The sequence below is a fragment of the Malaclemys terrapin genome, chromosome 2 (assembly GCF_027887155.1).
Source record: "Malaclemys terrapin pileata isolate rMalTer1 chromosome 2, rMalTer1.hap1, whole genome shotgun sequence".
Classification (NCBI taxonomy): Eukaryota; Metazoa; Chordata; order Testudines; family Emydidae; genus Malaclemys; species Malaclemys terrapin.
Window position 1 is genome coordinate 120,763,648 of NC_071506.1, and position 140,077 is coordinate 120,903,724.

At 47.0% G+C, this 140,077-nt stretch overlaps 2 protein-coding genes across 3 annotated transcripts; both read right to left on the minus strand.

The window, feature by feature from the left end:
• Positions 1-58,365: 58,365 nt before the first annotated feature.
• Positions 58,366-78,378, minus strand: LOC128832173 (leukocyte elastase inhibitor-like). 2 transcript variants are annotated; one of them, XM_054019282.1, is made up of 8 exons: positions 78,303-78,378; positions 68,763-68,947; positions 67,037-67,168; positions 66,355-66,498; positions 65,697-65,814; positions 64,295-64,437; positions 59,384-59,539; positions 58,366-59,234 (listed from the first exon to the last, which is right to left on the minus strand). In XM_054019282.1, exons 2-8 carry the CDS (start codon positions 68,928-68,930, stop codon positions 58,830-58,832), a joined length of 1,266 nt encoding a protein of 421 aa, XP_053875257.1. In that variant the 5' UTR covers positions 68,931-68,947; positions 78,303-78,378; the 3' UTR covers positions 58,366-58,829. The 2 variants fall into 2 exon arrangements, with proteins under 2 accessions (XP_053875257.1, XP_053875258.1); XM_054019283.1 differs by lacking the exon at positions 78,303-78,378 and adding an exon at positions 76,084-76,103.
• A 10,283-nt stretch (positions 78,379-88,661) lies between these two features.
• On the minus strand, positions 88,662-115,367 carry SERPINB5 (serpin family B member 5). Its single transcript, XM_054020454.1, has 7 exons — positions 115,289-115,367; positions 103,935-104,112; positions 98,451-98,588; positions 95,519-95,636; positions 93,636-93,778; positions 91,340-91,507; positions 88,662-89,338 (listed from the first exon to the last, which is right to left on the minus strand). The coding sequence occupies exons 2-7, from the start codon at positions 104,106-104,108 to the stop codon at positions 88,946-88,948; spliced, it is 1,134 nt and encodes a 377-aa protein (XP_053876429.1). The 5' UTR covers positions 104,109-104,112; positions 115,289-115,367; the 3' UTR covers positions 88,662-88,945.
• Positions 115,368-140,077: the final 24,710 nt, after the last annotated feature.

Consider the following 140,077-nt stretch of genomic DNA (forward strand, 5'->3'; position numbering starts at 1 on the left):
TGTCTCCGCCCCCCAGAAGTCAAGGGGCGGGACAGGAAGTATAAAGGCCAAGCCACAGTGCTCAGTAGCTGGCCGGCAGCGGGAGAGGACAGACGCTGGTCCCCGAGATCCTCTGGGCCTGAGCCTGCCGAGAGCCCGGTATCCAGAGGAGGACTGGCCGAGCCTGCCGAGAGCCCGGTATCCTGAGGAGGACTGGCCGAGCCTGCCGAGAGCCCGGTATCCTGAGGAGCGGTCTGAGCTTCCCCCCGCCGAGGGCCCAGAGGGAGTGACAAACCTACCCGGTGCTCGGGGCCCAGAGGAGCCCATGATCTGGGACACGGCAGACGAGACTCAGGATGGACAGGTACCCATGGAGGAGGAGATGGGAAGTGGCCCGGGGATAGCAGACCCCGAACCCATGTCAATGTGTTGCGGTCAGGATCCCCACTGACCGCGCGGCAGATGGACTGCTGCAGATAGGGCCCCGGGCTGGAACACAGTGAAGTGGGTGGGCCTGTGTTCCCCACTGCCACCCCATGCCGGGTGGCAGTCTCTCCTCCTCCTTGCCTAAGGACCTGGGCTATCTCAAACTGACCCAGCCCCTGCTTAAGGGCCTGGGCCTCTGCCAGACTATTTGTTTGCTGCCCCGCCCTGATCTAGGGCCTGGGCTGCTATAGACTTTACCTCACTCCCTGCATAAGGGCCTGAGCTCTGAACTGTTACTTGTGTGCTCACTCCGTGCATAAGGGCCTGAGCCTTAAACTGTTATTAGCTTTGTAGCGGAGCGGCCTGGCTCCCAGCCGCCCCTGGAAGGGACGAGCCCCACCCCGGAACTACTACACAGATATATAACTGAAAAATACCTGGATGCACCTTTTGGATGACTTGTGTCATATCTGCCACGATGGGGGCCAGGGGTATACTTCCTTTGTTGATTCTCCTATAATCAATGGTTAGTCTCCAGGATTGCCAGTCTGCCTTCATGACTGGCCAGACAGGGGAGTTAAAAGGGGAGTTAGTTTTTCTAATCACTTCCTGCTCTTTCAGGTCCTGAATGATTTGGACGAGCTGTGTCTCTGCTTCCCTGGGATACCGATATTGCTTCTGTGGGGACACCAGTTCACCTACAATTTTAACACAAGCGTTAATTTTATCACAATCTGTTTTCTTATGGGTCCAGACTGTGGGGAACTTTGAACGCCATTTTTCCTGCTGCTCTGTGGTGACGGCAGCGACGAGCTTATCACTTTTGGCAGTGATAAAGTTGTTACGGCTTGCTGTAGGGAGATACGATGGAAGGGTTTCAAGTCTCCATAGAGCACTTCTGGGGAGATCAATAATAATGTTATTTTTAAACAGCCAGTCCGTGCCCAGAATCACGGCATCGGTCATATGCTTTGTCTGAATCCAGGTTCCCGGTGGTGTGGAATCCAGAGAATGGTACCTGCACCCATTCTTGTCCTGGGCTAGGTTTTCCCTGAAAAGACTGAAGCATAATGATTTGCCCTCTGGTCCCTGTTTGTGGAGTGGTTTTGATTAGAGAGACCGAAGCTCCGGTATCAATTAGAGCCAGCATAGGAGCTTGATTTCCCTGCTGGACGTAGATATAGGGTCTTCCTCCTGGATCCCATGTCAATTCCCCTATAAACCTCCACTGTTGGGCTCCTATGCCAAGTGGGGGTTCTACGTCCAGTGGGCTTCCCTAGTAATATTCCTGATCATTTGAAGGGGGAGTGGCAGTCCATCAGGGGAGCACTTGGGGTTGTTACCCCCGAAACATTTCCTCTCTGGCCCTGCAGTCTGAGAAATTCCTTCATAATATCAGACATGGGGGCTCTATCCCATTTTTCTCTATCCCCTCCCAGCTGTAATAATAACTTCCACGCCATGCGGCACACATCAGAGGTGGGTCTTTCTAGCTGTTTAGCCCCGTCGGCTGACTGAGACTTTTGAGGGTCTGGATATAGCCGACCCCTGAACTGAGTATCTCCCTGTCCCCTGAATTTTCCCCTTGAGTGTCTTCCGTGGGATCCTGCAAATCCCTTGGTTCCACTTTCGTTTGAGAAAGTGACTGTCGGCTCCATTGCCGCTACATATGCAACCCTTTCCTTTTTTATTTGGGGTTTAGGTCCTGCATGTGTGGTAATTTGTTGTACCATTCCCCTTAATTCTTCTAGTCTTGCGGGGTGCCCATGCTGCCAAACCGCAAGTTTCGCTGAATAATATGGTAACAGTCATGCAGCACAGTCTCTCAGAGCCGAGACTGAGAAAGGTAGTGCTATAGATTGCTAACACCAGTCACTGTTACCAGAGCGGACATTACTTGTATTAATGCCCACCGGGTGAGGTAGTTTTCCGGGCCCTGGGTGGAAGCTACAGCTTGGGCTATGAAGTTTCTCCTACCTACTTGTTTCCCGAACATTGCCATTAGAAATAATTCGTTGGCGGGCTCAGTTATTCTAATGTGGTCCAGGGTAGCTCTTATGTCTGGAGCCACACATATCCCCATAAGCCGGTAGAGTTTTGTAGTGGTCAGTGCCTCTCTCCCGGTTAATAGGAAGGCATCGGTACACCATCGGGAGAAGGATTCCCTGTTCAATATACCAGGTGATCAGCCATTGCCTTTAGGTCGGCTGCTGACACCGGGATAGTTGTTATTTGTTCGTTACCCCCACCCTGAGCATCTGCTCTGGGGGTAGTTATAGTGCGCCGTTCTAAAGCTGCCACCGGGGCTACAGGACCCTTCTGTGGGTTATCCCAAATGTCTACCTCCCAGACTTCTCGGGGGTCCCAAATTTCTGCTTCCCAATCTGCTACAATTTGACAGTTGTTAGGGTTCCATTTTCCTGATTTGACAGCCGCTACTTGGCGGGTAGCAAAACCTAATTTTTGTTTCAAGTGTTTAATAATAGAATCGCAGTGATTATGGTTTTCCGGGGCTTTGCCAGTTCTAATGTTAATTTCTTAACCATGCCTTGCAGAATCTGGTTTTCTTTGATTAAAGCCTGATTTTCTTTTTCTATGTTTTTATAGGCTGTTACCTGGTCCGTCAGGAATCTTTCATTACTTTTACTTTCCTGTAAGACGTGTTTTATCATTTTTATTTGATTTTGGGAATTTGTTGCCATTATTTTTCAATTTTCTACCCCTTTTTTCAATTGGGATAGTTTTTCTTTTAGAGATATTTTCTCCTCTTTACAGGCTGTTAGGCGGAGGTAGCTGTCATTACAAGCCTCCCACAGCAGCCAGATCCCTGCAGCATCTCTTTTTGCTGCATTTGGGGGTTTACATATGAGGATATATTGGGCCAATCTATCCTCTAGATCAGAAATAGAGCAAGCATCTGCAAGGGCTTGTTCAGTCCAAGGACTGTGCCCATATCTCTGAAGGATTTGTTTAAAGGGTGTTATTTCTTTTACAAAAGGTGAGTTTGGAGCTCCTTCAAACTTCATTTCTCCATCTGAGACTGTTCTCCCTTGTCTTTTTTTAAACATTTTTAACATGTGTATAGTTTTCTTTGTCACCCCTGAACCCTTGCAGCGAGTGACACAGTCTAAATTATCTTATCCTGCTACCCCTGGTCTCGTTTAGCGAGCAGCTTTACCTTGCCCTATAGGCTCTTGTTACCCCTGATTTCTCAGTGAACACTTTGGATAAGATTAATTGTAGCTTAAAGTTTCTATGAGCTCTTTTATGAAGCCTCTACCCTCCGGAGGTCAGTAGGCTTTGGTTAACCAAAAATAGAACCGCTCTCTATAGAGCCAGCTGTGTGCACACCAATATTTACAATACCTGAGGCTTTTTTTTACCAATATTCCCCCTTTTGCAATTCTCCACCAAAATGTTATACCAACAGAATAAAAACCAGTGGGATCTTATTAAGAGGGATAAGGCAAAGATGCCACATGTATTGTAAATATAATGATAAAGCAAAAGATAAAAGTAAACAACGTTGTTTGACTACTTATTCCTTACACACACACACACACATATATATATATATATTTATTTACACAATTATTTATTTAAGTTCTGTATAGGTGTGATAGTTACCAGCCTAGAAGTTGCTCATGCCAAGTTATTGGCCAGGTGTAAGGAGCCAGGGTGGCTGCCCTCCGAACCTGAGGGTAAAGAGCCACTCTTTCAGCCTGAGTGGGCGGGGCCAGGCCAAGCTCACTCCACACCCCCAGAAGGGGAGGGGTGGAACAGGAAGTATAAAGGGCGGGGCCCTTAGCTCAGTCAGGGCAGCACCAGGGAGGGAGGCAGATGCAGACCGCGGGCTGCTCCCTTCAGACCCTGCTGCCATGCCAGGGGAGGCCCTGGACCAGTGGAAACCTCACCTGGAGGAAGGATTGGGGCTGCCAGGACTGCCCGCTGCCAAGTACCCAGAGGGACTGGAGGAGCCGGAAGGGGAGCTGGAGCTGCCAGCAGCTGGGGACTGGGAGGAGCTTGAGCCAGAGGGGGAGCTGGAGCTGCCAACAGCTGACTACCCCAACGAACTGGTGGGACCAGAGGGATTCGGATGAGCAATCGGGTAGGAAGTAGCCCAGGGACAGAGCTACACCGTGGTGAGTCTATAGAGCAGAAGGACCCCGCTGACCCAGTGGCGGGACCCTCGTTTTGTCCACTGTCAGGGCCCTGGGCTGGAACACAATGGTGTAGGATGGGCCTGCGTTCCCTTACCCGGCCGACCCATGCCGGGACCATAACTCCGACAGCGCTCCCCTGCCTGAGGGGCGCTACGGACCTTTGCCGGCGCTCCCCTGCCTGAGGGGCGCGCTACGGACCTTTGCCGGTGCTCCCCTGCCTGAGGGGCGCGCTACACACGCTGTCTGGTGCTCTTCCCACCGCTAATTCCCCAGTGGCAGAGGTGTGACCCAGTCCGGCCAGTGACGTCGTAGCTCCCCACCACCCCATAGTAGGTAGGTGGACCGACCGACACCAATCACACCAGGTATCTTGGTCATGAGGATGGAGCCGAGTCTGTGTCAGATGCACCTGATGTTCCTGGAGGTTGGCAGCAGAACCAGAGACTCAAAGTCCTCAGTCTTGAGAGTCCATTTTTATAGGAATTAATTCCTATGTTAGTCTATGGGAGCAGTTTCATCCTGCTGTTGCTGACTCAATCAGTGGATGGCACATTCCTGGGCACATTCCTGATGGCTCCACACTGCTTAAAGTTTGTGTTTTTTATCCTTCCAGGTGATGGGGTGGATCCCAGTTTACCCTCCAGGGGTTGTCTGGTGGTTCTACTTGATACATTCTTTGGCCGATGAATACTCCCTTTCTAGCCTGAAACCTCTCTAACCATTCACGTACATCAAGCATTCATCAACATACATTCCATATCTTAACTAACTGTCTCCACCACTTTCGGGGTGTGTGCTAATTCATTTGAGACTCCCGGTCCTTTAATCACAGAAGGTGGGGGTCTGTTCCTAGCAGCCGTTGCTGTAACAATGAAGTGAAAGTCACTTAACGGCTTATAGCGTTTATTTACATTGTGTGACAAAGTTCCTCCACTATCTTGGTGGGTCCTGCACTTATTGGCGGATTTTCTTGCCTCAGAGATTCACCATGTGGGTTGGGGAACAGCCCAGAGACCTTCCCCTCTGGAAGAACCCACAGTCCAGGTCAATTGGGAGGCTTGGGGGGAACCCGGGCCCACCCTCTACTCCGGGTTCCAGCCCAGGGCCCTGTGGACTGCAGCTGTCTATAGTGCCTCCTGTAACAGCTGCATGACAGCTACAACTCCCTAGGCTACTTCCCCTTGACCTCCTCCAAACACCTTCCTTATTCTCACCACAGGACCTTCCTCCTGGTGTCTGATAACATTTGTGCTCCTCAGTCCTCCAGCAGCACACCCTATCACTCTCAGCTTCTTGCGCCTCTTGCTCCCAGTTCCTCACACTCCCACCACAAACTGAAGTGAGCTCCTTTTTAAAACCCAAGGTGCCCTGATTAGCCTGCCTTAATTGATTCTAGCAGCTTCTTCTTAATTGGCTCCAGGTGTCCTAATTAGCCGACCTGCCTTAACTGGTTCTAGCAGGTTCCTGATTACTCTAGTGCAGCCCCTGCTCTGGTCACTCAGGGAACAGAAAACTACTCATCCAGTGACCAGTATATTTGCCCTCTACCAGACTCCTGTACCCCACTGGTCTGAGTCTGTCACATATCCCTCCCCCCTGCTCAACGCCAAGGGGTTGGGCAGCTTGGGATGCCAGACAGTGCACACGTGACAAGCCATCGGCGTTGCCATGACGGCCCCCTGCTCTGTGTTGCAGATGGAACTGGAAAGGTTGGAGGGATAAGAACCATCTGGTCACCCTTGTGTTCTTCTCCTTGTTCTGCTGCATCCATTGAAGAGGGGCATGGATGGTCACAAGGACAATTCTGCGCCTGAGCAGGTAGTAGCACAATGTTTCCATGGCCCATTTTACAGCAAGGCATTCTCTCTCCACCACTGCATATTTTTGTTCCTTTGGAAGGAGTTTCCAACTGAGGTATAGAATTGGGTGTTCCTCCTCCCCGACCATCTGTGATAGAACAGCCCCCAACCCTACTTCCGATGCATCCCTCTGCAGGATAAACTCCTTGGTGAAATCAGGGGCTATCAGTACGGGGTTACTGCAGAGGGCAGTCTGTAGGTCTGTGAATGCTTCCTCTGCTATGTCAGACCATCTCACCAGATCAGGTCCACGGGCTTTCACTAGGTCTGTTAGGGAGCTTGCCCTTGTGGCAAAGTGGGGGATAAATAGTTGGTAAAACCTTACCACACCTAGGAATGCCTGGACTTGTTTCTTGCGACTTGGTTGGGGCCAATTTTGGATGGCCTCTAACTTGTTCACTTGGGGTTTTACCAGACCTTTTCCCACAATGTAGCCAAGATATTTGGCCTCTGTAAACCCTACAGCGCACTAGGCAGGGTTTGCTGTAAGGCCAGCTCGCCTGAAGGTATCGAGGACTGCCTCCACCTTCTCCAGGTGGGTTTCCCAGTCTAGGGTATGAATGACCACATCGTCCAAGTAGGCAGCAGCATAACCGTTATGCGGGTGTAATAGCTTGTCCATGAGGCGCTGGAAGGTAGCTGGGGCCCCATGTAGTCCAAAAGGGAGGACAGTATATTGAAAAAGACCCTCTGGTGTAGAGAACGCAGTCTTTTCCTTTGCGTCTTCTGCAAGGGGAATCTGCTAGTACCCCTTTGTCAAGTCTAGAGTAGTCAAGTACCGGGCATTACCCAGACGGTCCACTAGCTCATCTATGCAAGGTATGGGGTATGCGTCGAACTGGGATACTTCGTTTAGTCACCGGAAGTCTTTGCAAAATCTTGTGGTGCCATCAGGTTTGGGCACCAGCACGATTGGGCTGGACCACTGACTGTGGGATTCTTCGATGATCCCCAACTCCAGCATTTTTTTTACTTCTGCTTTTATTTCCTCTTTTTGCCGCTGGCATCCGAGTAGGGCCTCATTGTTACTCTGCCCCCAGGGTTCGTGACGATGTGGTGATATGTCTCGGTTGTTGGACCCGGTTTTGTCGAGAACACATCTTGTTTCTGGAAGATCATCTCAGACACCTCATTCTTCTGGTCTGGTGTTAAATCGGGAGACACTCTCACCTGTTTGGAAGGCTTGTTTTCCTGGGTTAGGTCTTTTTGGACTGTTGTGCATGCCTCTTGTGCATGCCAGGGTTTCAGAAAGTTAATGTGATAAATCTGTTCTTGTTTTCTGCGTTCTGGCTGCCGCACCTTGTAGGTTACTTCCCCCACGGGTTCAACCACCTCATAGGGCCCCTGCCATTGGGCCAGAAGCTTGCTTTCTGCCGTGGGTCCAACACCATAACCCGATCCCCTGGTTGGAACTGTCGCACTTTTGCCTGGCAATTGTAATGGGTTCGCTGGGCCTCCTGGGCCTTCTCCAAATGTTCCTGTACAATAGGGGTAACGCGGGCTATCCAGTCTCGCATCTGCATTACATGCTCTATTATATTTCTCCCCTTATTGGGTTCCTCTTCCCAGATCACTTTGGTGATATCTAGTATGCCACAGGGGTGACACCCATATAATAACTCGAAGGGGGAAAACCCAGTTGAATCCTGTGGTACCTCCCAGATAGCGAACATAAGGTAGGGTAGTAGGGTGTCCCAAACCTTCCCATCCCAACTTACCACCTTCCTTATCATAGCCTTGAGGGTTCGGTTAAACCTTTCTACCAACCCATCAGTCTGCAGATGGTAGACTGAAGTTCTCAGGGTATATATATAGAGCAACGTACAGAGGTCCTTCATTAGCTTCAACATAAATGGGGTTTCTTGGTAGGTTAATATCTCCTTCGGTAGCCCCATTCGGGCAAAGATCCCCACCAGCTCTTTGGCTATAGTTTTAGAGGCAGTGTTCCACAGAGGGATGGCTTCTGGGTAGCGAGTAGCATAGTCCAAAACAACAAGTATATATTGGTGGCCCGAGCTGTCTTCTCCAGGGGTCCCACTAGGTCCATGGCTGTTCACTCGAAGGGGACCTCTATGATGGGAAGGGGTACTAAAGGTGCCCTCAAGTGGGGACAGGGACTGTGCAGCTGACACTCCCGGCAGGAAGCACAGTACCTCCATACTTCTTCATGTACTCCGGGCCAGAAGAACCATCGTAGGACTCGTGCCAGGGTCTTCTCTACCCTCAAATGCCCCCCAAAAAGATGACTATGAGCAAGACTTAATACGGCATTCTGGTGTTTTTGAGGTACTAGGATCTGCTGTACCTTCTGCCCCTGTACTGGTGCAACCCGGTATAAGAGATCCTTCTTCATTATGAAGTAGGGTCCTGGTCCCTGGGATTTTCCTTCCACGGGGACCCCATCTATTTCAATCACCTCCTTCCTAATGTTGTCATAGCTTGGGTCTTCTGCCTAGTCTCGTCCAAAATTTCCTCTCCTGGGGCTAATCTGCCCAAGATCTGGGGGCCCAGTCTCTGTTGCCTCTACTGGTTCAGAAGCATTAGGGTGGGGGTCAGACTCAGGTGCTTCTCCCTCCTGCGTGGCTTCCTTTTCAGCTGCGCGGGTCCGCCTACCTACAGGAGCGACCCTCTGGCTTTGGGTCAGTATTCGGGTTCCCAAGGCCTTAGCTGCCCTTCTTTCCCTTTTTGTCTTTCTACCCTGTCTGGGAGTGGAGAACAAATCTGGGGATATTTCAGAGAAGATTGGGGGTTGACAGTCTGCTGTGGATGCCTCACCAATTTTAGGGTCCCCATCTTTCTCCAATCCCCGTACTGGGAGTACGTTTCCAAACCCTGGGAAATCCCTCCCTATGAGCACCGGGTATGGGAGTTTAGGGACTACACCTGCTGCTACCTCAGTAGTGGTCCCTTGGATCTCGATTTTTACTGGGATGGTGGGGTAGTAACTAACTGTCCCATGGACACATGTTATCCCCATACGTTTAGCCTGCAGCAGCTGACTATGCTTCACGAGCTACCCTGAGATAAGTGTGATAACACTCCCCGAATCAACCAGTGCCGTGGTCCCTACCCCATTTAGTTTCACTGGTCTGGTATACATATGTGGGGTTAGTGAGACCCCCACAAGGTGAATCAGGGAGCATGGATCTGCCCAGTTCCCCAGGTTACACTGCATAGGCTGCTCAGCACTGGGACACTGTGCAGCTATGTGTCCCCACTCCCCGCAGGCATAACATCTGTATGGAGCCCTAGGCGTTCCCCAGTTTAACATTACGATCTTCTTCTCCCTTAGTGCTCCGACTCTTTGTGGCCTCTGATGGGCCTTCAGCCTCTTTATTTTTCCACCTGGGCCCTCCTGGTGGTCCAGTCACCTAAACTTTAGGGGTTGGTGCTGCTAGTTTAACCTGGGGTGCCTCTTCCTTAACTGGTCATGTCAGCTCCCTCGCTGTCCTTTGCCTCTCTACCAGGGCGACAACCTCGTCATAGGTGGAGGGTTCGTTCTGGCTTACCCAGGCACGAAGGTCTGGTGGTAGTCCCCTCATGTATCAGTCGATGACCAGAACCACTAGTATCTCTTCCGGACTCCGGAACTCTGTTTGCAACCATTTTCATGCAAGATGGATGAGGTCATACAGTTGGGACTGTGGGGTTTTGTCTTCCTGGTACCTCCAACCGTGATACTGCTGGGCCCGCAGTGCTGTCATTACCCCAGATCTGGCCAGGATCTCTGCTTTCAGCTGGGGGTAGTCTGCCGCAGCATCTTCAGGCAGATCATGGTAGGCCTTCTGGGCCTCCCGACACAGGAATGGGGCAAGGATGCCAGACCACTGATCTCAAGGCCTGACCTCCCGTAGGTCTGTCCTCTTAAAGGCCAGAAGGTATGCCTCTACATCATCCTCCCGTGTCATTTTCTGCAGCCAATGCCTGGCCCGTATGAGCCGCGTCCCATCATGTCCGTGATTCAGCTCTGTAAGGGACTTTACCTGGTTTACCAGTTCCCGCAACATAGCTCAGTCTTGAGCTGCCTGGTCCATCAGCAGGCGATTAGTCTCTTGCTGCAGCTGCACTGCCTCCTGTTGGGCAGCTGCCTGGACATGGGTAGCCTCCTGCTGGGTCGCCGTAGCTTGTATCAGTGCCCGCACTACGTCATCCATTGTGGTGAAAAAAAAAATAAACCCTCTCCCTTTTTATTTTGGTTTGTTTTTTGTTGTTGTTTTTTAATCACCCTCCTTCCGCTGCGCTGTGCACCCCAAGATCCCACTGCTGACACCAGTGTGACAAAGTTCCTCCTCTATCTTGGTGGGTTCTGCACTTATTGGCGGATTTTCTTGCCTCAGAGATTCACCATGTGGGTTGGGGAACAGCCCAGAGTCCTTCCCCTCTGGAAGAACCCACAGTCCAGGTCAATTGGGAGGTTTGGGGGGAACCCAGGCCCACCCTCTACTCCGGGTTCCAGCCCAGGGCCCTGTGGACTGCAGCTGTCTATAGTGCCTCCTGTAACAGCTGCATGACAGCTGCTACTTCCCCATGGCCTCCTCCAAACACCTTCCTTATTCTCACCATAGGACCTTCCTCCTGGTGTCTGATAATGCTTGTGCTCCTCAGTCCTCCAGCAGCACACCCTCTCACTCTCAGCTCCTTGCGCCTCTTGCTCCCAGCTCCTCACACTCACACAACAAACTGAAGTGAGCTCCTTTTTAAAACCCAGGTGCCCTGATTAGCCTGCCTTAATTGATTCTAGCAGCTTCTTCTTAATTGGCTCCAGGTGTCCTAATTAGCCTACCTGCCTTAACTGGTTCTAGCAGGTTCCTGATTACTCTAGTGCAGCCCCTGCTCTGATCACTCAGGGAACAGAAAACTACTCATCCAGTGACCAGTATATTTGCCCTCTACCAGACTCCTGTACCCCACTGGTCTGGGTCTGTCACAATTATATCAATTACTTCAAGAACAAAGTCAATTAACTTGTTTGTAAGTTTTACATAGTAATAAAGTATTTTTCACAGGACAGATACAATCAATGGTTTCTACAGACAATAGCTTTCAAGTTTTAACAGAAGACCCAAGAGATTTTTGTACTTGGTGAAACTGTTGGATTTTAAAGTGTGGGGGACAAATTATGGGGGGGTCACTGTCACTTGGGGGAATCACTGTTAGTACCTTATTAATATCCCTATATCTGCGGTCCTGAGGTCCCTGCGGGCAGTGGGGTTGACAGCCAATCCAAAAAAATGCTGCATTGGATGGCAAGAGACCACCTATCTTGGGTATACCATCAGGAGAGGACAAGTGAAACCCCTTGTGGGAAAGGTTCAGGCCCTGGCGGCCTGCCCACCACCCACAACGAAGCACCAAGTGCGCCAGTTCCTGGGACTTGCCGGCTACTACCAGCAGTTTATTCCCCGATTCACGTCGATGACAGCCCCCTTGACCTGGCTTTTGACCAAGGACAGCCCCCGGCGGGTAATTTGGACCCGGAAGTGCGAAGACGCTTTTCAGACACTCAAAGAGAGTCTCTGCAGTGAACCGGTCCTATATAGCCCAGATTTCAACCGGGAGTCCATCCTCCAGACAGACGCCTCGGAGATAGAACTTGGGGCTGTCCTGTCCCAGCAGGTGGATGGAGAAAAACACCCGGTCTTGTACATCAGCCAGAAATTATTCCCACGGGAGAAGAACTATGTGGTGGTAGAGAAGGAGGCCCTTGCGGTAAAGTGGGCTTGTGACGCCTTGTGTTACTACGTCCTTGGAGCCTCATTCACGTTGGTCACCGACCACGCCTCGCTCCAGTGGCTGGCCAGAATGACAGATAATAGTATGAGGACAATGTGTTGGTACCTGGCACTACAACCCTATGCTTTTATGGTTCACCATAGGGTGGGAAAGGACCACACGAAAGCAGATTTTCTGTTCTGCCTGGGAGGTATGGATGAGCGGGAGCCAGACTTAAGCGGGGAGGGGTGTAGCGAGGCGGTGTGGTTCCCCCCGCCCTGGGGAGGAAGAAGCCTCTCCAGACACCAAAGTGGGTGGAGCCAGTGAACCCTGCACCCTCCCCCCAGAGGTCAAGGCGCATGACAGGAAGTATAAAAGCTCAACCCCAGAGCTCATTAGAGATGTGGCCACCAGAGAGGCCAGATGCCTGTGGCCTAGCTCCCGGTTGGGAGACCCCAGCAATTGGCGGCCGACCCAAAGACTGGCCAGACCAGCTGATGCCTGATGCCTGATGCCGACCAGAGCCCAGAGAAGCAGTCAAGCTTGCCCCGCGCAAGTTACCCAGAGAAGCTGTCAAGCCTACTGCTCGCCAGTTACCCTGAGGAACCTATGGTGCTTGACCCCTTGGAAGAAATGTTATTTCCAGTTTACAATAATGTTCCCAGCTTGCAGCATCTACAAGGCACCTTTTCAACTCCATAAAGTTTAATTCCATTCAATATAAAAGTGCCTTTGAGACCTTAACTAGGGCAATTGCAACATGTGCTGGATATATTACCCATGGAAAAGAAAACCACTCTGAGTTACAAGAAAAGAAAAGGCTTGAGGAGCTCAGGTGACATTGCATGTGGGAGTGGTCTGCCAATGTTGAACAAATATAAAGGTATAAAACAAATGACTTATTGTTGCCTACCTTTTGTATCTGGGTGGCAGTATTGCCTCTGGCCCCAAGAAGGACCATGCCCAGAGCAGCTGAGATACTCAGAGGAGAATAGATGATATTTTCAGATGGAAAATCTTTGTTCAATACTCTGAAAAAGTCAAAGCAAAATTCAGTATATGCTTCACAGGTGGAGCTCATTGTGAAAATTAAAAGTTGCCTAGGAAAAAGTAAACCAAATCAATACAGTTCAATAGTCTTTTTTTCTCAGCCTCTTACTGTATCAGAAGGTTTCACTGGCTTTCTTGCTAGTTATACGCAAATGTCTAGCCTCAGGGTGGGCAACCACCTAAAAGATATAGAAGGGGATAATACTTGAGTTTCTTATCCATAAGTCTTGAGAAGAATGGAATGGAGGCTCTTAGATAAAGAATTCCCATTGAGAAAGTAGCCAATTCTCCTCTCAGGAAATTGAGGCCATCCTTTTCTTCCACTTCTGTGCCTAATGTACAACACTGAAAAGAGTAAAATCTTCTACCAACGCAGTTTCTTGGAGCAATGAAGCATATTGATGCATCTCCCCATCTGACTTCAGGGAAGTTACTCATGATTTATAGCAGTATGAGTTCAAAATCAGGCTTCCTGAGAGGGATTCTTGGGTGATCTGATTTCTGTTTCTATGTGATCAGAGCCACATTAGGCTCTCTTTTGCACCAAGTTATATCAAGAGTAACTTTGGAGGAGTGAATCCAGATATACACAGGTGTAAATGAGAGCCTAATTTGACCCCTGGTGTCTAGGCAACAACAGACTCTGTGTAGAAAATACCTTATCACATATTAATCAAATTATCACTGAATCAGCTTATTCTATTATAAAAGAAATATATAACATCTAAGATGTGTGAACATCTATTTATTGCAATACATTTTGCAATTGGGATTGGTTGATAGGAAGATTAGACTCTAATCTATCTCCATTAACTCTGAAAAGGGATACCCTTGATTTCTTCCTAGGTATTCCAAGTCTTTCATTAATAGATAAAAAGATCCAGGTGAAATTTTTCAGAGAAATCAATTCTTTGCTTAAAAAAAAAAAAAAAAAAAAAAAAAAAAAAAAAAAAAATACTCTTGGTCAACCTGTAACTATTCATGAATTTGACAACATTTGACAAAGAGTTTGGGCTGAAAAAATATTTTCAGGTTAGATTCATTGCATGGCTGGTGGTATGCTCCTTGCCCCCTATAGCTTTAGCCCAGTATTGAGGTGCTAGTATTCTCCCTTATAACTTCTGTGCAGAGGTTAGGGCAGTCATGTAGAATGTAGGAGACCCAGATTCAATTCCTCCACTGCCTGATTTGGAACAATGAGATGAATTTTAATCTCTCTGTGACGGGGCGGACTGGCCCCACACAGGGACTGAGAGGGTTAACCCTTCCCTCCTTGCAGAGGAAGCCCCACCCCTGAGGCTCTGTTGGGCATGCTCAGGTATAAAAGCTGGCAGAGCTGTTCAGTCAGGGCTGACTGCTGAGGAGGAAGGACACCAAGCACAGGCTCCCGCCCAGGAGCCATTGCAGCCTTTACCTGCGAGAGCTGAAGAGCCCAAAACCAGGACCAGAGGCCAGCCGCTGCCAGAATCCCAGAAAGTGCATGGTGCTGAGGAGCCTGGAGACCCTGATATCACATGGACTGCTGCAGCAGTAGAGCCAGTAGGAAGTGACTCGGGGGGGGGGTGAGGGATTGGTACCTCCCACCCCCATGAGGGCAGCGTGTTTCGGTGGGATTCCCCGCTGACTCATGGAGGGCAGTGCTACCCGCATTAGGGCCATGGGGTCGGGTGGGCCCGGGCCCCCCTACTGGGGGTTGCCATCCTCGTGGGATGACTGCCAGGCTCAGACCTCCAGGCCACTCTACCCTACTGACTAAGGTGGCTGAAGTGACTCTGGCTGCTAGGCCATGCTATCCCACTAGGGGAAGGACTTAGCGGGACTCTGGCCATTGGGCCACACTGCCCCAGGGGCATGCTAAGGCCTGGTCTACACTATGATTTTAGGTCGAATTTAGCAGCATTACTTCGATTTAAGCCTGAACCCATCCACACGACGAAGCCCTTTTTTTCAACTTAAAGGGCTCTTTAAATCGATTTCTTTACTCCACCTCCAACAAGGGGATTAGCGCTGAAATCGGCCTTGCCAGTTCGAATTTGGGGTAGTGTGGACGCAATTCGACAGTATTGGCTGAAGACTACTTGGTGGCTGAGCCAGAGGAGTGAGTTGGTCTTAAGACAAGGAGTTCAGTAGGGGGAGACTGACCCCCAGAGGGAGCAGTGCGTAAGACCGGCGGGGGGAGCCCCCACTCGCTCGCCAGACAGACGGGGTCCCCGACAACTCTCAAGACTCAAGGCCCCTCGGCGGCACGCCTGTCCCGGGGCCAGGAGGAATCGTCGGGTGAATTGAGCCAACCGCAAGGCACCCTACCCACGGAGGGGAATTGAGACAGGTGCTACCAGTGCGGACAAACAGGGGACTTCAGTAGAGAGTGCCCCGACATGGACTGTAATTATGGGCAGGTCCTGATGGCGGACTGATAAGCCCGGGAAAGACGGGCCACCGAAGATCCTGATCCCAGTGCGATTCACTCCACAACCTGGATTCAGCCCCAGCACTATCCACCATGTGCACTGAGTGACCGTCTTCTGGAAAACATAGTATTAGTATGAGTATTAGTATGAGGTAATTAAAGACTGTTTCATAGCCACAAAGGGGCCAAATTAAGGTTTCAGAGGCAACTTTAAGTTGAGCATTTCCTAGCTTCTGAATGTTTGACTTTGCAACCTGAATGTCCCTTCAATACTGCTTTTTTGTATAACAAATGATTTCACCAGTTCTACTTTCTACTGTAACTGTACACATCAAAACTTGCAGTTTTTTTTTGGTCTACTTACAGGTTTTTTGATCTGCTAGAGAACAAAACTGCAATTCACGGCAGCTCACTCCAAGGAACTTCCATAAAGACTAGAGTGTACTTCATGCCAGAACTACAGTCTACAAGCCAGCTCCCACCCACAGTCTTGTTAAATGAGGCCTGTGAGTTGGACAGAGTGCAAGGGGCTCTCACCCACTGCATATTTGCAGCACTGCTGGTAGCTTTACAAATCCTAGGAGACTACTAAATGCTTCTCTTTATTAGTGCAAATAAATGAATTAAGTCAGTCTAATGTTAATCCACGCCATTTTGTTGCAATGCCTCTTTTACACGCATTTTTAACCATAATTTTCTGAATTCCCTACAGTTTGTGGGGTCTCTGCCATTGACTATCACAGAAAGATGAAAAGGGAACACAAGTCCTCTCTTCCTGTTATCTGAAGCTGTGAGAAAAGGAATAATGTCTCCAAAGTAACTCAGGCCAGGTAAAGGGAAACACTTATTTGCAGAGGTAATTGGGCATTGGACTAGAGCATGGATAGTGGCTGAGGAGCTGTCCCTGGAGATGCTCAAAAGAAGATTGGCTAAAACAAGGGGCATTGTGTCTTGCATTAAAGTCTGAGGGTTTTTCAGATGCTTCCATCTATAACAGCATTGCTACTGGCTTTGTTGCTCAGCAAAGACTGGGCACTTTATTGCCTGAGCATTTAAAGTTGGGCTGGATAAACCACTAACCATATACTGTCAACACTCTGCACAGATAGATTAGATGCCTAATAATAAATATTAACCAGTGGCACAGTGCACTTAATTCATATCTGTTAATTGATAATTGTTACCTTCCAAAGAATTACCATTGCAGAGTGAAACGTCACTGTAAATATAGTGAAGCTTTTTTTTATAGGTCCAATCTAGCTCTCATGGAAAGACTCCCATTGACGGGAGTGAATATTGGGTCAAGACCAATAGGTAAGATTAAATTCCATTGAAATGTACCAATTTCATTCCTTTCTAGGCCAAATCCTGGCAGCCTTTTATAAAGATTTTTCTCTAGCTGAGGTCCCTGGAAGTTGCCTAATGACTGGAGAATTTGGGTCTAGGATTTTAATGGGTTCCAATCAACATGAATATCTGGTCAATGACTTTTTAACTGATGTATAACTTCCATCATTAGTGATCTTCTCCCAGTTCATACCTGCCTGTTTTACTACTGTCTCTGTGAATGCAAGAGACAATACCAAATCAAAACCATGGTGAGTGATTTTCATTTTCCTTCAAAGTTGACTGGCAATAGCGCACATGAATGTGATAATGGTAACAAGCATTGTGGGGTGGCTCTTTTACAGAGCGAAACATAGAGAAACCGTTTGGCATGGACTTAGAATGACAAATGCTCCTTAGATACAGTATACTAAGTGCTTGTTAATCATGACGTAGTGGACTATTTCCTCTATTTTTTTTCCTGGCCTCCTTTCTGGACTTTTGACTTTCATGTCTCTGGCAATAAACATACCCCTGGAAGGATGGTTTGGGGATTATGATATGGGACTGGAATACAGGTGATGTGGGTTAAATTTCCTGTATATTCTTGGGCAAATCACTTTAATCTCTGTCTCTGTTCCCCATGTGTAGAGCAGAGATGACACTTCCATTCTCCCACCCTGTGTTTGTCTTGCAATTCCTGCCCTGAAGAACTTATCTTCTATAATGTGTACAGATGGGGCTCTATGACAGGGCACTGTTAGTAGCACCCTGGTCACGGAGGTTGCTGCAGCCCTGGGAAGAGCACAGGCTTAATTGAAGCCAATTAATTGATTTCTGCTGGGGATTGCTGACACTGGGATGGCAATTGCTGGAGTAATGGGGCAATGGGCTCAGTAACTGAAAGGCTATAAGTGGGAGGAACAGGAAGAGGAAGCTTGACCCTTTTAACCCTTTCAGTCACTTCTAACCCTCTGATTCTAAGTTCAGAGGGTGAGTTTGGCGTGAGGCGTGATGGCTGCATGGAAGCTTTCTCTTGCGGTAAGCCTGCCGTACACTGTTAGACTTTGTAAGGAAATAATAAATACATAAGTGATGAAAGGGTAACAGCTTAGTGTGTGCCTGTGATTGTGAGACCACATGAACTGGGCAGGCAGTTTGGTACTCTGGGTAACCACTGAGCTGCCCTGTGATAGGAGCTGCAGTTGTGATATAGGGCCTATGTGCTGCTATAATACAAAACAATACTCCAGCTATGTGACAAAATTCAGATATCCTGTAGATAAGACACCCAACTCACACTGCATCACTCTCCTCTGTAAACCTTTATAAAAACTGAAAAGTTGTGGGTTTATGTCCAAAAAAAAGGGGGAGGGGGCTTTATGTGCAATTGATTTTTAATCTAGTGTAAAATAGCACAAAGACAAATCAAGCATCCATTATCACAGGGAAGGCGATGAATTTATCAGCACATACATGGTTATTTGCTGTAGGGAAATATTTCTTATTTGAACATGAATGAGAAAAGAGAATTGACAGGATTGAACTGTCATCTGAGTCAAGTTCAGACTTGGCACACAGCTGCAGAAAGTGGGGTAGGGAGAAATGTGACGCTTCTCTATCATTTTCTACTCCTGATATTGGGCTGGCCAGGGCCCCAAACAGCCCCTATGATGAGTTAATGCATCCTAATCACTGTTCTAATTTGGAATGGCTGCAGTAACAACTGTGACACAGGGACCAGGATCAGTGGAGCACTAGTCACTTTTCCTTTCTCTAACCCCACCATGTTCTCTAGGGAGATGTATACATACAGCTGACTTGGGCTCAGGCTGTGGGGCTAAAATTTGCTGTGTAGACATTTAGGCTCAGGGACTCTTTCTGCCCCCCCCCCCCCCCCCCCCACTCCACCCATGGGGTCCCAGAGCTTGGGCTCCAACCCAAGCCTAAAAATCTACACAGCAGTTTTAGAGTCCCGTGAACCTCAGTCAGCTGATTCGGGCCAGACTTGAGTGTTTAATTGCTATGTAGACGTACCCTATGTGGATGAGGGAGGGAGAAGGTGACATAGGGCCAGATACCTACCAACAGGAATCCTTGGCTATGCTTTCAGAGCAACTGTGTGGCTACTTTGCAATTGAGTGTTCTTAGTTGGGACCAAGAGTCTGGCTGACGATGTTAAAGATCTAATTCAAAGATGGCAAATGAGCTGCAATGGGGTAGTATGTAGGTTGGTTAAAAGTATAGTAACAGAGTAAGACTCCATTATAACTACACTGATCATACAATAATGGCAAAGTTCTTGGTTCAGGCTTGTAGCAGTGATAGAATAAACTGCAGGTTCAAATCAAGTCTCTGGAGTACATCCACAGCTGGGATGGGTCATTCAGTCCTTTGTATAGAGCTTCCTTTTATAGCAAAGTCCCTCCAGAAGTATGAAGCAGGATTGAAGACAAGATGGAGACGAGGTATCAGCTTTTATAGTCTCTTGCCCTGTGGTCTTTGCTTTCTTTGTCCCAAGGACACTCTATCCAGCATGTGGCATAGAAAAACCTTAGAGTTCTGTCCATAGGCAGGTCCCTGCATGCCTTGCTGAGTCACAAGGTGTATCTACCTTCTCTCAATGGATCAGTTGTATAGCTCATGGTCCTCAGTGGGCCATCAAGCAGGCTAGGCAGAACTAACACCAACTTGTCTGGGGTGTTCCCCGGAAGCATAGCACAAGTTTGAAATACAGACAGTATAGAGCCAATATTCATAACGTCAACTACAAAACTGATACGCATATACAGATAGCATAATTATAATCAGCCAATCAGAACCTCTCCATAGACTCCTTCCACGACAACCTTTATACAATATTGGCTGCAAATATATAACAGTGGTCACAACGGTGATCTATACAGTTACAGATTATGTCAATAGCATCACAGGAGGTGACATGGCATCAGTGAGACTGATATTGGAATACTGCATCCAGTTTTGGTGTCCTCCTTTGAAAAAGATGTTGTGAAATGGGAGCTGGGGCAGCAAAGAGCCACCAAATGTTCTGAGGGCTGGAGAAAAATGCCTTCTAGTGAGCGATTGAAAGAGCTCAACCTGTTTAGCTTATCAAAAGAAGATTGAAAGGTGACTTCATTGAAGTGTTGAAGTGCCTTAATGGAGAGAAAAGATTGGGTATTAAAGGGCTCTTTAATCGAGCAGAGAAAGGCAGAACAAGACCCAGTGGCTGGAAGGTGAAAAGAGACAAATTCATATTACAAATAAAGCACAGATATTCAACAGCGAGAATGATTCACCACAGGAACAAACTACCAAGGAAAGTGGTGGATTCGCCCTCTCTTGCTGTCATTTAATGAAGACTAGATGCCTTTCTGGAATGTGTTTGCCCCCAAAGTAGCTATGGTGTCATACAGGAAGCCTGTGACATGCAGGGGGTCAGATTAGATGCTCTAATGGTCTCTTCTGGCCATCAAGTCTACTAATTTCTGAAAAACTGAGTGTAGCATTGGGAGCAGCATCTGAGGTTTTACTGTCTAGTCGGCTTGGTTCCTAAAATGAACACGCCTTGAGTGGGGTGATCCACAGGGAGTAGCTCAAAGCTCCCAGGTGCCTGGCCAGGGGCAGGACATTAGCACAGCAAGGGAGGGGCATGGCAGTGACATCACAAAGGCCTTTTGCAGGACCTCAGACTATTGGTCAAAGGTGCTGACCTCACAGAGAGATGCTGACATCAGCCAGGCAGGACAGAGGCAAGTGGCCCGGGAAACCTCAGAGACTCCTGTGGCTTTGCTTCAGCAAGTCTCTGTCTCGAGGTCTCTCTTTGAGGACTGAGAGAACATTCGGGTTCACGTACGTGAGCGGCAGGAGGAACCTCTGTCGAGTTTTCTCCTTCCCTTTTCGTGATTTGTACTAGAAAGCAGACGTCCCTGTGTAGAAGGTAAGAGCCTCCTCGAGGTTTGAAACCTGTTCAGTTTGATCCATCGGGTGAGAGTTGAATTCTAGGCATGGAAAACACGAGCTTAAGGAGGCAGAATTTTATTCTGCACCTGGGATTTTGTCCCTTAGAATCACTGGGGACATTGGGGTTTGTCCTTTTTCTTTCACCTTTTCCTCCAGCCCTCCCTCCTTTCTTTTTCTCTCTTGCTTCTTTTGTCCTTTCCCCTGTTCCCCTCCCAACACCAGGGTGTGTGTTTGTGTGTCGCGGGGGAGTGCTCTGCAGCTCCCACTGTGGGACGTCCACCCAAAAATGTGGGGCTGAAATAGTGCCCCGGCAGTGATCCCCACCAATAGCGTAGCTGGGGGAGGGGTGCAGGGGAAGCAGCCACTTCCCCTCAGCACATTTTCCAAAAGTGGTGCCTTAGTCAGGGGTTACCATGGCGCCAGCGGGCAGGGCTCACGCTCGGCTCCGAAGCTTGGCCTGCCCAGCCGGCGCTGACCTCCTGCACGCAAATTCAAGATCCGATGGTTAGTTTGAAAATCAGGGCTCTTGGGTCCTATTCCCAACTCTGCCACTGACTGGCTGTGTGACCTAAGACAAGTCAATTCTCCTTTCTCAACCTTAGCTTCTCCCTCTTTCAAGTAGGGATAATAATGATCCGCTCCTACTTACCCGACGGTGGGTGGAGGATGGAGATCCATTGGAGAGTGTCACTAGGAGGAGTGCATAATATGAGGTGTCCTATCTCATTTACTCAGATCAGATTGTGACATAATAGAATAGCTGAAATAGTTTATTTTATTTGTATTTTTTTATTTTGAAATTGATAAGAGCAGCAACTACTTAGCTCAGACTGAAGCATCTTATCTAATTTTCGAGATCTAAGGGTCTCCTCTTGTTGTGCGAGGAGACAATTTAACACACTGTGACAAACAGGAGATGCTTTTGTTTTGCAACCAAATATTTTTGCAAAGAACTTTCATCCCACTTGTTATGAGTTCAAGAAACAAACTGGTTTAGTCTGAATGGGATTTTCTGACAAAAACGGTTTCAATGAAATTTCCCCATCATCTCGATTCCTGGGCTCTATCCCTGCCCAGGGGTGAAAGGAACTTAAAGGATTTACCATTACGCCGGAGTCCTGAGCAGGGGTGTGGCCTCAACCAGAGGAGGCAGGGCCTTTCAAGATTTAAAGGCCCAGGGCTCCGGCTGCGGCTGGGAGCCCCAGGGTCTTTAAATCACCCCAGACCTACCAGCTGCAGAGGCGGCTGGGAGCCACGGGGCTCAGGGGCGAATTAAATTGCCCAGGGCTCCAGCTACCGCGGAGCTCTGGGCCCTTTAAATCACTGCGGGAGACCGGCTGCCGGAGCTCCGGCAGCGCTTTAAAGGGCCCAGGGCTCCCCGCAACAGCTGGAGCCCTGGGCCCTTTAAATCACCGCCGCGGAAGCCGGTCCAGTCTGGCACAGCGTACTGGCTCTTGCTGGTACGCTGGACCGGACCGGACTGGTTTACTTTCCCCTCTGCCGTGCTTCTGGGGGGTTTGTTGTCCATTAGAACAGGAGTCAGGACTGGTGGCTTCTCTTTCTGGCTCTGCCACCGCCTTGCTGTCTAGGCACGGTGCTCTGCTGGGGCCGGGGGCGCGGGGCCGGGCCGGGGGCCGGGCCGGGGGCCGGCGCGGTGCTGGGCCGGGGGCGTGGGGCCGGGGGCCGGCGCGGTGCTGGGCCGGCGGTGCAGGCACTTGGCCGGGGGCCGGCGCGGCGCTGGGCCCGAGCTGGGCGGGAGACGCCGGGGCCAGAGCCTCTTGGCCTGGGCCGGCCAGCCACCAGAGGAAACTGCTCGGCCAGGGGGGCCGGACTGGGCCGCGCTGGACCCCGCCCCAGCCTACCTGCTGCCTCCCTGTTTTAGGCTTCCCACGAACATTTGATTCGCGGGAAGCAGGGGAGGGGGAGGGGGAGGAGCAGGGGGTGGAGCGTTCAGGGGAGGGAGCAGAATTGGGGAGGGGTTGGGGGTGGGGAAGGGGCAGAGTTGGGGCGGGGCCCCATGGAGTGTTCTCCTTTTTAAAAATTAAAATATGGTAACCCTACAAGTGAGCATGGACTTGTCAAGAACAAATCATTCCAAACCAATCCTAGCTCCTTCTTTGGCAGGGTTCCGGGCCTAGTGGAGGTGGGTAAACAGTAGAGGTGATCTCTCTTGGTGTTTCTAAGGCTTTTGACACAGTCCCATGGGACATTCTCACAAGCGAACGAGGGAAATGTGGTCTAGATGTAATCAGTGAAATGTGAATGCAGAACTGGTTGAAAGCCCAGACTCCAAGAGCCCTTCTCCATGTCTGGCTGTCCAACAGCGAGGGTGTACCTAGTGGGTCCGGCAGGGATCAGTCCGGGGGCCGATACTATTCAATATTTTCCTTCAGGATTTGGAAAATGGAGTGGAGAGCATGCTTCTACAATTTGCAAATGACACCAAGCACTTTGGAGCACAGGATTGGAATTCAAAACGCCCTTAACAAATTGGAGACTTGGTCTTCTTGAGCCAGACTCCATGGCTGGGCCCCTGTCTCTAGACTGGGCTGAAGTGAAACCCCAGAGCCAAACCATCCTCCTCCTGGGCAGTGCGCTCCCACCTTCAATGGGCAGATGCTGCTTAGCGCTGTCAGAGCAGCTTTTGCTGCGGGCTTCTCCCAGCACTTTCCAATAGTGGGAAAGTATGAAATCCCCGTTTGATTGCTGGGGACAGAACCAGAGAGGGGGGAACAATTTGCTCAAAGTCCCACAGGAAAAGGAAAACACCCAGCAGTGGAACCAACAGGAAACCCAGCAATGGAACTCAGGAGTCCTGGCTCCCAGTCCCCTGGTCCAGTCACTCCAGCGGAGCACACTCCCTCTCAAAGGCAGAGGGAGTGGACATGGGGGCCTGGTTGTAATTGCCAGCTGTGGGAGGGAGTGTGCAGCAGTGGTTAGCGAAGGGGCCTGGAAAGAAGGCCTGCTGGGTCCCATCCATTCTTCTGACACTTGGTGTGACCCTGTGCCAGTAGCTTCCCCGAGTTTCTCTGTCCCTTGGCAATAAGACAGACTCTTGTTTTCACAGCCAGCCGATCGCCCCGTGCCATCACCCTGCCTGCTTCCTGGGCAGGGTAACTCCTCAGCTCACCACCACCCTCTCCAGCCTGCCTTGGGCTTGGAGAGTGAGGAGAAGGGCGAGGGACGACCCTGAACATCCTCCATCCATCTCTCCGTCACCAGAGCAAGTGAGTGGCATTAGGGTTCCTCAGTGGCGTCCCCTGTCTGTCTGGGGAGAGGCAGAAAGAGGGGGAGAGAATCTCTCCCAAAGGAGATTGGATTTGCAAACAGCCCCAGGAACCCCTCGCTCTCAGACCGGGAAGGGGCTTCTCCAGAGCCGTCTCCAGTGTGTTTGGCAAGGTCCCAGCAATGGGGCTCCCAGCCCTTCCCTTGTAGGAGACTGTTCCCCAGGCTGAGAGTCTGTGAGCTGGGCCAGACCCAGTGAGCTGCTGAGCATGGAAATCAATGGGAACCGAGGGGGCCCTGGCCTTGCACTTTGGATTGCCGGCTGCAGGAGGTGGCCCAGCAGGGCTGACACACTCTGGACGGCACTCTGGCCGGGAATGCAGGGCCACGGGGCTTGTCGCGGTCCGGCCGGCGGTCTGGCCAGGGTCGTGGAGCTGCAGGGCTGTTGCGGTCCGGCTGGGGCTGCGGGGCCGCGGGGCTGGCCGGAGCTGCAGCCAGGGTCGCAGGGCCGTGGGGTAGCCACGTTCTGGCCGGAGCTCCAGCCGGGGTCGCGGAGCTGCCGCGCTCCGCCGGAGCTCCAGCCGGGGTCACGGGGTCACAGGGCTGCTGCGCTCCGGCCTGGGTCGTGGGGCCACGGGGCTGCCACGCTCCGCCGGAGCTCCAGCAGGGAGAGTGGGGCCGCGGGGCTACCACGGGGTGAGTGCGCGGGGTCCTCTTAGGCGCGGGGACCGATTCTGGGGAATCGGGTGAATCGGCCTAAAGCCTGCCCTGCCTGGGTTCTGTTCCTTCTCTAGCCTGGGCGGAGGGTGGGGGTGTGTGAGTGTGGTCTGGGGTGGCAGGAAGGAGCTGCTTGTCCAAAGTGACCAGTGTCTTTGTGACTGACCCCAGTGCTCGAAAGGACAAGACTCCCCGGTTCTTGCAGCCCCAGCGATGACGAGGGGGAGCGTTGAGGGGGAGCAGATCATGCAATGAACTTCTGTTGGTGGGGGTAGCTTGCCCTCCCTGCACCCCTGTGGGGGGAGGAGGAGGGACCAAACAGGCTGGTTAGTGAGAGGCTACCTTGACACCAAACTCACGCCTGCTCCCTCCTGGGTTCCAGGATGGCCAGGCTCCTGAGGATGTTCAGGAAGAAGGCTCTGCAGGTGGCCCCAGAGCCTGAGGGAAGCAGCCACCATCTTCCCCAGGACCGAAGCGGCCCCTCTGTCCCCGCTGGAGGGGAAGAAGCTCCCGGCCGCGCCAGGAGGTGGAAGTGCCCAGCCTTCTGGCGGAGGAAACCCACTCCCGGCACAGGCGCCGAGGTGGGAGCATCACCTCCCAGGCCAAAATGGAGCTGGGCCAGGCTGCGGCTGGGCAGGCAGGACCCAGCCCAGGGGCGGAACTGGGCAGGGTGGCTCTGGGGCTTGTTGTTGTGTGGGCAGCAGCGACCCCAGGAGCCCAGCCCCAACTTCCAGCACGGGGCATCGCCCTGTTCGGTCAGGGAGGACCTTCCAGCCTCCCCAGGGCAGGACGTGGAGGATCCCTCTGCCAGCCCCAGCAGCTCAGGCCGCTCCCCGTCCGACAGCAGCAGCGCCTGCGACTCGGACCGCAGCCTGGCCGACGGACGCTTCTGCTTTGTTCTAGGTGAGGAGCCAGGCTGGGCTTGGTGAGGGGTAAGGAGGGGGCAGTGAACACCCTGGGCCCAGGCCCTCGAGCAGTGCTATGGGGGCGGGTCTCCAACCCAGGTGTCTGGCCTGAGCCATGTGAACCCCACGGACACTAGATGCTGCCACTTTGGTCCTTGGTGCTCCATTGGGCGGAGGTGAGGGGAGGCACCTCCAAAGGAGTCCAGGACAGTGGGGAGGGTCTCTTTGCTATGGGCTCCTGAAGGAGTTGGGGGCTGATGCCATCACTGAGAGGGGGGAGTGTGGGGCCCAATCTGCCCTATGTCCCGGAGGTGGGAAGGGGACACATTGAACCACCATGCCCCTGTCCTTCCCCCGAGTGGCAGCAGGAGTCCCCTTGTCCCCTTCTCTCCCTGGTGCAGCGTCCGCCAGGGACTCCGAGGACAACGAGGAGAAAGAAGAACGGGTAGACTTGGTAACAGAGGAGGCTGCTCTCATGAACATCCGAGAGCAGCTCCATGCCCGAGAAAAGGTACAAACGTTCCCCAGCTGTGCTGGAACTGAGATTGTCCTGCTCCTTCCCAGCATCCCGACCCCCTGCAGAAGGTCTTGGCTCTAATGGGGACCTTTCTCCTTCATGATCTGGGACCCCCAAGATGTGGGTGTTTGTCACACACCAGCCGGGGTCTCCTTCCCCCACAGGCACTATCCCAGTTCCTTACCCTGATTGTGGAGGAGTCGTGGCTGATTTGAACAATAGGCAGGTCCCCACTATCCACCATTCAGGCCTAAGTCCTGCAGCTGGTGTGGCTGGGGCAGGGAGGTCCCTGGCTAACTGACTCTCTCTCCCCTAACCCCACTCCTGGTGGGTGCAGGACGAGGCGCAGCAGCTCGTGTTCCTGCACGCCATCTACCCCGCGTGCCTCGCTGCCCAGCAGAGAGGGGACTACACACTGGAGCCACACTGCTCGAAGGCGGCTGTGGCGGAGAGGATTGTGGTGAGTGAGACACGGCGCCCGGGAGCTGGAGGGTGGACAGAGATATGGGAGGGGCAGGGGTCTCCCCAGGCTGAGGGTTGGGGGATGGCTGGTGCTGGAGGGCAGCTGAGGGCAGGGATTGCTGGGGCTGAAGATTGGGGAGAGGAGACGGGAGAACTAGTGGGCAGGAATTGGAGGAGCGGGAGGCAGCTGGGGGGATCCTGCTGGCTGTGTAATCTCCTCCTTGGGGAGTGTCAGTGAGGCCCGAATCTCATATGCTCCTTTGTCTCCTATGCGTCTCACAGGAGCTCATTGAGGAGCTTCCTCCTAACTCTCCACCCGGCGCCGTCCTGGCCAACTCTCTCATTGCTATGACCAACCTCAGGTACCGAGACCCTCCCGCCCGGTTCCCCTAACCCCGGTGCTGCTCAGGCCCATGGCTGGGAGTCACTTCCCCTCCCACTCCCAGCTCACCTCCCAAGGGTGGCTCCTCTGGCAGAGATGGCAGGAAGGGTCACTCCCTCTCCTGGCTGCTCTGTTCTTTTCACTCCCGTCACATTGCAATGGCTTTGGGGAGAGGCTGACTCGCAGGATCAGATACCAGAGGGGCAGCAGGGTCCAGGGAACAGGCGCCATTCCTGCCCTGCCACTGTCGGTCTGGGAAACCTTGGCCTTATAATTCCCTGGCTCAGTGCCTCAGTTTCCATTCTCGCCAGCCTCTGCCTATTTCCCTGCAGTTTCACGTCCGTGTTGGTGCCAGTCCCACCCCCGCACTGCACAGTCTAATACCGGCTCCTCTCTCTTGCCAGCACCATGACACCTGCCCTGGAGCCGGAGCTGGAGACCCACCTCCTCCGAGCCACCCTGCACGCAGTCTTCACCCTGGGCACGCAGACGGACACCAACCAAGTCCAGGTAGATCAGCCAGCTGTTATCCTGCCCGAATCCTTGCTAATTGCCTGCAGTGGGATGTGAATGAGAGAGGCCAGGATATGTGTTTGGGGGTCTCACCAGAGACCCCTCTTCCCATCCTGTGGCAGGTGTAGCCCCAGTTTCCCTAACTCTGACCCATGGCTCTCCCTTGCTTTGCAGGATCTGCATAGGGTCATACCAGACCTCCTGGACGCCATGCTGGGGAACCTGCTGGCAAAGACCCCAGACACGGACAAGCTCCACTACATCTTGGAGGTGAGCCCGATGAGGGGGTGGGGGCAATTTTACCTTAACTCTTAGATCCATTTTCCAGTCTGTCCTCCTAGCTGGGCCCCCAGTGGCCATCCTTGGTCAGGGCAGTCAGTGCAATGCAGGGTCAGGCCATTCCTCCTTGAAGGACAGAGGAAGGAGCTGGGACTTCAAGCCACAGCTCTGCCTGGTTGTATTGAGCACTAACCACAGGGCCCCCGGCTGGCTTGGGGAGTGAGAGTCTGAACCCCTCCTGGGAGATCCAGAAGATGGTCCTCAGAGAAGAGCCACAGCCTCATTCCTAGAGAAAAAGGAGGGCCCCAGAGAATCAGCCCTTGTCTCTGACGGGCCCTGAGATTCCTGGGGGCATTGTGCTCACACTCAGTCCCTTCACCCAGCCAAGGACTTGAGAGCCAGGGAGGCGGGAGGGGTCTTTCTCCTTCCTGGGGAGCTGTTCAGGAATCAGGAGTTCAGGGAGGATGGAACCAGCCCCGACACCGAGCATTGTCCCAATCTAGAGAGACAATGACAAGTTGTGATCTGCAGGATACAAGCATCGTCCTGGGGGTAAGAGTCCCCTTCTAAAGCTCTGCAGTCAATGAATCAGATATTCCACCCCCACCGCATGCAATGTCTCAGCCCCTTTGGGATGGGGGGGGGGCATTACCACACACACATGCACCCCCTCATCAATCCTGAGCTGCCTCCTTTCCCCACAGCACATTAACTACTGGACCGTGTCCAGGGTGCCACGAGAGAGAGCCAGGGCCATCAGGAGCAGCGCGGCCCTGCTCACATCTGTGATCACCCTCCCTGACTTTGACGTAAGTGGCCTCTGAGCCCAGCTTCCTGACTCCAGGCGTAGGCGGGCTGGCTCCAACGGGCTGGAGGATCTGCTGCTGCAGGGGCTGTGGGCTAGGAGTGTTCCTCTTGGGGAGGCAGAGTCAGAGCAGAGAATGAGCCTGGCTTGAGTCAAGTTCTTCTTGTCCTGGTTAAGTGGCGACTCTCGCTTGTAAGGAGACCATGCTCTAGGTTCTTGCCTTCCTGTCATCCTGGAGCAGCTGGGGAAGCAACTCCTGGAGGGCCCTGCACACATCCCTGTTCTCCGGGCTCCCATGCAGGCAGAGATAACTAAGAATCCAGCTCTAGCTCCTATCCTCTAGCATCTCCTGCAGAGGGGCTGAGGGGAAGGAGAGTCCTGGCCCAGGCGGGGACTGGGAGCTGACCGGAAAATGCTGATGGAGTCCCCTCTCCCTTCCATTAGAACTCAGCCGAATTCCCCAGGATGGGCCACCACGTGGCACAGCTGGCTCTGTTCGTCGGTGACCCAGATGAGGACATCAGCCGGCAGGCCAGGGAGGGGGTTTACCGGCTCTACCAGCTCCTGCTGCGCCAGAGGGGTAAGGAACCCGGCTAGACGAGTGAGACTGGGACCCCAGCCAATTTCTCTCCGAGTGACCCCGGCTGGCGGATCATTCTCTCTCTATCTCTTTCTGTGTTCTCCACCACCCCCGCAGTTCTGCTGGGCTCTGCCCACTGTGCAGCCACCAATGGGATTGGAAGGACACAAGCCCTGCAACCAGAATGACCAATGTGCATGTGTCTCTCTCTTTCCCAGACCTGAACATCCATGAGGTCGAAGACCTTTGGTGCTGGGACTGGCACCAGGACAGCAGGCTCCTCGGCTATAAGAACACCGCCAGGGTGGGGGAGGTAAGGACACTCTGCCAGGGCATGGCACAGCTCTGGCAGTGCGGGTGGCTGCCTCCTGGAGCCACGCGACGGAGTTGCCGTTCTAGGCCAGGATTTGGAGCCTGGTTCTGGGCAATCTGCTGAAGCCTCACATCTGGTTGGTTTCAGGTTTTTGCCAAATTTTTCTCGGCGGGACAGAGAAGATTCTTCCTGCAGACAGCAGTGCTGGCCATGCACGACCCCCTGCTGCGTGTCAGCCAGGCTGGGCTGCTCCTCACTTACTCCCTCCTGGGGCAAGCCGAGCAGCTGATGGGAAGCAAGGTGAGCAGCTGCATTAGACTCAGGAGATTGGGGCGGGGCCCAGGCCTCATTCCCACCCTCTGGCCATTTGCCGGCCTGGCAGCAAGGCGACTGGTGGGGAATGAGAGTGAGAGCAGGTGCTCCTGGGAAGGGAGATGAATTCACCTCCATGAGCAGGAGGGAGCCAGCTTGTCTCCGGAGCAGCTCCAGCCCAGCTCTTCAGCAAGGCTAATGAATGACAAGCATTGCCTCAGCACGGACTTCTGTTCTTGGGAAGGGCAGCAGAGTCCTCTACGTGCCCTCCACGAGCCTCTCCTGTCACCCGTGCCACCACCCAGAGTTGTTCCCGTCACTGGCAGCCTGGGAGGCCAAGGACTGAGGGGTGATGGCAACTGACCGGGCAGTTCTGAGGCACATGGGCGGGGAAAGCTCGTCCTGCTGCCGGCAGGGCTGGACTCGCTCTAGAGAGAACGGGAGGATTCAGTCAGCAGGGGCTGCTGATCTGCCCCATTCACCAGGGATGCCATCCTGCGGCTTCAGCCTCAGTGGCTGGGATGACTTGGGGAAAGGTCTCAAGCTGCCCACATCCCACTTCACTGCTGCCAGAATCCCTCTGCCCCCCGACCCGCTACAGCCCCCTCCCTGCCCAACCTGGGTGGGGGTGGAGGAGAGGGGTCAGAGAACTTGAGCTGTGGATTGGAGGTGGAACAGCTGTCAGGGGCACTGGGTTGGAGGTGGCAGGAGCTCCCCCTACAAGGAGGTTGTTGGCACTGGGGGTTAGGAGGGGGACTTCATCCCTCAGAGGTGCGCGGGTGCTGGGTGGAATTGCTGCTGGTCCCAGGTGCCCTTAATTCCCCATGATTCCACGGGGGCATCTGAGTCTCTGACAGGTCCTCGTTCCCTTGCAGCATGAGGTTGTGACGGCCAACATAATGAACCAACTTCACATCATCCGGCACTTGCGCCAAGTGCCGGAGGCGCTGCAGGAATTCTGCCTCCAAGGCCACCAGCAACTTCTGCTCCCTCTAAACGGGGAGTGTAGTGAGACTGAGTGGCCTCCCTCTGAGCAGGAGAGCGAGGGCCCCTCTACATGCCCCTTGGATGACAGAGCCTATATCGCCCCACCCCCCTCGCCTGTTGGCTGGCCACTGGGGCCTCTGGTAGACTCTGTTGCAACTGAGCGGCCTCCCTCCTGCAACAGAGGAGGACACTTGGCCTGTTCTCCAGAGTCCCCTAACCCTAACCCCAGACATGGACGAGGACTGGCCCGGAGTACCAGCTGTGGTTTACCCCAAGGAGACGGAAGAGGCCTGGAGGCCGCAGGTACCAAACCCCGGGGAGGCAGGAAGTAGCCCAGGGGCAGCCCGGGAGCTGCTGGCTGCAGAGCCCGGCGCAGCTCATTCGGCGTGTTGCGGCTGGATCCCCGCCGACGCAGGGGCAACCAATCCTGCCCCTGCCAGCGCCTTGGGCTGGGACGCGGGGGAGGAGGGTGGGACCGCGTCCCCCTGCCACCCCACCCCGGGTGGCTGACCCCCTACACGGTGCAAGGAGGCTCTAGCCCAGGACAGGAACTGTTTGTTGGCTGGCCACCGGGGCCCCACCCAGGCCAGGGCCCGCCCTTGAAGTCTGGCTGTTTGTGGGGTGCTTGGGCCCTGCCCAGGCCTGAGCCACCCCCGATACAGTGTGTTGAGGGGCTGACCACTTGAACGACCTTAGCCCAGCAGCGCCGGCTCTACCATTTTTGCTGCCCCAAGCAAAAAAAAAAAAAATACAACAACGCTCGGACTGCCAAAGCAAGCAAAAAGAAAACCAAAAAAACCCCCCAACCACTTGGATTGCTGCCACCCGAACTGCCAAAGCAGGAAAAAAAACCAACAACAATGCTCAGACTGCCACCGCCCGAACTGCTGAAGTGCAAAAAACAAAAAAGTCGCTCAGCCTGTGCTGCCCCAAGAATGGACGGAATGCCGCCCTAGACATGTGCTTCCTCCGCTGGTACCTGGAGCCAGCCCCGCAGCCCAGGCCACAGCCTGGTTGCGACAGCTGATCGCTGAGGTGGGGCGGCTGCTCCACCCCCATGCAAGGGGGCGCTAGAGTAGGCCAGAGCGGCTGCAGAGGCTGGTAGCCAATCAGAGAAGGGCCAACTGAGATCCAATCAGGGCCGAGATTAGAGCCAGCCAATCAGGGCTAAGCTAGGCCCTATATAAAGGCTGCCCAGGCGAGCAGCAGGCAGTCTGTCCCAGACCTTGATGGGAGAAGGTCTGTCTTCAGATCAGGAGACCAGCATCTCCGAAAGAGCAGTGCTGGGCAGGCTCAAGGGAGCATACTACAGCTCCGGCCCAAGACCTGCTAGACTGCGGGCCCTGATAGAAAGGGCCTAGAGGACCCAGAGGGGAAGTGGTCCAGGGACAGTTGGACAAGGGGAGAGCAGGGAGACTGCCACTGGAGGATCCCTAGGTTGGGACCCAGGGCAGTTGGTGGGCCTGGGTCCCCCCTGTTCCCTCTTGTACTGCACCTGGCCATGTGGTGGCTGAGTCAAACTGCAACCGGCCCTTGATACAAGGGGCTAGACTTTGGGGGTTGCAGTTGGCCACCGAGGCAGGTGCAAGGACTGTTGCTAACCCCTGCCCCTGGAATGGGGTGAGGATGGACTAGTGGGCACTGCTGGAGGGGCAGTGGCCTGCAGGGCAGTGTCAAGCGGTGAGCAACGCGGCTCCAGATGCCAACGAGGACAAGAGACGGATGGGACGCTGCCAGCAGAGGGCGTTCCCCATGGACTGAGCTAATTCCCAGAGCGACCAGCGGGAGGCGCCATGCTGGTGAGTCCCAACCCTGTCAAAACCGCCCAGCCCTATTGTGGGCCCACTGCTACCCTGCAGACTCTGGTCAGGACCAGATTGGGCCACTGAAGTGGCCTCCCTCTGATTGGGAGAGCGAGAAGGGGAAATGGAGCCCCCTGGCACTCACAGAAACTCTCTCCCCTTTCTGTGGAGCAGGGTTCTTCCCTCTGCCCCCCAAATTCCTTCATATGGGACAGGACCTCTTTCCCTTCCACCCACTCCCCTCCCCCCTTTCCTTGGTCTACCCCCCCTCATTCCCGCTGCGCCCAGGCAGAGCTCTCCCTGCCCCATATGGTGCAGAAAAGCCCTTGTGTCAGGGCCACAGCCTCACTGGAGCTCGGAAAGCTCTACTTTTGAGGAGGTGGGGGTGGGACAGAGGCTCAGGGCTAGCTTCACCTTCTGCCCTTTATTCTCCCCTTGGCCCTTCTATGGGGTCTCTGGGTGTGACAGGAATAGGAGCCTCCTTCCAGCTGTCTTCCAGGCCCTGGGATCTGGCACAGCCTCCCAGACGGGCGCTTCCTGTAGCTGAGCCACGTCAGAGAGCAGTGGGGACAGGTCACCTCGTCCCAGCAATGCCGGCTCTCAAAGAGGCTTAGATGGAAGACCCCAGTCCCTCATGGAGGTAAGAGCCATTTACTTCTTGGGGCGTGTGGGTCTCTTGGGGGAGAAATGGCATCCCCGATGCATAGCCTGGCTGGGAGCTTTCCCTGTCCCTGGATCCCAGCCCTGGTACAGAGCCCTATTTCTCATCGTGATATCCTCATTTTATTCTCAGAGGCAGTCTCCAGGATCCTGGAGACTGTTTCCTGCTGCAGGAGGTTTGAGCGGGGAGAGATCACTCACTGTCACGACCCAGGGGTCTCCAACCCGGGTCTGCAGGGTTCATGGGAGCAGCCACACTCCAACCCTCCACCTCGAAGCCTGCTGAAAATTGCTTACCTCGGACCCATGAAGTTCAGCCCCGGTTTGAGGCTCCATTCCTGAGGTCCTATTGAAGGAGTCCCAGGAAAGCTCACTGGCCCCCTGGCCCTGCGTAAGACAGCAGCAGGAACACAAAGCTGACTGAACACCAGGCCTGCTCCCGGTTCTGGACCGTGCGCTGCCTGGCTCTGCTGCCGCTCCCCTGGCTTGATTTCCTGGCATCTGAGTTGTGGTGGTGATATCAAGTTTGTCTTTTGCTGCTCATCTTCCAGTATCCTGACCTGGCTGACTCTCCACTCCTGTCATGTGAGTGTGGACTCTGGCTCTGACCAGTAGGTCTGGCTGCACTTGACCCAGCCGTGACATTGACTTTGGTACAATTTCTCCATTGCCCCTTTCTGATCTCCAGCAAGATACACCAGTCCCTTGGCTCCCAAAGTCCCAGTTGCCCGCTATTCAAGGGCTGAGGGGTAGTGCTTGTATCGCCCCACCCCAGCTGCTTTTCCTAGGGGAATCTCCCTAGAGCAGAGGAGAAATCTGTTCTTTTCTTAGGATCAGTCCCACCCTGGCCTCAGCTCGGCTACTTTGTTTACCTGGGGTCAGGGACCACTTTTGAAGCCCTTAGCGTGGGGGTGGAGGTTGGAGCAGAGGCTGAAGCTCCAGCAGTTTCCACCAAAGAACACCCCCCTGTCTTTCTATGGTCTGGCTAGGGCTCCCCATCCATCCTGGAGCTGAACACCAGATGGGAGCTGATGGATTGTCCTTGGTGGGCCATGTTCTTGTGTGTGATGAGGGCCAGGAGCAGATGCACCACGCCTGGCCAGGACCGGGCTAAACAACCTGTAATGCTAGGTGAGTCAAACCAGGGCCACAATACAGACACCCTGGGCATCCAGGGGTCTGAATCTGGGCCCTTCACTACCAAGAGCACAACTGGTTCCAACTTGAGTCATGACGCTGGTGACCCCTGCCAGCCTCTCTGAGGTGGGTCAGTATTATCTAGGGTTACCATATTCTGTGCCTCCAAATGGAGGACACTCCACGGCCCCCGCCCCCAGCCCCGCCCATACCCCCGCCCCAACCCCGCCCCCTCCCAAAAGTCTCCGCCCCCTCCCCTGCTTCCCGCGAACATTTGATTCGCGGGAAGCCTGAAGCAGGTAAGGGGGGTGTGGGGGGGAGGAGGCGTGGCCCAGGCTGGCCCCCCGGCGGCTCCAGCCTGGGTCGGCTCGGGCCCTGGGGTGCCGGCCCCGGCCGACCACCCCCAGCCCGCCCAGCACTGCCGGCCCCCGCCGGCCCGGCGCACCCCCGGGCTCCCCGCCGGCCCGGCTGACCGGCTCCCAGCCCGGACCCCGGCCCGGCACCGCGCCCCCGGCTCCCCGTCCGGCCCCGCGCCCGGCACTGCGCCCCTAGTTCCCGGCCCGGCACCATGCCCCCGGCCCCGCACCGGCCCCGCACCGCCGGCCCTGGCCGAGCACCACCCAGCCCTCCCGATTTTCCCGGACATGCCCGGCTTTTGGGGATTTCCCCCCGGACGGGGATTTGAGCCCCCAAAAGCCGGACATGTCCGGGAAAATCCGGACGTATGGTAACCCTAGTATTATCCCTGTTCACTGGAGCATAGGGATAGAAAGCAACTGGCTGCAAGGTCACACACGACGTCCCTGACAGAGGCAGGAAGGAAGCGTGGGACTGATACCAGTCCAGCTCCAACCGCTAGACACCACCCACTTCCAAAGTCTGAGAACCCAGGAGCCCTGACTCTGACACTAGGCCTTAAATGACAAGACCAACCTCCCTCCCATTCAGGAAGCCATAGAAGGGAGCGTCTGCTGAGCTACCCTTGGCAATGCCGCTGTCAGAGACCATTGCTAGTGGGTGCCAAGTGTCTGAGCAGGGAACTGCTTGAGAGCTTCCTAGAGACTCGCAGGTGTTTGACTGTGACCCTCAGGGAGCCGTGGCTAGAGAATCTCCGGCTCTAACAAAGGGTTTCTGTTCTCCTAGACAGTCAGCCAGTGAGGCCAGTTTGCAGAATGTGGAAGAGCCCTTTGGCGAGGCATTGGAGGGTTCACCATGAAGGTGGCAGCAGCGGCAGTGCCTGGGGTCCCTATGGGCCAAGCCTCAACTCCTGCCAATGCAGGCTAATCTCCCCCTGCTTTCAGCAGCGCTTGGCTTTAGCTGCTGGGCCTGTGAGCCTAGACCAGGGGTCTCAAACTCAAATGACCACGAGGGCCGGCTGAGGACTAGTTCATTGGCCCGAGGGCCGCATCACTGACACCCCCCCCACCCCTAGCTGCCCCCAGTCCTGCCCCCAGAGAGGGCAGGAGGAGTGTGGGCAGGGGCTCAGGGCGGGAGTTGAGGTGCAGGGGGCTCAGGGCAGGGTGAGGTAGGGGGTCGGGGTGCAGTAGGGGGCTCTGGGCAGGGGGTTGGGGTACAGGGTGCAGGAGGGAGTGTGGTGTGTGGCAGAGGGTTGGGGTTCAGACGGGGCTCAGGATAGGAAGTTGGGGTGCAGGAAGGATGTAGGATGTGGCAGGAGGATGAGGGCAGGGAGTTTGGGTGCAGCAGGGGGTTTAGGTTCAGGCAGTGGGCTCAGGGCAGAGAGTTGGAGGGGTGTGGCAGTGGGTTGGGGTGCAGTAGGGGGCTCTAGGCAGGGGGTTGGGGTGCAGGGGGCAGGAGGGAGTGCGAGGTGTGGCAGAGGGTTGGAGTGCAGGCAGGGGGCTCACGGCAGGGGGTTGGGGTGCAGGATGGCATTGGCCTGTGGCCTGGAGCCGCTTACCTAGAGAAATAGCCCCGCAGGCTGCGTGTTGGAGACCCCTGGCCTAGACAGAGCACTCAGGTATCTCCACCAGCCTGCTCAATGGCAAATGCAGCCACCCAAAGAAGTGAAGAAGAATGGAAGTGAAAGAGTAAAGCTGGACCATCCGCTGAGCTGCTGCAATCAAGTGAGCAGAGCCGGGGAGAGAAGAGGGAGAACTCGAAGGTGGCTGGCGGCAGTAGGGAGGAGAAACAGTTTGGGAGCCAGGAGAGGAGAAATAAATAGTTAATGACAAATGCTGCCAGCTTTCTCTTGTGTGGTGAAGGGTTGAAAAGGGGTCTCTTTACTATCAGGCTAAACTTCAAAATAGCTGTGTGTGATGGTGGGGGGGGGGGGTGTCTATAAAGGTAAGAGGTCACTCTAGGGGCTTGAAGTCCCAGATTCTGGGGCTATTGCAACTCCCTCAGGTGGTAGCAGTAGTGAGCGCTTGTCCTCTTCTGAACTAGCCACCAGATAAAGGACACGATACATGTGGCCAAGGAAAGAGAGGCAGTGTTGCCTGTTAACAGGACTCTTGTGGGGGAGCACGGCAGGTTACTTTGGACTAGGTAGGAGCCACATGTCTCCAAACCTGCAGCTCCCGAGGCTCCAGAGACTTCGCTCCTGATTCCAGAGCGTCCTCAGAGTCCTACAGCGCCAGATGGAATCTGGCCTCTCCCCCCCACCTCAGCAGTCCAGAAAAAGTTATTTGTAGACATGTTCTGTGTCCTCTCCTGCCACACTCCCTTGTTGGCGACTAATGCAGTCACAGAGTCCAGGCTCGGATATCAGGAAACACTATTTTACTAGGAGGGTGGTGAAGCACTGGAATGGGTTCCCTAGGGAGGTGGTGGAATCTCCATCCTTAGAGGTTTTTAAGGTCAGGCCTGACAAAGCCCTGGCTGGGATGATTTAGTTGGGGATTGGTCCTGCTTTGAGCAGGGGGTTGGACTAAAGGACCTCATAGACTCATAGACTTTAAGGTCAGAAGGGACCATTATGATCATCTGGTCTGACCCCCTGCATGCTGCAGGCCGCAAGACCCTTCCCTGGACTCTGCCGTTGAAGTCCCCAATCCTGTGTTTTAGTGACTTCAATCGGCTGAGACCCTCCTGCTAGTGATCCCTGCCCCATGCTGCGGAGGAAGGCGAAAAACCTCCAGGGCTCAGCCAATCTTCCCAAATATGGCGATCAGTAATACCCCGAGCATATAGGCAAGAGTCTCTAGCCTGACCCTTGTTGGCCATTATGCTATTCATGTACCATTGCTTGGTTTTCCTTGGCTACTATGTTTTACCATTAAACCATTCCCTCCATAAATGTATCCAACTTAATCTTAAAACCAGACAGGTCCTCCTGAGGTCTCTTCCAATCCTGATATTCTATGATGTCTCTGTCCCTCTTTTATACTCTTTCAGTTGCTAGAAAGATCGTTGCTGTGTGATGGGGGTCAGGCAAGCCCATTGGTCAGGCAGTACCCCACTGACTAAGTGCCCTCTCCAAGGAGTCTCTCAGAGAGTGGATTCTTCCTGATGGGCCATCAACACTTTTCTGGCCCTCCTTTGTTTCTACTGTAAAGCTGGCTGTGGGCGTCTTCCCATACTCACAACATACTTCAGAAACGCACAGAGACCATAACTTCCCATACAATGACAGCACATCCAATCCAACAGGTTAATGTTCAACAGATCCAGGCATTTTACATACCACCTCACAAGGCATGCATAATACAAAACATCTCATAATCCTATCACAGTGGTGAATACTGTGTGCTACTGAGGGATACAGGGTTCCAGAGTGTCAGTGTATCATGGCCAGTGGCAGTAAAAGCCCAAAGGAGATCCTGTCCTGGAACAGCCTTTGGTGACAGCAAGGTCCCCACTGAGAACTTCAGTGCGACTCTGCAGCTGTTACCCACCTGTCTCACCCCAGCATCAGCTGCAACTCAGTGCTTTTTGAGTGGCTTCATGCTGGCTGCATGTCTAGACAGCAGATAAAATCTGCTAAATCTTTTCTTTCCCAGAAAGAGCCATTCCCATGTTTCTTTAGATTTCCACCCGTGTCAGACAGGAAACAAACCCAATGCAGAGTGGAGGGTGTCACGGCCGTGATGCACTCTGAGAAAACCCAACAGCATTCACAGCTGGCTGTGTAACTTTTGGTTGTCTGATCACTGCCTTCCTGCCTCCCAGCCTGAGATCCAAAGTGAAGATGTGGGGTGTTGAGAAGTGGCTTGCCATTAGTAGGGTTCAGAGTTAGCACCACATTGAGATGGACTGAGGCCAGCTCGACCCCCCCTCTGATAGCTGTTGTGTGAGGCCCACTAAAGACTCAGGCAGATGTTAGTTTGTTCTGGAACAGCCTTCTAAGAGGAGCAGTGAGGGCAAAAAACCTAACTGGCTTCCAGACTGAGCTTGATAAGTTTATGGAGGGGACGGGATGACGAGACTGCCCACCATGGCATGTAGCCGATCTGTAACTGCTAGCAGCAAAAATCTCCAACAGGCGGTGATGGGACACTAGATGGTGTGATGTTATTGACATAAACTGGAACCGTATAGATCATTGTTGCAACCAAGGTCCTGTAGTGGCACCCAAACCTTGTATAAAGGGGGTCAAATGGGGTGTCTAGGACAAGGTTATGGTTTACTGGTTATGATTATGCTGTCTATATGTGTGTATCAGTTTTGTAGTCGAAGTTATGAATATTGGCTCTATACTGTCTGTATGGCAAACTTATGCTATGCTGCTGGGAGACATCCCAGACAAGCTGAGATTAGCTCTGCCTAGCCTGCTTGATGGCCCATTAAGGACCATCAGCTATACAATGGACCCATTGAGAGAAGGCAGATACGCCTTGTACCTCAGCTAAGTATGCAGGGACTGGCCCATGTGACTCCAGACTCCATTTTGCTGTAATTTTCCACAGTAAGAACAAAGAGGTGTTCTTACACCTGGAAAAGACTATATAAGGTTGATGCCTCATCTCCATCTTGTCTTCAATCCTGCTTCTTACCTCTGGAGGAACTTTGCTACAAACTGAAGCTTTGAACAAAGGACTGAGGACCCATCCCGGCTGGGGATGTATTCCAGAGACTTGATTTGAATCTGCAGTTTATTCCATCGCCGCTGCAAGCCTGAACCAAGAATTTTGCCATTACTGTATGTAATTGATTCCATTTAACCAATTCTAACTCTCATCTCTATCTTTTTCCCGTTTATGAATAAACCTTTAGATTTTAGATTCTAAAGGATTGGCAACAGCGTGATTTGTGGGCAAGATCTGATTTGTATATTGACCTGGGTCTGGGGCTTGATCCTTTGGGATCAGGAGAACCTTTTTCTTTTACTGGGGTATTGGTTTTCATAACCATTTGTCCCCATAACGAGTGGCACTGGTGGTAATACTGGGAAACTGGAGTGTCTAAGGAGATTGCTTGTGAGACTTGCGGTTAGCCAGTGGGATGAGACCGAAGTCTTAGTCTGGCTGGTTTGGTTTGCCTTAGAGGTGGAAAAACCCCAGCCTTGGGCTGTAACTGCCCTGTTTTAGCAATTTGTCCTGAGTTGGCACTCTCAGTTGGGTTCCGCCAGAACCGCATTGTCACAGTGGCGTAGTCGGCAGGATCCACAGAATCAGGTCAATTAAGCTTTGGGTCAGAACCCCGCGCTATCCAAATTTGAATTTTGGGATTGAGAGTTTTGTTGGTTAAAGAGCTGCTGCAATGGCTGAGCAAAGAGCATATGAGGGACTTGGCAAAAAAGCCCTGGAAAATTTGTGTTCAGAAAAGAGGATAAGCTTTAGAAAAAAAGCTACAAAGGAAGAACTGAGAAATCTGTTAATAGCCAGTGATCAGGGGGCAAGAGCACAGCCCTTACCTGAGGCTGCAGAAGATGCAGAAAAAATTAGGATGCAAAGGGTGACAAGTAAACTGCAATTTGAGCATGAACAAAAGCTAGCAGAGCTTCGATTGCTGGAGAAGCAAAAAATAGCAGAGTTAGAAAGAGAGAGAGAGAAAGAGGCTGCTAAGAGAGAGAAAGAAGCTGATCAAAGAAAGAAGGAGGCTGATGAGAGAGAAGAGAGAGCTCGTAAGGGACGTCTAGAGCTGCTCGCTGCTGAACAGGAGACGGCCAGACTTCAGCTCCAAGTAATGGAAGAGCAGAGAAAGTCATCCCCACCTGGTACTCCACTTCCCCCCCACCATGAGAAAAACTGGGAAAGGATGTGTCCCATTTACAATGATACTGAGGATATAGAGGAGTTTTTGTCTACCTTTGAACGCCTCTGTAATCTGTACCAGATCCCTGAGGGTCAGCGAATGCCTGTCCTGCTGACCAGACTAACTGGAAAAGCCAGGGAGGTATTTAATGACTTGGGGGAACAAGAAGCCTTAGATTATAAGCAGTTTAAGGATTCTGTGTTAAGGCGGTTCAAGGTTACTCCTGAATCTTACAGAGTTAAGTTTAGAGAGTTTAAAATGGCTAAGGATTGTACTTTTGTAGAATGTGCTCATAAGCTGATGGGTTTTGTTAAAAAGTGGGTTGTGGGAGCTAAGGCGCATGGGAGTTTTGAAAAACTGCTGGATTTAATAACTTTGGAACAGTTCTTAGACATTGTGCCTGACAATGTGAGAGCAGCTGTGTGTGACAGGGACCCTGAGTCAGTCCTACGGGCAGCAGAGATTGCGGATGCCCATACCCAAAACAGGGCTCGAGAAGGGTGTAAAACCCCGGGGAAAACTAATCACCATTCTCCCCAGTTCAAGAGGAGGGAAGGATTTAAAAATAAACCTGACTCTTCTAAAGGAGTTCAAGGGGGCCCGGAGGGTAGGAACTCACATCCCAGGACGGAACAGGTTACATGCTATCACTGTGGTATCCTGGGCCACATGAGACCAGACTTCCCGACACTGAAGGGCAGCCCAAAACCAGCAACCCCAAATGCCACGGCCAATGCTAACCCTGTTGTTGTAAACTCACAGGCAAGCCACACAGAGCCCAGCATTGGTGCCCTGTGTGCAAATGCTGTTTCTGTGGTCTCTGAAGAATTTGACCTTAAAACTCACATTAAAGCTAAATATGGGGGAAATAACGCAGAGTTTATTAGCAGTGCAGAAGTGAATGGAGTGAGGTGTATGGCATGGAGGGACACCGCAGCAGATATTACTCTGGTTAAAGCAAGTCTTGTCAGGAAGGAAGATTATTTGCCAGGTGAAGATGTAACTGTTGTAGCCTTATCTAAGTATTTTGTCAGGGTGCCTTTGGCTAAAATCCACCTGAAATGAAAGGGATTGGAGGGCACCATGGTTGTGGGAGTAAAAGACATAATCCCTAAGGATATTATGATTGGAAATGATATTAAAGCTATGGTCAGTCAAGTTAATACAAACCAGGCACAAGAGAGGATTGATCCTAAGGTTGTGCCTATGGAGGGTTTCTCTAAAAGTTTGTCTTTGGAAAGTAGCTGTTTGGCTGTAAATGAAGTTTCTGAATGTCTATCTAATGTCTCAGAAGTAAATCTGGAATTCGATCAAGCGAAGGGAGAGGAGGACAAGGAGATTTTGGATGAGCCTAGGCAGTCTTGTGAGCTGATGGCTTTATCTAGTCAGCAGTTTGGGAAGGCAAGGAGAGTGGAAGATGAGTGTCCCTATACCTTATCTGTTTCCTGTGCGAAGAATAGTGACAGTGAAGGAAATGTGCCTGTGTCTGTCAGGGGTATTGACTTGCCTATGGAGGAAGCTACCCCAGTCTCCAAGCAGTTGTCTGTGAACAGCCCAGTTTGCTGGGACAAGGGAAATGAAATCCCAAACTGTATGTCTAGTAAAGGAAAATGCATCTCCAACTCTTTTTTGTCTGTGGAGCAGACAGAAGGTGCCTTTCGGCCTGTGATGGTTGAGAGTAATTTAGTTGTCTCAGAGTTGGTTCTGGATTCAACTAAAGCCCAGGAAGGGAATGGTCCTAAGTTTGCATCTGCTGGAGAGAATGGCACCGTAACTAGGTTGCATCCAGTTAGTGTCTTAGCAAAATCCCAGAGACCAGACAATTCTGGTGCTTGTATTTTGCCTGTTGCTCGTGTGTGGTTGGAGAAGGGTGTAGCAACTCTGTCTGATCAGGGTGATACCCTAGCCAGGGCACAAGGAGAGCAGAAAGGTAATTTGGTTGTGGTACCTACGGACAGTTTAACAACTTGTAGCAAAAAGGAAAAAATTCCTAAGCTTGTGTGTGGCAAAGAGAAGGGAAGTATTTCTAACCTTTTATCTAGGAAGTCTACTGGTTCACCTGAAAGGGGATTGTGTAGAGATCTGCCTGATGGGCCAAAGGTGATCCTGAATGTAAGTAAGACCCAGACAGAGTCTGTTGTTGCTCAGGAAAGTGTTCCTTTAGAGCAAGCCCTAGGTGAAGAGGGTAAGGGCAGAATTTCTGAGAGGGGTGAATTGCTGCTTAGAAAAGCTCCTGGGGAAAGGAATCCTCATGGTAATCGGTGCAAGCAGTTTCCTGCAACTGAAGGGTGTGAAAGTGATTTAATCAAGGAAGTTTCAGTTCCCAGCAGCCAAAAATTGTCTGTTGTGAATGGATCCACTGACTTTCCTTGTAAAAGATCCAGTGTGGGTAGCTTTGAGAAGGTCTCAGAGGAAGTAAAAGTTGTTAAGGAATTGAGGCAGCCCTATAACCAAGTGGCTGTGTGGGGCCAACTTGTTGGGGAGACAATGGTGGTGGAACAGGAATATCTCCTTTCTGATTCTTTAAATGAGCAGTTTGGGCTTCAGGGTTTGAGGATAGATTTGGTTACTGATGTGTCAGAGCAGAGCAGTTTTATGGCTAAATGCTTGAGGATGCGGGGGAGAGCAAGCAAACTCTCACCCTCAGACTCTTTGGATTTGTGTGGTATCTCTTTAAGACAGAGTCCAGCCTTGGAAATGATAGCAGTTACGAATATGAAAACTGGTGGACTGGCTCTGGTCTGGAGTAGTGCAAATTACTTGCCTGGCTGGGAAAGGAAGGACTTGCTAATAGCTGTTAGCACAGAGGGCCCACCCCATCAGCCAGTGAATTCTGTTAAGCAAGCGAAATCAGGGTTTGATCCTGCAGGACAAGGAGGAAAGAGAAAACTGAATTTTGCAAAGGGAAGCCACAGGTTAACCCTAAAATGCCCAAACTCCAATGGTATTGAGCCAAAGGTGTGGCATGACAAACAGGACTGTAGATGGACACTTGCAATGAACTTGTTGTTGTTGCTAAATTTTGTAATGAATGTGTTGCTATTGCCACAAACTGTAAAAATGTACAATGTGCCTAATCTTTTGGAGAATCCCTTGAATATGTTAAAAGGAATACATGAAAACACGCGTTATGTTAAAAGGCCTTGTTACACTGGGGTTTCACAGTTCATGCCTATAAACAATATGGGAACTTTTCACAGGGGAAAAGACATTCCAGACCTAATGTGCTGTATGAAAAGAAAGACTGAGGCACACTACCATATTGCTTTCATGGCTAAATGCCAAGATTCCTGTTCTATGAAGAACATTAATATCTGCATTTATTCGATGATAATTGGGTTCCAAACATTTGCCCGAGCTTGTATGGATAAAGTAACGGTTTTCTTTAGCTCTTGGCAAGATCACATGAGACATACAGGAACGATGCTGCCAGAGCAGATCCAATCCACTATTGTTCTAACTAAGTGTTACCTTGAGTTTGTAAAGAGGTTCAATCATGTGGTTGAACATGATTTTGATAAACCATTTCTGTTATACACTGGTACGGCTTCTAACCCAATACTAGCTGTAGTGGGACAGAACCCATGATGGGGAGCTCTTGGGATGCAGTCAGTGATGTTTGTGTCATCCCTTCCTGCATCAATTTTGCGTTGGGGGTGTGATGTTATTGACATAAACTGGAACCGTATAGATCATTGTTGCAACCAAGGTCCTGTAGTGGCACCCAAACCTTGTATAAAGGGGGTCAAATGGGGTGTCTAGGACAAGGTTATGGTTTACTAGTTATGATTATGCTGTCTATATGTGTGTATCAGTTGTGTAGTCGAAGTTATGAATATTGGCTCTATACTGTCTGTATGGCAAACTTATGCTATGCTGCTGGGAGACATCCCAGACAAGCTGAGATTAGCTCTGCCTAGCCTGCTTGATGGCCCATTAAGGACCATCAGCTATACAATGGACCCACTGAGAGAAGGCAGATACGCCTTGTACCTCAGCTAAGTATGCAGGGACTGGCCCATGTGACTCCAGACTCCATTTTGCTGTAATTTTCCACAGTAAGAACAAAGAGGTGTTCTTACACCTGGAAAAGACTATATAAGGCTGATGCCTCATCTCCATCTTGTCTTCAATCCTGCTTCTTACCTCTGGAGGAACTTTGCTACAAACTGAAGCTTTGAACAAAGGACTGAGGACCCATCCCGGCTGGGGATGTATTCCAGAGACTTGATTTGAACCTGCAGTTTATTCCATCGCCGCTGCAAGCCTGAACCAAGAACTTTGCCATTACTGTATCTAATTGATTCCATTTAACCAATTCTAACTCTCATCTCTATCTTTTTCCCGTTTATGAATAAACCTTTAGATTTTAGATTCTAAAGGATTGGCAACAGCGTGATTTGTGGGCAAGATCTGATTTGTATATTGACCTGGGTCTGGGGCTTGGTCCTTTGGGATCAGGAGAACCTTTTTCTTTTACTGGGGTATTGGTTTTCATAACCATTTGTCCCCATAACGAGTGGCACTGGTGGTAATACTGGGAAACTGGAGTGTCTAAGGAGATTGCTTGTGAGACTTGCGGTTAGCCAGTGGGATAAGACCGAAGTCTTAGTCTGGCTGGTTTGGTTTGCCTTAGAGATGGAAAAACCCCAGCCTTGGGCTGTAACTGCCCTGTTTTAGCAATTTGTCCTGAGTTGGCACTCTCAGTTGGGTTCCGCCAGAACCGCATTGTCACAGATGGGGAGGGCTCTGAGTTACTACAGAGAATTCTTTCTCAAGTGTCTGGCTGCTGGGTCTCCCCCACAAGCTCAGGGTCTAACTGATCGCCATATTTGGGATTAGGAAGGAATTTCCCCCAGGTCAGATTGGCAGAGACCTGAGGGGAGGGGTCGCCTTCCTCTGCAGCACGCGGCACAGGTCACTTTCAGGTTTAAACTAGTGTCAATGGTGGATTCTCTGTAACTTGAAGTCCTTAAACCACGACTGGAGGACTTCAGTAACTCAGCCAGAGGTTCGGGGTCTATTACAGCAGTGGGTGGTGAGGTTTTGTGACCTTCAATGTACAGGAGGTCAGACTAGATGACCTTCTGACCTTAACGTCTATGAGTCTTATTGAGTGGTTCACCCTTAATCTAAAGAACCAAAACCTGGGAAATACCAGACAGGAGACCATCAAACAGGAGTAAAAAGCAGTAAAAAGCCTCAGCAAAGAGCTCCAGGATACATAGCAGGCCTCATGTGGCAGTGAGTTCCAAAGACAAAAGGACCAATTCATAAGATCACATCTGAAGAAGCCACCCCAGAGACAGCTGCATCTCAGCCCTGGGCGAGCCATCCCCATGTAGTGTTGCTGTGCTGCTGTTCCTCAGCTGTTCCACCCCAGAGGTGACTGCATCTCAGCCCCATGTGACCATTACCCAGCAGTGGAAAGAGTTCAATATTTGCTAAGGGTTTTTGTTTTCAGTTCTAAGAAATGCCTCATTTCTGAGAAGAGGCAGTTGGGGATGTCATTTCTGGACGGAGAGGCAGTGGTAACATCCAGAAATTCACTCGGGGGTGTATCTCTGGCCAAGCTGTCCGGCCCCGCAAGTTGATCACAGTTCCTGGCACTTTCAGTGCCTTTTAAAGCACGTGCACTTCCAGACCCTGCTGCTCCAAAGAGCCCATGGGGGGATCTGGGGAATGAAGATTCTCTGCACCCTCCAGTCTCTGTCACTTGCTTTTCCAGCCTGGCCCCACCTCTCTGGGCCTCTCTGTGCTCCCGTCCCACACGCACTCTGCCTCCCACCCCCTCGGGAGGGGAATGGGGGAGTCTGGAGGGGGTAAAGTCCTGGGCAGGGGCAGGGGGCAGGAGGGGCTGGAGGAGGGGGGAAAGAAATGGGCAGATGGGGATAAGGTCCCAGCCCTTTAGTTCCCAACAGACTCCCTGGAACCTGCAGCGCCTCATAGAGACCAGCATCAAGCTCTCCGTGTTGGGCATATTGCTCAGCTCCTACTGGGTGGGGGAGCCGTGCTGCGGGGGATGGGACTGAGGGCTCTGCAGGGGGTGCTGTGCTATGGGGAGCGGGGTGAGGGGGCCAGCAGGAGGGCTGTGCTGCGGTGGGGTGAGGTGTGGGGTTGGCAGGGGGGCTCACCTTTTCTTATTATTATTTTCCAGATCTTTAACATTTCCAGTATGATTAAGCAGACGGAGTCAGATTATTTGGAGGTGGGTGGGGCAGAGGATACACACAGCTCTACTGACACGGACCTGCCAGCCAGGTCTCTGCTGGGGGGACCCAAGACCCTGGGTGATGTAGGGATTGGACGGGGGCAGTCTAGAGGCTGTTATTGATGTTTAGAAAGTCCCAGAGATCTTGCCCCAGGCTGGGATTCGAGCATGAGTCTGAACAGTAATATGTGAGCAGTAATTAATCAAATATTAGTGACTGTCATATTTCTGATTCTTTATCCTTACCTGGTGGCTATTTGTCATTAACCAATTAGCTCTGGTTCTCACTGCTGAGTGCTGGACCTGCTGCGGGGCTGGTGGAGAAGAGACTTTTGTGTCCCGGTTCACTCCCGTAAGTGATCTGAAATGCGCCTGCAGACTCAGGTCTCCGGGAGGGTCAGGTAGCCTTGTGGAAGCTTTGGTGACCCAGAGCTGAGGTGGGTGGAACCAGGGCTGATCGGGGGGAGGGGGGCAGGACTGGTACAAATTACCAGGACCTGGCGGTCCGAAAGGGGGCCCGGGGCCAAGCGGTCCGGAAGGGGGTCTGGAGCCCAGCTTCCCCACCTTCTCGTCGGCCCTGTTTAGCCGGTCCACCCTTGCTGGGGGGCCCGAACCCGCTCTCGGTGGCCCTGGCACCGTGCCACCATGGAGCAAGGGGTAGCCCAGATATAGGTGCCCCCAGAAATCAGCATTTCTCACAGAACGTGCCCTGCCAGAATGTCATGCTCAGCCAAGCCAGGGCCTGCAGAGTTAAGGGAAATGCCCGCCCAACCGTACCTCGGCCTTCTTGGGCTGGCACTCCAATATACCTGTGGCACCCAGCCCTGCTCTCTGCCTGTGCCCCATATGGGGCAGGAGCCACCTGCACATGCCCTGCACCCAGACACTGAGTTTGGATGGGCTGAAGCCAGTCCTGGGCACCCTGCATCGCTCTGCGTTAGTTAAGGGTTTGTGATGGGAAAAATGTTCCATTGGAATCTTCCCAACCAGCCCTAACCCTAAACCTATGTCCCATCCCCCAGCCCCACCTCTGTGTGTGCTTCATTCCCTCTCCCCCCATGCCAGGGGTCTATGTGCCCCCCATTCTCCCTGCTCAGCACCCAGAAGTCCCTGCTACCTTCCTACCCCAGAGTGATTGGCTCATTGGCTGCTGATGCTACTCACCAGATCTAAATGGAAATTGGGCTTTCCCGTTTTCCAATTTCCCCCGCCCCCAAGTCAGTAGCGTTCTTTCAACTGTTGCCCAGCGTGTCCCCTGAAATTTGGGAATTGATCAGATGTGGTCTCAAAAAGTGATCACGATACAGACAGACAAAGAGAAATGCCATCCGGTTGTCTTTTAGGCCTTTTACTTCACTTAGCCAATTAACTAACTTGTATAATTGGTTATTTTATATTCATTAATAGCTGCCAGTTATTGATTATTTGTGAGTCACTACTGGCTATTAGCTGTTTGTTATTTCGTACCCACCATTAGTTGTCAGTTGATTTCATAGTGACCATGTGGGGAGATGAAAAATAAAAGTTTTGTTGAAAAATGGAAAGCTGACAAAATCAGAATGTTTTCATGCCAATTTCCACTTTCAAAGAACAGCCAAATGTTAGCATTTCTTGGGTTTCTCTCTGCACGTTTTTGGGTTCCACTCATTGTTTCTCAGGTTTCGATCTATGATTTTCAGCCTTTGGTTTTCAGTTCTCGTTCATTGTGTTTTGGTCCATGCTTGTCAGTTTTGTGGCTTTAGTTATCACCACTCCCATTTCATTTATTGGGTTTCATTCTTTGATTGTCAGATTTTGATCTCACTGGTTTGAGGGGAGCTGTTCATTATTGGTTTTCTGCTTTTTGTTTATTGGTTACAAGATTTCAGTGTTTGTTTACAGAGCTTCATTTATTAGTGTCTCTCTACTGATTACCGGCTTTTAATTTTTCTTCATATATTTGGAGTGTTTAAACTTTTTTTTTCATTTCTGCTGTTCACTTATTGCTTCTTGATACTATTGGTTTCTGTCTTTGACTATTCATTTTCTAACTTTGACTTGGTTTTGTGACCTTGATCTGGTTTTCATACTTCAATTATTGGTTTTCTGTTTTGGCTATTGGTTTTCTGATTTTCATTACTACTTTTCTGGCTTTGATGATTGGACTTCTGCATTCAGTTATTGCTTTTCTGATATTGATTACTGGTTTTCTGTCTTTCACTTTGGGGTACAGTATTTTGACTTTGATATCTGGTTTTCTGACTTGCATTGCTGGTTTTGACTCTTTGACTACTGGTTTTCTTATTTCAAATACTTATTTTTTATTGTTGGCTTTCAGACGTTAATTCCCGATAACTTGCTTTGATTACTGTTTTTCTGACTTGGATAAATGCTGGTTTTCTATTTTTGACCATTGGTTTTCTGGCATTAATTATTAGTGTGTTGATTTTGTTAAGTGATTGTGTGATTTATTTCACTGCTTTTCTGGTTTCAATCATTGGTTTTCTGAGTCCAATGACTAGTTTTCTTCTTTTCATTATTTCTTTTTGGTCTCCAATTGTTGGCTTGATGAGTTTGATTTTTGGCTTTCTGTGTCTTCTGTGACTGCTTTTCTAGAACCAACTATTGGGTTTTCTGAATTCAGTTATTGCTTTTATGTCTTTGATTGCTGGTGTTGAGTTATTGTTGTTTGAAATTATGTTTTCTCTCTTCATTTTGTCAATTTTTCTCTCTTCAATGATCAGTTTCCACTGAATGTTGTCTGGGATCCCTTTAGTTTCAGTGGCATTTATTTCACTCATTTATTTTGCATTGCCAATCTTCATTGGTCACATGTGCGGGGATGGTTTGTTCAAGATGGAAAAATGTTGCCCTCTCTCTCTCTCTCTTTCTGCATCTCAGATGTTCATTCAGGTTGCAAAGGAAGTTGGAGGGACCTGCAATCTGGCCTCAATCCAGGTGGGTCCTTGTTTCCCATCACCCCCCATATGAGGATATAATGCTTGTTCCACCCCCCACCAGTCCTGTTATCCCACCTGATTCTTACTATTCCTATTTACTGTCTCTATTGCCAGAGCACCTCAGCGCCCCCGTCCTAGACCCAGACCCCATTGTGCCAGATGCTGGACAAACCCCAAAGAAACAGCCAGTCCATTGTTCTCCCTCCACGCCCACGTCATGCCCAGGGTCTCCGTGTCCGTGGCTGGGTTGGACAACAGCCTCCAGCTCTGGTCTCCTCTCTGTGCCCCCAGCCCCAGTGTGACCCTTCTCCTGTGCTCTCTGTTGCAGCGGCTGGACCTGTTGGTGCGAGATTGGCAGCTCTCTGGAGCCTATGGCGCGGACGCGGGGCAGGAGTATCTTGGAGAAATCACACAGGTAATGATCAGATACCACGTGTGTTCATGGAAACAGCAAACTTTGGGGCGGAGCTGAACGTTTCCACAGCGGGTCTGATTCCCTGCTGACGGCCACAAATGTTGCTTTGACTCCCGCAGGGCCTGGAGGTCTCTGCTGAGCAGCCCCTGGTGTTGGAAGCCCTGAGGGCGAGCGGCACATGGTGCTATCTATTGCCCCCACCCTGGCACTCAGTTCACCAGGAGCAGGGCAGGGACGCCAGATGGTAAGAGACCTTCATCTTCTCCGCTCTCACCCCCTGCTCTGCTCCCCCAGTCCCCACCCCCTCCTGCACTGCCCCCACCCTCTTCCCTGCCCCCATCCCCACCCTCTCTCCTCTGCTGCCCCTTTCTTCCCCTCTTGCACTTCCCCCACCCCAAAATCCCAGTGCCCAGCTCACCCCCCTTGACTTAGAATTGACTCTACTGCCCACTTCACAGGGGCACTTGCTGGGTCACAGCATCTGTGTGGGAGGGGAGAGGGACATGGGGGGGGTCACTGCTGGGGTCCTGGTCTGCTAGGGGAACGCTGCTGGTGTCCCCCTTTTGGGTCTTCATGGGTCCCCTGGCACCACCCAGTGGAGACTGCTGTCTCCCCACTGCAGCCTCTCCTTGCCCCCTCATGCCTCTCCCCCATTTTCCCCCAGGCAGTGGGGTGGGGGGCGTTAAGCAGCTGTTGCCCAGAGATGGAATCTCATTTCCTGTGGCACAAACTAGCCCACCCAATCGCATTTAACGTGTGTCCTACCCTGGAGACCTGGATCCCTCCCGGATGCCTGGGTCCTTTTCCCCTCTGCAGACATAGACGAGGATTTCCAGCAGTGCCTGTGTGAGTACCTCACCAGTGTGGTGCACTCAGCAGGGACACACGTCTGGACGGACCGAGCCGGGCAGGTGCTGACAGGGGCTCAGATGGCTGCCAGGATCAAGGTGGGAGAGTGGGGGCTGTTAAAGGGGGGGGGGCTGGATGGGAGACAGCAAAATGGGCTGCAAGGCGGGGACAGGGATTCAATACGGGGTGCCATTCTGCAGGGAGCGGGGCAGGGTGCTCAGTAGGGGGCGCTGGGCTGCAGGGAGCGGGAAGGGGCTCAGCGGGGGCAAAGGGGCTGAGCTGTCCCTGATCCCAGTTCCCCCGGGCGTTATTCCCTGCAGGGCGTCTCCCGATACTGGAATACCCAACGCTACGACTTCTCCTCACCCATGAAGGTACCAGGTCACCCCTCCCTCCGCCTCTCTCTTTCCAGCCTGGATTTGGGGCGGGGGCTGGTTCTATTGACCCCAACCCCAGGTCCTCCTGACATTGGCCAATCACACTAGCCCAGAAGGGGGCACCACAACAGCTCCACCAAATGTCCTGATCGAGGACTCCTAGCACCCAAGAGATAAGGGGACCTGCAGGAAGCCCTGCCAGGGAACCAGCCCCTCCACTGGGGTGGCAGCAACGTGGTCATGGCTGTGGGGTCGAGGTGCTGCGCTCTGACTCTATTGAAATGGGGGTTGGGGACCAGTTCGGAGGTGATAGCGAGGAGCAGGTCGTGTACGAATGTGGGGAAGATGGTGACTGTGGGGGGGGCTCCCAGTTCAGAGATGGGCCCATCCCATCCGCACCCCCAAACCCGTTCCCTCTCCCCACACAGATGGCTGAGGCGTTTGCAGTGATGAGACAGGAGTTAAACAGGAGAGCAGTAGAAGCCACCAGGAGGGAATATGACCAATTTGTGCAAGAGCTGGTGAGTGCAGAGGGGCTGCAGATTGAGAGTGAGGGGCACCAGCATCCCTGGGGCGAGGCAAGGCTGAGGTAGCAGGGGGCTGCGGATCGGGAGTGAGGGGGCTGCGGGTGTGTGAGGAGGCAGCGCCCCCTATGGCTGGGTAACGCTAGTGCTCGTCCCTAATGGCCGATCACTCCCCCATCCCGGCAGGACCGTGACCACCAGAGCATGAGCAGCTGCCTGAGGGTGAAGCCCCCGGAGATGCAGCGACACCTGGAGGGGAAACGCCAGGAGCTGCTGGAGTGCTGCCGGGGGGATCTGCGGGGCGAGGACCCCCAGAAACAGGCGGCCCTGGAGGAGCTGAAGAAGGAGCTGGACAACCAGATGGCGGAGTTCCTGCCGCGATATAAACAGCGCTTTAAAGTGAAGAAGGCCGAGTGGTTGGGCCTGTACATTGGGGGGGGGGGCGGTTCTGGCAGTGGTGGGTGCGGGTATAGGAGTAGGCATCAGGGCGGGTGCAGCTCTAGTGGGGCTGGAGGAAGCAGTGGCCATTGGGATTGGGGCCAGGGTCTTTGGCCTGATTGGGGGGGTTGGGCACTGGCCGTGGGCCTGGTTTGGACAGAAGATGGCCCAGAACAAGACAGGCAACATCACCCCAGGTCAGGGGAATGAGCGGGAGAGGAGGGCAAGATGTTCAGATCAGGAGCCCCTGCTGCGGGGGGCAGATAGCGGGAAGGAACCATCACACCTCACTCTGGGTAAGGGTCTGTCCCAGCCGTCAGCACTGGGAACCTCTGTATGCAAGGGATAGATAGATATGAGGATGTTTGGGGATAGATAAAAACAAACTTACAACAGGTAATTTTACAAGATTACAAAAGGACACAGAGGTTGACTGATTTATAGCCGGGTCACCGAGATCAGAATCCAGCCCAGATCCCATCGACCTCAGTAGATAAATAACATGGCCGTGGATCCCGTGCTCCGAGCCGCCCCCAGCATCCCTCGGTCACAAGTTTTTTTGGTTTTCATTTTCAGGAAGTGGAAGAAAAATTGATTTTCATACTTTATGTTTGTTTTAAATATTTTCTCCTCCCCTGATTCAGAGCGTGTGTAGAGGGGACAATTTGGGGGCATTTCCTCTCATTTCCCCACTGATTTTAAAACAATCCTAAGGGGTTAGGGAGGTTAGAACACCCCCAAATCCCAAACCAACAGTTTCAGTTTATTCTCACCCCAGATCCTCCTGCCATTAGCCAGTTGCAGTAGGCCAGGAGGGGGCACCACCACAGCCCCCTGCAAAATGTCCTGATTGGGGCTCCCTGACCCCAGCCCCTGAGAGATAGGGGACCCCCAGAGACCCAACCGGAGAACCAGCCCCCTCCACAGGGGTGATGCTAATGTGGCCCTTGCTCTGATGTCATTGGGGGCTGTCCCTGGCTCTGGGGGAATGTGGGGGGTCAGGGGGCAGTGGGGAGGTGACAGCGAGCAGGGCCCTGGAGGAATGGGGAAAAGGTGAGTGGGGGGAGAGGGGTTCCCAGTTCAGAGATGGTTCCATCCCCATCCCCCACCCTTTTTCCCATCCCACCACAGATGGCAGCGATGATAGAGGAGGAAAACAGAAAAGCAGTAGAAGCCTCCAGGAGGAAATATGAACAATTTGTGCAGCAGCTGGTGAGCACAGAAGGGCTGCGGGTCGGGAGTGAGGGTCACCAGCAGAGCTTGGCGGGGGGAAGGGGCCGGGATGGGATAGCACGGGGCTGTGGTGGGACAGAGTTGAAGGAGCTGTGGGTGCATGACATGGTGGTGCCCCCTGTGGCTGGGAAACACTAGAACCCGTCCCTAATAGCCAATCTCTCCCGCTCCCCACAGGACCGAGGCCACCAGAGCATGCGCCGCTGCCTGAGTGTGAAGCCTGCGGAAATGCAGCGACGCCTGGAGGGGAAACGCCAGGAGCTGCTGGAGCGCTGCCGGGGGGAGCTGCGGGGTGAGGACCCCCAGAAACAGGCAGCCCCGGAGGAGCTGGACAAGCAGATGGACGAGTTCCTGATGGCCTATGGGCAGCACTTTAAAGTGAAGAAGGCCGAGTGGTTGGGCCTGGCCAAGGGTCGGGGGTAGGGTGACCAGACAGCAAGTGTGAAAAATCGGGACAGAGGGTGGGGGGTAATAGGAGCCTATATAAGAAAAAGACCCCAAAATCGGGACTGTCCCTATAAAATCGGGACATCTGGTCACCCTAGTCGGGGGGTGGTTCCTGGCAGTGGTGGGTGCGGGTATCGGAGTAGGCATCAGGGCGAGTGTAGTTGTAGTGGGGCTGGAGGAAGCAGTGGCCATTGGGGTTCTGGCTGGGGGCTTTGGCCTGATGAGGGGGAGGGTTGGGCAGCTGGGTGGGCCCCAGTTTGGATGGTAGGTGGCCTCGAGCAAGACAGGCACCAACACCCTAGGTCAGGGGGATGAGCAGGAGAGCAGGGCAGGGTGTTCAGATCAGGAGCTCCTTCTGTGGAGGGACACACAGCGGGAAGGAACCATCACACCTCACTTGGGTAAAGGGTCTGTCCCAGCCCTCAGCACTGGGAACCTCTGTATGCAAGGGGATAGATAGGTAGATAGATGAGGCGTGTGGGGATAGATAGATGGGGTGGATGGGGATAGATAGATAGATAGTGTTGGAGAATAACAGAGTTCTCACTTTTTGTTTGGCTACAGCAAGTCAGATACTTTATTTTCTCTAACAATTGCGTAGAGGGAGAGAGCTAAACAGGTCTCTCTAGTGGTAAACAGTTACAGCAAACTTTTATACCTTTCATTACAGACAATAATGAGCAACAGCTGCATTTTGTTTATACATAGGCCATCTTGATATCTTATTTTTCTCACTTGTTTTGACTCTAGTCTACATACAATATTTTCTACACATTATCTATACAAGGTCGCAATAACTTCTCACACAGTTCTTTCCCACTCGCCTCACACAATCCTCGCGTCTACAAATCTCGCATTATTAGGGTTACAGTTAGCCTGACTCTTGCTAACAAACTGTCATGCATTGCAATCCCCTTCCTGTCAGTTCTTTCTCTGCTTCCACAATAGATAAGAAGGTTGTGTGGGGATAGATAGATAGATAGGGTGTATGGGAATAGATAGATAGATTAGATAGATGAGGGGGTGGATGGCGGTAGATAGATAGATGAGAAGGTTGTGTGGGGATAGATAGATGTGGTGTATTGGGAAGAATGGGGAGAAGGTGAGTGTCCAAAAGGACACATAGGTTGATTGATTTACAGCGGGGTCACCGAGATCAGAATCCAGCCCTGACCCCATCGACGTCAGTCAATAAATAACCCGGTCCTGGCTCCTGCGCCCCGAACTACCCCCTGCATCGCTCAGTGACAAATTTAATTGGTTTTCATTTTCAACAAGTAGGAGAAAAATTGATTTTCATATTTTGTGTTTGTTTTAAAGATTTTCTCCTCCCCTGATATAGTCCGTATGTGTAGAGGGGACAATTTTGGGTGATTCCCCTCATTTCCCCACTGAAACAATACAAAGGGGTTAGGGAGGTCTGAAAGCCCAAATCCCAGTCCGACAGTTTTCAGTTCATTCTCACCCCAGGTCCACCCGCCATTGGCCAATTGCACTAGGGGGCCAGGAGGGGGCACCACAAAGGGGCACCAGTGGGGCACCAGTGGGGGGGTGACAGCAGCAAGCAGGGTCCTGGAGGAATTAGGAGAAGGTGGTGAGTGGGGGAAGAGGGACTCCCAGTTCAGAGGGGATCCCATCCCCACCCATACCCTTTTCCCTCTCCCACCACAAATGGCAGAGATGAGAGAGAAGGCAAACAGAGGAGCAGTAGAAGCTGCCAGGAGGGAATATGGACTATTTGTGAAGCAGCTGGTGAGTGCAGAGGGGCTGCGGGTCGGGAGTGAGGGGCACCGACAGGACTGACGGGGGGCAGGGCTGGGCTAGCAGGGGGCTGTAGGTTGGAGTTGAGGGGGCTACAGGTGTGTGAGGCAGAAGTTCCCCCTGTGGCTGGGTAATGCTAGTTCCCGTCCCTCATGGATGATCTCGCCCCCCTCCCGGCAGGACCGTGGCCACCAGAGCATGAGCAGCTGTCTGAGAATGAAGCCCCTGGAGATGCAGCGACGCCAGGAGGGGAAACTCCAGGAGCTGCTGAAACGCTGCTGGGGGGAGCTGTGGGGCGATGACCCCCAGAAACAGGCTGCCCTGGAGGAGCTGAAGCAGGAGCTGGACAAGCAGATGGACCAGTTCCTGTCGGCCTACGGGCAGCACTTTAAAGTGAAAAAGGCCGAGTGGTTGGGCCTGTACATTGGGCCATCGCCAGCTGCCAGCGTGCGCTGGGCACGGGCTCGACCCCATTGGCCAGTGCACCTGCCAATCAGCTAACGGCTCTGGCCCATTGGCTGCCCCTTCAGGAGGTGGGATGGGGGAAGCAAGGGATTCTGGGACTTGTAGTTTTATGTACCCAGTGGAGGAAGGGGGAGCTATGGCGCTTATGGGGGGGGGGTCTAGTGGTTGGACCAGAGCCCTGGAGTAGCAGGGGGCTCCGGGGGCTATTTAAAGTGCCGGGGCTCCAGCTACCTCTGCTGCCTCGGTCCTCTAAATAGCCACGAGAGCCCCACAGCTTCCCCAGGGCTCCAGCAGCTATTTAAAGGGCCAAGGTGGTAGAAGCAGGGGGGCCCCTGCCCTACCTGCAGCCAGCCCCTGCTGCACCCCCTGCCCTGCCTCCAGCCCCGCACCCCGTGCCCCCACCAGCCTATCCTATATCCTATCTCCTAGAACTGGAAGGGACCTTGAAAGGTCATCGAGTCCAGCCCCCTGCCTTCATTAGCAGGACCAAGTACTGATTTTGCCCCAGATCCCTAAGTGGCCCCCTCAAGGATTGAACTCACAACCCTGGGTTTAGCAGGCCAATGCTCAAACCACTGAGCTATCCCTCCCCCAGCCTGTCTCCGGCCAGCCCCACCTGCAGCCAGCCCCGCACCCCCTGCCTGCAGCCAGCCCCTGCTGCACCCCCTGCCCGCACCAGGCCCGCACCCCCTACCCTGCCTGCAGCCAGCCCCTGTCTCCAGCCAGCCCCGCACCCCCTGCCTGCAGCCAGCCCCTGCTGCACCCCCTGCCCGCACCAGCCCTGCACCCCCTGTCTGCAGCCAGCCCCTGCTGCACCCCCTGCCCTGCCTCCAGCGCCGCACCCCCTGCCCTGCCCGCAGCCAGCCCCACACCTCTTGCCCTGCCTCCAGGCAGACCCTACCTCCAGTCAGCCCCTGCCCTGCCTCCAGCTAGCAATGTATGTTAGGGTTACCATATTTCAGCAAGCAAAAAAGAGGACAGGAGGAGCCCCGCCCTAGCCCCGCCCTAGCCCCGCCCCTGCCCCTCCCACTTCCCACCCCCCCAGAACCCCCAACCCTCCCCCCGTTCCTTGTCCCCTGACTGCCCCCTCCTGGGACCCCTGCCCCTAACTGCCCCCCAGGATTCCACTCCCTATCTAAGCCTCCCTGCCTCTTGTCCCCTGACTGCCCCAACCCTTATCCACACCCCCACCCCCAGACAGACCCCTGGGACTCCCATGCCCCATCCAACCACTCCCCACCCCCTGACAGCCCCCCCCAGAACTCCCAACCCATCTAAACCCCTCTGTTCCCTGTCCCCTGACTGCTCCGATCCCTCTCCCCACTCCTGCCCCCTGACAGCTCCCCCCCAGAACTCTCAGCCCCCCACCCCGCTCCTTGTCCCCTGACTGCCCCCTCCTGGGACCCCTGCTCCTAACTGCCCTCCAGAACCCCACCCCCTATCTAAGACTCCCTGTTCCTTGTCCCCTAACTGCCCCCTCCTAAGACCCCCCCCCAACTGCCCCCCAGGACCCTACCCCCTACCTGTACCCTGACTGCCCAAAACTTTCTCCACTCCCCCCAAAAAGCCCCCCCCCCGTTTCTTGACTGCCACCTCCAGAACCTTCCTGCCCCCTCGCCCCCTTACCCTGCTGCTCAGAACAGGGTGTTGGGCTCTGTGCGAGCCGGACACGTGGCTGAGCTCCCCAGCACAACAAAACCCGGTCCCTGGCCCTGCACAACAAAACCCGGTCCCTGGCCCGGACCGGGCTGCAGGGGAGAGCTGCCCTTGTATCAGCACAAAGTGCTCTCGCTCCCGTTTTGCTACGCTGCATGGCAGAAACCGCTCCCAGTTGCAAAAGGGGAGGGCTGCACTTTGTGCTGAGACACTTGCTCAGAATGCAGGGCGGATCCAGCTCCTCTACAGCTGCTCCGGAGTCCAGCCCGGGACTTTCCTGCAGCCCTCCCAGCCGCTCGCTCTGCTCTGCCGGGGGAGGGGGGAAATCCCGGACATTGTGAGTGCTTTACAAATTCCCCCCGACGCTATTTTTAGTACAAAAAGGAGGACATGTCCGGGTAAATCCGGACGAATGGTAACCCTATGTAATATACAATTTTTATTTTATTTATATAGTTATGAAAAGTACATAATACACTGAAGAAATAAAAGGGCGTTTTTACGTGGTTTTTTTTTTTTAGTCATCCCTGTCGGGGCCCCGCCTAAAATGTTCAAATTGGGCCCCGCACTTCCTGAAGCCAGCCCTGATCAGAAGCATGAAGGTGCTATGCCAAGTACTTCTTGAGTTTGAGCTCAGTCTGAACTGCCGACCTATGTTAGTGAAAGGGATTCTGCTTTGTGGGAGTGGCCTGTGCCCCTGATATGGACCCTAATTCTCTCCTCTCTATGGAAAGGGTCTAAAAAGCTATCACCAAAATTCCTAGCTTGTTATTTCAAAGGATTATAAAAGCACTAAGAAAATAAACCTGTCCTAGTATTTCAGGGTAGAAGAATATAATATAATCTGTTGTGCTTGCTGAGGTAGAAAATTGCCTTGATTTCAAGGAGAGCAGAGTTTTCCAAGGAAGAGTATGGTATTGGTGGGATTGTGCTGGATAAAGAAAAGGAAAGGATGGTCAGCCATAAACAGATCACCAGATTGATGGGATCTGTTAACAGCAACACTTCCTGTAGCAGCTGCTGCCAAAGTGCCTTCCTCATTAACTTCCACATAGGCCTTGTGGACAACCTTTGACAGAAACAGCTTCCGTGAGGGAGCCATTCCAGAGAGATCAGCTTTTGATTCCTTAAAGACATCAATCATCCCCATCTCTTGTAAAGCTATGTCAAGCTCAAAGGTGTCTTCAAGTTTGAACCGGGGCAAATACACCTCCACTTCCCTATCTCTCATACTTTCCAAGGAAGTCCAGCGTGTTAATTTCTCATAAGTCATTGCCCTTTCAACCTATAGGGTCCAAAAGAGAGACCAAGATAAATGACAAAGGAACTGAGAAGTTCTGAAAATTTCAGATCTTTATCCAAGTTTAATTCAGATAAAAAGGAGAGCCAAAGTTTGGGCTACTTCACAGATATTCAGTGGTATAATGTCTTTACCTGTTCCAGACCAGTGGTGTCATCGGGTAGCAGTATGATCATATTCAGTGATTTTCCAGCATATGGGATCATAAGAATCTGAGCATTCATCTCCTGTATGTGGGCAATTTTAAATCTATCTTTCTGATACATCATCTGCACAGATTTGCTCTCATTCTATTTAAAAGAAAATGATACATAAATACAACTGACAGTGCCCTCCTGCATTTGAACAAAAGACAATGTGAAGTGTTCACAGGAACACTGATTGCAAATAGGATAAATATTTTATAAGTCATTTATATTAGTAAATGAGAAACTATAAATCAAGGCATATCAGAGTATTGCTCAAGCTAGTGTTTAAAATGGGATTATCATTTGAAAAACAAGGTGCTGAAAACTGAACAAAACGAGGGAATGTAGTAGATTAATACCAGGGACTTTCACACCTAAAGATCTGGGGCCTGATGTGGATTTCAAACACTGCTGTAAATCAGGATCGCCTCTACTAAAGTCAGTACTCATCTGGTGTGAGAGTCAACTCACAAAAAATCAAGAGCTGAGTTCCAGTACAAAGGCCAAATTCTGCTTTCAGTGCATTGATGTAATTCCACTGAAGTCAATTACAAGTGGAATTACTCCAGATTTAAAGTGGTGTAATGGAGAGAAGAAGTTAGACCTAACATAGATCATAGACAATTGATCTGGCAATGTTAACTTAGGGTAAACTGTTCAAAAGCTGGTAGGTGACTTAGGCTCCTAAGTCCCATTTTCAAGCATTATTAAGGCACTTAGGAGCCTATGTATCATTGGCTTGAACTGATATCAAGGACTAAAAGTGAGAAATGTTTATTAACTCTTTCACTGTCCAACAGTGATACGTCATTTTCTGCAGATGCCTTGGATTTACTCTGTTCCTCAACAATCACCCAAAGACATTCATTCTAAAGTTGAAAGTTTATTGATTAAACACAAGAAGGAATGCAACATTAAAACAAGCATTTATAGTGAAACTGGAATTGAGTGATTATGCAAAACACATTTAATTAAAACCTATTAAAGTTTGTTTTGTTTTGCAGGAGGCAAAATATCAGTCTCCCATGTTTCAGCAACCATTCTCTGAAGAAAAAGAAAGGGTTACTTTTACTCTCAGTCCCGATGTGTGAAGGTTTTTCACTTCTCTTTTTTTTTTTTTTTAACAAACACACAAGGTGGAGGAGAAACAGGATGGAAATGGTGGGGGAAACAGGCTCTTATTTTCTTCTTTCCGGGTGGGTGCTCCACCCTTGCTCTCCCCCGAGGCCCCATCCCACTCTGTCCCTTCCCCCAAGCCCCCACCCTTGGTCCACCTCTTCCCACCCCAGCTCCACCTCCTCCCCCCACCCCAGCATCTCCTGCCCGCCACCAAACAGCTGATCAGCGAGTGGCTGGTGGGTGCTGAGCACCCACTATTTTGTTTCCGTGGGTGCTCCAGCCCCGGAGCACCCATGGAATCGGCGTCTGTGGGAGGAAATGTAGCTTTTGTTGATGTTTTTGGAGCACTGGATGGCTGTTCAGTTACAAATAGATGCTTTGGCTGGCAAGTTGAGCATGACACCTGTTGCTTGGACTCTGAGTCACATTCCAGTCAGGGACATTGTCTGATTGGGCCTTTTCAACAGGGCAGGATTGTGGTCATGTCATCAACTGCACTGCATCAGCACCTGGAGATTTCAGAATTTGATGAAAAGCCGAAAGCGTGAGAGAAAGGAAGGAAGCAAGGCAGAAAATAACACACAAGGAAAAGAGGCAGAAGAGGATCTTATGTGCCTCTTTGATGCTGGCAACTAAGTATCCCTACCGATGGCCTGAGGACTCGAGGTCATTGGACACAAGCAAAAAACAAAGTTCCCAGAACAAGATCAGGGTCTACTGGTCTTCCTCTTGGGATGAAAATCTTTCAAGCTGGTCTGTTCCTTCTTTCTTTGTGTCAAGGGAGATGAGATGAGACAAGGTAGGAAGGGAGATGATATTTTTTTTCCAAAAAGTCTCCTTTTAAGAACCACAAAACAGGGAAAAGTGGGCAGCATAGTTTATCCCCTCATTTTTTGTCCAGCAATTAGCCTAATATCCACCATACCAATTCTACTTCATTAATTTCTGGCTCCATGTCATCTACTTTTTACCAAGCATGATTTCAACAGTCTTTGAACCATATCAGCAGGCCTTTTTGTTTGGACTAATCCAGTTTCTCTGTCTGGTTCTCTTGCATGTGTTCGTAACATTCATTGTCGAAAACAATTTGACCTATTTCCCATGGTTAATTTCCTAGCAGGCAAAAAGTTATAAGGTATTGCGACATCTTATGAACTTTCTTATACTCTTTACAATTGAGCTTACAATTGGGGTAAATTTCAGGCATGATAATCACAACAGAACATAAGCTTCAAAATCACTGGGGTGCTTTTACGTAGGGATTATGAACACAATCCTTCTCTTATTGGTGTAAATCAAGAGACACTCTATTGAGGTCAGTGAGCCTGATTCTGTTCTTTCTTACACTGGTGTAATTGTTGAAGTCAGTTAAAACTGATGTAAGTGGGAGGAGAATCAGGTCTACTGGAGTTATGCTGGTATAAAACCAGCATACATGTGATCAGTACTCAAGTGGCAAGATCAAGGAAAATACATACACCCCAACTGGTTCAGTTCACCTTCCTGTTATCTTTCAAACATTTTATGTCATTGGAACTACTTGGCATGAATAAAACAACACAGGAGAGGTGAAAATCATTGCTAACCAGTCATTTAAATAACATCTCTATGACACTGTTAGGTAAAGGAGAATTGCAGTGTTGCTGAAAGCCGTAGAATAGAAGCTTTTTGGAAGGGAGACTTCCCCCGTCCCCATTCTGCCTGCAACACAGCTTCTTCATAGGGTCCACATAGGAAGAGATCTGGGACAACTTGGGTTGGAAAAAAATGCTGATGTCTGACAAGCCATACAAGTGTAGCCTCCCTGTTTTTATGAACCGTGCAACCAAACCATAGTTTCTCCTAGAATCATGAGCACTTCAACTCAGGAAGCCCCCCCATTTGTTTGTACCTTGCCCTGTACAAAGACAGAGCTTAATAACAATTATTTATTATTCCTCTTCCCCCTGTGTGAAGAAGATATGGCCTTAACTGCTAACCCCCTCTGAAGTGCACTGCTTATGCAAATAGAGTTGCTTATTTTAACAAATGGGATTTCAATACCTTGCTGACTTTTGTTTCCCAACATTTGTTGGGAATTCACTTTCACAATTTCTCCCCATCTCTGTGGACTTCTGTATGATGTAGCAGTTCAGCAACCGACACCCATGTCCGGAATACAATCATATCTAGGTTTTCAGGCAGTCATTCATTCATATCATTTATCTTCTAGAAGTTACCATCTTTAATGGGCGTCTCATCCTTTTTTATATCTTTGTTTAGGTTGTTGCTCAAGTCTTATTTTAGGTGTAACCAATTTGCTCAGAGAGGAATTTTTAAGGTCACACCCTCTTTTACTGTTCAATAAAATTCCCCTCCCTGCTATGCTGTATTTAAGTAAAAAGGTGTAGCTGAGATTTGTATGTGATATGGTGCTCACAAACACACTGACTGTTCGCAGCTATAGAACAGACTCTTTTTTTCCATATTCTCAAGAAAATAGTAAAAGCTTCAGGTATAAATGAACCCATTAGATATTGTAGCAACACCATCTTGCTAGTCTCTTAACCCTGCAAAGGGGAGGGTGGGAATATAGGTTGCTGACCTTTTTTGTCTTTAATGAGTGAAGAACGGGACTCTCAACAAAAATCTGCATGTTTTATTACTGTAGAAATTCAGGTCTCGTCTTATCTATTTTGTTTTTCCTGAAAGAACTCATGGATGAGAACTGGTAAGATGCTGGCACAATAGATAGCAAGCAAGCAAAATTGGATTAAGTGAGAGAAATGACTGTTTATTTCTGATAACATCAGTTGGACTCAAATGCTGGAAAAATATTTTTGTAAAGATTCAACATGTCCCACCTCTTTTGAACTGGCACCTTAGGCCTCTAAGACCTCAGCTAAACAGGGAAAGCCAGCTTTGACATTCCCTGAAATCCTGTGGCAAACAAAGAAAAAAAATGACATTTTTTTGGACATGATAAAAAAAGCAAACACAAACCTGTTTTTTTGTTTTTGTTTTTCCTTTGCTGTTTGCCTTTGAATGTGAAGTATAATAGACATTTTGTTGCAATTTCATTTTTAAATTCCCCAAACTTACGCTTTTTGTTAAAGTATAACAAACACTTAATAAAATCTGACACAATTGCCTTAAGATTGTGAGAAATCTGAACTTCAGACTTTCTCGTTTGTCTGACAGATGTGTGGGACATCACTAGTACCATAAACAAATTAATGTCTAAACCCGACCTTCCTTCCCTAGTTTTCTGACACTTATCTGGTATTACTAGCACCTGCAGGACTGGGCTTAAGATGCTGAAGTTGAAGCTCAAATTTTCTGCATGTGCTCAACTTTAGTCACATGAGTCAACAGACCTATGCTGAAATTACTTACACATGTAAGTCTTTCCAGGATCATGGCTTAAGGGAAGTGCTGTTGTAGTTAAAAATAAGAAATCTGTATCCTGGTGTTTATACCATGTTCCAAGTATGTAGCGTACTAAGCATCTAATCTTGCTACAGTTTTGCTCTTGTTTTCTTCATTCACTTTGAGATCACTGGCCTCTACTGAAAAACAGCCCTGACATCTTTCAGACAGTAGAAGAGTCAAGTTATGCTTAATATATACCCACATTTTGCTTGTAAGGTTGATAGGATGCCCATGTCTATAGGCATACCTAAGTTATGCCCCAGAGTGACTTTGTTGAAGGTGTCTAAGATAAAACAAAGCTAAAAATATAGAATTCTGCTATAGTACCTGGTTTATCCTAAAGTCTCTTAGCATTGTGTGTTTTTCTTCAAACTTGTATTCCCAGGTTGCTTTGAAGTAGATTGCATTCACTAGCACCAGCACAGCGGTTGGGTCAATAATACCAGGAACAAAGAGTTCCCTGATTTTACCTTAAAACGGAGAAAAACAAGCTACATGTAAATTATTATTATTAGAGACAGATGGATCTAACTAAATTTTCATATATCAATATTTATTTATTTGCAAGGTTAATTTAACATGGGGAACATCTAGTGCTTGGCTCTGCAAATTAAATCTTTCTGTTTATCCACAGAACAGGGATGAAATAGCCAGCTGCATTGTAAGCTTCTCTATGCACTGCTACTAATATGACTCAGCCCTGATTTAGAAGGATTAAGTAGATAGTTCACTTAAACCCATCACATTCAACAAGGGTATAGACATTCACCCCTGTGCAGGGGGCCAGCACCATTTCAGTTGCATTTTTTTAGTCATATATGGACAGTCTGGCTCCGGGGATTGGTAATAATCTGTGTAGTTTTTTACTTCCATTCTGAGGCCTGAAGTTGGAGTTAACTGGTGCACAGCCCTTGGGCTGGTTCTCTGTACAAGCATGCATTTCCAGCATTGTGAGGCTGCTTTTGAAATGTGGACCTCAGGTTCTGATACTAGGAACCTGACTGAAAACAACAACTCTTTCCACATGGGTCATTGGACAGTCTTCAGCTGATAACTTCTTATTCACAACTGACTTGTTTACAGACAAAGCCAAATCTATGACTTAGAGAAAAAGCTCCACCATTCAAAACCAGTCCCCTGAGCCATTCTGTCCACATTCAGCTTGAAATTTCAAAGCTTGATTACCTTTGGCTAGGTGAGATTGCAGCCTAGGTAAAGGGAATGTGCCATATATTTTGTTCAAGCCAGTGTGCAAGAGATCATTACTCATGTTTGGGTTCTTAAAGGATATGGCAACGGAAAATGTAAGTTACTCATGATGTGACCCTCCCTGGCAGTTAGGACATCATCCACGCCCTGGGCATTGCTCTGTAGGCTCTGCTTCCCACACGATCAGACTCTTGATCTGTCTTCTCCTGTTCCCTGGCTTTGCTCCACCTCACAGCTACACCCACAGCTTCTGTTGCCCCCATTTGTTGCCCCAGCACTGTGGACCCATATTCTTGCCATCAACCAGGATATGAAGGCAATGTTATACAAATGAGAATGTGATAGCAAATTCATTTTTAAATTTAAAATATTTTACACGAGGACTTACACACACACACACACACACACACACACACACACACACACACACGAGGTGGAAAACCTTTTGCTTTCAAATCCTGGCTCTTTTATGTTGAAACAGTGAGAAAAGCCAATGACAATCGGACCTGTGCTTTCTTACCTTGTGTCTTGCTTTCAACCCAGGAATTTATCGTCTGTCTGGCTGCTTCCGTAGCACTTTTAAAATCAACTGTTTGCAGCATTGCTCCATATAATTCCTTAGTGCATTCTAAATATTGCTGTACAGTAAAATAAAGATCATTAATTAGTGTTAGAATCCATAAATCAGATCCTCCATAAGAAACTGGGTGACTCAAGCCAATTAGAAAAAAAGCCATGCTCTTTTACAATTTGTTCAGGACTGAATTTGATGGGGAAACTAAATTTTGGCACTGACATCAAGTACTAGAAATTTATTCATTGAGCGTTTGGACAGAGCTAATTGCCTTATAGTGCAATCATGAACTGGACCCTTATTACATTGGTGATTTTTCATGGAGAATTACTTACCTACAATAAGCGTAAAAATAAGGATTAGATAAGACATAGAAAGTTACTGTTATTACTTACGTTGAGCATCTGGTGCATTCAGCCCACTAACATGTAGTTGAACAAAGAGAAAAGTCTCCTGACCATGAAGGAAGATTTCCCAAGGCCACAAAGAGGGAGTAGGCAGCCAACTCCCACCAAAAATTCTTGTTGAGTTGGCAACCCTGAATCTCTGGTATAAAGGTGAGCTTTGACTCAATTATCACATGTAACAAAGACCGGTAACTTACTTGGTGAAAATTATACCCTTTTTGTGCAAACAGACTGTTGGCCAGACTCAATACATAGCTCTTGTTGAGATTTTTCAGTTGGGAAAGGAGTGTCTGGAATTCTGTGTGGATTCCTCCAACCAAGTCACATCGTGAAGGAGAAGGCTTCAAACAAGGTAGAAATAAAGATGCTTCATTTTCGCTTTGTTAAATTTGTATAAAAGTTAAAAAACAGGACTGATAGTTACATTATACGGATGTTTGAGTATCTCTATCGGTGTGAGGTAGCATGAATATAAATAGCAGCATAACCATGGTAGCACAGCTAGCCGCAACAAGTACAAGTCTGCCTGAAACTGGTGGGCATGTACTCAGCATGGCTCAGCAGTGCCTCCACTGCCCCTACCCCTACTACTGCGGCTCCACTGCTAGTTATACTCACGCTAGCTCCACTGAGAGCTAGCATGAGTAATTGTACACAAGCAGGGGAATTACTCCCCTGGCTCTTAGTATAGAGTGTGTGTCCATTGATTTCTCCAGGATTGGGCCCTTAATCAATCAATCATGACCTCCAGATCAAGTATTTTCTTGATATACTAGAGTGGCCTCCTGCCTATGATCATGACTCCTCTAATGGCTGTCACAGCCTGCAGCTCCCCTTACAGCTATGAAAACACTACTCTATCTTGTTCAGAAGAGTTACCTTTGGGAATTGAGGAAGTTGATGATATTGCCCTTCCTTGAGATATTCTGGCTCAGCTTCTGTTGTCCCACTTTCAGAGACAGGCCTAGTTCCAAGATTTGCACTTCCTGCAACTCTATGCAAATGAAGAACCTGTGGTTGAAATTGTAACATTACTGCAGCTGTAAGTGGCATAAATGCATTCCACAGAAAGGCTTTTACTTATCTTAAGATGTGTGTTATACTAGATACTAATTACAGCTGAGCAGGAAACAGTTTTCCTGTCCTGACAAAATATTTGAGATTTTTGAGAAGTTTTCCAGCCCCAAATTGGGATAAAATGTCTAAATCTAAAATTTTTGAACCAACAAGCAAAAAAAAAAAAAATCATTTTGGGTCAATCAAAACATTTTGTTCTGATGATTTTGAAACACTTCAATTTTTAACTATAAGTAGATTGTTTCTAAATTAGTCGTTTTGAACAGGAAAACATTTTCATTTTGAAAATATTCAAACTGTGAATCTCAATTTGAGATTGACACTTGAATTCAGAAAGAAGAAGAGGTATTAGCCCTTTTCGGGGGAAGATAGGAACTCCATCCCGGTTTTAACATAAGCATATTCAGTATAGCTGTCAAGGCCATTGGGTGGGTGAAAAGGGAGCAAGATCTGCCCTGAGAAAGTGTGTGTGCAGCAGTCAGGTTCTGCACATGGTAACCTAAGAATACCAATCATAGAAATGTAGGGCTGGACGGGACCTCAAGAGGTCATCTAGTCCAGTATTTCTCAACAACCTATCCATGGACCGGCACCAGTTCTTGAAATCTCCGTGACACAGTTTAGGAAGGCAGCAAGCTGATTCCTGGTATCAAAAAGGCTGAGAAACATTGATCTTGTCCAGCCTTTTGTCCAGTCTTTCAGAAGATTTTGACCAAATGTTTTTGGTTTTTCAGCAGCTTTTGGCCAAAACATTTTGGGTTTTGGATGAAAAGGAAAACTTTTTTGATGGAGGGGAAAAAAATCCTGACTTCTGACCAGCTCTTACAACTTTGCTAGTGGACAGGAAGCTTGAAGGACATTCTGCGAGGATGAGTCGTACGCAGTGTTCAAACTTGGAAAAATAAAGAGGCAGTGGCAAACTAAATTGACTTTCTGATGAGCAGTGAAAAACGTAAGGTTTATATTCAAGGGCCTGATTTTCAGAGAAGTAGACCTTCTGCAGCTCCCTTTGACTTCAAAAGGAGCTGTGGGGCTCAGCACTTCAGAAAATTAGACCCCAAAATGTCAACTTTGCGCAGCTGAGCTAACACCTCATTAAAATGAACAGGACAGTTCACACCTCTCAGAACAATTGCTCCAGGCTTTCTGCAGACATCTCTGCCCTGGTTATATTTCCAGTTTCAAGGATTTCTTGACAAGCATAACTACTAGAAACATTATTTTTAAAATGGAGCCCAAGATGGTGGCAAGGGAATGGTGGCAGACTGCCATGTCACCATGTGACTTAAGTCCTGCCTCTCCGCTGCTGAATCCTAATCATATCATTAGTCAGACACTACAGGCAGGTGATAGAAATCATGATGTAGCAATTTTGAAAACCATTTTTCTTTGCTTAATTCTGCATTATCCCCGGCAAATGCACTTTTTTATAAAATTATCACATCGTTTGTCATTACTTTTAATGTTTGCCTTAACAGAAAAAAGCATGTAAAATATAAGAGCATGTAGGTGTTTTGTTGACACTTACCTCTTGCATCTGAGTAGCAGTGTTACCTCTGGCACCCAACAGGACCATGACCAGGCCAGTAGAGATACTCATAGGGGAGAAGAAGATGTTTTTGTCTGCAGCATTTTTGTTCAGTTCATTGTAAAGATCAAGGCCCAGTTCATTAATTGCTTGAGAAATGGAGCCCATTGTGAAGTCACAGTGGGCTAGAAACAAAAAGAAGAGAACCAAATCTGAATAATTTATTTTGCTTAACTGTGTGAGACTAAAGCCTGAGTTTAGGTGAAATTACTGTATTTGATTGCTAACCAACAGAAGCTTAGGTGCTCCTGAGCCAAGGAGGCTACTACTGATCATCATCAAACATCTTGTATAGCCATGAGACATCTTCTTTCCACTCTTCTCCACTTTCCAAGGTACAGCTCCTGACTGTGCCCAGCTTAGCAGCAAGAATGTGGCTTGCCTAGGCAATGATACTAGATCCAGCACTGAATATGCTCTGATTTCCTAACGTAGGACTGGATTCTTTTCTGCCTTACTGAGTAGTCTGCAGTGTTGTTGTAGCCATGTCAGTCCCAGGATATTAGAGAGACAAGGTGGGTGGGATAATATCTTTTATTGGACCTCCTTCTGTTGGTGAGAGGACCTGAAGAAGAGCTCTGTCAGCTCAAGAGCTTGTCTCTCTCACCAACAGAATATTTAGTCCAATAAAAGCTATTTTCTCTCCCACCTTGTCTTACTGAATGATCGCTAAGCAAGTAAGAACTTTGAAAAAGCCCTGGCTAAAATGGTATGCTTTGCGATTTCCTGATGGGCAGGTCTTGTTTTGAGAGTGGATCACTGTTAGACTACTCTGGACTAGTTAAAACAGCACTAGGAGAGAATAACCTAATTACATACTAGTTATAACCTACCTCTCCCTTATAACTATGAATAGTTAGTCACAAGGTAAGGGAAAATAAATCGGTCTGTTACTATCTTTAACAATCACAATTATAGGCTAAGTAGCCATGCAAAAGACTTACAAAAATCACTATATTTATTACAGGATGAAACACTCAATGGAAAAAATATGAACTATAACTTTACTACTTGGTCCTTAATGAAAACTATACTATATACAGAATGCAAATATCTTGCCGGGTCCCTCATTCTAGTGCATCCTCCTCTATTCTGTCTAACTACATGATCAGGAAATGCCTTTCAGGCAGGCTTGTTCATCTGATCTGCACCATGGCAAAAATGAGCTAATTTCAGATCCCAGCTCAGCTGAGCGAGAGCCAGGGAAGGAGACCGATGTCTGTTGCTTGCTGTAGGCCATTGGCCCTGAGACTGAGCTGGGTAGCGCCCGACCCCCAGAAGAGACCGGAGAGGAGCTGCTGGGATTGCCAGTAGCTGACTACACTGACTATCCCTGGCCACCAGAGCCCCTCCCTTGATTGTGGTAGGAAGTAGCCCAGTGAAACTAGACTTTAATCCGGTTTTGCTGTCAGTGCTCGCTCAGTGTGTTTCGGTGGAATCCCCGCTGACCCTGTGGCGGAGCCCTCCGCCACAGTCATAACCCTTGGCTGGGACCCTACCCCCTGTTGCCAAACCCACCCCATCCTCTTCCCACCTTAGGCTGAATGGCCTGTTTGCTGTTTCGCCCTGACTGAGAGCCAGAGCCCCCCTAGGGTGTTGGCTGCTCTGCCCTGCCTGAGGACCTGTGCCCGAGCCCCATAGATCACAGCCCTTGATTTGCTAATTCCGCCTGTGACTGGGCTGACCCCCACGGTGAGGCCAAGTGGCCTCTCTTTGAGCCAGAGTGGGAGGGACAACCACTAACCCAATACAGGCAGGATGGGTTTTCAAGGACTCACAATCATTAAATTGTGTGCATCATCTATATACCGTAATCATGAGTTACATCAATGAGTTGTACTGTAACTGAGGACAGAACTGGGCCCCAAGAACCTGGAAATAAGAAAAAATTCGAACGTTTCCAAAAATATCTCAAAATGGAATTATAAAATAAGCTCAAAAGGAACACTCAGGACAGTGTTGACACCTTTCCGAGAATCAAATCTCTTATTAATATGGCATCTTAGCAATAAGCCATAACTGAACAATACAAGTTTTAAAATCATTACAATGCAGTAATTAAAATGCATGGATTTAACCACCAGTCTCCAAGATTCAATTTACATTTTTAAAACAGTCCATAAAACAACATACAAAAATAAAATTACAGAAGTTAGGAATAAGCAGATCCATTTAGACCATAAAGAGCCTATCCCTTGCACAATTTTTTTTTTAAGCTGCTAATCAGGCAAATAGAGCAACTGCCCATACAACACAAACATTATTGCTGTACAACTAATATTCCAATTTTTGAGTCAATGATGCAAAAGGCTTCTGAGCCAAGATTGGGAAGGAACATTTAGTTATCAAACAGCAATAAAAGTTACAAAATAATAGGCAACACAGCAAAACTTCAACCTGGCCACATCATCTACACACCCAGGTCGGTTAAAAACTTTGGGAGGGAAATACTGCTTCCCCGCTAACACCACCAAAACCTCCTTGATATAAAAAGTAAAAATAAAAGGCAGTAGACTGCCTTGTTGCCAATTGTAATGGGAATGAGATCAGTTAATGTGCCTTCCACCCTGTCCTGACCCTGGCCACCATTTGACCATGTAAGCCAAGGGGTCTCAAAAGATAAAGTAACCTAAGATCTATCCCAGCCTTCCTTAGTTTCTCTCAAAGAATCAAAAGGAGATTTCAAATCAACAGTCACATCAAACTCTCCTCTTAAGGCAACAAAATTTATAAATCAGATGTGTGAGCATGAAACAATTATCTGTGGTTGAAGAGCCATGCCTAAAGCTGGCTGTTCTTGTACAGAAAGATCAAAGCTCTCAGCACAGTCCCCTAACCTCCCCTGAAAATAACTGGTTTAGATTTTAAAGGCCAAATTTAAAAGGCCAATTGGCCAGTAATTCCCAGGATTATTTATATCCCCTTTTTTTATAAAGAAGGGGGAAAATGCCAGCAACCAGTACGTCCCTAAGTCTGCGCAGCTTCCAGCAGCTCCCCCTTGGCCTGGAGCGGCGAACTGCGGCCAGTGGGAGCCGCGATCGGCCGAACCTGTGGATGGGGCAGGTAAACAAACCGGCCCAGCCAGCCAGGGGCTTTCCATATACAAGCGGCGTCCCAAGTTTTGGAAATACTGGGGTATAGGAAGAATCAGGCAATACACCTCTACCCCCATATAACACTGTCCTCAGGAGCCAAAAAATCTTACCGCGTTATAGGTGAAACCGCATTATATCGAACTTGCTTTGATCCGCCGGAGTGTGCAGCCCCACCCCCCCGGAGTGCTACTTTACCGAATGGCCAAATTGATACGACAACTGAAATACAATCAATGGTTTGATTTGTTGTCCTGCCAGTTGCTACAATTAGGAAGTTAAATCAAATTAAATGAGCAAGTTAAAGAAAATGATCCTTTTAAGGTTTTACAGCAAGGTTAATGGGAGAATTCATTCCCATTAACTTGAGTAATTTAGCTCAGGTTCTGATAAAAAGCGGAGGCTGTTACTTTGCCTTGATTTTAAAGTACAACTCTTAAAATGATTCCCTGGTAGCTTCCCTTTTGGCTACTTCTTTCTCCCATTAAACGTTGTGATTCAAAAAGATTGCATTATACTTGGTTTGTTTAATATATTTCCCTTACCACGTTAACACAATGCCTGTAACCTTCTAGCCATCTGGCACACACAGTGATTTCTAAAACTCTAGATTTATAGCAGCTTTAGAACAACACTGATTTAACCTAGAGATCCCTTACAGCTTCAACAACAGACTTAAGGGTTTAGTATCTACTTTAGGGGAACAATGAGTCACACACACACACACACTCACACTAGTGGGCGTTGGAGCAATTTGAGCATCCTCAAGTTGCTCTTCCAAAGGATTTTCATTCCTTCTCAGAGTCTTTAGTTCACATGATTGATCTTAGCTTAGATTGGGGTGACCAGACGAGAGATGTGAAATATCGGGACACGGGGGCAAGAGGGGATGCCGGCGGAGCAAAAAAAAAAAAACCAAGAGCTGGAGGTGTAGGAAAAAACAAAAGCAGAAAGCAAAAAAACAACCACCAAGAGCCACCGGAGCACAGGAAAAATTGGTGGGGGCTGAACACCCACCGGCAGCTCCACACCCTGCCCCCCGCACCAGCTTGCCTCCGCTCCACTTCCACCTCCCCTGAGCTGGGGGCCGCATCCTGCTTCTTCCCCCTCCCTCCAGTGCTTGCACTGCCATACAGCTGATTAGCGCATGCCTGGGAGGGAGGGGTGAGGAGGAGGAATGTGGCGTGCTTGGGGAAGAGGCGGGGCCAGGGCAGGGATTTGGGGAGAGATCCAATGGGGCAGTGAGGGCCGGGTCTGGGGACAGGGCAAGGGTGGGAATGTGGGGAGGGATCCAATGGGGGGAGGGGCGGAGTCGGGTTGGGGCCAGGGTGGAGTCAGGGCAGGGGGGCCCGAGCCCCCTCCGCCTGTGCGCCGGGGAGCAAAATATCAGGATAATTCGTGTTGGTCGGGACAGGACAAACAAGTAAATATCGGGACAGTCCCGATAAAATCGGGACGTCTGGTCACCCTAGCTTAGATCTAAATTGATATCTACAGATATCTTCCTTGGTGTTGTGGAGGAAAAATAGTCTAAGGCCTAAACTTTGCTCAAGTGAACTGTATGTAGGGTCAGGTGAACTGTATGTGTGGCCTGGAGGAAGGAGAAGGGGGGGGGGGGGAGGAGAAGGATAGACAGAAGTCATAAAAGCAGAACTAACTGTAGAAATTATAAAAGTAGAATTAACCTTTGTAACGAATTATGATTAATAGATGTCAGGTGACAGAGCAAGAAACCGCAAACGGCAAAACTAAGAAAAACAGGAAAACTTGTTTTGCTTTATTCCTTATATGGATGTAAAACTTTTTAAGGAAGTATATGTAATTTTTGTGGTTTTATCCTATATAATATCTCGCATTTTATCTGTCGCGGGGGTTCGGCTGCCTTGGCTGAATCCCCCATGCATGCATGTTTGATTGATCAATAAAGGAGCCTCAGGCTGTCTGAGCCAAAATCAACAGTGTGGATAATTTTCCACAACAGTGCTAAGATGTAGCTTGAGCTCGTTCATATGTGGTGGGGTTTGATCTTTACTCTCTCCGTGTTGCACCTCAGGCTTAACTAAGATGGTGATCAGTTTTCTTCATTTTTCCTTCTCAGGGTGGCCAATCCAGAGCATGGATCAGGATACAAATGTTCCTTACAAGGGAAAAGCCCTGTGTTATGTACAGAAAGCAATTTACATGACACTGATATCCAGAAAAAAATACAAAATGTGCTTAAAAATCTCTAAATGGAAACAGAAAAGTTCAAAAGGAGCACTCAGAAAAAGGCTGTGCTGATGCACCTTTCTGAGAAAACAATTTTCCTGATGAAAATACAGTAACCTAAGTATTTGCATACAGGTACAATAGCAAGTCTGATTATAGTAACCACAGTTATGCTTTGATGGTTAATGTGAATCAGAGATACTCTACTTGCTGATATTTGCAAGAAAAGCAAATAGCTACTTGGAAAAAAGTGTTTTTGGAAAGAACCACCCAGCTACAATCCTTTTGGAGGTAACAAACCTTTTTCCATGCCTTTGTTAAATACAGTAGGGAGAAATGCCTCTTATGCAAACCTTTCTATCAAATGTTTGAGTTTTGTATTAAAGTAAATGTATATGAAATTTCGGTAAATACTATTAGAAGGGTAAAAGCTGTGCCCAAAGAAAGAGAGCTATAATAGTAAAAATATTAAACTAAATTATACAGGGAACAGAAACGGAAGAAAGAAGGGCTAGGTGCTAGGAGAGATGCCAACCTAGTCTGAGCATAATTGCATATTTAATAAGATTTAAAGCAAGTTGGAACCTATTGTGCACAGTGCCTTATGGCAGTTTGCATTGCATCAATCTGCTCTCACTAAGTCACTTTTAATGCTCCATTGTTTCTCATAAAGAAAAGAAGGGGGGTGTTTGGTGGACACAAAAATATAGGTATGCTTCCTATTCTAAGGAGTGTGAAAAGCACATATAGAAGGCTCTGTTCACATGAAGCGTTGTGGTGGGTGAAAGGGATACATATATATGTGCAAGTATTCATTTTGAGTTATGCCTCACCTTGCATCCTCAAAATTTTAGCAGCCTGAATTTTTCAGAGGTTTTGTGAAATCTCAAAAAGCCCTCTTTGTGCAAAATCGCAATAAGACTTGTTTGTTTTTGTTATTAGGATTGTATACATTCAAGGAGGAAAAGAGATTTAATATATCTACCTAACTAGCTATGATTATGGACATCTGCTGTCATGAGTATTTTCAAGTTTCACCTCTGCTAAATTAATCTATTGATACCTTTTTCATCCAGGGAAATAGAGATTCAGCTAGATTAAGGCCAAATTTTTGAAAAGTAGTAACTAACTCTGAGTGCTTCAAGTTTTGAGTGTCCAACCTGAGACATGCTGGGTCTGTTTTCCACCATCCCCAGCCCAGAGGTGCTAAGTGCCTACTGCTCCAACTGGCTCAACTGGCATTCTGGCTGCTCAACTTCAGAAAATCAGGCCCAAGATGTCGCAAGACGAGCACCCAAAACTAAGGAATTGTCTACACTTAAAATACTACAGTGGCACAGCTGCACTGCTGTCAGTGTGACACGACCTAGTCTGACAAGGGCTTCTCTCATCGGTATAAGTAATCCACCTCCCCAAAAGGCAGTAGGTAAAATCCGCACCCCGAGAGACGTAAATGCACTGACCTATCCCCAATGTAGACAACATGTAGAATTTTTCCATTGACCTAGCTACCACCTCTAGGAGAGGCAGATTACCTACATCTGTGAGAGAAACCATCCCATCAGCATAGGTAGTGTCTACCCTAGGGGTTCTCAAACTGGGGGTCAGGACCCCTCAAGGGGTCGTGCGGTTATTACATGGGGGGGTCACGAGCTATCAGCCTCCACCCCAAAACCCGCTTTGCCTCCAGCATTTATAATGGTGTTAAATATATTTAAAAGTGTTTTTAATTTATAAGGAGGGTTGCACTCAGAGGTTTGCTATGTGAAAGGGATCACCAGTACAAAAGTTTGAGAGCCACTGGTCTACCCTGAAACACTACAGCAGCACATCTGGAGCCCTCCCGCTGTAGCGTTTTAAATTAAAACATATCCTTAAAATCAGACAAAACTGTGAAGAGTGGTGACTAATTGATTTGTCTGGGAGATAATATAATCTGATTAAACAAAGGGATCACTCACCAGACTCCAGTTCTAAACCTGGTGCTGACACAATGCAGCAGATCCTCAGGGCTTGTCTTCACTACCCGCCTGGATCGGCAGGTAGAAATCGATCTCTCGGGGATCGAATTATCACGTCTCGTCGGGACGCGACAATCGATCCCCGAATCAACGCGCGTACTCCACCAGCGCAGGTAGGAGTAAACGCTGTTGACGGGGGAGCCACGGCGGTTGATTTGCCGCCGTCCTCACAGCAGGGTAAGTCGGATCAGATAAGTCGAATTTAGCTACGCTATTCACGTAGCTGAATTTGCGTATCTGAAATCGATCCCCTCCCCCCCCAATGTAGACCTAGCCTCAGATAATTTATACCTTCTTTCTCCATTGACTTCAATGGAGCTGTGACAATTTATATCTGCAGAGAATCTGTGCCTGAGTTTGTGTTATCTTGGGCATGTTAATTAATCTCTCTGAACCTTCATTTTCACAGCAGGAAAATGGGGAATGTGAATAATTACCTACTTCATAACTAAATATTAGCAGAGCATTCAAAGAACAGGGAATAAAACTCAAGATCTTGTGGCTCCTAGTTCTCTGTTTAATCCATAAGCCTCTGTGGCATTGGAAGGGGCTCTTTTTCATCCATATCCTTCTGAGTGGGAATTTGAAAAAAAGTGACTGTTTTCTTTTTCAAACATACTTCTATGAAATAGTATTTCACCCAACTTCAATCCTTTCAAATTGGTTCAATTCGTGGAAGTTTTGCAAACTAGAAAGCAGGTGAACTACGTTTGAAAAGCTGTCATGATAAATGTCCTGCTCAGCTGTGGTTACAACACAGCAAAGCTCAGAGTGAAGGAATCCTGAGCCCCAACACATATTATAGGGTCACCGTGCTGGTTACTGTTGGGAGCGGGAGTGGAATATGAGTTGTGCACTCCTACTTCCCCTCTGTGTTTGGTTTGGGGCCAGATAGATTCCTACTGTGAGAATCATGTCACTAACACTCCCATTTTTATCGATTTCAGCACAAACCTGCTTGTCTTGTTTATAAGATTTATCCCATTAAATGGAACAATGGGCATGAACAAAGCAAGCAGGGTTCAGCCAGCAAAGCTGCCTTTAAAGAGACCTATCACGGGTTTCTCGTTTGTTGTGCCCATGTTTCTGTACAGGATTTCACTGAGACACAGCATAGTCCAGTGGGTGTGGCACTGTGCTTAGAGTCAGGAAACTTGGATTCTCATCCCAGCTGTACCATTACCTTTATGAGTGGCCTTGGGCAAGACACTTAACCTCTGTCTCTCAATTTCCCCATTTGTAAAATGAAATAATGCTGATTATCCTCTTTGGGAAAGCAGTTGGCAGTGCTCCACTGATTAGTAGCTAGTGCCTTGGGAATGCATCCCTTCCACTACTTTCTGACCCTATTGTTCCTGCATGAAGATCTTTTATATCTGTGTATTCACCTACATCTATCCTGAGCGCTGTGTGCTTTTTACCAAACATTAAAGCATAATCCAAATATCAAAGCCAACATTGCATATTTCCCTAGCCAACATTAACCTCCCAATCAATACTGAAAAACTAAAGTATCAGAGGAGTAGCCATGTTAGTCTGGATCTGTAAAAAGCAACAGAGGGTCCTGTGGCACCTTTAAGACTAACAGATGTATTGGAGTATAAGCTTTCGTGGGTGAATACCCACTTTGTCATGCGTCTGATGAAGTGGGTATTCACCCACGAAAGCTTATGCTCCAATACATCTGTTAGTCTTAAAAGTGCCACAGGACTCTCTGTTGCTTTTGAAAAACTAAAGATACTCAACTCTCCCACCTGTCACCTCTAGCTCTCCAAAAGCCAAAGAGAGGAAATAGGATTTGCATTGTGCCATTCAAGTGAACAGACTTGGGTTATTTTATCCAAGGGCCTCCACTAATTACAACTTCCGCAGTATCACATGCAGATACATACATATGTCACCACAGATTTTATCACACAACATACACTTCTAAGAATTTTGAACTTATCTTCTCCATGTTCAGATTTTTCATGGTGCTTTTGTTGCCTAGTTCTTCGAAAGATGAACAACCTAAAAGATCAAACTGTCTGCCCCTCTAAAACATTGTTCATTTTGCAAACATACAGAATTCCTTACTTTTAAAAATTTGCTTTTAAAACAGCCTTCTTCGCCAACCACAGTTCATAGTTACAAAACAAAACTGTTTAAAAATTGTTTACCTTCTTGTCTGCTTCTTGTCTGCTGAGTAAGTGAGCTCCGAGCAGTTTTCTGTGGCTGCTAGAATATAAAAGTCTCTGCCACTCCCCCTGCATAATGTTCCACCCACGCACTGCAGTGGTGGTGAAATCATTATAATTTAGTCATGTCAAAGTCCCATCGTCTTGTAGTTTCTTGCAGCGTTTTGCAGGAACATAGTGTCCAACTATCTGGAATTAGAGTTTTATTTTGACTGTTTTGCCTGACAAGTTTAACAGTCTATATCTGTTGCCAATATCTCCTGATCACAAAACCAAGATACTCTTCACATTGAAACTCAGGATCCAGACCTGCAATGAGCTCGGTGAAGTTGGAGCTCTCGGGGACACCCCTTTGAAGTCAAGGGGGCTCTGCATGTGCACAGAAATCTGTCCAGGGAGAGCTCATTTCACGGTTGAGGCCTGAGGGTGGTATTATCTTCAGAGACTCCTTGCTTGGAATTCAGTCTAATTGCAGTAATAGAGGAAACAATTGAGATGTGTTACTTTTCCATTGCCTAGGGCCATCTCTCTTTATTTTATTTTATTGTATTTTATTTTATTTGAAGATAATACAGAAAGTTAGTTTTAATTTGTATTAAGATTTTAATCAAGAAGAGAAAATTGCCTCCTTGAACAATAAAAAAAAAAAATCCAAAGTCAGGACAGCTTTTAAATCTTAGTTACAAGTAAAAATAGATCAGGAGTGGCAGCTCGGGTGTGTTTCTAAAAGCTGGCCATTTTTTCTGAGTTGTAGCTCCCCCTGCAACAAAACCTGATTCTCCCCGAGTCCACTAGCAACATTAGAAAAGGGAAAGAAAAATCTGATGGGTACCAATGACAGCTCCTCTGCATACTTCTGCTGACTACCATCTTATCTACGGCTATCCCAGTGAGTGAGAACATTGTACATTCCACCACTCAAGAACAGCCAACTCTGTAGTGGAACATGGCAGGTAATTAGCCAAGACTGACTTTAAGGACATCCAATTTATAAGGTCCCTTCCACTGGTCACATGGGCCAGCACAGTCCTCTGAGATTCTGGACATACAACAAGTGCAGCTAGTTTCTCCTCAGCAGAGCCACAAACCCATCCTGCAGCTACAGAAGGTTTGAGGACGCTCACTGGAGAGGCAGTTCAGCTATCAAGCACCCAGCACAGGCAACTGGACTTCCAAGATTTACTGAGGTGGGGGCCAACAATGGAGCAACAGGTGATGGCTGGTAGAAGGGCAAACATTCCCTTTCCCATGGCTTTCTAGAAGCCCATCTCTAGAAGGAAACTGCCAGAATTTCAAACCTGAGCAATCACTAACTTTGCTGCTGCTATCGTGTAGATCTGCAGGCAGGTAAAGGAAGGGAAGGAGTTTGTGGGGAATGTCATGAGAGGATTGTTTGGGGAGGACCTGGGAAAATGTATGTAGACTTTATGGGGAGAGATGGCAGCTGTTGCAGGAAAAGGACAAAGGCTGAAGGATAGCAAGGCGGTATTGAGGGGGAAAAGAAGTTTCAGAGTAGAGGATTCAGACAAAACAGGGTTAGAGAATTGGGAGAGCTGAGGGGATGTGTTTAAGAAGCAGTGGATAGATTAATGGACAAAATAGGGTTAGTATGAGGGCCAGGGAGGAAATGTGGACTATGAAGAAAAAGGGAAGGAGATAGGGGAATGTTGGGAATGTAATGAGGAAAGGGGAAAACTGATGGGGGGGACAAGGGGAAAAGGTATAGGAGACTCAATGACAGAAGGAATTAGGTGGAAAGAATGGGCAGTGAAAGAGGCCCAAAGGAGAAAGAGAGATGCGCATGGGGTGAGAAAAAGAAAAGGAATAGGGAGAGACTCAAAGTAAAATAGTATAAGAGGACAAAATAGAGAAATATAGCAAGAAAAAAGAGAATGGCCATGAAATAAGAAAAATGTTATGTAAAAGGAACAGAAAGAAGGAACCAAAGAAATCAGGTAGGAAAAGGAAAAACAAGAATACAAACTTTTCTCTTTTAATTATATTTTGCATGTGTTGTGAATCCTTTTTGTCGATGGGCAGTGGAGAATCAAGAGCCCAGATAACCAGAGTATCATGGCCATGAAAGCAGGGAAATAAAAAAGTTTGTGGAATCAATAGGAGAGCAGGTGGAGGAGAGTCTAGCTTTGCATTATTAATTTTGGGCTGTTTTTGGATACCCCCTTAAACATTGCCCCCTAAAGCCAGCCTGGGGCTTGAGAGAAAGAAGGAGAAGCTGAGTACAAGGAGAGTTGCAAACTTTTCACAATGAGCATAATTGCACATTTCATAATACATGAAATGAGTTCTGGAACCTATGATGTATAATTCCTCAAAGCAGCGTGTCACGTCATTTTTCAGTCATATGCTGCTAATCTTTTTAATAGAAAGAAGAGATGGATGCAACTCTATACAACATCTTATCCAAATTAATTTGCAGAATTTAGGGAGGCAGACTGGAACTACCCAGTTTAGAAATTTGGCCTGGACACAGTGGGTGACATCCTGACTCTACTGAGGTCAATGTGGGTTTTGCCATTGACTTAGTGGAGCCAGGATTTCACCTCGGAGATAAAACGCCAACAGATTGATATTACTGTATAACCAAAAAGACCCAGTCAGAGACCTGTTGTGTTAGGTGCCAAACACACATGGTCCCTGCTCTAAGGACCTTACAACCTAATGAACAACATCAGGACCTGAGCTAACTTTCTGCTGGAACACGGGCCTTCCTGTCAGATTCCGGTCAGTGAGCAGCAGCTGGTAAAGCTTACAAGAGGGAGTCTTGCCCACTTGGGACTTGATTTAAAGCCCATTCAACAGGAGGCTTTTCTCTGACTTCCAAATGCTCACTCCGTGGCAGAGCAAATACAATGATGGTGGTGGTTTGTTTATTTGTTTCTTTTCTTGTCAGCCCCACATAGTCACCAGCCAGGTGCGTTCTTCCCATCTTGTGCAGCATCACCAGGAATAAAAACTCTGCAGATCCATTTCTGCCTTCAATAATGTCTGAGTGCAGCTCCATTGCCATGAATGTCTTTGTTTGCATATGGGTGTAGCTGAGGGCATCATTCAGCAGAATCTCTATGATTGGGTGTGGTGCACAAGATGAAAAGAACTCAGCATGACTCTTGGATCTTGGGGTGAGTTTGCTGGCAGCTGGTGAAAACAATAATTCCTTTACTTGCAAACTGAGAAAATCAGATGTGGTAATCAGTGAGCCATCTGGATATGGAACTGAGAGGTCACTTGAAATCACTTTTTAGGGGAGAATCAAATTTAAGAGTGGGCTGGAGAACATAAAACAGGATCCATGAAGCATCTTCGTGTATCATCACAGGTTCCCTCCCTCCACCCCTGGGGTCTCCAGAGAGCCCCAGGAATTGGAGAGTAAAGGGGGTAGATGCTGGGAGAAGTTGGGGGAGGAGAAGGAGGAGCAAAGAAATTCAGAGCAGGAAGACATACGCTCTTACTTAGTTTGTAAACTTTGGGTCCCGGACCATGTTTTTGTTCAGTGTTTGTGCACCTAGCACAATGGGATGCTGGTCCATGACTAAGGCTCCTAGGTGCTATGGTGATACAAATAGCAACCTGTGGGAAGACCCTCAGGGAGAATTTTAGAAGGAGGGAAAGAGAGAAACCGCAAAAAGATGGAAGGAAAGCAACATGGAGCAGGGAAACAGACAGAAACAGAAGAAGCAAAGGAAGGGAGAAAACAATATGATTCCACAGGGTGACCCCAAAAAAGTGGAGGTAAATATGAAAGCAGAGGAAAAGAGAAGAAACCATATGCTGCTTTTCAAAAGAAGTAGGCTGTAAACTTCTTAAAGCCCTTAGGAAAAATCCTTGGTACAAAAATAACACAACTTAGGCAGTAGGGTCATCAGGAACAAAGGAAAAGCTGGATGGCTGATGTCACTATGGGGCAGAGTTACAACTGACTTTAACTGTGGATTCCATATTTCAAATGTTTGGCTTCTTTTGAGTTTAACCTTTACTCTGAATAATCTAACAGTGGTTTCTTTATTAATGATAAAGGCAATGTTCTGCTAAGCCTTTTCTTATCATTGCACTACCTATATTTACATTGCACTCCAGCCTAGCACGCATTTTTGTCCTGGAATACATCCTGTGTTGGTTATCTGACTCCTTGCTTATACAAACTATGTCTAAGCAGGGTCTGAATGAGCTCTCCCCTGACATCTAGTGATGAGCTGGGGAAAAAGACTTTAGGAACCAACCTTGTTTGCATAGACACGCCTACTCTGCCTAGGTGCTCAGCATCATGGAGCAGATTTGCCCGAATGATCACTTTTGACTGGTGTTGGATTGCAAGTCACTTTGGTGTTGAGTGCAGGAGTGATGAACGGTTGTTGTCCTTGGTATGTGAGTTGGAGCAGAAGGCTGTGGTTGGCCTGCCCTGGTTGAAGGGTTCACCCTCAACTGAACTGCACTTGCTAAGCAGGGGGTAGGGAGGCCAAATCCCAGTAAAAGGGAGAGAGGTGTAGGGACAGGTGTTTGTACCTGGTAGTGTGGCCTTTGCTGAAATCAGAGAGCTGTGTTAAGTGGTGGGATCTTAAGAACCTCCAGAGGTTGTAGTAGGGAGGCTGGTGGCAGCGGAGAAAGTGATGGCTAAGCAGCCAACAGCAGTGGAGTGAACAATGGCACAGTGACGGAGGAAACAATGATGCAGTAGTGAATGACAGTGTGGAGGTCAGTGACGTGATGTGAACGATAGCACGGAAGCAGCAGTTGAGGCATTGTTTGATGCCTTCCCTCCTGTTTGGGCAGGAGGTGATCTCACATAAATGCATCTCTAAACTCTGAGTCATCGCTGGCCAAGGACCACAACTGTGAGTGGGCTGCGGTGGAGGGAGAGGGGAACGGCTTGGTAAGAGAACATTAGTTTGTCAGACTTTCACACTGCACTGTGAGAAACTGAGGCAAAGGACATTGCCCAGCCTACTCTTGGGTGGGAGTTTTGCTTATGGTTATATGCTTCTGAATCATGCTTGTGGCATTTTCTCAAATTAATGCTGGGTTCCTTTCCCTTTCTCTTTAAAAGTTTTCTTTTCCATACACAGACTGCTTGCGAGAGAGGAAGTATGGCCTTTTAGAGGCACTCAGGGGTGGTGTGTATTTTTCCCAGATTACTGGGTGGGGACTCAAGCCAGTTGTGTATTATGTTGTTAAGAGGGACCTCTAGATATAGAACCCGACCTTCGTTGCTGCCAACTCCACCAGGCAGAAGGGTTATATATACCAGTGGTTTTCAAACTGCGGGTTGCGACCCAGTACTGGGTCGCCGAACGTAAGGCACTGGGTTGCGGTGGCTCTGGTCAGTGCTATCCGGCTAAGGCAGGCTAGTCCCTACCTGTTCTGACACCGCGCAGTGCCCCGGAAGGGGCCAGCAGCAGGTCCGGCTCCCAGGCAGGGGGGCCACGGGGCTCCATGCGCTGCCCCATCCCGAGCACCGGTTCCTCACTCCCATTGGCTGGGAACCTGTGGGCGAGAGCCAGACCTGCTGCTGACCACTTCCGGGGTGCAGTGCAGTCTGCGGTGCCAGGACAGCAGGAAGCCTGCCTTAGCACCCCCGCTGCACCGCTGACTGGGAGCCGTCCAAAGTAAGCCCGTGCCCCAATCCCCTGCCCCAGCCCAATCCAGAGCAGCTTCCTGCACCCAAAGCCCCTCATCCCCGGCCCCACTCCAGAGCTTCCCCCAGCCCAGAGCCCTCACTCCCTCCTGCACCCCAACTCCCTGCCCTAGCCCAGAGCCCCCCACATACTCTGAACCTCTCATTCCCAGCCCCACCCTGCAGCCCTCACCCCCGCAACCTCAACCCTCTGCCCCAGCCCTGAGCCCCTCCCACACTTCAAACCCCTCATCCCCAGCTCTGTTGGGTCGCGGGCATCAACAATTTTCTTCTACTGGGTCGCCAGAAAAAAAGTGTGAAAACCGCCGACATATACCACTAGTGTGGTGCAGCACAGTGTAAGAAAGGGAAATTGGTTGAAACGTCTCTGTCTCAGCTGGAGTACAGGCCCTCCCTAGGCACTGCCAGACTATCCCTGAGAATGACGACTATTATCCCTGACTCATTAAGATGATTCACTTTGCACGCCTAATGTGTTCCAGTTAGGCAAATAGTTTCAGAAAGTTTTCCTGGGGCAGAAAAGCTGTTGTGCTAAGTAATTTCCTTTCTTTGTGCAAAATACTCTTTTTCACACGCTGGGCTGTTGTACTACACTCAGGTTTTTTAAGAATAAAGTGTAAAGAGTTTCCTTGTTTGGTAAGTGATGTTGCCTCTTTCCTGAGTTATGTGAAGGAATTATGTGGAGAGGCAGGATAGTTCAGTACTATAGAGCACTAGTTTAGGGCTTGGGAAAGCTGCATTCCAGTTCCTGCTCTGCCATGGACTTCATGAAGGGTCTTAGGTGAGCCACTTAGTTTCTGTGCCTCACTTTTCCCCATCTGTAAAATAGGGATAATAGCACTTCCCCACCTCACAAGGGTGTTGTGAGCATAAAGACTGTGAGGTATCAGGCACTGTGGTAATGAGGTCTACATAGAGATTGAAGATGTGTTCGATGAAACAGTGCTTGGTATCAGTGAGCAAACCAATCAGTTCCATGGACTTGCAGTAGATGAAATTCATCACAATTCCATCTTCAGCTGCGCCCTTTGGCACTCCACTGTGTCTCCAAGGACATCACACCACCTATTGAATCAGCAACAGCACTTTCTGCAATACCTGCCAGAAGTGTTTCTTATGAGATTTCCTATCAAATACTGTCCAGGCCCAATCCTGGTTAGGTGGTGAGGTCAGATAATAGTTCACAGTGGGGTGGCATTAGGTCTGAGAAGCCTTGATTTCTAATTGTAATGGGAGGAGCATGTGTGTAATGTTCTATTTCTAATTCAAACAGCAAGCAAGTTGCAGCAAGTGAATATTTAGATATTTAGGCTCCTAACTTCCATTGACATCTGTGGAAGTTAGGAGCCTAAATCACTTTGTGGAACTGGGCCTTACTCACCAAATAGAATATTTTCACACTCTGTTATTCTGAAACTGGCAGGAGGCATGAAAAAAGGATTTTGGAATAGTTGTAGCCAAAATAATTATTGCTCTGGGTTTCCTGGTCACAAGATCACTTCACCAAAAGGATTAGCCAGTTAGACTATGTCTACACTGCAATTAGACACCATCGCTGGCTTGTGCCAGCTCACTCGGGCTTTTGAGACTCAGGCTGCGGGGCTGTTTGATTGCAGTGTAAATGTTCAGGCTTTGGCGGCAGCCCAAGTTCAGGGACCCTGCCTCCTCACGGGATGCTAGAACTGCAGGATTTTTATTGCAGTGTAGTCATACCCTTAGTTGTTCCTCACTTTATTGCACAGTGTTAGCTGATTGTCATTGAGAACATCCATTCAGAAGGAGAGAGATATTTGCAGGCTGCTGGGAAGTGAACTATTTCCCTTTCTGTAGGCCCAGACAAGGATTCTACTAAATGTTTGCCATCCCTCATTTCCCGCTGTGATGGCTATGTATTATGGTAGCACCTACAAGCCCTATGTAGTCTCTAGATACACTTAGCAACATAAGTAGGGTTATTGCCACCATTTTAGAAATGCAGAAACTGAAGCACAGGACTTATGTGGCTTGCCCATGGTTACGCACAGTCTGTGGTATAGCTGTGAAAAAAAAACAGAACTCCTGTCTTCAAACCAGCTCTTTAACCACTAGACCAGGGGTTGGCAACGTTTGGCACGTGACTCGCCAGGGTAAGCACCCTGGCGGGCCGGGCCAGTTTATTTACCTGCTGACATGGCAGGTTTGGCCGATCGCGGCCCCCACTGGCCGCGGTTCGCCGTCCCGGACCAATGGGGGTGGCGGGAAGCCGCGGCCAGCACATTCCTTCGGCGGCGCAGGTGAGCTGGCTGCGGCTTCCCGCCGCCCCTATTGGTCCGGGACGGCGAACCGCGGCCAGTGGGGGCCGCGATCGGCCAAACCTGCCGTGTCAGCAGGTAAATAAAACTGGCCCGGCCTGCCAGTGTGCTTACCCTGGCGAGCCGCGTGCCAAACGTTGCCGACCCCTGCACTAGACCCAGGGTTTTCCCCTGTGTTGCAGAAATATTGTTTCTGGAAGGTAGATGCCTGTATTTTCTGAGGCCATGGCTACACTAGAGAGCTTACAACGGCACAGCTGCACCTATGCACTGCTGTAAGCTCTGTAGTGGAGGTGCTCTAAGCTAACAGGAGAGGGATCTCCCGTTATCCCCAGTGAGCAGCGGTAGCTATGTTGGTGGGAGAAGCTCTCCCTCCAACATAGCACTGCCCACATTGGAGCTTAGGTTGGTGTAACTTAAGTCACTCGGGGGGGCTTATTCACACCCCTAAGCGACATAAGTTATACCAACATAAGTGGCAGTGTAGACATAGCCTGAGTCACATGCATTCCCACTGAGAGGGGCTTTGGGAATCCCTTTTGGCTTTGTTTTCAGTTCAGGAGTAGCAAAAGAAGTCTCTTGCCTGTAATGTTCACATCTGTTTGGACTTACTGCAGATTTTGAACCATTAGTGTTGTACATTTGACAGTGAAATGCTGATATATTGGTTCCCAGGATGATCCAGAAATGTTAGGTCTGTTATCTTGGCTCATTGGCTGAGGTGAATTTTCAGAATCCCACAATCTATCAGAAGACAAGGACCAATTGCAACATACTGACTCTGGAGACAGGGCCGGCTCCAGGCACCAGTGTCCTGAGCACTTCTGATGGGGCGACACTCCAGTTTTTTTGTTTTGTTTTGTTTTTGCTTAGGGCGGCAAAAAACAAAGAGCTGGCTCTGTTTGGAGGCTTTGCAGGCATTTTGCTGAAAAGTCATTCCTAGAAAAATGCAGAACTCCAAATAAAGCTCCAGTTTACATTTGATGTGAACAGCTGGAAGAGAGGCACTATTTAACCAACCATTTTAATTGTGTATCTCTCCCCATCAGTCATCCATTCATCACATAACCTTCTTTAGCTCAATATCTTAAAAAAACTTATTCAATATTTAGAGATGCAGTAACCACTTTTCTCATCTGCTGTTTTGACCACACAACAATTTTTGTAACAAAAAAATAAATCCAAAGTATGTCTAGAAGATCCTATCTGTCTGTAATATAGATAGTACAGGATTAAACGGTGGGCATGAATATAAGAGAAACCAATTTTTGGCCTTTGAACAACAGTTTAAAAGTAGACGACACACACTTCTTTTTATAATGCTTTATTCTGAATGGTATAAGGTAAACCAATACTGAACACATGCAGCAGGAAGACCTTAGCCAGAAATTAAACCTACTTACAGTGCTGTTATGTTTCGCTTGAAGACCCGGTTCACAAAAAAAATATCATTTTTTCCATTCTTGCACCAGGAATTAAATATATTAATCTAATCCATGTTAATGTCTGGATTTCCTTTTTACACATCACATTCACTGTGGGGATCGTCTTTAATGACTATTCTGAAGTCAGAAATGATAGGGCAACACAAGCCTGAGACATGTGGCAGTTCTCGTTCCATAGCAAATGTTTGGTACATTCAGTATTTCCAGTTTTCATTTTCAGAATATACACAACATAGGCTCTTCATAGCTGGAACTGCCACTGAGCAGTAGTGTAGTTGAGGGTAAACTGAGTTTACCCACTTCTCATTCGGGGAATAGAGAGTTCAGTCTTCACTTCTTTTTTTTACTACTACCCCACTGCCACTTAGCTAACTTACACTGCCAATTTGATTTCATCATTTAAGGGGCATCATTAGGGAATTTCCAAGCTACTGGGGCCAGATCCTATGCTAGTGTAAATTAACATAGCTCCACTGAGGTTGCCAGCTGAGGATCTGGCGCTTACGGTCACAACTGTAAGTATTATCATTAATTATTTTATTATCTAGTGCATTTCTTCCCTAGATATCGCTGCAGTTTATGAAAGTGAATAAGAATTGTTAACTCCATATTACAGATGGCAGGCCCAGTCCTCCAACAGACGGTGTAGACACATTGCCCAACCCGAATGGAGTCTCACTGAAGCCAAGAACGTTCCACTCAAGCACACCACTGTGCCAGTGCACAGTCAACCGAAGGATCAAAGCTATCCCAAATGTCAAAATACTTTTTTTTTTTTTTTTTTTTTGGAAGTAGGATTACACTTTGGAAAGATTCTGGATACAGCACAAGATAAATTTATAGAAAACTGAGCCAGCTTTCATTATGAAATTCCAGATCCCTCAGCAATTCCAATTCACCTTCCTCCAGGAAAATGGACTTTGATTTAATTTTCTTTTAGAAAATGAAATGCATCAGAGAAACATGAATGTTTGTTTGTTGCTGGAGATTGGTTATTTCCTGATGAAACACATGAGCGTTCCTGTGTGGTGCTAAATTCCTTATTCTAGGTGAGTGAAACAAAATTAGTTAAATTGCATCATTTTATATGACTGCTGCATGTGAAAAGTATGTGGTGCTGCCTGTTTGATATATGAACATCTTAGATTACCTTTCAGTGGTGGTACTCAGGATGCAAAGCTTTACAGAAATATGAATCACAACAAATGGATTCTGCTTTTCTCAATAGATATGCCCTATTTAAGGAGAACAGAATCTGCCAGAAAGAATAATGTTGCGGGTTTTGTTATGCCTAAACAAGAAGATAAATGGATGGTCAGCTTTAAATTCATCTTTGTGTTGCAGGATCCGATATCCTGGTACCTCTCTCAATTCAGCACCTTCTTCATTTACTTCCAGAGAGACTCTATGGATGATCTGTGACAAAACCACGCCCTTAGTCTCAGACATTTCAGAGAAGTCTGCTACATTCTCGTTAAAAATATCTGTCATCCCCAAGCTTTCCAGAACAGGCTTCAGATCATAATCCCCTTCCACCTTAAATTTGGGAAGAAACACGTTCACTTTGCTATTGGCCATCACGCTGGGATTGGTCCACTGTACTAACGTCTCAGGAGTGAGCGCCTGTTCAAGCTGAAAGAATAAGGCAAGGGAGCATATTAATGGTCAGTTTAAGGGGAAAAAAGACACTCCCCACTGTCCTCCTCACTTCAAAAACCAAAGATAAGGGACTTAAACTTGCCCTTGATATATAGTAATTATCATGCCGAAGGGTAAATTTCAGTTCCATTGATATAACTCTGGTTTAACTCACTGGTGTAGGTTTCTATAGTAACTCCATTAAATGACTATAATCTGGTCCTTAGCACATTACAAGTACTGTGTGAGTAATCATCACAATAGCCCTCTGAGGTAGGTACCTCAAGGAAATTGTGAAGGACAGCTTAAGTGATTTGCCCAGGGCCACATAGCAAGTGAAAAAGCAAAGCTGATATGTGAGCCAAGGCCTCTTGATTCCCATGCCCACGAGCAATGGAATTACTAGCCTCTGTTTGCCAGAAGCTGGGAATGGGTGACAGAAGATGGATCACTTGATGATGACCTGTTCTGTTCATTCCCTCTGAAATGTGGCATTGGCCACTGTCAGAAGACAGGATACTGGGCTGGATGGACCTTTGGTCTGATCCAGTATGGCCACTCTTATGTTCATTTGAACTAGACAACAGACTCAAGCTTCAAAATTCTGATCTGGATCTAGATTAGGGTGACCAGATGTCCCAATTTTATAGGGACAGTCCCAATATTTGGGGCTTTTTTATATGGGCTCCTATTTCCCTCCACCCCCTGTCCCAGTTTTTGACACTTGCTATCTGGTCACCCTAATCTAGTCAGTGTTTGTTTCCAGAAATTTATTTGGCCCAAAGTCTGAGGGGTGTGCAGAGCAGGTGATTTCATTGGAATCCATCTCGAACTTGAATTAAAGGATGTCTCATGATCTGAATACAACTTCCATGTATAAATGATAGTACTCACAAAACTGCATGTGCTTATGCTAGTGCTAACACAATTAGGGCCAGATTCTGAGATCTTTACTCACAGTGAGTAGCACAGAGGTAAGTGGGGTTCCTTGACCCTTAATGTCTGAACTGTGAACTGGCCGCGGTTCACCGCTCCAGGCCAATGGGGGCTGCGGGAAGCGGTGGCCAGTACATCTCTCGGCCTGCAGCCCCCATTGGCCTGGAGCAGGAAACCGCAGCCAGTGGGAGCCACTATCAGCCGAACCTGCAGATGCGGCAGATAAACAAACTGGCCCAGCCTGCCGGGGGCTTATCCTGGTGGGCCAAGTCCCAAAGGTTGCCGATCCCTGCACTAGTATATACCCTTTGACAAATGAGGGAGACTGAGGCATGAAAAGTGAAGTGACTTTTTTTTTTACCTTTGAACAAGTTCAGGTCAGAGCTGATAAGAGAACCCAATAATCACGACTGTAATGCCCACAAAGATAGTTAGGTTCTAACAACCCTCTATTTCAATAACAGGTTGGGTGAGGTAATATCTTTTATTGGACCAACTTTTGTTGGTGAAAGAGACAAACTTTGAGAACTCTGAGTAAGTTCTAAAGCTTGTCTCTTTCACCAACAGAAGTTGATCTGATAAAAGATTACCTCACCCACCTTGTCTCTCTAACCTCCTGGGTCCAACATGGCTACAAATACACTGCAAATTTTAACTTCAGTGAAAGTTAGAAGCATAAGTGCCTTTGTGGATCTGGGCCTAAGTGCTTTGCTATAATCACCAGGCTACACATACAGTAACATGGAAACTAGATCTCTGGGCCAGATTTTTAAAGGTATTTAGGTGCCTAAAGATGCGGTGAGGCACTTAGTGGACTCTACAAAAGCACTTGGTCCTAGATACAGCACTCCAAGTGATTTCCTTTAGCTGAGGTGGAAATGCGATTTCACAAACACGACATCAGGTGCAGAGAAGCAGGAGACGGTTAACTCCTAAGGAACCAATATTCCCTTCTTAGTAGCTTGAGAATAATACAGAAAATATACCTTAGAGGCAGAATTATTGTAAATGGAATGCTTCCCTTGGAAACAACATTTAAACCTTGTCTATTTCTCTTACCTGTTCCAAGCCAGTGGTATCATCCTCAATCTCTTTTGGTAGCAGAATGAGCATGCTCATGTGCTTGTTGAGGCAAGGGAGCTCAAGGATTGCTATTTTTAATTCCTTTACGTAGCCCAGGCAAAACGTAGCTTCCACGTTCATCATTTGCACTGGTTTTGTTTCAGTCTGTAAAACATATAGGGTACAACTTGGCAGCCCCTTTCTTTCACAAATGGGATGGAAAGAAGGCAAGTATGTGTGCTTGGGTGAGAGTTGTACCTATGCATCATTTCTTTGGACTGGGGCATTTGTTTGCCTTCATATACGGTGAAACCTGTCTGGCCTCATTCCAGAATGACAGACATGGGTGGAAATGGCTTTCTACTTAATACACTGGGGGACACTTTGGGGAGGTTTCTGAAGACAGGAGGTTGCCGCAGATGGGTGGCCTTTGGTACCAGTTTCACTGTAAATTACAATGTATAACATCTAAAAGGCATTGCAATATCAGTCAGCCTAAGGCACTGAAGATATGCCAATGGCTGAGGTACAACATAATCAGGATGGGGTAGCAAAAAATTGGCAACAACTCTGCTACAAGTGGAAAGCTATAAGAGTGCCTCTTTTTTTATAAAGAATCTTACATTTTCCATAAACTCGGAGGAATGCATGGAAAAAATGTTTTTTTTACCCATGAAAGTTTATGCCCAAATAAATCTGTTAGTCTTTAAGGTGCCACCAGACTCCTCGTTGTTTTTGTGGATACAGACTAACATGGCTACCCCTCTGATACTTGTTTCTATAAACTGTTTTAATATTAGTCTGAAAGGAACTTTTGGGGTCCAATCATATGATACAGCCAAATGTTTCCTGTCATTAACATTTTGACTACTGTCAAACAAAACTATTAACTGATCCTGAGCTGGACCAACATACCATTGACCCAGTGAGAAAATAATGGTCCATGTTACAAAAGCCAAGGACATGCTATTTCACTAGATGACATAGTGAAATACTGTGGCCTGAAATGTTCCTAGTTTGTAGATGATCTTCAGATAGGTGCTCCAAAGCTCTAGCATGAAGATCTAGATAGCTTTGCACCACCTCCTGGCTGAACCCAGAAACTGTTGTCCGTGCTTTCCCTTGAGAACACCGGCTTAGTGTCTCCACTCCGATAAAATGGAAGTGTTGCTGATGGGTAGGGGGAAGCATTTAGACTGAGGAATGGGTGGGAACTGTGAGTATGCCTTCTCTGGGAGGTGTGACTAGCCTTCGCCAGTGCTGTTAACAGTCTCTGGGTTATGATGGAGTCGCTGATGTCTCTGGATCATCAGGAGTTAGTTGTAGTGTGTTGTACTTTTTTCAGTCTCTGCATGGCCACAGGCTTTGACCATTCTCTTTGACACAAATCCCACCACAGTGATCTACTGTTCTGTAACTTCTAGACTAGCTTGCCGCAATGTGAGCTACTTGAGGTTACTTCAAGGGTATCTGAAGTCTTCAGCTAGTGCAGTGATTTGTCTCGAGCTGGGGAGCCATTCTGAGTGTATAACACCAATATTCTGTGCCCTGCACTGGCTACCTCTTTGGTTTAGGATGCAGTTTCTTGGTTACAATCTCTGGGGTGCAGTTACCTGTGAGATTGCACTTCTCCCTCACTCACATAATGGCAGTTAATGGTCACTCTTTCTGTCCATGACACTCTAGTCATAGAGTGGGTCTCAACCGGGGGTCTGGGGCCCCCTGGGGTGTGGCAAGCAGGTTTCAGGGGTCCTCCAAGCAGGGCCAGTTTTAGACTCATTGAGGTCCTGGGCATAAAGCCATGCAGGGCTCAAGCCCGGGGCCCTGAGCCCTGCTACCTGGGGCTGAAGCCAAAGCCTGAGCAACTTAGCTTTGTGGGTCCCCAGGCAATTGCCCTACTTGCTACCTTCTAACACCAGCCCTGGCTTTTATATGCAGAAAAAGAGTTGTTGGGGCACTGGTGGGATGTGGAGTTTTTATAGCGTGTTGTGGGGGCCTCAGAAAGAAAAAGGTTGAGAACATGTGGTGTAGTAAACTTCACAGCATAGAGAAAAATATATCTGGTAACTTTCTTCAGATCATAGAAACTGATGAGGTGGGGTCTTTGAAAGGTTAATATAAAACCACCAACACATTAAAATGTTAACCGGTTCAAGGCACCCAGGCCACAAAACGACAAGTCTCAGTAGAGAGCTCCATGACAGCCTAGTAATACTGAAGATTTCTATTTCAATTCTTCCAAACGTTTACTTACTTTGAAACAGGATAATTTAAATGCCTTTTTTAAACATACCTTGTTGATTTTAAAGGGACATTCTTTGATTTGTGCCTCTGGGAACTTCTTCATCCAGTTTGTTACAAAATAAGCTGTGTTAACCAGGAGGATCTTAGTCTGGTCATTTATACTCCCCTCATTCAAAATGTTCTCCATTTTACCTGTGCACATGTTTTTTTAAAAAAGCACGTCATTAATAGAATACAGCAATATTGTTGTTCGAATAGTTGATTACTCTGCCAGGTTACAATACTAGAGTTGGCTAGATACTGTACTCACAGATGAGGAAATTTAATTCAAGAGGGAGACACCCTACTTGTGATTTTAGTATTTGTAGCCTAACTTGGGGGGGGGGGGACCTGAACTTCCAAATGATGTAAAATATTTATTTTGCATTTTATGTGGTGTTGGAATCCAGATGATTTTTCCTATATTGGGTATATTATAATAAAAAAAATTCTTAAAAGCTATTGATCTTTCATTTTTAGTGAAATAGTTACAGATGGTTATTTTATTTTTATAGTTGGTTACATTTTTACAAGGAATATTTTTAAGGACTGTAGACCAAATTCATCTTTGGTGTAACTGTCTTGGAAGTAATGCATTTTAATGAATTTGATCCATTGTGGTCAGGATAAATAGCAAGTGCTATTATGAGAGAGCTGCAGCCATTCAGACACTAGATACAGAAAGGTAATGGCTAGAGAGCTGCAGGCTTCTATAGCAAGTTTCTATGAGATACAGTTTGTAATTTAGGGAGCAAAAGGCAAAGTTCAAAGCTAGTTGCTGCTAATTTCAGACTGAGATGGTATCAGACGAATGGGAAAAAACAAGACGTGCTGTTTCAGTTATAGCACGCTACCGAGTACTGCATGGTACGCTTTAAAGTCATAGAAAGGTATTTTTGTTGTTTTCCAAACACTCTAAAATTTTAGCAATGTCACGAAAGGAACTGGACTGACAGCATTCTAGACTCATAACTTCTCTTTATGCACAGACTTAGGCACAAAATAGGCAGTACAAGCTATCTGCACAATCCCACCTGTGCCAGTTCTGGAAGAATGAAACTCTGAATCATGTATATCTAATTTCATAGTCCTACCACTGGGGGTACTAGTGACCAAGAAATCCTGTGAGTGCTCAGTAAATAAACAGTGCTATCAAGCCCTGTGCTACTAAACTCAGCAGCAAGCTGGCAAGAGCTGGGAATGCAACCCCCCTAAGGAATTCTGCACACTCTGTCCTGGGACCCTTAGTCTCCTGATCACTGATTCAAATCTGGTATCCATTGGTGGTGTCCAAAACATCATTAACTTCTGACAGCTGTTTGGTGGCCTATTTGATATGAGTAAGTGATCTCAGTCCAATTATTACATAAAGACATATCCAGATAAGAAAATATCACCACCATTTGGCACCTTTATGTCAGCAAACAGGCCAAGGAATGAATGGCCTATATGAAATGAATTGGGGGGGGGAACCCACAAAATTTGGAATCTGGGGAACATTTGCCATTAGCATACAACTTTAAAGCAGGTCAGATATTGGATTAAAATTATTAATACGGTCCTTTGAATGTTTGTTTAGGCCCGAATATGAACCCCTAACATCAAAGAGCAATTATTCTCAAATTGACCCATTGAAGTCAAGTGTAACTACTCACCAGGATACGGAAGGCTTTCACAATCTAGTCCTTAGTTCAGTTTCACTACTGCATCTTTTCTATGTCAGAATATATTTAACATCATTAATCTTAAGGATCACACTAAGAAAGCATGTTCCCGTTTCTTTCACTACATATTTATGTCTGAAAATGTTAGCAAAAAATGTCACAAGGGACCAGAATTCTCATTTCTCTTCAGAGACGTTAAGTAGGGTCTCCTGGATTAAACTATACTTGCCATCGGTTAGCTCCGAAACAGATTTGTTGATCTGCTGCCTGGTTTCCTCCGTTTTTTCTTTGAAGTCTACTAGTTCTAGTTCAGATGGAAATGGTCTCTTGGTGGCATTGATAAACTCCTGAAAGACACAAAGAGTCAAATACGTCCCGGGTGCAATCCCACTGATTTAATATTCCTACCACATGGGCTCATTCGACACAAAGAGATCCTGTGAATGTCATCAGCTCAGAGGTTCAACAGGAGTCAAGATTCAATTGTATTACATGAGGGAATAAATTGACCTATGGCCTTTAAAAAGTGCCTATCTTACCACAATTTGAGATGATAAAATGACACAACATACATAGTCTTCCTGTTGCAAATGATTGGTAAAAATAGACTATTCACACAATCTACATCCTCAACATCCTGACAATATATTTGAAGAGTTTAATGGATGCTATTAGGCCTCCACGAAAATAAGGCTGAAAAACAGTTTACATGATTTGTTTTCACTGGATTTTAGCTTTCTGAAAAAAATCAGCTTTTGGGCTGAAATTTTCCGTGCTTGAGCTCTGTCCAAAGGAGTGTTGTTGTTGTTTGTGTTTTGTTTTGTTTTTGTTTTTAATTTTGAATGAAATCTCTTCAGCCATTTTTTGAGTGCTGTGAGTTGAAAAAGCAAACAATTTATTTTTAATTGTCACACTTGTTTTTTTTCCCACACAAGTGAAAAAACAGCTGAGCTTTCAAACCTGACATACATAAATCATAGTGTGTGTGTGTGAGAGAATTAGGGGCACACTTACACACCACCTTTGGACTCATGAGTTTGAATCGGAAGAACTTGAGGTGACAAATCTTTAACCCAGCATAAATGCCTATTGTGCCTTAAAGCCTTTTTACTGTAAAGATTTCAGGTAGTTTAAATATTTATGCAGCTGTAAGGAAGCCGACATTCTTATCCTGACACAAATGTTTAAGCTAGCAGAAAAGGTTCTTAACTATCTTAATCATATGAGATTATTCTGAGAGTTGATGCTGCCTTAATGATTTTCCTTTTTAAAAAAATCTGGCACATTAAATGCAAATAAACCCTGTTAATGCAAAGTTAATTGCACAGTAAAGTCTCCAAAAATCAGGAAATGCCTAAGTTAAGGTTCCAGATTTAATGTTGATGTACCCGTATTGCATGTGGTAATTCAGCTCCTGTTTGTCTGGATAAACATGTGTAGCTTAATATATATAATTTATATCGCTGTTCATCATAAAAGACTTAGCATAAAATCACACCGAATGTGCAATGCAGAAGTGTTAATGCTGCTACTAGAAACTTAACTTTTTCAATTTCTTTTTTTGTTTTTTAACTTTTTTTAAGGTAAAATTACAATAAAATTTTAACATTCTACATTGTACATTACTTAATTGATGGTGCTACTTATTTGACAATGTTTCCATCTAATAACACATATTACTACTAAACCCTATTTGTTTAGTAGTAATATGTGTTATTAGATGGAAACGTTGTCAAATAAGTATATCACAACAGACTTTTTTATTTAGCTTCCACTAACCACTCAATACTTTAAATTAAAATTTAAGCATGTCTTGTACTTGAAAACTTCAAGCCTGATATTAGGGAAAAGAAATTGTAATTGGTGGAAGCTATTGAGTAATTGTTGGGGGGAAGAGAACTTTTTTTTCTTTGGTCTTGTTTTTCTTAATTTAAAGTGACACTAACTTGATATTAAGTCAGTTTCCAGATGTGAGTAAAAAATAGTTTCAGGTAACAGACTGCCCCTGGCTCCCTATTCTAATTATTGTGGTTTTACAATCACAAGGAAAATGACCCATAACAAAAAAGTGAAACTGACTCTATAGTGGAAACAGTGAAACTGATACTACACAGAATCGCCTGAAAAAACAGAGAAATAGCTAAAAATCTATCTTTAGATGATTACAGTCTCCTAGGTCAGTGGTTCTCAATTAGGGGTCTGGGCCCCCTGGGGGGCAGCGAGCAGGTTTCTGGGGGGTCTCTAAGCAGGGCCAGCATTAGATTCACTGGGGCCCAAGGCAGAAAGCCAAAGGCCATCCACATAGGGCTGAAGCCCAGGTCCCTGAGACCTGCCAACTGGGGCTGAAGCTGAAGCCTGAGCAATGTAGCTTCACTGGGGCTCCTGTGCTGTGGGCCCCAGGCAATTGCCCTGCTTGCTACCCCCTAACGCCAGCCCTTGCTCTAATATGCAGAAAACCATTTGTTGTGGCCCAGGTGGGATGTGGAGTTTTTATAGCATGTTGGGAGGGCCTCAGAAAGAAAAAGGTTGAGAATCCCTGTCCTAAGTAAAACAATTTCAGACCGTAACATTTTAAAGCTGATTAATACTGTTGCTATGTTGTGCAGGGTCTTCAAGGCACAGAAAAGTCTTTATGTTTGATGGGAAAGGGAGACCCAGCGAAGGGAAAAAATTTGATGTGATCATATATTTAAAGACTATCTTAATGATTGTGCACAAGGAGGCAGAGTTAAGGCCGCATGGACAACTTTAATTCTGGCATTTTGTAATTTCTGAGCACTTGACTTTGTAACTTTGTTTTTTATTTCAACAGTCCATGCTAATGTATAGATAGATGGAAATTAGTAAACTACCATTATATCAATTTTAAGTAAGGGGGCTTACTTTCTAAAATGACTAGAATAGTGTGAAAAGGGAGAGATTTTTGATTATTAGTAACTTGTTTAGTGTCGACGGTAGGCTAGGCATTTTGATAAGTTGGCTTGATTAAATTTTTTTTAGAAAGAAATGCAGTTTAAGTGGATAAAGACATTTTAATTCTGAGGCCAACACAGTAACATCCAAACAGAGACAGTCTATTATGTTAAAATAACCATAAGGCCTGTAGAGCCAGTCAATATATTGGCCAAGCAGCCTATCAAATGTATTCCTTAACTACTTACCGTGGTAGGGTTCAGAGACTTTTCTACATAGAGCCGTTTGACCATTTTCAATGAAAAGAAAGAGCTGAGTTTGGAAACATCAGACGTTACCGTTTGGAACCCAAACAAAACATCTTTGATGTCTTCTAAATGGAGTGCCTGTTAATGAACATGTTAAGATATTATGCGTCTTTCTTGGCTTAAAATCCCTAGCTGTTCAGTAATAAACAGTACTAGTATTTGGCCACTGTCATTGCTCCTTATATTTACAATGGTAACAAAGCTTCTTTCTCCCCTTATAAGCCCTGTCTGCAAATCTCACATAAAGCTAAAGTCCTGAGCCTGCAATGTTATTTGTGGAAATAGTCCCACTGAAATCAATAGGACTACTCATGCAAGTGATGCTTATCAAGTTTGTCTTTTCAGCATTGGGCTGTCACTGTGTCCACAAATTCCAATCCCTCCAAAAAAAAACTTTGAGTAACCACTTGTAGTTTGAGAAAACATCATTCTTAGGATCAGAACAGCTGCAACTTTTTAAAAATCTGAAGCAAATTACAGAAACTTTATTGAATTATAACTTTAAGATAAGGAAATATCAGTAGTTCAAACTTCTTATGCATTTACACCTCCCAAAGAATTAGTGAACAGGGAAGAGCAGTTTTTAAACAACACAGTGGTATATAAACTATTTGGGGGTGAAGGGGGAGCGGAAGCAGAATTGCTTAAAGAATAATCAGATGCCAGCAGCTACAGTGACATGAAAAATACAGCTGATGATTGGGTACCTAACTCGGAATGCAAAGCCCATGCATTCAAAAATCATGAGTCAGGTTCCAAAAGGTCATGAGATTTAAAAAAAAAAGTGTTGGATTCTTTTTAATTGTCTTCTGGTTTCTGAGCCTTTCAGGTATACTCTGGTCACCTTTTTATGCTTTTCTCAGCAACAAAGTTGCTAGAAACTTTCTTTTTAATGTAAGCAGTGGGGCTTTTTACTAATCGCCTTTCTTTAAAAGCCAGGGCTTTAAGAAAATCGCCAAATATTACGAAAGTCACAACGAAATCCTGAGAATTGACTATACTGCTACCCCTTTAAATGTAAGTGCTGATTTTCACTTTTGGACAGTGGGAGGAAAATTTCTAGCAGTTTCAATTTGAAGATCGCCTTCTAAATTTAAATTAATCAATACCATTAAGTTTGTCACACTGCTTTAAATAAAAAGCCCCGCCCAGCTCTCATCGACTCCCCACTGGTCATTACAGTGTCTATTTCAAGTTCCTGAAATGAGGCACAGGGAATAGCAGAGTGTAATTGCCCCTTCCCCACATCATTCCTTCCCCTGTAGATGTAATCTATTCACTGCCAGTGTGCATACACTATGTCTCCTGCCACCTTATTTATTTCCCTGCAAGTGTAACCCTTTAAGTGCCACTCCTCACCAGGTATAAGAGAGCACACAAAATGGTTGATGAAATGTTCAAGGATGATTCCAGAAATTTGACTGGCTAATATATAGGGTATTATCTCTATAGAGATGTTGTTTAAATACCAAGGAGACACGGATCCCCTACAGAAAAAAGAAAAGCTCCAAGACTGTTCTCTTCTTTCCAGTTTGTCTTTGTAACCATAGCAAAATTGTCTTGGCCAAGCCTCACCCATTATCTCCTCATGAAGAGCCCCACATCTTGATTGCTATTGTTTAAGCATAGGAAATACATCTGTATGGCAATTACAGCATATATGAAGCAGTTAGTAAAGCTGCAGCCCTGTTAGTTATCCAGCAGGGGGAGACTCTTCAGCAGTTTGCACATCAGCAATACTTCTAGAGCTATATCAGGGCTTATCTTAGGGGACACTGGCACCTGGCAAGGAAGAGTCTATGGCACACTAGTTTGCCACATAGTAGCACCCAGGGTGGACACTGCTACAGGGCACTACCAGTACATCAAAGTACACTACATACCTTTCTGTGCACTGTAGCTGTGTCCACATGGGCCATCACTGCTTGTTCTACTGCATTAAGCCTCTTGACTACTTTCAGGGGAACGGGTGAATTTTATTGCCAATGGAATTAAGTACTTTTACAGTAGAACCTCAGAGTTATGAACACCGAGTATAAACTGACCGGTCAACCACACACTTCATTTGGAACCGGAAGTGTGCAATCAGAGCAAAGCAGCAGGGACAAAAAAGGGGGGGGGGGGTAGGGGGGTGAGAAGCAAATACTGTACCGTTCTGTGTTAAATGTAAACTACTAAAACAATAAAGGGAAAGTTTAAAAAAAAATATTTGACAAGGCAAGGAAACTGTTCTGTGCTTGTTTCCTTTATATTAAGACAATTAAAAGCATATTTTTTTCTTCTGCATAGTAAAGTTTCAAAGCTGTATTAAGTCAATGTTCAGTTGTAAACTTTTGAAAGAACAACCATAATGTTTTGTTCATTTACGAACATTTCAGGGGTATGAACAACCTCTGTTCCCAAGGTGTTCGTAACTCTGAGATTCTACTGTACTACTAATGGATTTGGGCAAAATTTGTTTTATGCATGTTTCCCTAGACATCTCTGCAACGCACCCTGCTGTTAAAACACCAGGCCTATCCTGAGTAGGCATTGCCAATCATGCTGAATTGTGCTGTAATGAAAAGCCATTCTCCAGAAAGTTCAGTGGTCTCAATTGTGCAGTAAACCACAGTGGAACCCTGGTACTCCTGGGGGAATTCTGCACCACTGCACATACACAGAATTCATGTGCTGTGCAGAATTTTTTTTTACAGAAAATACATTCTGCTGGAAAGGTGATACAGTTACTCCTTTTGCCCACCAGGGGCTGCCAGAATACAGCAACTGCTCCCAGGTGTGAGCAGCCCCAGCTATGGATAAAGAAGAGAGAGACTCTGCCTTGCTCACAGCATTCTGTCCACGGGGGTAGGTCAGGAGGCACGGTACATATGGGGACAGACAGCATGGAACTGCTGGGGGGGGTCACAGAATTGGGTTCAAAAGGGCTAGTGGGGGGGACAGACTGGGGCAGGTGCTGAATGGGAGTGGGGGTGCAGGGACGGGGAGGGGATACAGGAATGCATGGGGATACTGGATGGCTGAGAGGGGGTGAACGGCCACATGGGGATGGGGGGAGCAGGTGCAGCGCCACATGAGGGGAGGGGCATGTCTGAGTGGGAGTTCCAGGCGACATGGGGATGGAGGGAGGGGTGGCTGACTGGGGACACAAGGACAAATGGTGATGGGGGAGAGAGTCAAGGGATACATGGGGACAGGAGGAGAGGGTGGCTGAGTGGGAGTTCAGGGACACATGGGGACAGTGGAGAGGGGGATAAAGGGATACATGGAAATGGGGGGGGGAAGAGCGGTGGCTGAGTGAGGATGCAAGGACACATGGTGATGGATCAGGGATCGGCAACCTTTGGCACGTGGCCCATCAGGGAAATCTGCTGGCGGGCTGAGATAATGGGCCAAGGGTTGTGCTGTGGCGGCCAGCACAACCTTTGGCCCACACCGCTTCCTGCAGCCCCCATTGGCCTGGAATGGCAAACCGTGACCAATGGGAGCTGCAATCGGCCCAACCTGGAGATGCTGCAGGTAAACAAACCATCCCAGAGGATTTCCCTGACGGGCCACTTGCCAAAGGTTGCCAATCCCTGCGATGGATGGTGCAGGAACACATGGAGACGGGCAGATGTGACTGATTGAATGAGAGAGGCTGGGGGGGCGGTGTCACAGAGTCCTCAGGCAATGCTCTGGAACTACTTTGTATGAGGCCAGTCAGGACTCTGGTTTAGCATCTTCCCCTCTCTGAGCATACTGTTGCCAGGGCAAGAGGCTTACACAGCTTCAACCTTCCTGGATCTGACCTCAGAGCATTCAGCAACCCCTTCCACACCGTGCGCTTCCCACAGTGAGTCCACCCAGGCAGGTCTCCTGGGGAAGCCAGAGGGCCCTGCACCCCAACTCCGAAGTCAGACATGACTCTCAGCCAACCAGTAAAACAGAAGATTTATTAGTTGACAGGAACACAGCGTAGAACAGAACTTGTTAGCAAAGAAATCGGTGACTTTCAGCCAAGTCCATCTTGGGGAGTTCTGGGCCAGAAGCCCTGGACTCCCCCTCTTTCAGTCCCACCAAGCAGACTACCCAGCTTCCAGTGACCCAACCTCCAACACCCCCATTGCTCCTCCTTGTCTTTGTCTCATACCCTGGGCAAAGAGACACCTGGTCGTCACCTGGTTGTATCCCCATCCTGGGTCTCAGGTTACAAAGGGCACCAGTCATAGCATATGTGCAGGCAGCTGGAGCAGCCTCACCTGCCCCAGAGGTCTCAGCCAAAGTCACACACCCCTATTCCCACCACCGAGGTATTGGTGCAGCACACAGGGAAACTGAGGCACACACCGTATTCATGCAAAACAGCTAGACTCACCTACAACATAACAAGGGGAAAATCCCCACTTTGTCCCAAGGGGTCAGCCAGAGTCTGCATGGTGAAGGCTCCCTAACAATCCCTCCCCCCACACACACCAAAAAATTGTTCCATACTTCTTCCACCCACACCCAACAACTCTCCACGTTCACACCCAGCCTCCTTCCCAGCAATTAAATTTTCCTCTCCCTAAGCTCCTCCATTAACCCTGATTTCCCCCAAGCCTTTGCACTCCTTCTGAGGGGTTGGGTGAAAATATGGTTTTGTATTTTAGTTTAAATGAATTATTACTCAGAGATCTGTATTACTATGTCTAGTAAGGAATCTATTTGTCAAAAAAACATTTCCTGGACCTTTTTTTGTTGTCTGCATAGACATAGTTGCTGACAGGTATTTTTAAATTACAAAATAATTGAAACTGGCATAATAACATTGTGTTATTTTGACAAATAACATATGCAGAATTTTAAAATATTGTACACAGAATTTTTATTTTTTGGGTACAAAATTTTAGGCACAGAATTCCCCCAGGAGTAAACCCTGGTCTGAAAGAGATGCAAGCCTTGGTGTAATAGACCATGGTGTCACCTAAACTAGGGGTAGGCGACCTATGGCACACGTGCCAAAGGCGGCACGTGAGCTGATTTTCAGTGGCACTCACACTGCCCGGGTCCTGGCCACCGGTCTGGGGGGGCTCTGCATTTTAATTTAATTTTAAATGAAGCTTCTTAAACATTTTAAAAACCTTATTTACTTTACATACAACAATAGTTTAATTATATATTATAGACTTAGAGAAAGAGACCTTCTAAAAATGTTAAAATGTATTACTGGCACGCGAAACCTTAAATTAGAGTGAATAAATGAAGACTCAGCACACCACTTCTGAAAGATTGCCGACCCCTGACCTAAACCATACCCTTTCCCACACATACACATGTTGGAAGAGCTTTTACTGTATACTATTACCTAGCAGGGGAGTTCAACTTTAAAAAGAATAAGTAAATATATAGTCTATAATGGCCAGTTGCATACTTTTGTACCTAAAAGTGAAGGTAGCGGCTCACCTTTATCATTTGGGTTGCGGTGTCACCTTTGGTAGCTTTATATGCCAGAGCCAGAGAAGTTGAAGTACACAGTGGAGCAAAAACAATATTGGCTGTTTTGTCCTTCTCACACAATTTTTTGAACATATCAACTGCAAAGGCAGTGTTTGCTAGACGCAGAGCATCGATAGCCATTTTCCTGAAACAGAAAAAAATAAGACCAAGGTAACTAAAAAATCTACCACTTGCTCATGCTGTAAAGATTTCTGGGGTGCAACACTGATTTGTTCATCATAACACCAGCAAGAAGCGGGGGAAGTTTGGTCAGATCAAGATAAAACAGTGCATGTTGAGGCACAAAGGGCCAAATCTGTATTTAATCTATTTTTGATGTAAACAATTAAACTACACAGATTTAAAAGGTACCTCTCCTGTGCTTGAGGTACCCCTGACACTGAAACACCCCTTTGTTTCATTGACCTTTGTGTCTCTTGGTTCACAATGAGCTGTTCCATCAAAACCTACGATGAATTTTTGTGCATGTTGATCTTCTAGAGCAGAAGTTCCCATTCCCAGATGGTGACTGGTGGCCCCCTCACTAGTGCTCAGCAAAGAGCAGGCTGGTCCTGTAGGCTGGGATTTTCAAAGAAGCCTAAATGAGTTAAGTTCATTTTGTATCCTTTTGAAACTAAATCCCTTTGAAATTCAATGGGAGTTGGGTACCAAACTCCCTTAGGTTCCTATGGAAATCCCAGCTATTGTGCTGACTTATCATTTCCAACTATTTACATTGCAATTGCTTTCCTACGATTTTTATATGTAAGCAATTACTGCCATTGCCACAGGGATGTTTAGGTGATCTGTGAAATCAGGAAGAGATTGTCCATGAGACAATCTTTGTATTAAAATGTGGTTCTTGCTATGAAAGTGTTTGGGAACATTTTGATCTTGTAGACTGTCAAGTTATTGGGAACAGATTTGGGCCAAATTCAGCCCTGGTGTAAGGAGGTGTTCCTCAGCTGTACTGTAGTCAATTAGTCTAATTTGAATAGTAGGATTTAAGCATTCCTCTGGATTTATAGAAGAATATGGCCCATTGGTTGAGTTAATTTGGGCCAGATCTGTCCGCAATACTATGATGTCTAGAAGATAGAAATGTGGAAAAACTCACCTTAACTGCTCCACTGTTTTTCTGTGAAGTAACACAGAAGGAGACAGAAAAACAGAAAGTCTGAAACATTGACATAAATGGGAATCTTGCCATTGACTTCTGTATGACTAGAATTGTACCCTGAGACCTTAACAAAAGTCACTTAGCTATGTGGTTGAGATGAACTAGGAAATACTTGTATTGTTTTGTATGAATACAGTGCATCTCTCTCTCTGGGTTGTTTGTTATGGGTTACTTGCTATAGAATTAGATCAAAAGGGAATGTTAAAGGAATCAATCAGGAAAGGCAATACAAGGCCTCGATAAGAAGCATCCCAACAAACACTCAAACACAAGAGCCAGGTTTATAACTACTCATTCCCAACCCTGAGTGACACATCACAGTGTTTTGTCAAGGCTGAGGAGAGAGAGATCAAAGGGAATACTAAGCCAAGACATCAAGCCCTGAAGCCCCCTTACCGGGTGTTAGAGCCCAGGCTCCAGCCCAAGGAGGAATTTTTTCACTTGACCAGAGCTCGGAGAGCCGGGACTCTGTAGCATAAGCCCAAGTCAGCTGACCTGGGCTCTGAAACTCTGCTGCATTCTCAAACATTTACTAAGCTATTTTACATCTCTGTTGTCATAACCAGAAAAGATCCCATTAAGGTTGCCAACTTTCTCATTGCACAAAACCGAACACCCCTGCCCTGCCCTTCTCTGAGGCCCCGCCCTTCTCTGAGGCCCCGCCCCCCTTCACTCCATTCCCCCCTCCTTCCATTGCTCGCTCTCCCCCATCCTCATTCATTTTCACTGGGTTGGGGAAAGGGGTTGGGGTGCAGGAGGTTGTGAGAGCTCCAGCTGGGAGTACAGGCTCTGGGGTGGGGCTGGGGGTGCAGGAGGGGTCTCCGGGCTGGGGTTGGAGGGGTTCAGAGTGCGGGAGGGGGCTCAGAGCTGGGGCAGTGGGTTGGGGTGCGGGAGGATCTGCGGGCTCCAGCTGGGGGCGTGGGCTCTGGAGTGGGGCCAAGGATGAGGGGTTTGGGGTACAGGCGAGAACTCATAGCTCAGGCAGGGGGTTGAGGTGCAGGAGGGGGTGCAGGGTGCAGGCTTTGAGAGGGAGTTCGGGTGTAGGAGGGGGCTCAGGGCTGGGGCAGGGGTTGGGGGTGCAGGCTCTGGGAAGGAGTTGGGGTGCAGGAGGGGGTTCTGACCTGGGGCAGGAGGTTGGGGTGCGGGCTCTGGCCAGGCAGCGCTTACCTCAGGAGGCTCCCGGTCAATGGCACAGTGGGGCTGAGGCAGGCTCCCTGCCTGGCTCCACACAGCTCCTGGAAGCGGACGACATGTCCCTGCAGCCCCTAGATGGAGGGGCCAGGGAGCTCTGCGCACTGCCTGTGTCCACAGGCACCATCCCCGTAGCTCCCATTGGCTGCAGTCTTGGTCAATAGGAGCTGCAGAGTCAGCGCTTGGGGTGGGGTCAGCGCGTGGAGCTCCCGTGGCCACCCCTGCGGCTAGGGGCCTCAGAGACATGCTGGCTGCTTCCAGGAGCCGTGCAGAGCCAGGGCAGACAGAGAGCCTGTCTTAGCCCCGCTGCGTCACCAACCGGAGTTTTAACGGCCCGGTCAGCTGTGCTGACTAGAGCCACCAGGGTCCCTTTTCAACTGAGTGTTCTGGTCGAAAACCAGATGCCTGGCAACCCTAATCCCAAGTAGCAACAGAGTATGTTGGAACTGCAATGAGAACCACTAGCCATGTGGACAATGGACTGTCTGTAATCAGGTACCTGTTCAATATTGCATGTAGCAAATTATTTTTTTTTGCACATTGTGAAAGAATTTGTACACAGTTACCTCCATATACATAGCAAGTGCAAAGACTTCTGACTGTGTAAATTCTAACATTTGGGTGCACAAACTGTGTAGGTGTGGTATGGGTGTGGTATGCATGCACATTGCTGTGTATATGCAGAGAGATGCTGCATAGGGGACCCTTTGAAAATGTGGCCCTTGCTGTTTAGTAGAAACTTCTAAAATAAACAATAGTATTTGTAAAATTTATGGGAATACATATGTGTGCATATTAGTGTCTCCTGTATACTAGAATTAACTTGTCATCTTAATAGTCAAGGTTTTTTATTAGAGAGGGCCTTTTATAAGAAAAATAGCTTTGATTTCTTTTTAATTAACTTCTGTATGTAATTCTAGATTCACTTTTGTAAAGCGTTTGGAGATATCTTTAGTCTAAAAGACGCTATGTAAAAAGATTATTGAAATGTATTGCACAATTTAATTATATGAAGCAATCAAATGGCATCATACTAGGTCCCCGTTTAAAAAACACACCTAATTTATACTGCATTCTTGCAAGGTTTTCTCAGCGTCCGTGAATATTGGCAATAGATTAATTTCCTTGCAAGACGCACCTGTTTCCCAGCAACCTTTCAAAGTATACCAAATACTTTGGTAAACATATGCCATGAGTGTTCTATCATATTTTTACCACATCTGTATGCCACACTGTGGTGTGCATAGCATGGCATTGGAAATGTGCCTTAAATGCTTTGAGGCATAAGGAAGAGAGCCACGTGTCTGCTACCACCCAAGAATTGCAACCAAATCTATGCTACACACTCATACCCACAGACAGGCATGGCTTATTCCTAGTAGAGTATAGCTCATTCATTTTACATTTTGTATTGAGCTCTTACATAAATGTCTTTTTAAGTTGGACTGCATAAGTCCAAAGGTTATGCAGTGTATCCTTCCATTGTGAGAAAAGCATTCATAGAAAATAGCAGAGAAAAGATTTATAAGCACTTATTGTTTTGACTTATTAGCTTTTAAATTTCTCCATCTTTTTTTCCTTTCCCTGAACTATTTAAATTTCTTCTCCATACCCTAAAAGCCAGGCTGCCTTTTCAGTAGTAGTTTAGGGCTCAACCGCCACTTTAAACAAAACAGGGAATATAGAACAGTTACAAGAGACAGGGAGGAAAGAACAGGTTAAAACTGTCCTTTTATTTCTCCTAGAGTCTCTCTCTTATGCACTTGCTAGTTACACACATTCACTTTTGTGTGTGTAAAATATCACATACCCGCATTCCTTCCCAGGCTGCCTGCCTTATTACATACACGCCTCCCCCACCACCAGCACACACATTTTAACTTGTTTCCCACGTTTCTGGTATAATGAAGGTAGGGATTATTTTGTTTCATTTTCAGTAACATGTTCCAGCCATGCGCTACTGGGAGTTGGTGTACACGTGTGACATCATCAAAAAGGACAATGGACAATTGGCCTCCTTGGCAAGACTTACCAAAATGTAGAATGAAACGTGCAACTCGTCTGAAAGATTTTCTTCTTAAATGCTAAACTATTCACCATCAGAATAGAATACTATACCTGAATCTGGTCCTTCCAGATTGTAACTAAAAGATTCTACAAAGCCATAATAGAATTATTATTCTCATACTTAATGCAAATCATTCGACTGTGGACATGCATGTGAGTTAAGTGTCTGACTTGATTTCCAGAGAGTAAGAGTACGAATATTTTTAAAAATTGAGTGAAACTCTTCTTCCTTATTCCAGTAAAAGCTGCAACACATGACTTTGAAATCCTTCCTTTCCATCTCTATTGCTAACTCCACCAGTGTTGGAGAAACATGAATGGATATGACCAAAGTGTCTGTTACAGCTGTCCACCTGCTGCATTCCTTTTTCCCCTCTCCTTTCTGTTTGTCCTGTGTGGCCGCCCCTCCCGGCCATTCTGCTAACTAAAGTCACAGCCCTATTCATAGGAATGGCTTGTACAGACTAACTGGAGCCATTGCTCTGCCTAGGGAGGGGGCTTCTTGCTTCTTTGTTTGGTTCCTTTGTTCAGACCCGGGCTCGGTGTGGGAGGCGCTGCTCAGAAATGCAAGACCTGAAGTGGCCAACTAATTAAGCATATGAGTCATACCTGTGGCTCAGAACATGCCCAGGCATGCTTATACTTACCTGCAGCCTTTCCCTGCCTTCTCTCCTCCCCTGTATCAAGAGGAGCCAATCAAAAGTACTGGTGGGAAACTGCCTGAGTTTGCCTTTAAAGCCGGACATTTTCTGATCAGACCTCGGAGAAGGTCCTTGCTTTGCCACCTGGTCTGATCAGCTAGGGGTCTTTGGGGGGGCCCTCTCCACGCTCTCATTTGTTTTTGAGCGTTTTTAAACTCCCCTCCCACGAACAACAAATTTGTGCCTCGAGATCTGATTATTGTAAGCAAATCGAGTCCTCTCTCCATCCTCCAATGCTACTGCCATTCCTGTCTCTGTGCTTGCTGCTGTCCTGGGGATTGGTAAGAACTCCCTCTTGCAAATTCCCCCTGTCCTAGCTGCTGGCCTTGTTTCCCCAGCAAACAGACCCAAGCTAACTCCTTGGTCTGTATCTGTAATCTGTTTCTTGCTCCACAGCACCTTTGCTGCTGGAAATAAGCCTGTGCCGCTGCTAGGCTGTGCCTTCCTGGACTATATCCTGGGCTGCCGGCTTGCAGCCACCCCACTGCCGCAGCCACCACTAGTTAACCCCCCACCCTCCCGGGGCTGTACCCTGGGCACACACCACTCTGGCCTCCGGAACTGATCCCCCTCCCGATCAAAGAAGCTGCATAGTGTAAGGTGCACCTATTAGAATCAGGTTCTTAGTCTAGATAAGTTGTAATTTCATTTTGCATAGCTGTGGTTAAGTTAGGTTTAAAGAATTGTTTGTATTGTGCTCTGTAAGTTAGGTTTAAAAAAAAATTGTTGCATTGTGTTCTGTTACTTGCTACTTTCTGTAGTCGTGGTTAAGTTAGATCATAGATAAGATTTTACTGTGTTCTGTATAATTGTGGTTAAGTCTGTCTTCCCGCTGCCCTAAACCGCCCCCCCCAAGCTTGCCCGTGTCTCCCCCCAAGCTCCCCAGTCACTCGTTGCAGTCTCTCTGCTGTTTAAACTTGCAGCCTGTCTGCTCTCTCTGTCTCCCTGAGTTTAAATCTCCCTCCGCAGCGCCTCTGCCTTTGGTCTCTGCTCCACCACGTGCTCCTCTTCCCCCATCCCCCAACCTCACTCCTCTACCATCGCCTTTCTCTCTCTCTTTCTCTTTTAATCCCTTCCCCCACGTGCTCACCCCGCTCCTGCTGCTGCCAAACCTCAATTGTATTACTGAAGTCTAGCCTAAAACCCCATTGGTTACCCTTTTTCTAACACACCTCACATTTTACATTTACACCACTGTGACTTATTTTTACCTAGAGTTGTTGGTTATTTAATACATTTTACCCATAACTGTTAGTTGGTTATATGCTGCTGTGACACACCCTTTACATAGGAACTGTTAGCTACCTGTTACATTTATACTTCAGTGTTAATTGGTTACCAACTGTATTGGACCCCACTGTATTGTACCCCACTATTGAAACACCCTACCCTATTTACTAAAAGAAACCCCTCCCCAATTGTCTACCTTAACAAACCCCGTACCCCTCACTATTGAATTTTCCCTGTTTTTGCATTTTCTTAATAAAGTTTATTTTGCACCCCACCAGTGCAGTAGTTGTCCCCCAAGATCCGCTACCTGCTGGCAGGGTCACAAAGATTCACGCTTCTTCTGTAGTCAAGTGCATTCCTTACTGAAAATTGGAAGTATTGCATGAAGAACCTTTCATTGTACTGTATATTGATCCAATAATTAGTCCTATTTGAGAGGCTTTTTACCAAATAGATTCTATTTTGGGGATGATAAACTACTCAACATTTATAATTTCTTTTTTCTAGTGATCTGATTGCCATCAATAAAACGTAGAATGTTTGTTTCAAAAGGCTCTAATGTCTTCATTTTCCCTAAGATACTGTATTGGGATTGGAAGAATAGTGCCAAATCCATCATTTTTTCCACCTGCATATATCAAAGATTGTTGCTGTGGGCTATAAACCAAAAAGGTTTTCATCTGGTTCTGTTCTTTCTGGTAGGGTATTACTCTTCTTTGGAGTTTTTAGGGCAGGCAGAAATCACAGATAGTCTCCACTAGAGATAGGTTTATGATGTCCTAGGGAGAAGTTGGAGAATATGAAGGAATCACATCAGGAAAGGCACAGAGCACATACAGTGTCTCACTTGAGCTCCTAGTACGGGGTGGGCAAACTACGGCCCGCGGGCCACGTCCGGCCCGCGGGACCGTCCTGCCCGGCCCCCGAGCTCCTGGCCCAGGAGGCTCACCCCCGGCCCCTCCCCCGCTGTTCCCTCTCCCCCGCAACCTCAACTCGCTCGCTCCGCCGCCGGCGCAATGCTCTGGGCGGCAGGGCTGTGAGTTCCTGGGGCAGCGCAGCTGCAAAGCCCGGCCTGTCCCGGTGCTCTGTGCTGTGTGGTAGTGGCGGCAGCGTGGCCCAGTTCTAGCCAGGTGGCACGGCTGTAGCACTGCCAGCCACCAGTGCTCCAGGCAGCGTGGTAAGGGGGCACGGAGCTGGGGGGGGTTGGATAGAGGGCAGGGGAGTTTGGGGTGGTGGTCAGGGGGTGGAGGTGTGGATGGTGGTCGGGGGGGAAATGGGGTTGAATGGGGCCAGCGGTCCTGGGGGGCAGTCAGGAAAGAGGGGGGTTGGATGGGGCAGCAGGGGGAAGTCAGGGGCAAGGGTTCCAGCGGGGCTATCAGGGGACAGGGAGAAAGGGTGGTTGGATGGGGAATGGGTCCTGGGGGGTGTCAGGAATGAGAGGAAGGGTTGGATGGGGCGGCGGGGATCCAAGGGCAGTCAGGGGACAGGGAGCGGAGGGGTGTGGATGGGGCAAGGGTCCCAGAAGGGCCGTCAGGGAATGGGGGTTGGATGGGTCAGGAGTCCGGGGGGGGGGGGAGGCAGATAGGAGGTGGGGGCTGGGCCACAACCCCCTCCCCTAACCGGCCCTCCAGACAATTTACAAAAACCCATGCAGCCCTCAGGCCAAAAAGTTTGCCCGCCCCTGTCCCAGTAGGTGGGCAAGAACTTTCCTGAATGAATGATAGTTAGCCAAGGAGTGGCTGAGTTGGGCAGTGTGTCTATAGACAAACCTCCTTGGCTGATAGCTCTTGAAAATGGAGCCAGGAAAAGGCTGAACCCCACCCTTCCTTCTGGCATTTGGAGTGAAGGGGAAGAGGAAAGAGCCCCCAGCAATACCCTTTCCCCACAAGGGTGTAATTTTATTTCCTTCTGAAAGTGCAGGAATCCATTCCTGATGTCCCAGGCCTCCCCAACTCCAGCTGGAGCCGTGCAAGTGTTACTCAGTATTAGGGTTGGGCTAGTTCTTGCTTCCTGAGCATTCCCACTGGGAGGAAGCAAAAGGCACTTTCATTCTGATGACGCCCATTGCACTCTCTTGTCTGCACTAATTGGGGTGGATGAATGAGTTTGTAAAAGTACCCAGCCTGAACTTCACCCTAAACCTTGAGCCAGATAAAATTCAAATGTTATGGAAGGTTTGGATCAGTCTGGATAAACATCTGTGATCAAATCACAGCAGCAGACCCAACACAAATCTTTAAACTTAAAGTACTGTGGTGTCCTACAGGAGTCAAAGACACACACGGTAGGTTTCCTCTGAACCATGGAATCCCAGCACACCAGATCTGAAGATAGTAATTAGTCCAGGTCCAAGAGAGACTGGGAGATCTGCTGAGGCCTCACCATCCCCCACACCCAAATGATTTGGCAGACTGTTAGCAAAGATTATGATCCCTATTGATGGTAGGACACACCTTGGATCCATACCGAGATTATAAAAAATAGGGAAGAAGAATTACCCTGTGTCCAGATCGGAATGATCAATCTACTGATCTTTTGTATTCAGAGGGAAGGGATCAAGGTGGAGGAACGACTGAGGGAGGGAAAAGATGGGATCAGAAGAAAAGAATCTATCTGGGTCAAAAAGAAGGCAGAAGAATGTGAATCAGAGAAGCAAGGAGGCTAAAGACCTCAAAGTGAGGGAAAGCTTAAGGTAACCATTCAAAGTCTGCATTATCTTCCTTAACAAAATCATTTCAGCATCACGCAGAACCAGCTTCAAACTCTACCCATATCTTCAGGTCCCTGGTTTTAAATATCCTTTCACACGGAACAGCCATGGTCAGATTACAGGTGAATGAGGTTCTCCTATCAGAGATGTATGAGATTTAGAGGCTTTGACTTGATATCTAATGTTTGAAAGGAAGCTACTGTATTAAATATTATGGAATATCGGGACCCTTTAAAGGTTGGAGAACCTTGGGCAATGTCCCTCATTTCCCTGCCATTTAAAGCCTTGGGAACAGGAATAGCTAAAGAGAGGACGTTTGGGACATCTACTAGGCCCATTAGCAGACCTAGAAAGACTACACTGGTACATTTCTAAAAGAAGCAAACTATAGAGAGCCCCAGCTGTTGAGCCATTAATCACAGGGAGGAGTCAAGAAAAAATTGAATCGGGATTTTAAAAACTGCAGCATAGACTCCTGCTGCATCCTTCCTTCCACACCCTACAGAAATAATAGGTCAGCACTTGTACAGCTGCCCAAGGCATAATGGCATCTTTTAAGCACAGTCAGCTTGTGACCCTGCATTTGATTTTTTTTTTTTTTTTTAAATGGAAGGACAAGACATTATAGAAAAGCTTCAAATACCAAAAATAGCTGGAAGGTTTTAGAACAAGTTTGAGGACTCCTGACTGAAAGAAGTTTCTCGGTGCAATACATAGTTTTAACTTCATTCCTGAATGCAACAAAAAATCTTCACAGAGAGTAAAGGAAAAGCAAACCTAATCAGAGACCTACCTGTAGCATACCCCATTACAATAGATAATAATCAGGAGAATATTGATATTCATGTTGAGACCTGGATGGTAGGAAGCTCTTAATCTCTGCATCTCCTGTTTTGAATCCAGCTGAATCAGACTCAGCAATAAGCAATGTTGTGAAAGTGCTCTGTGGGAAATGACTTTGGTCTCAGGCCAGTTAGACAGTATAACTATAAGACAGTAAACTACAATACAAGAACTACCAAATAGACATACTTTTTGGCCGTCTAAGTAGAGGAGAAGCAGTTAAATCAGCCATGGAGAAGGACCATCTATCTGAGACGCAGTCCCCCAAAAGAAGCATGGGGCACCCTTGTGTGGGCAGTGGGTGGAACCCTGTGTTGCTGCTATCTACACAATCCTGGGAATAATGATTGGACTTGAATTTCTGGAGCTGTCAATATGACCAATATTTTCACTTCAAGACTGAAACGGAATGGAAGTTTTCACTGAGCAGAATAAATAGTGTCAACCTCCCATGTCCATGCTTGACATGTAGGAAATTGACCTTTAAAACGAAAATGAGCTCAGTTCAACCCTTAACCGGTTTATATTAAGGAAGAAAGGTATAAAAGAACTAGAAGGCTTTTGTGTGTCCTTTTCAAAAGAAGAAGAAAATAAGACTGGTTCTCCTATTGGCAGATCATCCAGTGATGTATAAAGGACAACATGTGAAAGATATGATCTCCTCTGAACTGTAATTTCTTTAAATTGTGCAAAGCACAGGCCTGCTCTGTTGACTTCAGTGTGAGCAAAGAGTTTTACATTGATTTTATTGGAAGAAGGATAAGGTCCTGTGTCAGAGGATATGAAAGAGAAAGAAACTTTGGGAAAAGGAGACAAATTGAACCAAAAAATGTACTGTGCCTAGTATATAAGGAATGAATTAAGGAGACTAAACAGCCTGGTTGAAAATCAAAATGATTATTAGGTTAACATCCCAGCCCCACAGCGCAACCTAGTCAGGATTAGTCATAGTACACAGAAAGCAGAGCAGAGTGTACACACCCATATAGAAACTGACAGGAAAATTCCTTCTGCAGCAAAGGCTCTTACAACAATCTAATAGTCTAAATCCTAGAACACACATGAAGGGTGCCTTGACACAATCAGTCTGTTGTAACACAGGGAAAGTAATTTCTACAACAGAAAGTATGAAGATTTTAATCATTCCTACTCTTTACAACCACGGCTGCCTGATCTTATTCACTATTTACCATACACCGTTTCCGTGGAGAGGAAAGTAACTTAGGAAAAGCAATTGGCTTTGGATGGAACTGAAAAGTTCTACTGAATGAAACAAAAGAAATACGTGCAGCAGTTTAAAATATTAATTTTTTTTCTTATCAGCCTTTCTATCCCACTTGCTGATATTTTACAATGGATATTAGTTAGAGGTGAGTAAACAATTTTGAGCTGCACTTACCTTGCTAGGCAATAATCCTGGTAAATGAAGAGACAAAAATTAAATCGGCACAGCAGAAAGAAATAAGTGTTTGTGGTGCTACCCCACAGAGCAGAAAGAATCTATTAACTCACCTGACAAGTAATGCCACTCCCACTTTCCCAATCTTAATTTGTGCATAGACTCTCTCTCTTTTTTTTCTTTTTCCCTTAATCATCCTTCTTGGCAACTCACACATAGTAGGAAAATAATGATTCAGACTGGTGCTGCTGTTGCTTGCACACCTCTCATAAATGACAACATGCTCTAGCAGGCAGCAGCAGTCTTTGGATGTTGCCTTCAGATTACAAGAGCACTGGAGTGGGGGGAAGAGTCTGAAAGGTAGAAAATAGGAGTGAATGAGCAATTAAACGATCTGCTCACCAAAACCAGTGCTCCAGGATACACGTAAACTCATGCCACTTGGGAAAATGACAGAAAAATAAGCAAATTACATGTGTGCTCAAGGCCACTTTAAATCCTTTCCTTTTTTTAGCTCCCAAGTAATGTTTTACTATTTTAGATTGGCCCCTGTGTGCATTTGACTTTCTTCTTAAAAAGCACATGGCCAGATTGAGATTGGTCTCTGTGCAGGTACATAGGGGAGAGAACCAGTTGCACACCTCTTCTTGCACCTCTAGCATAAGGGTTTACTGAAACTACATACCATGCTCTTGTGAATGCAAGGACTGCACTGCCCACTGGGACACTAGGTACCCAGGAGGCAAAGCCTGGGTCCCTTTCTCCCACACCTTTGCAATGACCAGCAGATCTAGCTGCCCGCAGAAGGGCGCATGTGCTATGCACCTGTGCTTCCCAGGAGCTCCTGGATGCATCATGTATTTCTGTGGTACAATGGCTAAGCTTCTTTTGAGGCAGTAGAGCTCCACATCACCTCCAGTACAGGTTAGTACCTTAATAGCACAATGTGGCCATATGTACAGGGACCATTGGGTGCTATTGCAATAGAAAAAATTATTACTAAAAATAATTATTGAAGTCTATTTTCAGACTTGAAACTCTGACATTTAGAGTTGTCTAAAGCAGGGGTTCTCAAACTGGGGGTCAGCGGGTCGCGGGGTTATTACATGGGGGGTCGTGAGCTGTCAGCCTCCACTTCAAACCCTGCTTTGCCTCCTGCATTTATAATGGTGTTAAACATATTTAAAAGTGTTTTTATTTATAAGGGGGGGTCGCACTCAGAGGCTTGCTGTGTGAAAGGGGTCACCAGTACAAAAGCTTGAGAACCACTGGTCTAAAGGGAAGGAATAGGAAAAAGGAGAACGTCTTTCCATTCACTTCAAATGTTATATGTACTCAGACACAATCGGAATTTGAAAGCTGAGAGGAACATTATGAAACTGCCGTTTCTCATTTCATTTTTCACATTGCTCTGATTAACAGCCTACACTGTGAACTCCTAATTAGCAATACTTGCTCCCAAAGAGGCTCTTTGAACCCAAACCCTCCAAATGAAATCCTGTTGAATTCCATAAAGTGACAAGGGATTTGTTTTCCGTCACTTACCCAGAGATTGAAATGGAAAGTGTTTTCACTTTGCAATAACAGATGACTTCATAACAGAGAAAAAGGAAGCCGTGTATTTAAAGAAGCTAATTAAAAGGTCCTGCCAGTCAAACATGCTGTACAAAGCTATGGAACCTTTGCTTTGTTTTCCCCTTGTGTGAAGACAACAGTCATTTTGCTCTCAGATTTGTTGCAGCACCCACAAACACATAAACATAGTCATGCTCTCTCAAAGCTCTGCTTCTTTTCTTGTTTTTCCTAATGTAAAATAAAAGGCATTCTGACAGCAAATACATTTGCTCTGTGTGTATGGAAAAACATAGCAAACACTTAATGCATTATCATAAATTAAAGACAACTGCACCCCTGTACTAAAATGTACAATCTCCATAGTAAACTTGGTGATCTAGCCAGTATAATATCATTACATATCTATTTGCAGTTTCCATTGGAGAAATTATTGCGAAATTAGAATATAGTCTTGCCTGCTGCAGGCAGAAGGTACTGGGTTCCACTCAGAGAGTGCACAAGTGATCCAAGGCCAAATCTTGTAGTCTTTATTAAGGCAAAACTCCCAAAGACTATAGAATGTGGTCCATTTTGAAGGAGTTTGGAAGCTTTCAGGATGAGAGGCTCCATGCACCATATCTTGATTCCATTGAAATCAACAGCAAAACTCACATCCACTACAAAACCCTGGCAAAACCCTCTAAAGTTAGCAGAATCAATACATAAGTTATTTAGCATACATTTAATAATAATGAGGAATTTACTATGTTTGCAATTACTATGATACCAACAGGCTGTACTGGGATTATGGTGCCTGTGAATCTACAGACGTAATCATATGACACTAGTGCTGATATCACATGGGTTAGGTAGAATATCCCACGCCCCCTCCTATGCAGAGCTTCCATTATATGAGTGCTAGTGCTAGCACGGCAGTGAAATTCTGGCACCTTCATATTAACAATATGTGGTTTCAGGAGCAGGGTTTGAATAGCCTTAAATGTTGCTCTGTCAGGGAGAAGGGAAAAAGCAAGAGAAACTAGCATGAAATCTTTACTTGATCTTTGCAGGGGACACCAACTAAAACTTGCTGGCTCTTTCTTAGCAAATTTTCTCACTCTGTTGACTGAACGGTTGGTTCCACCACCTTCTACAACTACCACAGGTAGATGAGATAATATCTTTTATTGGACCAACCTCTGTTGATGGAAGGCACAAGCTTTTGAGCTGCACAGAGCTTTTCTTCAAGTCTGGGGAAGGAAACCAGTGTGTCTGAGATACATACAAGTTGGGACAGCCCCCTCATGCTTAACAATATATCCCAACTTGTATTTAGCTCAGACACTCTGGTTTCCTTTCCCCCAACCTGAAGAAGAGCTTTGTGAAGTTTGAAAGCTTGTGCCTTCCACCAACAGAGGTTGGTCCAATAAAAGATATTGCCTCATCTATCCTCTCGCTCTCTCTCGCTCATATCCTGGAACTAACATGGCTACAACACCAGCACAAATGAATTCGAGAGCTCATATTTAACTCCTTTAACAAAGAAAAAAAACACAATTTGAAAGAAACTGGGTGGCACTGGAGGAGTGGAAATGTCATGTGAAACCATTTTAAACATAAAGTCTAAAACTTCGCATAGACTGGAATTATAATTTGTTGTCATATTCCAATGAGTCTTTTTTCCAGGTAATTTTCCCACCTTTAATAGCCCAAAAGTTTTCATTTTAGAAACAGTTCTACCATATTTTTCAAATGTACAGTGGCACACACCCTCTTAACCCCAAAGTTATTTTACAATTATGTTTTTTTTCCGCTTTCACTTTGTCATCACTTACCGAATGATGTGTTTGAGATAGCTGATAGGCTTAATACATAGCCATTGAGCACTTCTCCCTGGAGTTTTTTCAAGAGCATGAGCTAATGCTTCATTGGGAACTAATAGTCAACAGATACGCACAAGGGGTATATAGGTTTATTTAATAAAGTGGTAGATAGGGTATTTTTCATTGCATGTAAGAAGTAACCTTATAACTGTTTGCTCATTTATTTACTCAGCTTTCCAGTCTAGTGATCTCTTGACAGACCCTCCCTGCCACTCCCTCAGAACACCTCATGAGAGCTTTGTTCCAACATGCTGTGACAAAAAAACGTTTTTCTCTCCAACCTTTACTTCAGCAAAATCATCAGACAATTCTGAAACATAATCCATTAGTAAAATGGAGATGATAATACTGTGTATACCTGCTGCACAGGATGCTATGAAGATTCACTCCTTTATATTTGTAAAATACTTCGAAGATGGAAAGTATTCTGTATATGTGAAATATTATTAGTATCAATTCTTAGGGGGCATTTTTTCTCCCATTGATGTTCAGGGGATTAGAATGCCTGACCCCTATTAATGATAGCTGGGCTTAGGTACAGGATAACTCACCCATGAACTGAACTGATAAGCAAATAAAACAATTTAGTGTACACTTCAGTACAGCCCATCCTGAAATGTAAAATGTCTTGTAATCCAATTGGGACTTTTGTCTAAAAGGGTGCTGCAAGGAAGTCAGTTTTATACAAAATAATTTTTACAGTTTTACTTTGATTTGCAGCTTTTTGTTTTTTTAACTAAATTTAAAAAATATGTCTATAAGAAAAATAGCACCGGGGGGGGGGGGGGGGGGTTAAATCTCCAGTTGTGCATGTGGTTTGTATTCCTCAAATAACAAGGGTGCTTATCCCTGTTTAACGTTGATATCTCCTATAGGTGATTTAAAAGAGAATAGACCAGGAGTGATAATGTATTATACCTACAGCTGCATTGAAAAGGACATAAACATGACAGTAAACAGTTAACCCTCTTATTTTTCTCTCTTCTTCCTAAACTGTTAGCACCTATGGCCTGAGGGCCACATCTGGGTATGGAAATTGTATGGCGGGCCATGAAGGCTCACGAAATTGGGGATTGGGGTTCAGGAGGGGGTGAGGGCTCTGGCTGGGGGTGCAGGTGCTGGGGATGAGGGTTTGCGGTGCAGGACGGTTCTCCGGGCTGGGACCGAGATGTTCATAGGGTAGGAGGGGGATCGGGGCTGGGGCAAGAGGTTGGGGCACGGGGTGGGGGGGGCTGACTCACAGGTGCAGGCTCCGGGTGGCGCCTACCTCAAGCAGCTCCCAGAAGTAGCAGCATGTCCCCACTCCAGCTCCTATGCGGAGGCGCGGCCAGGTGGCTCTGCACATTGTCCCATCCACAGGCGCCGCCCCTGCAGCTCCCATTGGTCACGGTTCCCAGCCAATGGGAGCTGCAGAGCCACCGGTTGGGGCAGGGGCAGCGTGCAGAGCCCCCTGGCTGCCCCTATGCCTAGGAGCCAGAGGGGGGACATGTCGCTACTCCTGGGAGCTGCGTGGAGCCACAGCAGGCATGGAGCAGGGCAAGCCCCCAACCCTCGCTCCCCAGTGGGAGCACGAGGGCCAGATTAAAGGGTCTGATGGGCCGGACACTTAGTTTGCCCACCTATGGCCATGTAGATTGAAGTCCTCTAGTCACAGACAAATATAATATGGAGGGTAGCAATTAGATTTTTACAAACCTGCCTTTTGATGTCCAAGCACTGTTCTGGAATGACTACCTTTAAGAACAAGAGGATAGTTTAGCACACTGTTTCTCAAATGCAGCCACCGTGCCGCATGCAGCCACCAGGGGCCACAGCCTCCTGGACAGTGATTGTGGTGGTCAGAACACTAGACCCAGGAGGTGTGTGGGTCACACTATGTAAGTCAGTCACTAAATTAGGTGCTTTGATAAAATGACAGAGGTGACTAATAATTTGGAAGGGCATGCGGAAGTAGTACAGCAATTTGACCTGGAAATCAAAATATAAAGGAAAATAGCGCATATCTACAAGATAAAAATTCCCTGTCACATAAGCTTGGTATTAATCTCTTCCTTTACTATACAAGCTGCTAAAACTATGAAAGAGATATCAGAACAAGCTGCAAATAGATGTCTTCAATCAGGAGAGGCACTGAGCACTAAGACATGTCCTCCTAATTCCAGAAGGAAATGAACCTTGAACTTGTAGTGTCAGGCTAAAATGGGGACTTAGATGAGAGCAAACTGTCTACTATGTCCAGAAAAAAGGTAGGTGATATTTGGAGAGAATAATTTAAGAGTGAAGCAGGGTTAATTCCTATTCCGCACAAGTTTTATTAAGGAGGTATTAAATTTTGTTACTTTTGATTCTTTCTTTGCCTTGGACTCATGTATGGTTTCAGTGCCATGAGTATTTTGATCCATCTATGCTTTTTTTTACCTTGGTGACTGCAGTCTCTGCTTTCTGATGTGGACCTTGGCTTCTTATCCATGCTGTTATGACATAGGACTAAAGCAATGCACTCTGTGAGGGGCTGTCTTGAAGATCATGAGTGTCGTGAAAAGCTTTTCTATTCATTCAGGACTTTGCCTGAGACAGGCTGGTAGGGAAGGTTCTATGGTTAAGAGTGGCCACATTATTCTTTCGTGTGTTATCTCTGAGTGTATGCATTTTACTGTGTTGGTGGTGGTGGTAAATATGAGAATAAATATAGGATTGTGTTCTTAATTTTTGTAAGTGCCTTGAGGCTCAGGCAATGGGCACATGCCACTTTATAAATATTAATAGCTGATTATTATTATTATTGTACCATAGTAGCATCCACAAGCCCTAACATCTTGGCCTCATTGTGCTAGGCACTGTCCATACACACAGTAAGAGAGGAGACAGTCCCTGTCTTGAAGATCATGCACTCTAAGCAGATAAGAAGGACAAAAGGTGAGAGACAGGAGGTAGTGTTTTCCCCAGTTTATTGGTGGCTAACGGAGGCACAGAGAAATTAGGGGACAGATGTTCAACTGTGCTCAATACCCACAATTGAGGCTAGATTCTCCAGAGCCAAGACCAAGCAGCTTCGTTTGAGAACAATGGGAGTTAGTGCATGCTGAACACTTTTGGAAATCTAGCCAGTGCATTTAGGTGTCTAAATGGGAGCTGAGCTCTTTTGTAAATTAGGCCATAAATGATGTGTCTAAAGTGATACAGAAAGTCTATGGCAGAGCTAGGAAGTGAACCTTATTTCCTGAGTCCCAATCTTGTGCCTTAACAACAATACCATTCTGAACTAGTAAAGAGGGAAACTAGTGGGAGCTAAACCTGAACTGTAGAAACTAATTTAATATACAATATGTAGAAGCAAGGACAGAAGAGAAAGAAAAGTATCATCTGCCCCACCCCTTGTTAAATATTTATTATTCAAGCCATGAATTGAACACATGCATATCAGAAAATTACAGCTGTTGGTGAGGCATCGCTGACCCATTTTCAGAATAAGTTACTAAATAGTCTGAGGTAAGATGAGTTGATAGATGTATTAGAAGACAGTCCACAGGAGTTAACATCCAAATTCCCTCACTTCTCTCTTTAGTATTCTCTGGGTTTGGGGTTTTTTCCCCCCTCTCTTTTATCCAATCTCGTCAGCAAAGCTATGGACTGATGAGTCAGTTTAGTCCAAAATCCAGGCAGTTACAGTATGTCTGAGTGAATAACCTAGATGTAGAAATACACCTTCCCAAGTAGTTGTGATTTGTTGTTGTTTTTCTGTGTGTGGGGGGGGAGGGAATCAACAAATTCTGGTATAATTTTGTTTTCAGAATATCTGTAATTTAAAAAAAAACACAACTCTTTAGCATCAATATTTATTAAATGTTTCACTAAAAATGGGCCTGAATCACAAAGTTCTGGTCTGAATCTGGAGTTCAGTTTTCTCTTGCTGAGTGTGTATATTTGGAAGGGCAGGCATTATTTGGAGCCCACACTCCAATTTAAGGCTATGTCTACATTTCACAAAAAATGGTACAGTATTTTATTTTATTCAAAGATCTTACAGTATCTGATTTTTCAGATGGTGTTACTGGATTGATTATCACAATTGCTTTGCATAAATTCTTATACAAGAAACAATTGATAGTCACATACTATAACATCAAAATCTGCTTAGATTTCATTTCTAGTCATAAGGCTTTCCTCTGTCAATTAAATGAAAAATAAACTTGTAATTTTTCTCTACAAAAGGTACCAACTACAAAAATCAAATAACTTCTCATTTGAATTTGCATTTTAGGAATGCAAGCAGGGCTAGGTGTGTGCATGTTGTTTCTTGCTTCTGCAGTTGGTACTTGACAAGTCTGTTAAGGGCAACAAAAATCACACTCTGTCCTTTGAAGTTTTACTTTAAGGAACACACCCTATGCATTCACCTCTATGTAATCAGATACTCAGCAGATTTTAAAGTTATGCATGGAACCTATTCTTGATTCCCAGATTTATAAGATTTATAAATAAGGGACCAAATCCTCAGCTGATGTAAATTGGTGTAGCTCCCTTGAAGTCAATGGAGCTATACCAATTTATACCAGCTGAGGATCTTACCCAATCATCCCAGCATCTCTAAATTTCCACCACAAAATATACTTGAAAGAGTATTATATTAGCCATTATAGGACATTGCCATTCCATAATTTTATAAAAGACAGCACAAGGAATTGGTGGTGGATCTAGATAACAAATGTTTTCTGGACAGGGTTTTTTCCCCACCCCCAATAGCATTTACTCAGTAGGTGGATAAACTATTGATACAGGTCTGTCTTCATTTCTTCTGCATTGCAACAAGCCCTGTTACTGTTTTTTGGGAAACTTTCTGAAGACATTTAAGGTGCTGCACAGTGAATTAACATATTTTACAGTAACATTTAAAAAGTGATACCTTGAAAAGAGGAGCTAGGAAGTCTGAGATTGGGCCTACAAGAACTCATGAGAGAAGTCGATTTTTAATTCAACGTAAAATAGAAAGATTCCTATTGGCTTTAAAAGCCTTTGGATCAGGCTGCTAGTGATTTGTGACTCTGCGTGCAAGGAGATGAAATAATGAGCAGGGATGTGTTGCCTACCTACTGCCAGTGAGAAGTATATTGAATGAGGAAGAGGTTGTGGCGTACCTGTATTTGGATTATAAAATTGCTAAAATGACATGGAAAGTGTTACTGAACCTCATTTAAAAGTTCTCCTGCTTTAGATGAAGATTTTTTTCCTAAGAATGTTCTGACTAATGAGAGAGAGAAAAGGACTACTAGTCCCAAATTCAGGCACCTCCCAGTCCCCATGTAAAGCTCAATTAAAAGGGCTTTGAGCAGAGGATCAAAGAGGGATTAGGAGGGAAGAAGAAATCTTCCCTTTTCCAGACCAAGTGTTATGCTCATACAAAGCACACGGGAACTTTATACAGGAAGGCAAATACGCAGCATTTATGGAAAATACAACAGTTAGCATATGCTTTTCAGTCATACACACACACACACACAGGGCCAGCTCCAGGCACCAGCTTGGCAAGCTGGTGCTTGGGGCGGCCACTCCGGACAGGGGCAGCAGGTCCAGCTATTCGGCGGCAATTCGGCAGACGGTCCCTCACTCCCGCTAGGAGCGAAGGACCTTCCGCTGAATTGGCACCGCAGATCGCAATCATGGCTTTTTTTTTTTTTATGGCTGCTTGGGGCGGCCAAAACCCTGGAGCCGGCCCTGCACACACAGAGTCCTGCCAGTGATGTTTATAGTTACCAGTCTGTTGTAGCTCAAGTCAATCTAATGGCCAGTTAGATTGAGCACAAGTGTGGAGCTGGGCTCTTGTCGGTCATGATCCAATGCTCCGAGGCTTTGCAGGACTGAACCCAGAGTTCCATGGCAAAACACTCCAGCTTTATAGTTGTAAATTCCCATTTGAGTCCATGCATTTTGCAATGTCATCCTGTAATCATTAGTCCTTAAGTGGTGTTATCATTTGATGGTTATTGTCGAGCTTCCCATCATTATCTCCTATTTGTTGTCTTGCCTTCAGGGTGCCTGCCTCACCTCTGATGTCGTCAATGATGCTAACATGTTTAGCATCGGATACAATGGATGTTTTCTGATTGTCTCCTGGTCTTTCCAATTTTCTCAATTCTTGACCATCTGGACATTTGTGATGGCTTTCACACCTTATCTTTTCCTGATGCATGCATTTCTCATTCACACAAACAATCTCTTACAGAAACCTTCAAAGGTATACAGACAGCAGTATTGTATATTTAGCAGAATACATTGTAAATCAAGCCTTGCTAAATCTTATAACTAAAACAATTCACACTGGGGCTTCAGGCCCTCAACATTCCTCTAATCTCCTTAACATAGACACAATACAAGATCCTGTCTCTTAATTACTAAAACCTTAAAACAAAGAAATGTATATTTAACTAGAGTGCCTAATTTGTAATACATACAGGAAACCATAGTAGACATTATAACTTATCCTAAAACAAAAAGGTGACCATAATCAGTCATAAGGATTGTTCTGGTCTGTCATTCCTTTCTGCTATTCAAAAAGGGTGGCTGACAGGATGAAATCAAATCATACATTAATTTTTATGGACATTATAAAATCCTGCTCCTACACAAGTGTTTGGTTGAGTAGATACTAATAATCTTACTACAGAAATGGGGCCTCTGTGTGCCCCCTAGAGGGGGTTTGGCACATGGATCTGCAAAGTGGTAGCTGGAGTAGCAACTTGCTCACCACTTACCTACTCAGTCAGCCCTACCAAATTCATGGCCATGAAAAACACCTCACAGACCATGAAATTTGGTCTCCCCCCGTGAAATCTGTATAGTATAAGGTAAAAGCACACAAAAGACCAGATTTCACGGGGGGAGACCATTCTCAAATTGGGGTTCTTGACCCAAAAGGGTATTGCAAGAGGGTTTCAAGGTTATTTTGGGGTGCGGGGTTGCAGTATTGACACCCTTACTTCTGTGCTACCTTCAGAGCTGGGTGGCCAGAGAGTGGCGACTGTTGGCTGGGTGCCCAGCTCTGAAGGCAGCGCCCCACCAGCAGCAGCACAGAAATAAGGGTGGCAATACCATGCCATGCCACCCTGACTTCTGTGCTGCTACCTTCATTGATGGGCAGCTGCTGAGGGCCCAGTTCTGCTGGCAGCAGTGCAGAAGTAAGGGTGGCAATACCATACCATCCCATGCCATCTTTACGCCTGTGCTGCTGCTGATGGCGGCTCTGCCTTCAGAGCTGGGCTCTGGTCAGCAGCTACTGTCCAGCTCTGAAGGCTGTGCCGCCACCAGCAGCAATGCAGAAGTAAGGGTAGCAGTACTGCAACCCTCCCTACAATACCCTTGTGACAACTGCACAACTCCTTTTTGGGTCAAGAACCCTACAATTACAACACCGTGAAATTCAGATTTTTAATAGCTGAAATCATGAAATTTATTATTTTTAAAATCCCATGACTGTGAAATTGACCAAAATGGACCCTGAATTTGGTAGGGCTCTACCCATGATGATACACCCCTACTACTCCAGTACTGTGGAGAGAAGCACTACATTGGCTTGCAGAGACCCTCATAGCCTCTCCATGTTTACACACTTCCCCACAGATACCCAAACTGTACTTAGGGCCTTTTGCACGCATAGAGCGGAGGGCAGATTTAGGCCCTTATTCCTTAAGATACCTGATCCAAGGTGTCAAAGTTAGACTCAGGACTCATAGTTTGTCAGACCACTCTGTTTTATTAGCACAGCGCTCTGCTAATACATTCAGATAATGTGAGACCCCATGCAAGATTCAAACAGTCTTATTTATACAGATAAAAGGGTGCGAACTAAACAAAGGGACAGAGAGAGCAAAATTGTAAAATTTGCATGGGGCACAATATGCATATCCTGCTTCCTTGTTAACTCTTATCGATCTAAGGCTTCAGAGTAGCAGCCGTGTTAGTCTGTATCCGCAAAAAGAACAGGAGTACTTGTGGCACCTTAGAGACTAACAAATTTATTAGAGCATAAGCTTTCATAGACTACAGCCCACTTCTTTGGATGCATATAGAGTGAAACATATATTGAGGAGATATATATACACACATACAGAGAGCATGAACAGGTGGGAGTTGTCTTACCAACTCTGAGAGGCCAATTAAGTAAGAGAAAAAAACTTTTGAAGTGATAATCAAGATAGCCCAGTACAGACAGTTTGATAAGAAGTGTGAGAATACTTACAAGGGGAGATAGATTCAATGTTTGTAATGGCTCAGCCATTCCCAGTCCTTATTCAATCCTGAGTTGATTGTATCTAGTTTGCATATCAATTCCAGCTCAGCAGTCTCTCGTTGGAGTCTGTTTTTGAAGTTTTTCTGTTGTAAGATAGCCACCCGCAGGTCTGTCATTGAATGGCCAGACAGGTTAAAGTGTTCTCCCACTGGTTTTTGAGTATTATGATTCCTGATGTCAGATTTGTGTCCATTAATTCTTTTGTGTAGAGACTGTCCGGTTTGGCCAATGTACATGGCAGAGGGGCATTGCTGGCACATGATGGCATATATCACATTGGTAGATGTGCAGGTGAACGAGCCCCTGATGGTATGGCTGATGTGATTAGGTCCTATGATGATGTCACTTGAATAGATATGTGGACAGAGTTGGCATCGGGCTTTGTTACAAGGATAGGTTCCTGGGTCAGTGTTTTTGTTCAGTGATGTGTGGTTGCTAATGCTTCACCAATTGCCCGTAAGTGGGGCAATTCATTAAGCAGTTAATGTCTGCTTTCCTGCCCCCTGGCTTGCAGCATTTCTCATTTCTACTTAAAGGTACATACAGCATTCTTTAATTCATTCTATTTCTTTAATATAATTCATTTTACTTTCACAAAGGAATCAACACAGTATGTACTAGTTTGAAAGAACAATGGTTCAAAGGGTTCATAGTAGAGCCAAGCATCTGGTTCGTTTCTTTTTCCATTTATTCCCAACTCAGTCATTCCAAAGGGTTTCCTTTGCAGTCAGAAAGGTTAGAAATGTTTTGGGGTTTTTTAATTAAAATTTAAATTCTGCAGAAACTGATGAGGTAGCAGAGCAGTATTAAGACAGTGTGCCACCTCCTACCGGCTCAATGTTTGTTCTGAAACAGCTTAGGTAGTTATTCCACTGCATGCTTCAATGGTACCATTTTTCTTCCATAATTTGTCTGAAGGGATTTGGTTACCTATTTATGGAAAGACTAAGTGGACATGACTGTCTTTCTGTTTGCAGCTGTATTCCTGTACATCTTAAGGTCGTGATATTATGATAAGAATGTGGACCCTGGTTTGTGCTGGAAGGCAGAACCCCACAAATAAGATTTTGCTAGATTTGTAGATTCGTAGATTTTAAAGCCAGAAAATGTCATTATAATCATCTAATCTGACCTCCTGCATAACACCGGTCACAGAATCTTACCCAGTAATTTCTGCATCAAGCCCAGAATTTCTGTTTGAGCTTTTAGAAAGATATAAAGTCTTGACTGCAAGTGACAGAGAATCCACCATGTCGTAGATAAGTGTTTCCAATGGTTCTACAGGTCATCAAAATATTAAATGAGGGTAATATGAAACAGGTTTTATAAATATGCATTTTAAAACAGAAAAAATGCTTTTTGTAGAAACTGAAGACTGACTTTTAGCCTTTGTGAAGTGCTCCCAACTGAATAAGAGATGCTAGTAAAGACATTTTAAAAGAAAAAGAGACAAGAAGAAAAACAGACTACTGCACTTAACTGAACAAGTACACTACAGAATCCACATGGTGGAGGAGTCAGCAGCTGTGGTTGACAAAATCTTTCTAACTGAATATCCCAAATGAGCAGCAGTGAATCAACTCAGACCTCCAGTCATGTTTGCTTACTCAAATATGCATCAGCGGTGTCACCACAAAAATATAAGAATCCTACTATTCAACTCAATTGTACTGAGATGGTTAGATTATTTGTATGAAGCAGTATGAAAAGGAGGCTTGGATTAATTTTTTGAAGTGACTCTAGTGAGAACTGCAGAAAGAAAGAATGGAACTCCAGAAAACATGATCCTCTCCAAACAATGTGCCTCCTCACATTTCTAGAGGAACTACCCATCAGGGCAACCAGAAAGTTCAGTCTCTATCCCAGTTTTGTTCTTGGCCTCTCTATAAAGATTGCCTCTGAGCAGAGCCAGCGCTATGCAATTGCCAGTGCCACAAGCCACTTGGGGGAGACGGCTATTCGCTTTTTATTATGTGTTGTGTGGGAGGGGGCCCAAAAATATTCCTGATTAGGGCCCCAATGGGCTAGTACTGGCACTGCCAATAAGGGCGCCAATTAGTGCCAACTGTGAGACAAATTTGTGATGAGGAATTGGTTACATATCACCAAACTCACTTCATATAGGCCCAACAACTATCAGGTAGTAAATTTTATTTAAATTCTTAACAGTGATTTTATTTTATTTGTATTCAAGTAGCATAGTGTAAAAAAATAAAAAAGGCTCCAGTCAGATTCAGGCCCCTATTGCACTAGGCACTGTACAAACGTGCAGGAAAGTCCTGGTCTATGGAGTTTACAAGCTAAACCAAAAGAGCTAACCTTTTTGTGGGTGCATTCTGTCAAAAGATCATGTGAACATCTGCACAACATTCCTTAACTCCTGCTTTGTATTTATCTATTCAACCTCTTTTACTGATGTTCTGGACTAAATTCAGTTCTTAATTACACCTGTGTAAAACTCCATTAACTGTAGTGGAGATACTCAGAATTTATACAGGTATAATTTCACTGGTGTTATATCAGGGATGAATTTGACCCACTGACACTTGTTTAAACTTACTAAAGAAAGGGGTTAATTTCACTTGTTTGTATCTTTGATTCTTTTTTCTTTCTCACCCTCAGGTAACATTGATTTACTGCCTACAAAGATTTACTATGCTTTTTTCAAGTTATATTGACATACAGTGGTACTGTTATCCTACAATAGCTGCCAAATCTTGTATTTTCGAGTCAAAGGTATAGTATTACAAGGGCAGTTTCTCATCACACCCATTTGCTGAAACATTTTAATATTTTGGCCTCCCCGTGTTTATATGCTAGAGCAGTAGCTGAACCCAAAAGTCCAGAAAAAATGTGTGTGCTGTCAACCCAAAATGGCACTTTTTCTCTTTTTACTCACCTAAAGGGGAAAAAAAATAAAAATTGTTGCAGGTCAAATTAAACATTTCACTTCCAGTGAAACCACCAAAAAAAGTCGTTTCAAAATGAAAAGTTAAAATGTTTCATTTAGAAAATTTCCCAGAAAAAAAATCCATTTTTTTGTCCGAACTTCTTACTGAATTCTACCTGAACTCATGAACAGTTTCAGTTGACCCAAAACTGCATTTTTCAATTAATAAAATATTTGCCAAAAAATGTCACCTAGCTCTATTACAAACAAAAAAAGTTCAAGTATTAGTACATTCAAAATACAAACACAACTTGTCTAAACACTGATAAGGCAGTGACAAAGCCAAAGAAATGCACAATTCACACCAAAATGTAGGAAATAACACCTTCATTGTATAGACACTATGGGGCCTATTGTAATAGTAGTGGAAGACATCTGTATGGCTATTTTAAGGTTTTATACTGCCACCTATCACCACAGTATTGAGTGCTTTCTAAGGCTATGTACACACTACAGCTTACGTTGGTATAAATTATGTCTCTCGGGGGGGTGAATAAGCCACCCACCTACGCAAGTTACACCGACCTAAGAGCCGGGGTGGACAGCGCTATGTCGGCAGGAGAGTTTTTCCCGCCAACATAGCTACCATCGCTTGCAGGGGATGGAATAATTAAGTCAGTGGTAGAGTTCTCTCCCATTGGCTTAGAGCATCTGTACTAGCAGCACCACAGACGTGCAGCTGCGCCACTGTAAGCTCTGTAGTGTAGCCATAGCCCAAGTAACATGGATTAGCAGCACTGCAGCAAAGTCTCTAACAGACTTCATGGAATCTTTGTCTGTACTCTCTTTTTAAGGTATAAGGTTTGGAGTAAGGTTGGTGGTGGGTTGGTTTGGCAGGGATTAAATGTGGTGTTGTTGCGGGCAGGTAGAAGAGGTATTAATGTGAGCATCGTTCTTGTTATGGTGTAAAAGTTTTGCCAAAGAGGAAGGTTTTTTTAGTATCTTCTAAAGACAGACTTTTAGATTCAGCTATTCTGGCATCTTTTTAGTGGCAGTGGTTGCATCGCTGGAGAATGTGATATATAGTTGGGTAACAGCATGTTGTTAGCTGCAGGTCTTGCCCAAGACCTTAGAGCAAGTCAGTGTCAGAGCTGAAGTTAGAACTCAGGAGTTCCTGATTGACTTTCAGCCTCAAGTACACTGCGGTATCTAAGATAACAGTTATTTTATATTTTAAGAATAGGAAAATGCTACACTGTGTTAGACACCGGTGACCACTGTAAATTGTCGTGGTATCATCTGACTTTCGAACTGGGGCACAGATGAAGTTCAGTTAGCTCACTTGCTTGCACGCAGGTGTATGATCACCACCAAGTGGCTCTTAACAAATTCCAAATGGCCACAACAGCTGCCAGGCTTTGGGCAGCTCCCCCTGTACATTACATGCAAAACATTTAATGGGATAATGTTCATATAACCATAACCGTCAGCTTATATTGACAAAAATAGGACAAAACTTGACCCCTGTGGGTAGGGGAGATAAGAGGGTCTGGAGGGGTACTGGAGGGTTCTGGGTGCAGGAAAGTTTGGCTAGAAGGGTGCTTGAGTAGCAAGGAATGGTGGGAACTTTATTAAGTATGTTTGCTGTGTGCCTGGGACTGCTGGTGGGTGGATGAGGACTGCAGCATATGGGGCACCTAGGCGCATGGGAGGGTGCTTGATGGGGGCTGACAGGAGGGATGAGAGAGACCAAGATCAGTACTGGGCCATTCCTCTGATGGTGCAGATTCTGGTGTTGCCACTGCCATGGCTACCTACTTCACCTCCATCTTCTCCTGGCTGTGATCCAGCTGTGGGAGCAGCCAGAGAAAAGGCAGAGAGCTGCTTGCTCAGTAGGTGTCACTCCTGCTTCACTCAGTGGGAAGGCATAATTGCAGGCGAATGGCTGTTGATTTTCTGAAGTTCAGCTGGATGTGATAGAACTAGATGTGTAACTGTTAGAGCTGGGTGGGAAATAGTGTTCCCGTGCCATGAGAGTTTACAAGATTTTGAAATCTTTTTCTGTCCTGAACTGGGATGACAAGTTGAAATCTCAAAAATTTTTGCAAACCAAGAATCTGAAAAAAAAATATCAGATTGGATGAATCAAAACAGTTTATTTCAATTTGTTTTGATTTTGACCTTTTAAAAAAAATTTAACCTTTTCTTTAGTATACATTAACTAAAATTTTAAACAAAAATTTCATTTTGAACTGTAAAACAAACTTTTCATTTTGAAAATGTTGGCCTTGTTTCAACCGTTTCTAAACTTTTTTTTTTTTTTTTTTTTCAAAAAAATGTATAGTGGAAGATTCGTTGAAACCAATCTTTTCCCATGAATAGATTAACAAATCAGCATTGTCCAGTGAAAAAAACAACCGTCACACAAGATGCATGACATGTTGCAGCCTCCTCTTGCTGTCTCACTTTTTTCTTTTTTGCACAATAGATTTAGGGCTTGACAGAATTTATTTTAAAGATTCTTCATGATATTAAGGTACAAAAGTAGAAGGTGATCAAACGGCTTTTTAAAAATCAAAATATCGATGATCCTGGCCCACTGTGTGATATATACGTATATAAAATGAACAGCAAAATATGATGGTGTTTGACCACAAGATGGCATCGTTACAATACAAGAGGCATAGAGGGAAAGATATTTGATTGCTTTAAAAAACACTATATGATAATAAGACTTAATCTATCTGAAGCAACCAGCCATATCCTGAGGTCCTTACTTTATTTTTACTCAGTACTGATCGGGTCAATGGGAGGTTGCCTAAATAAGGACTGAGTAAAAAATAAGGATGTGAGGATTTGGCTCCACAATGGCAAAGGAATAAGGAGTAATGATCTGTAGGCACATTTACAGAAATACTGCAGCGGAGTGAATAAAACAAAACCTGATGTTTGTGGATGAAATAAATACTCTAAAACTATTTAAATGGAAAATTATTTTAAATGTGTATTCGTTATTGAATTTTTAAGGCTCTGAAATACGTTAATACACAGATGTGTAGGAAATTATTTTTTAAAATGCACAGGGAAAATGCACACTGACAACCACATTTTCAAAACAAGCCCTCTAATTTTGCATGAATGATTCTGCAGGCAGAGTCATTGCTATGTGCAAATGATAGACTCCATATCTGAAAACAGGATATATGTGTGCAAATGAAAGGCCAATGCCATTTGTAGCTGCAGAGTCGATCACTGGCATGCACCAGTGATTGTGTATAACTTAGAGATCAGTTTAGGTCCTTTGAAAATGTTGCCCTAAGTGTTAAACAGTCCCTGTTTTCACTGCCTAAAACCAACATCTCACTCTCTGTTATGAGCATAGTTTCTTTAGCCTGGAATGAAAGTCTGTAGCTTTTGTATTAGAAATTCTCCAGTCCCCACCTGCCAAACCTCACTCCCTAGAGCAGTGGTTTTCAAACTTTTTTTCTGGTGACCCAGTTGATGCCCGAGACCCAATGGAGCTGGGAATGAGGGGCTTGGGGTGCAGGAGGGGTCTCTGGGTTTGGGGGGGTCTCAGGGCTGGGGCAGGGGACTGGGGTGCGGGGTTGGGGCATGGGCTTACCTTGGGTGACTCCCGGTCAGTGGCGCAGCTGGGGTGCAGAGGCAGGCTTCCTGCCTGTCCTGGCACCACGGACCATGCTGCACCCCCCCAAAGTAGCCAGCAGCAGGTCCAGCTCCTAGGTGGAGGCGCACAAGCGGCTCCGCGTGGCTCTCACCTGCAGGCACTGCCTCTCCTCCGCCCCCGCCCCAGCTCCTATTGTCCGGGAATGAGTACTAGTCAAACCGTGGGGCGAGGTTTTTATATATTTTCTTTGTTTTAAAACAGCTCCCTAGTTTGCTTTTTGCTGCCCAGGAAGGGGACTCAAAGACAAAGGACACTATTGAGATCAGGATCATATCCCCCCAATTGTACCAGGTATTACTTGGCATTAATACCCTAGAAACAAGCCTTTGAAAGTGGCATGAGCAGGCCAGAGCTGGGATGCAACAGTTCATCTGAACACCCTTTGGATGAGGAATCTACTGGCTGATCCACAAGAAATCAGAGCTTCCGGAGCCCCATCATGAAGCTCACAGTCACTGGGGAACCTCCCCATCCCTGAGATGCCAACCTTCCTTAATTATCCATAATTAAGCCAATTTTCCACATAATTATGAAATTACCAATTCAGGCTTAAATCTATTAATTTTGAAAGCACACACGTATCACATATATATGATCTGGTCACTCACCATCACTTGGGTCCAACGAACACAGCAAATAGCACTGTGGCTGAGGAGGCATTTTTCTCCACTGGCCCGTGGCACACATGCAGACTGTACAGTGAGGATCTGATAGGAGGAAAGCTGCTGTGATTTTGAATGGGTTGGGGTGCTGCCCAAACCACAGGCTGGGTGTTATTCTCTAACTGCCCCATGTGGACCCTGCTGGACTGGCCAAGGCAAATAAGGGCCCTATGCAGCATAGAAGGGCACCTTTCCTAGAGCCAATCCTCCCTTTTTCCCTGTTTGGGGGTGGGTGTGAGAGGATCATAAGTGCAATGAGAGGAGAGCCCAGGGGGCCCAGTTCTCCTGCCTTTGGCCATAGACAGAGAGGGGAGGGGAGGAGGGAGACGTCTCAATTTGTGTGGGGAGAATGGAGGGATGAGGAGGAGAGGGGGTGAGAGAGAGATCCAGGCAACCTCTAATTCCTTCCTAAGCTTTTTCATAAACATCCCTAAAAATCTCAGAGCAAAGTTGGCATTTCTGCCACCCATATGGCAGGAGATGTGCCTACAGGATCAGACGGCTCTTGGGAAAGTGGCCCTTCCATGCTTTAATAGTGTCTTCAAAGGGTCCTTAGGCCCCTAGTGCTCCTATAGAAGCAACTCAACATTGTTTTGGGCCAGATTTGGTTTTGATTCTGCACGTGTTTGCTGAGGGTGGCTTGCGGCTTTAGAAAGTAATGGGAGATAGAACCTGTTTTGACAAAGGGCAAAAGTTTGCAAGAATGCTGTCAGACATCTGGAGACCATGATAAGCTGTTTAAAATAAATAATAATTAATAATTGTGATAAAATTGCAAGAGTTAATAACACTGAAAATGTCCTAAGAAGGCAGGTAGAAGAGCAGGGATGGTGCAGCAAGCACACGCTCCTTCTGTACAGGGAGCTGTGGGTGGGATTGTGCCTCTCAGGCTCCACCCCACCACAAATGTTGGTCAGGCAGGGGTGAAAGTGGGCCGGTACGGCATACCGGTAACAAGCCAGTACCGGCCCATATGCAGCCGACTTTAAAGTGCTGCCCCTGTTGGCGGCCCTGCCAGTAGGGACCCTACTGGCACGGCCGCCGACCAAGGGGAAGGGGCAAAAGGGGCAGGGATGTTAAAGCGCTGCTGCGGCAGTGCTTTAACATCTTTGCCCCTTTTGCCCCCCCCCATCCGCCGACAGGGGGGGAGTAAAAGGGGCAGCTGCCCCAGGGCCAGCAATTTAAAAGGGCCCGGGGCTCCCGGACGCCGCCGCTACCGCAGCAGTGGCTGGAGCCCCTGGCCCTTTAAAATCGCCACTGGAGCCCCAGCCGGAACAGACCAGGCAGCGCGGATGGGTTGGCTGAGGGAGGCTGACCCCCATCCCCACCTCTTCTGCCCAACACCCCGCCCCTTTCGCCCGAGGCCCCTGCCCCTTCCGGGGGCCCAGAGTCATGCCCCTATACCGGTAAGAATTTAATATTACTTTCACCCCTGCTATCAGGCACAATCTACCCCAACTACTGCTTTATTATTATTTATCTCCAAGGACATGGGTGGTGATTACAGACCAGTGAGGAGTCAACATTCCTCCTCCAGTGAACCACAATTTAAGTTAGAGGGGAAGGAAGGGAGGTCTGGTGATTAAGGTATGGTAATTTTGCCACTGATTTCCTGTGTGACTTTCTCTGCCTGAGTTCATCATCTATAAAATGGAGAACATTGTTTCTTTTTCCCATGTTCTTTCCGTCATGCCAATTTATAATGCAAGTTAGTCAGGGCAAGAATTATCTCTTACTGTGTTGTTGCCCCTTCATATGACACCAGTGTCCCATTCTCACACCATCTCCCTCTAGCTGGCAGCAGGTGTCTGGGCCCTTGCAGGTCAGCTTCACAGTGGAGGAAAAATCAGTGACACAGAGACTGGGTATGTTGTAAGTGTAACTTGTTTTATTTATACATATACATCAGTCCAGGAACAAAGGTGGTCAAACAGCATGCAGGCAGTCCCTTGTTTCCTGAAACTCAGCTCAACACTAATGCCTGGTTCCCAGACAGCAACTCTGCCTCAAGGATTGATTCCAATCAGAGATCAAGACAGAGAGCCAACTCCCTGCTGCTTTCACAACTCCTATCCCTCTCCAAGGGCCACTGCCTCTGCACAGAACCTTGCATAATAAAAATTAACAACTAAATAGACTGATCATTTACTTACACACTAAGAAACTTGGAAGTCTACATGTAACAGTGCCACCTTGTAACACCAGCCTCAACAATGTGCTTGTATAGTGCCTAACACAATGAGGCCATGGTCTCAGCTGACACCACTAGTTGTTATGGTAATACCCCAATAAATAATAATAAACATACAATTAATTTTAAATATTAACTATATTAATATGGACTCTGAGAAGAGTGTGATAACATGTGAACTTGAATAATGGGATCTGCTCAATAACAATGTATTGTACTTATGTCTCACGCCAAATGAGCACCTTAGTCTTTTGACACATGCTGAATCAGATGCTCTAAGCTCCCTGGAACTGGTGACCCAAATCCAGTTTTCCCTCAGTCCTTACTCAGGCAAACCAACTCATGACTTCAATGAGAGTTTTCAATGCGTAATAACTGACTAAGGACTTCTGGATTTGGCCCATTCATCATCGGCGATCCCTCGAGGTTGAGGATGATCTCTTTCACAGGTTTTATTTTTCATGGGTCCTTTGGTGACTGAGGAGTCCGATCCTTGAGCCATAGGTTCATTGGCAGACATTGCAGCTAGTGTTGGAAGACAGGGTTGGGCCGTGATCACTGCGTGACTTATCTTCCCTTTTTTCTCTGGCCTTTTTCTGTGACCAGGGCAAGGAGATTTTTCTCAAAAGTGGACGTTTCCTCTCTGACAAGTCTTTGCCAATCATCTCTATCCTGGGCTGCTGTCTCCCAGTGTGTGCTGTCGATGCCACATCTCTTGATGTTATCTTGAGGGTGTCTTTAAAGTGTTTCTTTTGGCCTCCAAGTTTCCTTTCTCCTTTGGTGAGTTGGACGTACACCAGTTGTTTTGGTAAGCATCTATCAGGCATGCGCACACAGTACCCACTCCACCTCAGCTGGTGCTGGATAATCAGGGCATCAACACTGAAGATGTTGGCCTCTGTGAGGACACTGAATCATAAAATATCAGGATTGGAAGGGCCCTCAGGAGGTAATCTAGTCCAACCCCCTGCTCAAAGCATGACCAATTCCCAGCTAAATCATCCCAGCCAGGGCTTTGTCAAGCCTGACCTTAAAAACCTCTAAGGAAGGAGATTCCACCACCTCCCTAGGTAACCCATTCCAGTGCTTCAACACCCTCCTAGTAAAAAAGTTTTTCCTAATATCCAACCTAAACCTCCCCCACTGCAACTTGAGACCATTACTCCTTGTTCTGTCATCTGGTAATGCTGAGATCAGTCTAGATCCATCCTCTTCAGAACCCCCTTTCAGGACATGAAAGCAGCTATCAAATCCACCCTCATTCTTCTCTTCTGCAGACTAAACAATCCCAGTTCCTTCAGCCTCTCCTCATAAGTCATGTGCTCCAGCCCACTAATCATTTTTGTTGCCCTCCGCTGGACTGTTTCCAATTTTTCCACATCCTTCTTGTAGTGTGTAACCCAAAACTGGACACAGTTACTCCAGATGAGGCCTCACCAATGTTGTATAGAGGGAAATGATCACATCCCTCGATCTGCTGGCAATGCCCCTACTTATGTAGCCCAAAATGCCATTAGCCTTCTTGGCTACAAGGGCACACTGTCGACTCATATCCCGCTTCTCGTCCACTGTAACCCCTAGGTCCTTTTCTGCAGAACTGCTGCCTAGCCATTCGGTCCCTAGTCTGTAGTAGTGCATGGGATTCTTCCGTCCTAAATGCAGGACTCTGCATTGTCCTTGTTGAACCTCATCAGGTTTCTTTTGGCCCAATCCTCTAATTTGTCTAGGTTCCTCTGTATCTTATCCCTACCCACCAGCGTATCTACCACTCTTCCCATTTAGTGTCATCTGCAGACTTGCTGAGAGTGCAGTCCACGCCATCCTCCAGATCATTCATGAAGATATTGAACAAAACCGGCCCCAAGATCAACCCTTTGGGCACTCCGCTTGATACCGGCTGCCAACTAGACATGGAGCCATTGATCACTACCCGTTGAGCCTGACGATCTAGCCAGCTTTCTATCCACCTTATAGTCCATTCATCTGGCCCATACTGACATTAGTGCGATGATCCTCCCATTTTATATAGAGGATCTTCCGAAGAAAGTGCTGGTGCTGGCGTTCAAGGTTTTTCAGGTGTTTTCTATAGGTCACCCAAGTCTCACAGCCGTAGAGGAGAGTTGGGATTACCACCACTTTATAAACTAAAAGTCTAATATGTGTTCTGATGTTGTGATTGTTGAACACCTGGTGAGACAGTCTGCCAAAGGCAAGGCTGGCGCAGTGGATTCTGTACTGAATCTCGACATCTATGTCTGCCCTCTGTGAGAGATGACTGCCAAGATAGGCAAAGTATTCTACATTTTCCATGCCAGAACTAAAGTAATATCGGCAACAATAACCGAACTCCAGTATGCAAATGATTATGCTGTAGTTGCACACTCAAAGGAGGATCTACAAACAGCCCTTAATTGCTTCTCTGAAGCTTACAGAAGCCTAGGGCGAACACTGAACACCAGCAAAACCAAAGTTCTCCACCAGCCAGTCCCTGGTCAATCATCAGACCCAGCAAGGAAGATCTACATTTGGCCCATTATCTTTAAAAGAAATCTTGCTTTAGATGAGCTGTATATGAGTTGAACAACTGCCCTCAACTTTCCAAAATGAAAATATATGCAATTTTACATCCAAAAAACAAAAGGAAAGAAGATGGCACGAAGCTACCATTTGTAAATGATGCAGGGGCAGACTGCTTGTAACAGGAGACATGGTATGAAACTAATGGTGAAAATGCTATGAGGGTCTATTTAATTAGTCCGTTTATATGCTACACTACCATCATGTGAACCAATAATTAAGATGTTGATGATCTGTCAGAGGTAGACGTCAAGGCAGTGCTGCTGAAGATGGCTCCTGGAAAAGCAGCAGGTCCGGATAAAGTCACAGAGGAAATTATCAAAGCCTAGAGAGAGGTTGGTGTATGCTGGCTCATCTGAGTCAAGTGTGAAGACTGGAAAGAGAAGGAAATCCCAAGAGAATGGAGAATGGAGAAAATACATGATTTTTTGAAGTACTGAGGAATTAAGCTGCTGTCCCATTCCATGAAACTGTTAATGAGACTCATAGATAATTGAATTCACCAAATAGTGGAACCTATTTTAGGAAAGGAGCTGTTTGGATTTAGAAAAGGACAACCGACAGTACGTTCATTGCTAGACAGATGGTAAAAAAAGAAGCTGGAGTGAAATGTCAAGCTTTCCTCGATTTGGAGAATTGACATTTTACAAGGTGTGACTGGTTGGATCACAGAAACCCCCTTGGGAGCTGCCACCAGATGTGCAAAGCCTACCCCTGCTCCTGTTTTCCCTGCCAGCTCAGGACTCGAGCACCCTGTCTTGCTGAGCCAGACACTCCTGTTTGGCTCCAGACACAGATCCAGGGTCTGAATCTCCTGTCCCAAAGCTGCAAGTTTACCTGAAAACAGCTCACAGTAGTGTGCTTGTCTTTAGCACTCAGATGCCCATCTCCCAGTGGAAGGGGTCTAAACCCAGATAAATCCGTTTTACCCTGCATAAAGCTTATGCAGGGCAAACTCATAAATTGTTCGCCCTCTATAACACTGATAGAGAGATATGCACAGTTGTTTGCTCCCCCAGGTATTAATACATACTCTGAGTGAATTACTAAATAGAAAGTGATT

Bases quoted from the DNA above. Each gene is read 5' to 3' on its own strand.
- LOC128832173 (XM_054019282.1), bottom strand. From the start codon at position 68,930: ATGGGCTCCATTTCTCAAGCAATTAATGAACTGGGCCTTGATCTTTAC. The intron at 59,540-64,294 runs GTACTATAGCAG...TCTTTTAAATAG, and splicing joins GAGACTTTAGGATAAACCAG to AATGAGAGCAAATCTGTGCA. The intron at 59,235-59,383 runs GTAAAGACATTA...TGGACCCTATAG, and splicing joins ACACCACTGGTCTGGAACAG to GTTGAAAGGGCAATGACTTA.
- SERPINB5 (XM_054020454.1), bottom strand. From the start codon at position 104,108: ATGGCTATCGATGCTCTGCGTCTAGCAAACACTGCCTTTGCAGTTGAT. The intron at 98,589-103,934 runs GTGAGCCGCTAC...GTTCATTAACAG, and splicing joins CCGCAACCCAAATGATAAAG to GCACTCCATTTAGAAGACAT. The intron at 91,508-93,635 runs GTATGTTTAAAA...TATGTTTTACAG, and splicing joins GTCCCTTTAAAATCAACAAG to ACTGAAACAAAACCAGTGCA.